The sequence below is a fragment of the Juglans microcarpa x Juglans regia genome, chromosome 8S, assembly GCF_004785595.1.
Source record: "Juglans microcarpa x Juglans regia isolate MS1-56 chromosome 8S, Jm3101_v1.0, whole genome shotgun sequence".
Taxonomy (NCBI): Eukaryota; Viridiplantae; Streptophyta; class Magnoliopsida; order Fagales; family Juglandaceae; genus Juglans; species Juglans microcarpa x Juglans regia.
Window position 1 is genome coordinate 15450393 of NC_054609.1, and position 144179 is coordinate 15594571.

Consider the following 144179-nt stretch of genomic DNA (forward strand, 5'->3'; position numbering starts at 1 on the left):
TAATTATTTTACAACTTTCCATAAATATATCTAAACTCATCTTAACATCCAAACACACCTTAAATTCATCTTAAGTGGGTTTCACAAAACTCATAGCAACTCACTATTATTCATAAAGAACTCAGCTCAGCTCAACAACTAAACACAACCTTAGTATATCACATGACTTTCATTGTTTGGCAAGAAAGCACCACGCTTTAGGAATGAGTTCTTCTACATTATTTATATGGCAATATTTGATTTATGGAATGAAAATTTTAAAATTCTTTTTTAAATCAACTCATCATTATAAGCACTTTGTTAAATGTGTTATCCACGTCGGCTTGTGCAAAGGCTTTTTAATTAGTCTTGTTTGTTTTCACAATTATTTACATCTGATCTCATCTCATGATCATTACAACTTTTTCAAACTCCCACATAAAATAAGATAAACAATTCAATTTTTTCAAATTCTAAAATAAAAATAATATTAAAAAAATATATTTTAATAATATTTTATTCAACTTCTAACTTTTATCACTACTCATCTCTTCTTATCTACAAAAACAAATGAGGACCATAGTTGTTTTTTCCTTTGAAGGGTTGTTCTAAAATTATTTTCACTTTATTTCTAAAACCTTGTTTTATTTGTCAATTTATAGCTTTTAATATATATAAATATATATATATATATATATTTATATTTGAGTTTGTAATTTCCACGAAATTTCCACGATTGAATGCGAGCAGTCGGAAGAATAGAATTTTAAAAAGAAACAAAACAGAAAGGAAAAAGGCTCGTGATTATGAATTTCGTTTTGAGAAGAAAAATGATACTTAGAACTTCATTATATTCCGAAGAAATGGATTTTTTTTTTCGAACCTTTTAGTGTTTTTAAATAAAATCTTATAGCACTTTTTACAAATTCACAGAGTGCATTAATCTTTTACAAATTAGGATCCAACATTAATTCTGCAGCTCAGGTTGATAATGATAATGGCGGGCCCTGCCTAACCGAATACAAAAATGCCATGCACTTGGGAAATAAATAGTCTTGCTTCCTTCTTTTTTCTCTCTCACGAGTCACGACAACAACAAAGGCCTAAAACAGTAGTGTTTCTTTATTTGCATACTCTCTCCTTAATTCGTTTTCTCTCTCCGATGAAAATAATGGAAGAACTCCTTTCTGCATCCCTTCAAACTTGGGATGGACAAATATCGGCAAGTGGATTGAATTTGTGGTGGTCCATGCACCATGTGACTGAACCACCAAATAAAAGAAGAAGATCAATCATCACATGATAAAGAGAAAAAGCATATATAAACAAGAGAAAGAAGCCAGCAAGTTAGGTCCCTACCATGCACGTTCCTAAAACAAAAAATAAAATAAAAATGGGATTCTTGCTATAGTACTCTTGCTTCCTTCTTTTCTCTCTCGCGAAACAAAAAGGCCTAAAACAGTATTTCGAGAGGTGCTTGATGATGCAGAGGAGAAGCAACAGGCTAAAAAGACAGTGAAAAGTTGGCTTGATGATCTCAAAGACTTGGCCTACGACGTGGAAGATATACTCGATGAGTTCGCCACAGAAGCTTTACAGCACAAGTTGATGGCCGCTGAAAGTCAGGCTAGCGCTAGTATGGTACGAAATCTCTTCCCTGCTTGTTGTACTTGTTTAACTCCAAGTGCTGTTAAGATCAAGTTTACGTTGAGGTCAAAGATAAAGGAAATAAATACAAGATTTAATGATCTCGTGATAGAAAAAGATCAACTGAATTTGAAGGAAAATGTTAGTCCGAGGCCAAACAAAAGAAGGGAGAGACCTCTCTCAACTTCCGTGGTGATCAAAGGTGACATATATGGTAGGGAGGAAGTCGCAGGGGCTATACTTCAATTATTGGTCAGTGAAAAACATAGTGATGCTTTGAATAAAGTACCCAATGTGATTCCTATCCTTGGTATGGGGGGTATAGGAAAGACAACATTGGCCCAGCTAGTATTCAATGATAAAAAAGTGGAGAGCTTTTTTGAATTGAATGCATGGGCTTGTGTTTCAGAAGATTTTGATGTTGCTGCAGTTACAAAAACGATTTTACAATCTATGAGCAAGGAATTAGATTGTGCTGACAAAGATCTAAATTGGTTGCAAGTCGAATTGAAGAAGGAACTACTTGGGAAAAGGTTTCTAGTAATTCTTGATGATGTTTGGAACGAGAACTACAATGATTGGACTCTCCTACGTGCTCCTTTCGAAGCAGGGGCTCCGAGAAGTAGTATTATTGTCACAACTCGTAACCAGAAAGTCTCATCACTAATGCGAACCAAGGAAGTTGAGGCTTTTGAGTTGGAGTTGTTGTCAAATGAAGCTTGTTTGTCCATATTTACCCAACATGCATTGGAAGCAAGAGACTTCAGTGCGCATCCAGACCTTAAAGATATTGGTGAGGAACTCGTTAGAAGGTGTAAAGGCTTGCCATTGGCAGTAAAAACTATTGCAGGAGTCTTACGCAGTGAAGATGAAGACCGCAATGAGTGGGAAAAAGTTTTGAAGAATAAGATATGGGATATTTCTGTGGAAGAAAATGGAATTCCTTCCACTCTTATGGTAAGCTATGACAATCTCCCTTCACATTTAAAGAGGTGCTTTGCATACTGCTCAATACTACCAAAGGATTATGAATTCGAGGAGAAGGAGGTGGTTCTATTATGGATGGCAGAAGGTCTGATTCAACCACGACGAGATCATGAAGACGAAATGGAAGATTTGGGTTCCGAATATTTTCGCAATTTGTTGTCAAGGTCATTTTTCCAACGGTCACGTATTAACGAATCAAAATTTGTGATGCATGACCTCATCAATGATTTAGCTCAGTCAGTTGCAGGCGATACATGCTTTAGAATGGAAGATAGGGTTGGAGGTACTAAGCATGAGAATAGTCCTATAAAGGCACGCTACTCATCCTATTTGGGGAGCCAATATGATGTAACTAAAAAGTTTGAGGTTTTTTCTAAATTCACAAATTTACGTACATTCTTACCTTTCATGCTACCAAATCCAAGTGCTTGCTATTTGGCTCATCATGTTCCTTTTGAATTGGTTCCAACATTACGTTGTTTAAGGGTGTTATCTTTCAACGGATACTGTATAACGGAGCTATCGGATTCTATTGGTGATTTGAAGCATTTGAGGTACCTTGACCTTTCAAATACTCAAATTAGACTCCTGCCAGAATCAATAACTAGTCTCTACAACTTACAAACATTGTTGTTGGAGTATTGCTGTTGTCTGAAGAAATTACCTTCAATGTTATGCAACTTGGTCAACCTGCGCCATCTCAACATTGAAGGTGCAAATAGTTTGGAAGGAATGCCTATGCAAATAGGTAAACTAACTTGTCTTCAAACACTGTCTAATCTAGTTCTGGGAAAAGACAGCTGCTATGGAATAAAGGAGCTTGGACCTTTGAAGCATCTTCGAGAGACGCTCTGCATTTCAAGATTAGAGAATGTGATTGAACCGAAGAATGCAAAAGATGCAAAATTAATTGAAAAGACGAAAATTGATGCATTGTCGTTGGAATGGAGTTGGGACATTGATGAGTCAAAAGACAGGACAAGTGAAATAGAGGTACTAAATGGGCTATGGCCTCACGACGCTTTGACGGAGCTGAGTATAATTAACTATGGTTGTAAAAAATTTCCAAATTGGTTAACATCTCCTTCATTTCCTCATATGGTCTCCTTGAGATTAGAAAATTGTTACAAGTGCACATCATTACCTCCATTGGGGCAATATTTGTCATCACTCAAAAATCTTTGGATCAACGGCATGGCTAAGGTGAAGAGTGTTGGTTCTGATTTTTGTGGCGGTAGTTTAGAGACTTTGCATTTCTATGACATGGAGGAGTGGGAGAATTGGAGTCCTTGTGAAGAATTTCCAAATCTGTGTAAGCTTTCCCTTCGTAACTGTCCCAAGCTATTAGGGAAGTTACCAAACAACCTTCCTTTACTAAAAGAAGTTGAGATAATTGATTGTGCGCAGTTGGTGTTCTCAATTTCATGCTTTCCAGATAAATGCAAATTTAACATTGAGAAACTCAGAGGGCTTGATATGGAAGGGGTGGTGTGTGGAAGCAAGCCTACTTTCAAATCAATAAAATTCTCCACTTCACTTTCAGCAATTTCAGATGAAGGGCTTGATATGGAAGGGTTGGAATGGTTAACTATTGACAGATGTGAGGAGTCAACGAATTTGTGGTCAGACAAGGTGGGATCACTGCCACATCATCTTCCATCTCTGAATTATCTCAACATTTCTCTTTGTCCCAAACTAGTCTCTTTGGTGGCGGAAGAAGTTGATCAAGAGTGTCTCCAACTCGGAATCATAGATTTTACGTGTCTTCACACTACTGTTATCTATAAATGTGATTCGCTAACTCATTTTGCAAGAAGCCATCTGCCTCCAACTTTAAAGAACCTAAGTATACTTGACTGCAAGAGTATGAGGAAATTGGTGGAGGATGATGATAATGATACAAACAACAGTACTACTTGCAGTAGTGGCATCACATCTCTTCTTGAGGTCTTGTACGTTAACAATTGTCCATCCCTTGAATCCTTAACATCAAGCGGGGAATTACCTGCCACTCTTCAACAACTCAGTATTTCCAATTGTCCGAATCTGGAATCAGTAGCCAAGAGTTTTCATCATAACTCATTTCTTAGAGCTATCTCATTCGACAATTGTCCATCCCTTGAATCCTTAACATCAAGCGGGGAATTACCTGCCACGCTTCAAAGCCTCTTTATTGACAACTGTCCGAAGCTGGAGTCAGTAGCCAAGAGTTTTCATCATAATTCATTTCTTACAACTATCTCCATCAAATATTGTGAAAATCTTCAATTGCTGAATGGTGGAGAGTCTCTCAAAGAAGGTTTTCCCACAAACCTAACAACACTTTACATCTCTCATCCTAAAATCACTGAAGCCTTGTTCGATTGGGGGCTGGACAACCTCACTTACCTAAATGAACTTGAAATTGGTGGATGTCAGAATCTGGTGTCCTTTCCAGAGATGACGTTGCCTGCCTCTCTAACAAGCCTCTGCATCTCAAAATTCTCGAATCTGGAATGCCTGTCTTCCGAGGGCTTAAGAAAACTCACCTCTCTTAAAACACTCAAGATTTTTTACTGCAAGAAGCTCAAGTGTTTTTCAGAGGATGGCCTACCTGCCTCACTCCAGCAACTTCTAATCAATAAATGTCCTCTGCTTGAAGAACGCTGCAAGAAAGATCAGAGAGGAGAGTGGCGCAGGATAGCTGACATCCCTTGTGTTAAAATTAATCGCAGATACATTTATGACACAGAAACAGACGAAGATGAGATAGAAATAGAGGAATATGAGACAATAACAGAGGAAGGCGAGACAGAAACAGAGGAATGAGGAATAAATCCAAAGGTAAGTTTGTTCTGGCTCTGATCCAAATTTCCTTTGAATGTTAAACGGTGGCATTGGAGAGATCCCGTCACTCCTATTGTTCCAAGTCCTTGTTAAGATTTGTAAATCTCCAAGCAAAGAGAGAAGGTCTTCGAACATGCAATTTTCTTTTTCAAATTCGAAAATTGCTGAACTTGACAAATGATCGGGCTCCAAAATAGCTACATAACTAGATATTGTTCCTCTGATTTTGTCATGATCAGCAGTATGACAACTGCTAAGGAAAATTGCATGTTCCTAGGCCTTGTCTCTATGCCAATTAGCAATATGCCTAGAAGTAGGAATAGATCGAACCATCTATATACATGTTTAGTTTTTAAAGTCCATTTATGGATTTATTATTTTTTTCATTTATGGATTTGCTTCTTGTCAAATTGTTGATTGCATGACATTGGGTTATGAATATGATTGTTAAGGATGTCTTTAAATCCATATAAATACAAAAATCGGTATAGAAAAAAAATCCTTTGTTTTATCGATTAAGAATATGAATATATATATAGGCTGATGAATATTTATTTGTTCAATGCTTGCAGATTGTTCAAAAGACTGACGCATGTTGTTGCAACTTCCGACTACTATCTGAAAACTGGATGTGCAAGTAATATTGTTTTTCTCTTGCTATTAATTTTGCTATTCATATCCACATAATCAATGTCTGGCTACCTTTCATGTTACATCGCGAATGATTGAATTTCAACTGTTAATACCATGTATAAACTACTATCACTTCTTGCAACTAATTGGTTAAGGCTTGTCTTCTTACCATGTATGGACAAGGAATGATCCCTTTGCTCTCTTTAAAAAAACTTGAGTATAAACTGTTGCCCAAGTAGATAATGATAGTGCCATTGAGAAAGATCATAAAAGGTTAAATTCTCTAATGAATTAGTAGTGTTTGATCGGAATTCTATTTTTGTGCTTATTATGTTTGTTACAGTGTAACTAGCATACTCAAATTCATTTATGTATTCCTGACAAAAGACTCAATTTACATTTTAGAGACCCAAAATTGAGACCCACATTTGCTGAGATCATGGCTGCTTTGAAGCTGTTGCAGAAGCCAATAGCCAATTCTCAAGTTCCCAGGCCAAGCACATCCACATGCAGTGGCCGTCAGAAGGCTTTACCATCACAAACTGCAGAAGAAGCAAGCTAGAACAGCAAACTATACCATCATACCAATTTGAGATTGTGATACCATCAGTGCTGCTATCCTCAAGGTTGTATATATGTTTGTAGAAATCCATTGAAATTGTTGTAATCAATGTTTGGAAAATTTTTCTTTTTGTGGAGTTCTTCCATTTTGATTTTCTAACTGAATTGATACAAAGATAGAATGCAATCTGCATTTGTTGTTAGTACAAGGATGAGCAAAGGACAACATTCCCTTTATGTTTAACAACTATTTAACAGAACAGTCCATTTTACAACCAACCAAGGTGATTGCCATTTCATCAAAAATACTAAAACTTTTTGTTGCTTTGATTTTTTAGGTTTTACATTTTTTGTTGCCAAGATGAAATATTCTCGTTCAATGTTGATTTTCATGATCTTATGCAAGAATGCTTCCTTTACATTCAGATTCTCTTCATGTACTGCAGATGTTTCCGTGAATTACCCAAATCAGATTTCTCTTGGCTTCTGGGTCCCATCTGAGTTGGATTAATATTATCTCTCTCTTCTTAATTATGATTACAATATAGGGGAAAATATCAATGGAAAAAATCCTCTGGCTGAGTTTAAACTGGACCCACCCTTGAAAGCAACTTTAGCCGAGTTTCTTCAATAATAATAATAATAATAATAAAACAAGAAAATCCCTCAGCTTAGCTGTTTTATAACTCTTATATCTGTTTCTGGATTGTTTTGTCTTTCATAATCTGTATATTTGGAACCAATCTATATAGAAGAAGTTTGATTAATCTAAATGAAAAGTGGGTGATAAAGAAATAAAAAAAACATAGATAAAAGAAAGGATTGCAAACTTCATATTCCGGTAACCAAAATTCATCGTTGTCCAACCCCAAAGTCTCTAGTAAGAACTGTCTTCATGAATAGATAATCACAATCTTCAAGAAATGGATCAGCTATTTATTTTGTGTCTCTTCTTGAGGTCTTGTACGTTAGCTTTTGTCCAGCCCTTGAATCCTTAACATCAAGCAGGGAATTACCTGCCACGCTTCAACAACTCACTATTCGCAATTGTCCGAAGCTAGAGTCAGTAGCCAAGAGTTTTCATCATAATTCATTTCTCACAAATATTTCCATCCACTATTGTGAAAATCTTCAATTGTTGAATGGTGGAGAGTTGCTACTCCCTTCCAACCTGAGAGAGCTTTATATAACTGACTGTGAGAAAATATTTAATTGTCCGAGCATTTTATCATTTCTCAAAGAAGGTTTTGTTGACAGTTTCTCACGGAGACGTCCGTGAGAACGAGTCTATCACTTAAGAGTCCTTGAAGTGGTCCAACACTCTTCCATCACGTTGATAATTGATCTCATGAAAATAGGATCACGTGGGACACGTAAACACCGAAGTTTGATGGAGGTTTCGGCTATAAATACAGTGTTTGGTCCCCAGACTCACTTACTCAATTCCCTTCGGTATAACACCATCTAAATAGAGTGGAGAAGAGTTTGGAAGTGCCAAACACAGAGAGAAATGCAGCAAAACAATGAATAGTATCAATGGTCGGAGGTATTTATTTCTTGGCATTAAAACCTATCAATTCTTGTTTCTAAAGTGTAATTCTGCATAAAGAATATTAGACATTAATTGTAATTAATTATACTTAATATAATAAATTTTATCCCACATGAATTTTTATTATATTTATATTATTAATTAGGATAAAATATCAAGTTATTCATAAATTACCCACAGGAATTATAAATTAAGTAAATAATTTGATAGTTTTATCATAAAAGTCTAAGATAGAATATACATCAAATTATAATATACCCTTTAGAATTATGAATTAAGTAAATAATTTGATAAAATTCTATCATATAGATTAATTGGATTTATTTAAATTAAAAATTTAGCCCACAGGCAATTTTATGTCATTAGATTCAATTTTTAAAGCATGATTTACATTGGTAACACATGAATATTTATTTAGGCCTCAATTTTAACGTAAGCATGTAATCTATATGCAGTTACAAAACCTACAAATTTCTCTGATATTCGTTATGATATCCCTGAACTTAAGGGAGATAATTACAAAGTCTGGAAGGAGAGAGTTCTTCTTCATTTAGGGTGGATGGACATAGACTATGCTATTAGGAAAGACGAACCACCAGCACTCACTGATACCAACAATGCAGCAGCCATTGCACTTTATGAGCGATGAGAGCGATCTAATCGCCTTAGCATGATGTTCATTAAGACTAGAATTTCTGCTGGTATTCGTGGCTCTGTCGATCAGCATGAAAATGTCCGAGACTTGCTAAAGGCCATTGATGAAAAATTTGTCACTTCAGACAAGGCACTAGCAAGCACCCTAATCATGAAGTTCTCATCCCTAAGGCTCACCAGTGTGAAAGGTGTGCGTGAGCACATCATGCAAATGAGGGACAATGTGGCTCAATTGAAGAAACTCGAGGTTGAAATGTCAGAGTCCTTCCTGGTGCACTACATCTTGAACACCCTCCCGCATCAATATGGACCCTTCAAAATCTCATACAACAAACATAAGGATAAATGGTCAATTAATGAACTCATGACCATGTGTGTTCAAGAGGAAGGGAGACTGATGATGGAACAAGGTGAAAGTGCAATGCTGGCAACGCATGGAAGGGGCAAATCTCAAGCCAAACTGAAAGGAAAAGGCAAAATACCTCCCCAAGGTGGTATTAAGAAAGATTCCAAGTGTTTTTTCTGTAAAAAGAAAGGACACATGAAGAAGGAATGCTCCAAATTTCAGAAATGGCTTGCAGACAAAGGTAATCCAACCTCACTTATTTGTTATGAATCTAATATGGTTAATGTCAATATTAACACATGGTGGATTGATTCTGGATCAACAAATCACATTTCAAATTCCTTGCAGGGTTTGCAAAACCAAAGAAAGCCAGTGGGAAGTGAGCGAAGCATCTTATCAGGAAACAAGATGGGCTCGCATGTGGAAGCTGTAGGAACTTGCTATTTAATTTTATCTAGTGGTTTTGTTTTAAAGTTGGAAAAGACCTTTTATGTTCCAAGTTTCTCTAGAAACTTGATTTCAGTTTCAAGACTAGTACCTTTTGAATATTCCTTTAATTTTTCAAATTCAACATTCAATTTATTTTATAAATCTGATTGTGTTGGGAATGGTATTTTGTCTGATGGTCTTTACTGCATTAATTTACAAAACAATACCACTTATGATTCAATGCATGTTCACACTGGCACTAAAAGATGTGTTATTAATGAGGATTCCTCTAAATTATGGCACCGGAGATTAGGTCATGTCTCCATAGATAGAATTAAAAGATTAGTAAATGAAGGGGTACTTAATACTCTGGATTTTACTGATTTTGAGACTTGTGTGGACTGCATAGGAAAGCAGACCAACAAGTCAAAGAAAGGTGCCAATAGGAGTTCAGAAATATTAGAGATCATACATACTGATATATGTAGTCCAGACATGGACTCACATGGTCAGAAATACTTCATCTCTTTTATAGATGATTACTCACGATATATGTATCTCTACATGCTTCATAACAAGAACGAAGCATTATATGCCTTTAAAATCTTTAAGGCTGAAGTAGAGAAACAATGCGATAAATAAATTAAGATCGTGAGATCAGATAGAGGTGGAGAATATTATGGTAGATACACAGAGAATGGACAAGCACCTGGGCCATTTGCAAAGTTTCTTCAAGAGCATGAGATTGTTGCCCAGTACACCATGCCTGGTTCATCGAACCAGAATGGTGTAGCAGAAAGAAGAAACCGAACATTATTAGACATGGTGCGGAGTATGCTTAGCAGCTCCAATCTTCTTAAATCATTGTGGGCTAAACACTTAAGACGGCAATGTATATATTAAACCGTGTTCCAACCAAGGCTGTTCCTAAAACCCCATTTGAATTATGGAAATGTTGGAAACCGAGTTTGCGACATATGCGCGTTTAGGGATGCCCGTCTGAGGTGAGAATTTATAATCCACAAGAGAAGAAACTAAACCCAAGGACCATTAGTGGATATTTCATTGGATATGCTGAAAGGTCTCAGGGTTATAGATTTTATTGTCCATCTCACAGCACTAGGATTGTGGAATCAAGAAATGTAAAGTTTCTTGAAAATGACTTGATCAGTGGGAGTGATCAAACCAGGAACATAGTTTCTGAGAATGATCATTCAGAATCTCAACCTTCCACCTCAAGTGATAGAATGATTATTGTTTACAATACCCCTCAAGTGCAAATTGGTATTGAACAACCAATCATTGACATTCTACAAGCTGTTGATGACGTTCCAGTAGATCAAGTAGTTCAAGAGTTGCCAACAACTTTTGAACAACAAGTTGAACCACATACTTCTCAGGAAGATGATGGTGCAACATTAAGAAGATCTATTAGAGCAAGGAGATCAGCAATTCCTAGTGAGTATGTTGTGTATCTGCAAGAATCTGACTATAACATTGGAGCCGAAAATGATCTCGAGTTCTTTTCACAAGCCATGAGTTGTAAAAAATCAGAATTATGGTACAATGCCATGAAGGAAGAGATGAATTCTATGAAGAGTAATGAAGTCTAGGATCTTGTTGAGTTGCCTAATGGTGTAAAAGCCATTGGATGTAAATGGGTCTTTAAAACTAAAAAAAGGCTCATTGGGCAACATTGAGAGATACAAGCCAAGATTCGTTACTAAATGATTCACTCAGAAAGAAGGAATCGATTACACAGAGACTTTCTCTCTTGTATCTAAGAAAAATTCCTTGCGTGTTATTTTGGCATTAGTAGCCCATTTTGACTTAGAGTTGCAACAAATGGATATGAAAACAATATTTCTCAATGGAGATCTAGAGGAGGAGGTTTACATGAAACAACCTGAAGGATTCCACTCTAGTGATGGTGATCAATTGGTTTACAAGCTCAAGAAATCCATATACGGTTTAAAACAAGCATCTCAACAATGGTATTTGAAATTCTATAATGTAATTTCTTCATTCGGTTTTGTAGAAAACGTTATGGATTAATGTATATACCAGAAGGTCAGTGGGAGTAAAATATGTTTTCTTGTTTTATATGTGGATGACATTTTGCTAGCAACCAATGATAAGGGTTTGCTGCATGAGGTGAAACAATTCCTCTCTAAAAATTTTGATATGAAGGATATGCGTGAGGCATCTTATGTCATTGGCATTAAGATCCATAGAGACAGATTTCAAGATATCTTGGGTCTGTCTCAGGAAACCTACATTAATAAAGTTTTAGAGAGATACCGAATGAAGGATTGTTCACCAAGTGTAGCTCCCATTGTGAAGGGTGATAGGTTCAATTTGAACCAATGCCCAAGGAACGACCTTGAGATGGAACAAATGAAGAACAATCTATATACTTCTGCTGTCGGAAGCCTAATGTATGCTCAGGTCTGTACAAGACCTGACATTGCATTTGCTGTAGGAATGTTGAGACGATATCAGAGTGATCCAGGTTTAGACCACTGGAGAGCTGCAAAGAAAGTAATGAGGTACCTTCAAGGAACGAAATAATACATGCTTATATATAGACGAACGGATAATCTGGAAGTAATTGGCTACTCAGATTCTGACTTTGCTGGCTGTATTGATTCACGCAAATCAACATCAGGATATATATTTTTAATGGCCGGTGGAGCTATATCATGGAGGAGTGCCAAACAGACTTTGACAGCTACTTCCACTATGGAAGCCGAGTTCATCTCTTGTTTTGAGGCTACTTCACATGGTGTATGGCTTAAGAGTTTCATTTCTGAGCTTAGAATTATGGATTCGATCTCTAGGCCATTGAGAATGTATTGCGACAATTCAGCTGCTATTTTTATGGCTAAAAACAACAAAAGTGGGAGTCGGAGTAAACACATCGACATTAAATATTTAGCCATAAGGGAACGTGTTAAAGAAAATAAAGTGGTCATTGAGCACGTAAGCACTGAACTAATGATCGCTGATCATTTGACTAAGAGCATGCCACCGTTGAAATTCAAGGATCATGTAGTGAACATGGGACTTGGTTCCATTATGTAATTTTTCATTGTATGAACAATATTATTTTAATGAAATTCATAAATATTTTGATTTTTTTTCTCATATTGATGTGCATCTTAATTTAAATTTTGAGAAAAATTCATCTATGTTGGACCAAGATAAACATAGGGTTTATTCATTAAGAAATTGTTCCCACATAAATTATAATGTTTAAAGAATAAATACATAGTAATACATGGAAGGTAATACTCATCATTAGAGGACCTATCGCCATATTTCATGTATTTATTACTTAAATGGAGATTATCGATGGGTTTAAGATGAAATCTTTGATTAGGAGTGTGGACCAAGTGGGAGAATGTTGACCGTTTCTCACGGAGACGTCCGTGAGAACGAGTCTATCACTTAAGAGTCCTTGAAGTGGTCCAACACTCTTCCATCACGTTGATAATTGATCCCATGAAAATAGGATCACGTGGGACACGTAAACACCGAAGTTTGATAGAAGTTTCGGCTATAAATACAGTGTTTGGTCCTCAGACTCACTTACTCAATTCCTTTCGGTATTACACCATCTAAATAGAGTGGAGAACAGTTTGGAAGTGCCAAACACAAAGAGAAACGCAGCAAAATAGTGAATAGCATCAATGGCCGAAGGTATTTATTTCTTGGCATTAAAACCTATCAATTCTTGTTTCTAAAGTGTAATTCCGCATTCTAGAATTGTTTTTAGTCTAACAGGTTTTCCCACAAACCTAACAACACTTGACATCTCTCATCCTAAAATCACTAAAGCCTTGTTCGATTGGGGGCTGAACAACCTCACTTGCCTAAATCATCTTCGAATTGGTGGATGTCAGCATCTGGTGTCCTTTCCAGAGATGACGTTGCTTGCCTCTCTAACAAGCCTCCACATTTCAGAATTCTCGAATTTAGAATGCCTGTCTTCCGAGGGCTTCAGAAAACTCACCTCTCTTAAAACACTTGAGATTTCTGACTGCAAGAAGCTCAAGTGTTTTCCAAAGAATGGCCTACCTGCCTCACTCTAGCAACTTGAAATCCGTGAATGTCCTCTGCTGGAAGAACGCTGCAAGAAATATCAGATAGGAGAGTGGCACAGGATAGCTGATATCCCTTGTGTTCGAATTAATGGCAACGACCTTTATGAGACAGAAACAGAGGAATAAATCCAATGGTAAGTTGTTCTGGCTCTGATCCAAATTTCCATTTATGGATTTATTATTTTTTTCATTTATGGATTTGCTTCTTGTCAAATCGTCGATTGCATGACATTGGGTTATGAATATGATTGCTAAGGATGTCTTTACATCCATATAAATACAGAAATCGGTATAAAAAAAATTCCTCTGTTTTACCGAAGGCTGATGAATATTTATTTGTTCAATGCTTGCAGATTGTTCAAAAGACTGACGCAAGTTGTTGCAACTTCCGACTACCATCTGAAAACTAGATGTGCAAGTAATATTGCTTTTCTCTTGCTATTAATTTTGCTATTCCTATCGACATAATCAATGTCTGGCTACCTTTCATGTTACATCGAATGACTGAATTTCAACCGTTAATACCATGTAAAAACTACTACCACTTCTTGCTACCAATTGATTAAGGCTTATCTTCTTCTCTTCTATTCTCCAAAAGATCTGTCTTCCTTGTCCAATTCATTCCTACCGAGGATGGAAAAACAATGATCTTTGTGCTCTCTTTAAAAAAATTGAGTATAAATTGTTTCCCAAGTAGATAATGATAGTGCCATTGAAAAAGATCGTAAAAGGTTAAATTCTCTTATGAATTAGTAGTGTTGGATCGGAATTCTATTTTTATGTTTATTATGGTTGTGACAGTGTAACGAGCATACTCAGATTCATTTCTGCATTCCTGACAAAAGACTCAATTTAACATTTTACAGACCCAAAATTGAGACCCACGTTTGCTGAGATCATGGCTGCTTTGAAGCTGTTGCAAAAGCCCACAACCAGTTCTCAAGTTCCCAGGCCAAGCACATTCACAGGCAGTGGCCGTCAGAAGCCTCTGCCATTACAAATTGCAGAAGAAGCATGCTAGAAGAGCAAACTATACCATCGTACTCTCTGTCATTGGACTGCAAAAATATGGGGTGAAGTTCTAGATTGCCTTGGACAAGTCTGAGAAAGTGGTGGTGGGGGGGGGGGGGGGGGGGGTTGATTTCCCCACTTTCAACCCAATTTGAGATTGCGATTCTATTTTCTCAATTCCCTTTTTTCCCCATCACAGTGCTGCTATCCTCAAGGTTGTATATTTGTTTGTAGAAATCCATTGAAATTGTTGTAATCAATATTTGGAAAATTTTTCTTTTTTTTGGAGTTCTTCCATTTTGATTTTCTAACTTTTTTTTGAAGTATAAATGGTATATTTCATTATCAATAAAAAAATCAGTCATTACAATATTTCTCCCTTAGCACAGAATTCATAATCTGTAAGGGACCCTCCTCTATCCACACGTATTCTCCAATACAAGTAAGAGCCAATTTGGCCAGTAAATGAGCTACATTATTAGCTTCCCTATGAGTAAAATTCACAACCCAGTTCAAATTGTCCTCAAGCATTCTTCTGGTATCTTCAATTATGACTCAATAATCTGCCAATATTTCCTCCTTGGTATTTGTGTCCTTTACAATTGCCAGTGAGTCTCCCTCCAAAATCACATTGGACAGACCCAACTCCAGACATAGGTTCATGGCTCTTCTCAGAGCATGTGCCTCAGCCATAAAAGGCTTCAAGTGAGCATTCATCATTGAGCAAAGACAAGCAAGAATCTCCCCTTCCGAGTCTCTGATTATAACCCCAATACCCACCTTCTTATTCTTCACATCAAGAGCTGCATCCCAATTCACTTTATAAACCAAAGTATCAGGTTTCTCCCACCTAACCAAAATCCTGTCCACATGATTAGGTTTGAGGTTAATGTTTGCTGCTCTGAAATCATCCATGTTCTGCTTAGCAGCAAGGAGTAGTGACCTCAGGCTCTCAAACTTCTTCTCAAAGATGAATGAGTTTCTTCTCAGCCAGATTCTCCACTAAGCCAACCTCCTCTTCTTCCAAGCACATATTCAATTGTTTCCATAATTCCATAAAATCCCCTGCTGTGCTAGCCCACTTATGGAATGGACTATCATGTTGATTTTCTAACAAAATTCATACAAAGACAGACTGCAATCTGGATTAGTTGTTAGTACAAGGATGAGCAATGGACAACATTCCCTTTATGTTCTACAACTATTTAACAGATCGAACAGTCCATTTTACAACCAACCAAGTCTCTTCCTCATTCTACTTTATGCAACAACCACTACATGATGCTTGGTCGCCGTTACTTCTTCATCCATGGTGATGATTTTCTCTCCACTACCAAGACTTATGGCAGTTCCATTTGTTTTGGCTTCCAAAATTTTCTTGTCTTGAGATTTCTTGGATTTTCATGATCTTATGCAAGAATGCTTCCTCCGCATTCAGATTATCTAGTGCATATGTTTCCATGAATTACCCAAATCAGATTTCTCTCTGGCTTCTGGGTCCCATCTGAGTTGGATTAATATTATCTTTCTATTCTTAATTATGATTACAACAAAGGGGAAAATATCTATGGAGAAAGTCCTCTGGCTGAGTTTAAACTGGACTCACCCTTACAAGCAACTTTAGCTGAGTTTCTCCAATTTTAATAAAAAAATAAAAATAAAAAATCCCTCAGCTGAGCTGTTCTATAATTCTTGTATCTGTTTCTGGATTTATTTTGTCTTTCATAATCTATATATTTGGAACCAATCTATATAGAAGAAGTTTGATCAATCTAAATAAAAGGTGGGTGACAAAGAAATAAAAAAACACAGATATAGAAAGCCAAACTTTATATTCCTGTAAGCCTTGAGATAAGATTTGATTTCCCAACCCCAGAGTCTCCAGTAAAGAACCGTCTTGAATAGATAATCACAATCTTCATCAAATGCATCAGCCATTTACTTTGTATTCTTTTGCTCTCAATCTCTCTAATCAAGAAAGAAAGAAAAAAAGGAAAAGAAGAAAACTTTGAGAAGAAAATGATATTTATAAGAAGAGGGAAATATCTATATCTATATCAGTATATATATATATATATATATATATATGTATGTATGTATGTATTTCAAACAAAGTACTTTTAGCAGTTCCTTTGGCATTGTTTTTTGGAGGGTACATTTTAACATTTAACATTTTAGAGACCCACGTTCGCTGAGATCATGGTTGCTTTCAAGCCGTTGCAGAAGCCAATAACCAGTTCTCAAGTTCCCAGGCCAAGCACATCCACAGGCAGTGGCCGTCAGAAGGCTCTACCATCACAAACTGCAGAAGAAGCAGGCTAGAAGAGCAAACTATACCATCTGAAAAAAACATAGTAAGAAAGGGTGTTGATCAATGTGATCAATACCGTATACTTCATTTCTTTATATAGAGCATTTACGTGTTTGAGACTATATACTAAAGAAGGAAATAAATTGACAATTGATTCTGTACAAATCATATCCCAAACTAACTCCTTAAATCACGTGATTGTCCATCATCTTCATCAGCTGCACATATCATGGGATTTCTCTGTTCGTGAACTGATATGGGTTTTATTTCAGGATTGACTTGGACAGCTGGAGATAGCATTGCCTGATTGCTATTCTTGCTAACACCATCATACTCTTTGTCATGTTGTGAAATACTATGCAAAGTACACACACCAACGATGACAAATAAAGTAAAAGCAACACAATCAAGAACACGACACAGTATTTACGTGGTTCGGCAAATTGCCTACGTCCACAGGAGCTGCAGAAATCTTATTAACCAGAGGAGATTACAATCACTCAATCTCAACTCACACTCTCTAGGGCTTTTGCTCTCTCACACAATATGCACTCACAAGACAATTGTTCTCTCTCAAAATATACTTCTGGCCGTACAACACAAGTCTAATATGACATATATATAGTGAGTGGCGCTGGAAACCCTAATATGGCAAAATCTGCATACTTCGCTCGAGCGGAGTGTCGAGCGCTACTCGAGCGAACAGCCAAATGAACATTGGCTCGAGCGGAGTGTCAAGCGAACACTAGGGTTTGTGTCTCGCTCGAGCGGAGTGTTGAGCGAGACTCGAGCGAACCTCTCTGACTTGCCTTCGCTCGAGCGGTCTGTCGAGCGAATTCGAGCGAACTTGGCTCGAGCCAACTGTCGAGCCAACTTTCAGCAAACACTTTTTCAGCTCCAAACCAGTCTCCACATATACCCCAACATGTCATTGGATTGCAAAAATATGGGGTGAAGTTCTAGATTGCCTTGGACAAAAATACTAAAACTTTTTGTTGATTTGAGTTTTTAAGTTTTACATTTTTTGTTGCCAAGGTGAAATATTCTCGTTCAATGTTTATTATTAACAATTCTTTTTCTTTTTGTAACTGAAAATCCTCTCATTACTTACAATCTCTCGTATTCAATTACCTAGAAGAGTATGTTAATCTCATTCTACTTTATGCAACAACCACTGCTTGAATGCTTGGTCGCCGTTACTTTTTCATCAATGGTGATGATTTTTTCTCCACCACCAAGATTTGTGGCTGTTCCATTTGTTTTGGCTTCCAAACTTTTCTGGCTTGAGATTTCGTGGATATTCATGATCTTATGCAAGAATGCTTCCTCCACATTCAGATTATCTAGTGCAGATGTCTTCGTGAATTACCCAAATCAGATTTCTCTCGGCTTCTGGGTCCCATCTGACTTGGGTTAATATTATCTTTCTCTTCTTAATTATGATTACAACATAGGGGAAAATATCAATGGAGAAAGTCCTTTAGCTGAGTTTCTCCAATAATAATAATAATAATAATAAAGAAAATCCCTCATTGAGATGTTTTATAATTCTTATATATGTTTTTGGATTTATTAATTTGTTTTTCATAATCTATATATTTGGAACCAATCTATATAGAAGAAGTTTGATTAATCTAAACGAAAGGTGGGTGATAAAGAAATAAAAAAACACAGATATAGAAAGCATTGCAAACGTTATATTCCAGTAAGCAAATTCAACCCCAATGGTGGGCTTGGAATCTAACCGGAATTCATCGTTCGCAAACCCCGGAGTCTCCAGTAAGAAATGTCTTGAATAGATAATCACAATCATAATCAAATGCATCAGCCATTTATTTTGTATTTCTTTTGCTCTGAATCTCTCTGATCAAGAAAGACAAAAGGAAATTAAAGAAGAAAACTTTGAGAAGAAAATGAAGTTTATAATAAGAAGAGGGAAATATCTATATGATCTATATCAGTATATATATGTATGTATTTCAAACAAAGTACTTTTAGCAGTTCCATTGGCATTGTTTTTTGGAGGGTACAGAGTATTTACATGTGAAATTATTGAGGAAAAGATATCATGGCTGTTTCCTGATGTCATTAATTTTGATATTTAATATTTATGCTGATGTGTCAAAGCTTGATAAGAAGGTCTTCTCTAAAAATTGCTGAACTTGACAAACTAGACAAATTATTGGGGTCCAAAACCGCTACGTTTTGATCGAAGGGAAAGTTGCAATTGGTAAGAGAAAAGTGCATGTTCCAAGGCCTTATCTGTATGCCTATTAGTAGGAATAGTCTGAATAGATGAAATCATTAATTAATGTTTGGCAAACATGAGCTCCCAAATTAATTAATACATGAGCATCTCTGTATGCATAAAAGATTTAACATGGAGGCTGCTTGGATGCAAAATCAGTCTAATTTTGGTGTGGGATATGATGGAAGTATAAAGATGTTGAGTTTGTCTTAATTTTCTTAACTATTGCATGAGGAATATGGCGATGCAGGAATCTTAGTTTGTATGAAGCCACTGATTGGATTCCTGAAGGATAAGCTGAGTTCTGATGGGAGTCTTAGTCAGGATTCACTTAAAGCTGGCTATGAGCAGAAAGGAAGAGGCTGTTGCAGATGTGGAGGCCAGTGCAGCACTTAGAGGCCTACAAACGGCCTTGTTCTAGCAAAGATCAAATACCTGCTCCAGACTTTTGATTTCTATGAAGTATCCCATGTTTGTAGAGAAGGCAATGGAGCTGCTCATTTACTTGCTATTCATGCCAAATGAATTTTTGAGGAAGTTGGAACCACCTGGGTAATCAAAGTCCTTTGTTTGTGAAAAGTCATTGAGCGTATGTGCTTCACTGTTTTCACTTTTGTCCTTAAGATTCATTTTGTCGACTAATAATGGAGTTTTGGATGTGAAAGAAAACATATGTTAACTGGAAGATACATCAACAATCACTTGTTCCATTTATTGTAGCTATATATGCACATAGAAGGTTACTAGTTGTGTCTCATTTTGTCTGTTCATCTATATTGCCCAAAACCCACTGTCTTTTCATTTTACTTCTCTGTTTTTCCTTTAGAAGACTTCAAGGTAGGTGATATTTATTTATTTTGGGTAGGGCTGTAAAACTATTAAAAAAAAAAAGGTGAACAGTGAAACCGACCGAACCGGTGTGTTCGGTCCGGTCTAGTTCCGGTTCCTAATAATCAAAATCGGTTAGAAATCTGTTTGGTTCCAATTTTGATATTTAGAACACTGGTTCGAACTGACCAAACCGGTAGATATATATTTTTTAATTTTTTATATTATATATATAGTATATATTATATTATATATATTATATGCTAATTGTTAATTAATATAACATGAAATTTTAATCTTATTATTCATGTCTATTAATCTTATAACATAAAATTAATATAACATTTGATATAACATAAAATTAATCTTATAATTTTTAATATAACATCTGAATTTTGATAGATCATATAAATTTTGATTTTATAACATAAAAATATAACATAAATATAATATAAAATTAGAAATACGTGTCAATCAACGAGAAAAACCAAATCAAATTAGACCATAACAAACCAGTTTTCCTGGTTTCAGTGGTGGTGAATCTGTCCGATATCGGTTCTTAAATTTTCAAACTCAATATATACGATTCAAAATATCTAAAATCAGACCGAATCGAATTAGTTACACCTCTAATTTTGGAGAGTTTGTTTAGTATATCACATGGCCTGCATTGTTTGGCAAGAAAGCACGCTCTGGGAATGGGGAGGGTCGTTTAAAATTTGTTGTAGCTATGGTGTTATTTTTCTCATTTTTTTAATAAAATATGCATTGAAATTAAATAAGAAATATAAGAAGACAGAGTGGAGTGTCCCATACAAAAATCACGTTATAGTGAAAGTAGTAATCGAAGGGAGAGGAGGTAAAATAAAAAGAAGGGGCAATGAACCATTAGGTGCATGCCCATGTTACCTCCAGTGGTGGGCATCATATAGCTAGTAGCTAGTGTCACATATTCCTTAAATTCTTTGAAAAATCTTCCAAATGTATCTTGGAATTGTGCTATAAGAATGAAACTGGCTGGTTCTTCTCCCTGGATTTTTTATTTTTTATTTTTTATTTTTTAAGTTTTCATCCCTTTGATTCAGTAGGTTAGTTCACTTAATGTGGCCAAAGTTTGGTGGACTCCACAGACGTGATTGAATTGGAGAAATCAAAGAAAAAACAGAGAGGGAAAAAGACTTGAGCACAAGTCTTTGGAGTTTGGTATGACTACAAATTTATAGAGCTGGCTAGTGAGTCAAGTATTAATGCCATCAAAACTGAGCCATCTAGGTACCCTACTTTCCACGAAATTGAAGGAGACTTTTGAAATTCTTGGGATAAATACTTGCCTCGACAAATAAAGAGAGAAATCAAACAATTTCGATGAAATTGCTCTAGATAAAGAGAGATAATACTGTACAAGTGGACTTTAATTTCCTTCATAATAGTTTTCTATGGATGGAGTAGGCCGCTATAATTCTTAGGTCCTGTTTGGATTCAAAAAGTGTTTCATCTCATCTTATCATTACTACTTTATCAAATTCTCACACAAAATATAATAAACAATTCAACTTTTTCAAATCCTACTTCAACTTTTTTAAATTCTAACACAATAAAATATTAAAAAATAATATTCTAATAATATTTTTTTTCAATTTTCATCTAAAATATCTCATCTCATCTCTAAATCCAAACCAGCCTTTAGACTTTTTGCATTCTTTACCTATTCTATTATTCAATAGAAAATGGAAGTTTTTTGTTTAATTTTTCAAAATTAAACTGTTCAAGTGATATGAACATTTGAGACTAGTGCTGAAGTTTTTGTAGAAGAAACCAATTACTTGTCTTTGAATTGGACATCCTGGCTATCTTTGCGTCATTATAGTCATTCCTTTATACAGAGAGCACCATGGAAGTAAAAGAGCTCTTTCTTTCTTCGGTCATTGAAACGTTGCTCGAGCAATTGGTGTCTCCTCAATTGTTGGACTTTGCACGTCGAGGGGGTCTTCTAGAAAATCTAAACAAGTGGAGGAAAACATTTACAAGAATTCGGGCAGTGCTTGATGATGCGGAGGAGAAGCAGCATACTCTCAGAGTAGTGAAGATGTGGCTGGATGATCTCAGAGATCTTGCTTACGACCTGGAAGACATATTGGATGAGTTTACAACCGAAGCATTGATAAATGAAAACCAAGCCAGCTCAAGTAAGGTACGAAAACTCATATATGGTTGTGTTACTCGTTTCATTATCAACACTAGGCTCCAGTCAAAGATAAAGGAAATCACTGAACGATTCAACGATCTTGCCGCAAGACAAGGTGAACTAAATTTTAGACAAAATATTGATAGGAGGTCACATAGAATAAGAGGGACACTAGTCCTAACTTCTTTAGTGAATGAAGCTCATGTTTATGGTAGAGAAAAAGAAAAACAGGCTATACTTGATTTACTGATGAGTGCAGAAACTAAGGATGCTGAACTCTCTGTGATTCCTATACTTGGCATGGGCGGTATTGGGAAGACAACTCTTGCTCAACTTGTATACAATGATGAAAAGATGCAAAGCTTTTTTGACCTGAAAGCATGGGCTTGTGTTTCCAAAGAATTTGATGCTATTAAGGTGACAAAAATGATTTTAAAATCTGTCACCTCTAGAAGCTGTGATGATAATGATCTTAATTTATTGCAAGTCAAACTAAAGGAGAAACTAAAAGGGAAGAAGTTTCTAGTCATTCTGGATGATATTTGGAATGAGAACTACCACGACTGGAGTATCCTACGTGCTCCTTTTGAAGTAGGGGCTGCGGGAAGTAGAATTGTCATTACAACTCGTAACCGAGGAGTTTCATCAATGATGGGTACCATTCAAGCTTATTGTTTGCATGTGTTGTCATATGATGCTTGTTTATCTATATTTACCCGACATGCATTCGTGGCAAGAGACTTCATTAATGCACATCCAAATCTTAAAGATATTGGAGAGAAGATTGTGATAAGGTGCAAAGGCTTGCCTTTGGCAGCAAAATCCTTTGGAGGCCTTTTACGTTTCAAGGAGGATCCTGATGAGTGGAAAGAAGTATTGAACAAAAATATATGGGATATACCAAAGGAGAGAAGTGGAATTGTTCCAACTCTTATGTTCAGCTACTACCATCTGCCTGCACATTTGAAGAGATGCTTTGCCTACTGTTCAATATTTCCAAAGGACTATGAATTTAAGGAGCAGCAGTTGGTTCTGCTATGGATGGCGGAGGGTTTAATTCAGCCACAAGAAGGGGAAAAGCAAATGGAAGATTTAGGTAAAGAGTATTTTCGCAATCTATTGTCGAGGTCATTTTTCCAACAATCGAACTATGATGACTCAGTATTTTTAATGCATGACATCATGAACGATTTGGCTCAATTAGTTGCAGGAGATATATACTTCAGAATGGAGGAAAGATTTGGGAGTAGTGAGCAAAGGAAAATTTATAAAAGGGCTCGACATTCGTCTCATCAAGGTTGTGGCACTAAACAGTTTGAGGCCTTTTCAGAACTTACATGTTTACGTACATTCATGGCATTTATGCTTCCACAAAGTCCAAGGTATTGTTTCTTGGCTCATAAGGTTCCTCTTCAACTGTTGTCAAAATTGCAATGCCTACGGGTGCTCTCTTTAAGTGGGTACTGCATCTATAAGCTTCCAAATTCAATTGGAGATCTAAAACATCTACGATATCTTGACCTCTCTGACACTCCAATCACAAGCATGCCTGAATCAATAACCACTCTCTACAACTTACAAACATTGATATTGGAGCAATGTCCTTATCTAAAGAAACTACCTTCAACTTTTGAGAACCTTGTCAACTTGCGCCACCTCAATATTCTAAATACATTCTCATTGGAAGGAATGCCTCCACAAATAGGTAAATTGACATGTCTACGGACACTGTCTCATCTAGTTGTGGGAGAAGCAAGTTTCTCTGGAGTAAAAGAGTTGGGGCCTTTATTGCATCTTCAAGGGACACTTTGTATTTCAAGATTGGAGAACGTGATTGAACCTAGGGATGCAAGGGACGCTAAGTTAATTGAAAAGTCAGGCCTTGTTGGCTTGTTATTGGAATGGAGTGACAACTTGAATGAGTCAAAAGACAGAACATGTGAATTAGATATACTTAGCATGCTACACCCGGCAGGCACTTTGAAAGAGCTCATTATCAGATGCTATGGTGGTACAAGATTTCCATCTTGGTTAAGATATTCCTCATTTCCTAATATGGTGCTCCTAAGGATTGAAAATTGTAAAAAATGCACATCATTGCCACCAATTGGGCAGTTACCATCACTCAAAGACCTTACGATCGAAGGCATGGCTAGCTTGAAGCATATAGGTGCGGAGTTCTATGGGAAAAATTGCCAACAGACTTTTAGATCCTTGGAGACGTTGTATTTCAGGGGGATGGGAGAATGGGAGAACTGGATTTCTTATGGAGAATTCCCACACCTGCAAAAGCTTTTTATAGGAGATTGTCCCAAGCTTTTGGGAAAGTTACCAAACCATCTTCGCTTACTAGAGAAAGTTGTGATATATGGATGCTGGCAGTTGGAAGTTTCAATTTCAAGCTTTCCTGAGCTCTGCCAAGTTGAGATTGATAGATCCAAAGGAGTGGTGTGTGGAGGTAAGGTTAACTTCAACTCATTAAATTTTATGTCTCTTTCAACAATTTCAGAATTCACTTGTCAAATAAAAGGGTCTGCTATGGATGGGCTCACAAAGGCAGAAGATTTAGCAATTTTCAAGTGCAAAGACTTGACACATTTGTGGTCACATGATGTGGGATCACTGCCACAGCTCCCATGTCTTCGTGTTTTGAAGATTGAGGACTGTATCAAACTAGTTTCTTTGGTGGCAGAAGAAGTAGAAGAGCAGCTTCAACTTGGCATGCCATCCATGCTCAGAGAAATCAAGATCCAGAATTGCATTATCCTAGAATCCTTACCCAAGGCAATGATGTACAACAACACATGTCTGGAGTACATTCAAATTGTAAAATGCGATTCCCTACTATACTTTTCAAAAGTCCAGCTACCCCAAACTCTAAAGCGGCTAGAGATAATACATTGCAAGAATATGCTAATTTTGCTTAATGGGGATGACAGTAACTGCAGCAGCAGCAACACTTCTCTTCTCGAGTACTTGTATATTGAAAATTGTCCATCCCTTAAATCCTTGACCTCAAGCGGAGAATTACCTGTAACACTTAAGCAATTAAGTATTCGCTATTGTCAAAAGTTGGAGACAATTGCAAAGAGGTTTCATTACAACTCATTTCTTGAAGTCATTAAAATCTCAAGTTGTGAAAGCCTTGTATCATTACCGATGGGAATACTCAGCCTCTGCCATCTAGATGAGATTGATATTTGTAATTGTGCAACTCTTGTTTGCTTTCCGGAGGAAGAGTTGCTCACTTCCCACCTGAGATTGCTTCAAATTTCCGGCTGTGAGAAAATGCAGGCCTTACCCAATTGCATACACGGCCTCACCTCTCTTCAAGAATTGCAAATAAAGGCATGTCCAGGAATTCTGTTCTTTCCGGAAGAAGGATTTCCCATCAACCTAAGATCCCTTGTGATATCTGATCTCAACATCACTGAGGCCTTGTTTGAGTGGGGGTTGCATCGGCTTACATCTCTTAGCCGACTTGTCGTTAGTGGTGGATGTCAGCATCTGGTGTCCTTTCCAGAGAAGAAACTGCCAGCTGACTCTCTAACCAACCTCACCATTGAACGCTTCCCGAACCTAGAAGCCCTGTCTTCTGAAGGCTTTCGAAGCCTCACCTCTCTTGAGCAGCTACGTATTGAAGAGTGCGGAAAGCTCACATCAATTCCTGAGAATGGCCTGCCTTTCTCACTCTTGAAGCTGTATATCTATAAGTGCGAGAAGCTCACGTCCTTCCCCGAGAATGGACTGCCTCCCTCACTCCAGCAACTTTCTATAAACAGATGTCCTCTGCTGACTCTGCAAGGAACATATCCCTTTGATGAAAACTGAATATGCTTATTTGCTCGTGAGTTCTTTTGGTTGTGACCTGAATGCTGGTGTTGGAATGGTTCTGCTGCTCCTGTTTCTTGCTGTTATTCTTGACGCTCCGACTATTCTTGTTGGGGTATCCAATTCTTGGGGTATTTACCTGAAGGGCATGAGAAAGAATGGCATATATTGCTGATCAATACATATTTGGCAAATCATTGGGAGCTGAAAAGGTACATAATTACGGTTTATACCTTATTCATACTTTGTATTTGTATTGTTATTTGCAATGTCTAATTAGAAGGTCCTTTGTAATTCTTTTGACAGAGAAGGAGAAACCTGCAACTTGATTAGTTCAACACTCCCGGCCCACACACCAAACCAGGAGGCAGAGGAGTATTCTTCATCACACCCTCAAAGTTTCAGGAGGAAGTTTTCCATGATGAAAACGTTCATTTTGTAATATAGCTTCTTCTTTTTTTTCTTTTTTTCCTGTTTTACTCTTTGCATTTGTTCCTGATCTGTAACAGCAATATAGGTTACTCTTTGATGGTTTTGTGATGTTCTCTGCATATATAGGTTACTCTATGCCAATTAGCAATATGCCTAGAAGTAGGAATAGATCGAATCATCATATTACTTCTATGTTTAGTTTTCATAGTCCATGTATATGTTGATATATCTTGTTCCTTTCTAGTATTTTTTTCCATTTATGGATTTATTATTTTTTTCATTTATGGATTTGCTTCTTGTCAGATCATTGATTGCATGACATTGGGTTATGAATACAATTGTTAAGGATGTTTTATTTTTTCAACAAGTTTCCATTATAACAAGTTTCCTTAGTTTGTTATTTTGTCAAAAAGGTTTCCATTTGAGAAAGTTTCCTTAGTTTGCTCCGGTCTCCGTTATAATAAGAAGAGGGAAATATCTATATGATCTATATCAGTATATATATGTATGTATTTCAAACAAAGTACTTTTAGCAGTTCCATTGGCATTGTGTAACTGAATTGAATATGGTGAATGAACACCATCATTTTCTACATGACAAATCCCAAGGAACATGGGCTCAAACTTCAAGTCCATTATTCATTCCAGTAACTGAATTCACTATTGAGACTTTTGTTCTAAGTTTTCTTTCCCCTTCTCTTATATGAACATAAATATAGAAATTGGTATAGAAAAAGAAAAAAAAATCCTCCGTTTTACTGATTGAGAATATAAATATATATATAGGCTGATAAATATTTATCTGTTGAAACTTCCAATTGCTGTCTGAAAAATGGATGTACAAGTAATATTGCTTTTCTCCTGCTCTGATATTTCTCTTAGCATGGAGCAAACCACTTTCAAGTTAATATAAGAGATTGATGCATAGAACAACTGTTGGGATTTTAGTGAATTCCATAAGCCAAGTTCTTTTTTCCCCTAGTTGTTGATGCAATTTGTCATTTATTATATCTAAGTGTAAATTTGTAATGAATCAAAGTAATCCCATTTTCATGTTGAACTACAAATTTTAATTTCCAAGCATTTCTTTTGTAGCTTTTAATTTCTCATCCACTCTCTGCAACTCAATGATTTAAAAAAGAAAAAAAAAATAATAGACCAATTCAGTAGATTCCAAACCTTCGATGTACAAGAAGAAGAGGAAAATTTATAAATTTATAAAAATAACTTATCATATTTTTATTTTGCTTGGGAAAAAGTGAAACACCAAAATGGACTTGTATCTTTGAGGCTTTTGTTTGAGTTTTCTATCACCTTCTCTTATATCTTTGATTTTTATTTATGAATTTTTTTAAAAAAAAAAAGAAAAAAGAAAAAAAGAAAACTCAATGAAAACTTGCAGTAAATATCCTCTAAATTTTTGGTTTACAAGGTTGTCTCGAGGACTCAGATGATTGCCTGAACTAATTTCAAATCACCAAATTGAAATTGGATAGAAACTTGCAAAAACTTGGAATTCGCTGCATACGAACGAGACAAGTTTGAGCAAGTTCTCTAAAAAATTCGTGAGGCTTCGTTCTTAAGACAAACTCAAGCTCAAGCAAAATGTTTGCGAGATTTGCCATTTTATACTGGAAATGATTGTGAGACACGACTCGCGCAACTTTTGTGATTTGAAGATTTATAAATTAAATCATCAAATCATTACCTAATTATTATAAAAAAAATACAAAATCCTATACAACTTTTCCAAACTTCCAAACAAAGCACAGATAAATTACAATTTTTTTAAAATTTCATCGAACAATTATATTCAAATAATGTTTTAATTTTATAATATTTTTATTCAATTTTTTCTTTTCTCTCATGTAATGGAGTAGTCCATACCTTGAATCTTAAGATACATCATTTATTCAATTTGGCAATATTGAATTTATCTACATCACTTATATGGAAATATTGAATTTATAAATCATGTCATGTAAGCATATCCACGTCTACGTCTATTTATAAATAGAATTTTTCTTTGTTGAAGTAACGTACGTGGCCAACTCATGTGGTGGAGTAGTCCATACAATGCGATTGAATTAATGAATCAAAGAAAAAGCAGAGTACTGGAAAAAGGACTTGATCAAAGATGGAGACTTTGGCTACTAAGTCAGCAATAATTAATGCCATAAAAATTAAGCCCTCTGCCTTAAAGTAATTTCCACGAAATTTGAAATTCTAGCTCTTTAGCCTCTTTTATAACTCATTTTTATAAGAAATATTATTCATATAAGTTTTTTTTAATTATCTCATTTTCATCAATTATTTGAAGTAATGGCGGACATACATAGAAATATTACAAAAAAATTACTTATTTGTTATCAATTATTTCTTATAAATATAATTATTTTCTGTTAAAATGAATCTATTTTTGTTTCAAATAATCATTTTTATCGTAAATAATTTATTAAAAATATTTATTTTTTGATAGTGAGACAAGAAGGGAGACATATATAACCTTCTGTACTCAAGAAAAGAAAATTTTAAGTAAATATATTTATTAACAAATAACGATTGAACATTTTTATAATTACTTAGAAAAGTTTAAAAATCTCTTAAAATACTTAAAAAATATAAAACTCTCTTTCATTTCCATCTAAAATTATTGAGTTACATAACAATATGCAGACTGTTGTAAATATATAAATGTTGGTGGATCACAGCTTCTACATTGATAGCGACGAAGAAGTGGATGCCGGGAAAGAGCTTGACAAAGGTGAAGACAACGGAGATGGAAATGCAGACACGATTCAAGTGCTTACGTCTCCCTTTTCAGTGCAGCAGAGAACGTTTCTTTGAGTTCTGCAAGTCCCTTCTCAGTGAATTGCTTTATCCCAACGTCCAAGACTCTTCCGAGTTCTCAAGGGCCAACTTTACATTTCTACATGCTTTTATTTATTTATTTATTGATTTATTTATTTGATAGAATCTACAGGCTGCTTTCTCTTAGATATAGTAATTCTTCTTTCTTTCTTTTTTATGCTTGGCCTGCTATTACTTTTCAAAAAATTAAAAAAAAAAATTAATAATCCAGGTTCAATCTGGATTCCGGCCCGAGTCTAACCTGGATTAATCCAATCCAGATTGCAGCTCAAGTTTAAAACCTATATTTTGATCTAAATATATCCAGATTTTCAAGTCAGAACCGAATAAAAAGTGCTACATGTAGACTCCACTTATTAGCATTATAATTAATGGGTGGAATGGTAGGAGTACCAACCCCATGATTAGGTGATAGTGGATGTACCAATAACTCCAATTATCTACATTAATAGCGGTAGGTTTGCCCTCTTGCTCCCTTTAAATAGAGGAGCTCCTTGAAGAGCAAAGACACAAGAAAAGAAAGAGAAATGAATGATATTGAACTCTTGAAGAGTCAAAAATATTGCAATCTCTCAATTTCTTATTTCAATCTTTCAATCATTTACTAGTACTTCTCTTTAGTTTTATAACACAGAGAGTTTCTTTGTTATTTTAAAATCCAAAATTGTTGCCTCTATAATATAATATCTATAAAATTATATATATAATTTTAAAAAAATTAAAAAATAGACCCCAAAAATCTAAAAAGTTTGAACATATAAGTTTAAAACCCCCAAATAAAAGAAGATCAATCATCACATAAGGAGAAAAAGCATATATACACATGAGAAAGAAGCCAGCAAGTTAGGTCCCACCCACGTACTCATGTGGTGCAGTAGTCCATAGTCATACCATGTGATTGAATTAAATGAATGAAGAAAAATCAGAGTACTGGAAAAAGACTTGAAAGAAAGGATTGGAGACTTTGGCTAAATAATTAATGCCATAAAACAGAGCCATCTACCCATTAGAGTAATTAATTTCCACGATTGAATTAATAGAGCAAAAAAACAGAGAGGAAAAAGACTGAATTAATAGAGCTACTAATAATACCTTCCACGAAATTAATTAATGAATATGTCTATTTTGAAAAGAAAAATGATACTTAGAATCTTTTAGTTTTTTTAAATAAAATCTTAAAGCACTTTTAGTTTTGCCCCACTTGTCCAGATCACTTTATTAAAGTGATCTTAATGGATCCAATTCTATCCATTGACAGAGTTTTATCTCTTACTCTTCAAGAAGAGAAATAAAAGAAAGTTGTTGGATCTTCAATCTTGTCTGAATCTGCTGCTTTGTTTAGCAAGAATGTGGCCCCTGCATCGACTTCCTCAACTAATGTCAAGAATTATCAAAAATCAAGATCACGACCAGTTTGCACTCATTGTGGCCTCACTGGACATACGGTTGACAGGTGCTATAAACTGCATGGATATCCTCCAGGGTATCAACAAAATGCAAGGCCAAGAATATCCTCTGTTAATCAAGTTTCAACATCTTTGAATAGCTTTGATGAAGCATCTAATGGTTCAAACTCCACTCCTCAATTCCCCTTTACTCAAGAACAATGTAATCAACGTCTCTCATTTCTTCAAAAGTCCTCACAACAACCAACAGCAATGAATGGCTGTAGCAAATCCATTGAGTCTATTAGGTATAGTTAACTCACCTGATCATGTTCTCCAAAAGTCAAATTCTTGGATAGTTGATAGTGGTGCTACTGATCATATGGTCAGTTCCCTTTCGCATTTCACTACAATTGTCTCCGTTGCACATACTTCAGTAAAATTGTCTAATGGTATCTGTGTTCCAGTAACACACATTGGAACAGTCAAATTATCAGAATCATTGATTCTTGATAATGTTTTGTATGTTCCTTCTTTTTCTTTTAATCTCATATCAGTCAAAAAGCTTTCTGAAAAATCATGTTGTTTTGTTTTTCTTGCTGATTTCTGTTTCATACAGGACCAACACTCTTGGAAGACGATTGGAGTGGCTAAACAAGTGGCTGGGTTGTATTTGTTGCAACTATCTGATAAACATTCTGCTGCTAATTCTAGTAAAATTTCTGTTTTCAATTCTACTGTAAACAACTCTTCTTTTGATCTATGGCATTTTAGGTTAGGCCATCCTTCCTTAAAAATGATCCAAATAATTCACAAATTGTTTCCTGATGTTACTACTCCTTCCACTTTTGATTGTAATACTTGTCCATTGGCAAAACATAAAAGATTGTCATTCAATACCAGTGATTCTATCAGTCAAGAATTTTCTGCCCTTATCACTCCACAACAAAATGGAGTGGTCGAAAGGAAGAACAGAGTTATTCAAGAAATGGCACGAGTCATGATACACAGTAAAAATGTACCTACTCACTTCTGGAGAGAAGTTGTGAACACAGCATGTCATATTGTGAATAGAGTCTATCCACGACCAAGCACTTCCAAAACACCATATGAGATGTGGAAATGAAAGAAACCTAATGTGAAATACTTCCGGGTGTTCAGAAGTAAATGCTACATTTTGAGAGATAGGGAAAACTTAGCTAAGTTTGACCCTAAGAGTGATGAGGGAATATTTCTTGGATATTCCAGAAACAGTCGTGCTTATAAGAGCTACAATCTACTCACCCAAACCGTCATGAAGTCCATAAATGTGGTGGTGAATGATGCTCCTGAAGAGGAATTGAACAAGGAAGAGCCAACTCACCCATCGAGTGAAACTGGACAAGAAGATTTTGGTGCACTAAATAAGAACTTAGAGACCTCTTCAAATGAAAAGATGAGTAACCAAAAGAAGCCTTCTTCAAGAGTAAAGTTAAATCATCCTCAGGATAACATCATAGGAAACATAGATGAAGGGATGAGACTGAGGAGGAAAGTGATAAATCAATTGGCTCACTCAAGCTACATCTCACAAATTGAACCAAAAAGAGTCGAAGAAGCCTTAAATGATGAGAATTGGTTGAATGCTATGTATGAAGAAATAAACCAATTTGTGAGGAACAATGTATGGTATTTGGTGCCAAGACCAGAGAATCACAATGTGGTGGACACTAAGTGGATCTTTAAGAATAAGTCGATGAGAATGGTACAATAGTGAGAAATAAAGAAAGATTAGTTGCTCAAGGGTATTCCCAGATGGAAGGAATAGACTTTGACAAGACCTTTGCTCCGGTTGCTAGACTTGAATCTATCCGGATATTGTTAAGCATTGCATGCCACATATGTTTTAAGTTATATCAAATGGATGTCAAGAGTGCCTTTTTGAATGGGATCCTCCAAGAAGAAGTGTACATTGAACAACCAAAGGGCTTCAATGATCCAAAATATCCTAATCATGTCTATAGGTTGAAGAAAGCCTTATATGGTTTGAAATAAGCTCCTAGAGCTTGGTATGAAAGGCTAACTCCGTATCTAGAAGATCACAATTTTCTAAGAGGAAGTGTTGACAGGACACTGTTTATCAGAAAAGTTGGATAAGACATAACAGTTGCTCAAATCTATGTGGATGACATTGTATTTGGATCATCTATTAACGCCTTGGCTCTTGAATTTGGTGAAGAAATGAAAAATGAATTTGAAATGAGCATGGTAGGTGAACTAACATTTTTCTTAGGACTCCAGGTGAAATAGTTAGATAATGGGCTATTTATATCTCAATCCAAATATGCAAAGAAATTAATAAAAAGATTTGGATTAGATGGGAAAAGCCATGCCAGAATCCCTATGAGCACGAGTGTTAAGCTTAGCACTGATGGGTCAGGCAAGAATGTTGAGCAATCCTTGTATAGGAGCATAATTGGGAGTCTACTGTATTTCACTGCAAGTAGACCAGACATTGCTTTTAGTGTTGGGGTCTGTGCTAGATTTCAAGCCAATCCCAAGGAATCACATTTGGTAGCTGTCAAACGCATACTTCGCTATGTGAATAAGACAGTCAATTATGGGATCTGGTATTCTAGAGACTCTAATACTGAGCTTGCAGGCTATTCAGATGCTGATTGGGCAGGTAATGCAGATGATAGGAAAAGCACTTTTGGTGGGTGTTTCTATGTTGGCACAAACCTTGTTGCCTGGATGAGCAAGAAGCAAAACTCCATATCGTTGTCCACAGCTGAGGTTGAATATATTGCTGCAGGCAGCTGCTGCACGCAATTGTTGTGGATGAAGCAAATGCTATGTGACTATGGCGTTACTCAAGGTGTGATGAGCCTTTATTGTGACAATACCGGTGCCATAAACATTTCAAAAAATCATGTCCAACACTCTAGAACCAAGCACATTGACATTAGACATATCTAATTCGAGAGCTGGTAGAAACACATGTTGTGACTCTTGAGTACATTTCCACTGAATACCAACTAGCCGACCTTTTTACTAAACTCTTGGATGAGCTTTTGTTTGAATTACTTAGAAATGCTATTGGTATTTGTGCATTGACTTGAGGGTTGAAACATGCATTGCATGCTTTACATGCATTTATTTTTGTTGTTTTGTGGTTATTTGTTTTCATATTTCATTTTTGTAATGCCTTTACATGCACTCCATGGTTGTGATATTGAGTTGTTGGTGCTGTTAATTCTAAAAATCTATGTACATGTGTTTTTTGAGAATTGTTTCATATATCTATGGTTTACAAAGGTTTGGAACATGAGTATCTTTTGTAATTTGTGACTAGCATCACACACTTCACTCTCTACGTGGTCAATCGACGTTTCACCACTGTGAGTTTTGGGGAGGCAATTAAAAGTGTTAGGAAGCTCTACCTGCACACAGAATTGACCACGGGCTAGACAACCTCATTATTGTTCCCTTGTGCAAAGAAAAAGAAAAAGAGATGATGTTGTATATCATTAAAAAGAAAAAAAGATGATGTTGTATATTATTGAAAAGAAAAAGAGATGATGTTGTAAATAAAATTAGAAAAAAAAAAAAGGGAAAACAGGTATCATGATATTGATACAGGTAATCAAACAGAAGCATCCAGGTTCTAGCAGCATTAGGTTTGACTTTTTGCATCTTGGAAGAACTTCTCAAACACTTATGGTTTCTTGTACAATCCAACCTCGCTCACACTTTTAGGTTGAAATTTCTTGATTGAGCAAGGACCTTGTTAACACTCGTGTCTTTATTACTTGTGATACTTTGTTTTTATTACCTGCATGTTTTATGAGGATATGATGCTCTTCTACATTTGATATGTATTTTTGGTTTGAAAATTGACTTCATTAATATTTGGATCACACTGAAAATTTTGGGCTTCTGCTCGAGCGAAACTTAAACTCCGCCCGAGTGAAAACGTTTTAAAATCCCTCGCCGTTTCCTTTTTCCCTCATTTCTTTTTCTTCCTGTGCCGTTTTCTCTTCCCTCTTCGTGCAATACTTCCCTCTTTCTCTCCTTGTGGTTTTCACTAGATTTCTCTCAAGAAATCCCATCTTAATCACAGTAAAGTCTCTCATATTTACTTCTTCTCAATCATTTTTGGTTTTTATTTTCCATTTCCATCATGCATTTCCATAAACATGTATTTTGGTAATTAGGGATTTTGTTTTGGATTTTGAAATGGAGAATTTTTTTTTGGTGTGTTTGTTGTTTGGTTGGAACCCATGGTTGTCCATTGCCTATTGTCTTTGTATTTAGGAGGTTCATGAAACCCCCATGGGGTTTTTCATTTAGTTTTTGCTTGAATGCACTCCAAGTGCTCGATGAAATGCCTCAATGGTGTTTTGGTTTCACTTTTTCATCATGCATTATCATAGCATTGTTCCCATGCTCATTTCATGTCTATCCTAGTGTTGGGAGGGTGTTTGCCATGAAATTGATTTGTGTTTAAAGATGGTTTGTGTTTAGGAGGGCCATGGGACTTCCATTGGGTTTAAAACCCAACCTTGGCATTGTTTTTGTTGGGTATTGAAATGGGCTGTTAAATTGTGTTCTTGGGCATGTGCATTATGCATTTTGAAATGTGTTTGGCAAAGGACATTTGACATGTACATTGGTTTACATTAGGCATGTGCATTGGATCATGCATTGGGCATTTTGCATTTTGGACATGCATACATCGGGTCTTAAATACCTTTAGCCTTGTCTAACGGTCACTGATTATGTCCACAGCCAAAGTCATGTCTTGATGTGTTCGTCCACGCCAAAATCCTCCTGCCCCCGCTCAAGCACATTTCCACAATCCTCGTGCAAGAGAACTTTATACTCGGAACTTCTATGACCGTTCTCCCATTGTCGAGCGTGAAGTCACCCTCAGTGAGCTTACTGAGACTTTTATTCCACATATTTTTCAGTCTCGCTAGTGGCTGGCCTTGACCATTGGTCATCCCACTCCTTTTGTGGAGTTGGTTTAGGAGTTTTACTCCAATATTTATGCCATCTCTGATGATGGCTCTTTCGATGTTAGTTTCCTGAATATCGTCTTCCGGGTGACTCCGGGCATGTTAGCGGACTTGCTAAATGCCCCGAGTGTGTCAAATCCTATGTATCCCTATACACGGACATCTCATCCCAGTCCGCCAGTCATTGCTCAATGTCTGTATGGTACGCCTACTAGTTGGGATGGTAAGTCACCACTTCTAACTGTGAGATTTCCACCTGAATATCTCATTCTAAGTAGAATTGTCCTTACAAATCTATATCCTACAGGTCATCAGAGTGATGTGGGTCTTGACCGTGCCACTCTTCTGTATGCGTTGATCAATGATGTCTCCGTAGATCTGGGGAGTCATCTTTGTCGGGTCTTACTTGAGGCTTTTAATTCTCCCAAACTACGGACTGGCTTGCCTTTTGCCTGCCTCATCACTCGGTTAGCCATCTCCCAGTCAGTTGTGTTTCTTCCTCATGAGCCTAGAATTCCTCTTAAGGCTCCTATTAGGCATAAAACCATGCAACTGAGACTTGCTCACATTACCCCTCACCCTTTGAATGTTGAGCATCCTCCAGCACCCTCATTTTAGCCATCGAGCTCTCGGCCATCCAGCTCACAACCTCATAGCTCAGCTCCATCCACATCGGCACCAGGTTTGACCGAGCCCAGCCTTTAACAGGTCCTTGAGTGCCTTGCTCGCTTTGAAGCCCGGTTTGATAGCCTTGATGCTAAAGTTGAGAGCCTGCAGCAACTTGTGACTCAACGCTTCAACGATATAGAGGAGTGCCTTGATGATGATGGTGGCCGTCAAAGTAATGGTGATACTTGAGACCCTTGGCTTGTCGTGACAAAAAGGGAGAGTAGTATAAATTTAGGGGGAATAGTATAGATGTAGGGGGAGTAGCAAGAAAGCTGAATGGGTAGCTTTTGTTTTTGTTAGTAACACATTGTTTTGTGGGGGAGTAGCTTTTGTGCTTGTGCTGCTATTGTATGTCTTTTTGAACTCAATGTCTGATTAATTTCTCAATGAAGAGTCTTTTATGAAAATTGTGCTACAAACATTGTTTATGCTTTAGAGATTATTTCTTGCATATTTTTGTTGGTACGTTTAACCGTTTGCTGAGTGTTTGCAGAAATATCTCAACGTATTCAAGACTATGCCTGAATCATGGAAATCTTGTTTGGGGTGTGTCAGGATTAGGTCCTATGTGTAGGTTATGGGTTTTGTCATAGAAATGCCAAAGGGGGAGATTGTTGAGGGAAAAATTAGTTGATTGACATTTTCTTGTTAAAACCTATGTAATATTGTGTTGTAACAAGTGTTGAAGTGGTGTAATATGAAAATGATTGAAGTGTGCTCAACATGGCTCAACTGGCGCTCGACTGGCGCTTGAGCGGAACCTTTTAGAGAGGTTCGCTCGATGTGCGCTCGATGTGGCACTCGAGCAGAACTCTTCTAAAGAGGTTCGCTCGATGTGTGCTCGACGTGTCGCTCGAGTTGTTTCTGAAAGACAACGTGCGCTTGACTTGCGCTCGAGCCAATGTTCAAGGTAACTTTGAATTCAGGGTTTTGAGCGCCGTGATCTATTGGAACTATATATAGAATAGCTTATTTCTGTTCTTGGGTGTGGAAAAACAGAGCAAAAACCTTAGTTGCTTCAAGAGCCATAGAGAGAAACCTTTCCTCACATTGTGAATCTCTCTTGGACAAACACATCTCCACCACACCACACTCAAGATCAAATCTTATTCAAAGTCCATTGAAGTGGATGTTTTGATTGGCCGGAAGAGTCCGAAGCTGCTGTTGATGCAGAAATTGAGAGGTTCTCATAGGAAGCTATAGAAGGTCGGAGTTTCGGCACTACATGCTTGTAGAGATAGAGTGGGTCAATTGTGATGTTGCAAGCCAAGTTTAGCCACTACAAAGGTTTTGTGAGTGTTTCTAAATTGGTTGTAATAAACTTTTTCTATAGTGAATTTTAGGTGGTGCCTTACACCCGGAGTGGTTTTAGAATTTGAAGAAGTTCTTCAAATGACCACTTCGTGACCAAAATCATTGTGTTGATTATTTGTGTTAATTGATTAACTGTTTTTTTGTCTCTATTTTTGAAAAGACCATCAAAATTGGATTACACCTATTCACCCCCCTCTAGGTGTAGTGATTGGTAGAACCACTACTTTTTCAGGCACAACACCTCGCATCTGCCTTCGAAACTACGAGGACTTATTTGCACGAAATAGCTAAATCTTCCATATTTACGTAGTCAATAGGAAATGCTTTTGTGGTAAGGGTGGAAATTCTCTTGGAGCCATGGTGATAAAGTAGATGGTTTTTTGTAGGAGTATTTGATTTTGTTTTAGCGTGGGTCCTGTATTCTGGGTGTTCCTCCGTCATAAGTGAGACTTCAATCAATAAAGGGAGGTGTCATCCTCATTTTTAAAAAAAACAAAAAATTACAATACCCAGATGGCAAAAACAAGATCGGCCTCCTACATAACTTTTCTCAAGTACTCTCTTATTCCTCCATCATAAGTGAGACTCCAATCAATAACAGGAGGTGCCGTCCTCATTTTTGTTAAAAAAAATAAAAAATTACAATATCCCAGACGGCTAAAACAAGATCAGCCTCCTACATAACTTTTCTCCAGTACTCTTCCTAATTAGCGACAAAACTTTGGTAAATAGTTGTCATTGTCCAGGTAAGAATTTGGCTTAGTAATTTATTCCGTAGTTGTCATTGGTCTTTGCTGAAGTTTTCTAGGGACATTATATTTATTTTTGGAATGCTTGTTTAGTCATTAGTGTACCACAAGCTTGCATTTTGTTTTGGTTTTCCCTAAGAGAAAAGCCTTTCACATAGGGCTGTAAAACTATCAGTCCAGATCGGATAAACTCATGACTGGCTGATAATCTTATCATTGGTCCGTCTCGAGACCGATGGAATGTATGTATATATATTTTTAAATATTATATATATAACATTATTTTATATAATAGTTGTAGAAGTTAATTATGTAATTTTTATTCAAGAGATCACTATTGATCATATATACAATGAAATTATTTAATATTCATTAACTATATATAAAATGTTAAAGAGATTACTTAATTTTAATTTTACTAATTAAATTAAATTATGTGTTAATTTTTTTGTTGAAAAAAGATTAAAAAAAGAATCATGCAGTGAATTGGCCTGAATGGACTGACCGGATCGATAACTTAACGGTTTAGTCCGGCAAAAATGATGAACCAAAATTATCGGTCCGTGACACCCCGACCAGACCGATTACACTCCTACTTTCACCTTATTTAATTTGTTTAATTAATCCTAAATACAATTTTAGAGAGTGCAAATTTTTGTACATAAAAAGAGGTTAGGAAATAATAATGAAATTGCTCCTAAACATACAAGATTCCTTCAATTAATCAATAGGTATGTATTACTCATAATTGCGTACCCCAAACGGCAAAAACAAATCATGTTTCAGGTCTTAATTATTTGCTCAATTAGTAGTCTTCTTTAGCGACAAATTAAACTTGTTAGTTTTCGAATGAATTGTGACAAAGAAAATATGATAGAAAAAAGATCGATCCTAGCTCTTGTATTAATTAATTAATATGGTGCTTCAACATTAATAATTTGGGCTGAGCTGATGGATTAAGGCATTCAGCTTTGTCAAAACGCGTTGACGTAATAAGATATTCATTTAAAAGAATGAGTCACACACGCCAATCGGTCAAACAATTGAAGAAGTTTTTGGAATTTTTAAAGTGGCAGGCCTTATGGATTAACACAATTGTTTTGTTTAAGCGAGACCAACAAATAGTATAAAGGAAAGAATAAACTTAATTATCAAACTATTTATTATTATTATTATTATTATTATTATTATTATTATTATTATTTAAAAAGGAGCGGTGTACGTCCCGGGCCATATATTTTTAATTTATTCCCTTTAGAATAATATTATGCACATGATCAGAAAGAAGCGAGCAAGTTCCCAACGCAAAAATTTCAATCCACCTTCCTGGACATAATCTCAGATTCTTCTATTTTCTTGATATCGTTTCACTGTTTGCATATTTTCTTAATTTCTTTTTGTGACTAGCTAACACAATGGCGGTGGGAGAGCTCCTTCTTTCTGCATTTCTTCAAGTGTTGTTTGACCGGTTGGCGTCTCTCGAATTGTTGAAATTTGCTCGCCAAGAGGGACTTCAAAAACAACTGGCAAAATGGGATAAAACCATGAGAACAATTCGAAAGGTGCTTGATGATGCAGAGGAGAAGCAACTCACTGAAACAGCAGTGAAATCTTGGCTTGATGATCTCAGAGACTTGGCCTACGACGTGGAAGATATACTAGATGAGTTCACCACAGAAGTTTTGCAACGCAAGTTGATGGGTACTGAAAGTCAGGCTAGCGCTAGTGGTATGGTACGAAATCTCGTCCCTCCTTGTTGTACTAGTTTAACTCCAAGTGTTGTTAATATCAAGTTTAGGCTGAGGTCAAAGATAGAGAAAATCAATACTAACTTTAATGATCTCGTGACACAAAAAGATCAACTTAATTTGAATGAAAATGCATATGGGAGGCCAAACAAAAAAAGAAAGCTACCGCCCTCAACTTCCGTGGTAACTGAAGATCACATATACGGTAGAGAGGAAGTCGCAGAGGCTGTACTTCAATTACTGGTTAGTGAAAAACATGGTGATGCTCTGAATAAAGTTAAGGTGATTCCTATCCTTGGTATGGGGGGTATCGGAAAGACAACACTGGCTCAACTAGTTTACAATGATAAAAGAGTGCAAAGCTTTTTCGATCTGAAAGCATGGGCTTGTGTTTCAGAAGATTTTGATGTTGCTACGGTTACCAAAACAATTTTACAATGTGTGACGTCGGAAAACTGTGATGGCAAAGACCTAAATTGGTTGCAAGTCAAATTGAAGGAGAAACTACTTGGAAAAAGGTTTCTAGTAATTCTTGATGATGTTTGGAACGAAAACTACAATCATTGGATTCTCCTACGTGCTCCTTTTGAAGCAGGGGCTCCAGGAAGTAGCATTGTCATTACGACTCGCATTCAAGAAGTCTCATCAATGATGAGAACCATTAAAGTTCAACCTTTCCAGTTGGACTTGTTGTCAAACAATGCTTGTTTGTCCATATTTACCCAACATGCGTTGGATACAAGAGACTTCAGTGAACATCTAAACCTCAAAGATGTTGGAGAGGAGATAGTTAGAAGGTGTAAAGGCTTGCCTTTGGCCGTAAAATCTGTTGGAGGCCTCCTACGCAATACACAAGACCGCAACAAGTGGGAAAAAGTTTCGAAGAGTAAGATATGGGATATACCCGAGAGAAGTGGAATTGCTCCTGCTCTTATGTTAAGCTATCACAATCTCCCTTCACATTTAAAGAGATGTTTTGCGTATTGTTCAATACTACCAAAGGACTATGAATTTGAGGAGAAGGAGGTGGTTCTATTATGGATGGCAGAAGGTTTGATTCAATTATCACGACAAGATGAAGAGGAAATGGAAGATTTGGGTACCGAGTACTTTCAGAATTTGTTGTCAAGGTCATTTTTCCAACGGTCACGCATTAATAAATCACAATTTCTTATGCATGATCTCATCAATGATTTAGCTCAATCGGTTGCCGGCGGTACATGCTTTAGAATGGAAGATAGAATTGTGGGTAGTCAACAAGGGAATATTTCTGTCAAGGCACGCCACTCATCTTACTTGGGTGGCCAATATGATGTTAGTAAAAAGTTTGAGGTTTTTTCTAGACTCACAGGGTTACGCACATTTTTACCTCTCATGCTACCACATCCAAGTAATTGCTATTTGGCACGTCATGTTCCTCTTGAATTGGTTCCAACGCTACGATGTTTAAGGGTGCTATCTTTCAATGGGTATTGCATAACAGAGCTATCGTATTCTATCGGTAACTTGAAGCATCTACGATACCTTGATCTTTCCAAAACTCTAATTGAAAGTCTGCCAGAATCAATAACTACTCTCTATAACTTACAAACATTGTTGTTAGAGAAATGTATTCGTCTAAAGAAATTACCTTCAATGTTTAGGAACCTGGTCAACCTGCGCCACCTCAATATTGAAGGTTCAAATTCCTTGGAAGGAATGCCTATGCAAATATGTAAATTAACTTGTCTTCAAACATTGACTAATTTCGTTCTGGGAGAAGACAATCGCTCGGGAGTAAATCAGCTTGGGCCTTTGAAGCATCTTCGAGGAGCACTCCGCATTTCAAGATTAGAGAATATGATTGAACCAAAAGATGCAAAGGATGCTGAATTAATTAAAAAGACCCAAATTAGTGCGATGTGGTTGGAATGGAGTAAAGACATTGATGAGTGGAAAGACAGGAGAAGTGAACAAGAGGAGATACTGAACAGGCTACGACCCCACAGTGCTTTGGAGGAGCTCGTTATAAGGTACTATGGTGTTACAAAATTTCCGATTTGGTTAACATCTCCTTCGTTTCCTCATATGGTGTCCTTGGCATTAGAAAATTGTTACATGTGCAAGGCATTGCCCCCATTCGGGCAACTTCCATCACTCAAAACTCTTTTGATCGAGGGCATGTCTAGCGTGGAGAATGTTGGTCTAGAGTTTTGTGGAGATGTTTCGTCGCAATGCTTTAAATCCTTGGAGACTTTGAGTTTCAAGAACATGAAGAAGTGGGAGTCCTGGAGTCCTTGCCAAGAATTCCCAAACCTGCATGAACTTTCCCTTGTTCGGTGTCCGAAGCTATCGGGAAAGTTACCAGACAGCCTTCCTTTACTAAACAAAGTTGAGATAAATGATTGTGGGCAGTTGGTGGTTTTAGTTTCAAGTTTTCCAGATCAATGCAAAATAGTAATTGATAGAGTATCCGAAGGGGTGGTGTGCGGAAGTAAGGTTACCTTCAAGTCAATAAGATTTGATTCTGTTCAAACAATCTCAGAACTCACTTCATGTAGAATAGAAGGATTTGATGTGGAGGGGCTTGCAAAGTTAGAATATTTGGACATACGGAATTGTGACAAACTCGTATCTTTGGTGGCACAAGATGAAGAAGAAGAGGGGCTCCAACTGGGTATGCCATCCACACTCAAAACAATCTGGATCGAGAAATGCAAAGCCTTGGAATCCTTACCAAAGGCAATGATGTACAACAGCACTTGGCTTGCGTTTATTCGTATTTATGAATGTGATTCGCTAAAGCATTTTGCAAGAGGCCAGCTACCTCCAACTCTAAAGAGGCTTGAAATAAGGGGGTGCAAGAATATGCGGAAATTGGTGGAGGAGGAGGATGATGATGATACCATCAACAGTTGCAGTAGCATCCCATCTCTTCTTGAGGAGTTGGACATCAAGGTTTGTCCATCCCTAGAATCCTTAATATTAAACGGAGAATTACCTGCGACACTTCGAGAACTCAGTATTGTCAATTGTCCAAACCTGGAGTCAGTAGCTAAGAATTTTCTTCATAACTCGTCTCTTGAAAGTATCACCATCTCTGAATGTGAAAATCTCAAATTCTTGAATGAACGTGACTTGCTTCCTCCCAACCTGAGACAACTTTCAATACTCCACTGTCAGAAAATGAAGCGACTGCCCCGCGGTATACAAAACTCCACCTCTCTTCAAAGTTTGGCAATAAGGAATTGTCCGAGCATTCAACCATTTCCAGTAGAAGGTTTTCCCGCAAACATAACTGCACTTCGCATCTCTCATCAGGAAATCCCTGATGCCTTGTTCATTTGGGCGCAGAACAACCTCACTTTTCTTAAGCAACTTCATATTGGTGGATGTTATAATCTGGTGTCCTTTCCAGAGATGACGTTGCCGACCTCTCTAACATGCCTCCGCATCTCAGACCTCTCGAATCTGGAAAGCCTGTCTTCCAAAGGCTTAAGAAAACTCGACCGTCTTGAAACACTGCAGATCTATAACTGCGAGAAGCTCAAGTGTTTTTCTGAGGATGGCCTGCCTCCGTCACTCCTAGAGCTTCATATCTCTAATTGCCCAAGGTTGAGGTCCTTCCCAAAGAATGGCCTACCTCCCTCACTCCAGAAACTTGAAATCCGTCAATGTCCTCTGCTGGAAGAATGCTGCAAGAAAGATCAGAGAGAAGAGTGGTGCAGGATAGCTGACATCCCTTATGTTGAAATTAGTGGCGGAGATACATCTATGACAGCAGCAGAGGAATAAATCCAACGATAAGTTTGTTTTGGTTCTGATCCAAAGGTCCTTCGAATGTTCAATGGCGGTATTGTAGAGATCCCGTTACTCCTATTACTTGCTGCTACTCTGGGCGGTATGCTGAATGTCTAAATATTCTTACTGTGATTTTTACTTCTCGTTTGCCTGACTACATAACAGGTGTTTGTCAAATTTCCCAAATCACAAAGCAAAGAGAGAAGCCCTTCGAACATGCAGTTTTTCATTACGAATTGGTAAATTGCTCATCTTGACGAACTTGAGGAATGATTGGGCTCCAAGAAAGCCTCGTAACTGTATATTGATCTTCTGATTTTGTAAAGATCAGCAATATGCCAATTAAGGAGAAATTGCATGTTCCAAGGCATTCTCTCTATGCCAATTAGCAATATGCATATGAGTAGGGATAGATCGTAATCGTAATATCACTTTAAAGTCTACAAAGTCCATGTAGGTTGAGATATTGAAAAAGTGAGGACTTTTTCGTAAAGGGATTTCATATTTCAGGAAAATGGGACTGCTTTTATTTTGATACTCTAGTGGGTATGATTCCATGAGCTTACTCACGCTATGGATGTTTTACTATGGGCTATCGGAATCAGTAATTGGAGCGGTAATGTTCATTTTGCAGTTATTAATTTGACCTCTGGAGAAGTTTTGCTTGTTGGAAGCATATGTTCCTTTTGTCAAGTGATCTATCATCACAACCTTGTTTTTGCAAGCAGAAGCTTTGGCGCTGAAGATGCTCCTTCTGGATAGAATATTGTTGGTAAATCTTGTTCCTTTCATTCCTTCTAATTTATTCCTTGGCAAAACAGGGTTAATTAATATTACTTCTATGGTCTATCCCTAAGAGGGGAAAGAACGAGCTTAAGTGGGATTATGAATATGAATAGGTGTGGTTTACTGCTCATGCAATCCATTGTTTAACTGACTGAAAATATGAATTGTAGATGTAGTAGGGAGTCTGTACCTATCTCTCTGATGAATATTTCTTTGATATTTGATGGTTCAGAACAATGATTCAAGTTGTTGCAAATTCCGACTGCGATGGATGGCATTTCTCATAGCAAAATAATTTGATGTCTTCACAATTGCTGGATCATGAATTTTTCTTCTCTGCCTCAAATATACTCTTCTAAAATTGCAGCAAGCGGTTGCCATTCCAAATATTTCATCCTGCTTTTGCTTTATGTTTCAATGCCAATAGCAAATATAGCTATAAGATCTGTCAAGAATTCTCTCTTTTTTATTTCATATGTTCAAGTGCTTTGTCATATCTGTTGAGAATTTTTGTTTTATTTTCTATTGAATTTTGTAATCTTCCTTTGATTTGGTAAATGAAAAACCGTATTTCATTGAATTTTTCTACTCTGCCTTTGAACTCTTCATGGACTGGTATTCGGGCAGATTAGAATTTCTGACTTTGAAAGTGGTTGAGATTCTTCTTATTTTTGGTGGGATTGTAATAGGATGAATGTGAGTTATATTATTTTGCAATTCAAACTTATTTTCCTATTAGAATCAAACATGTGATCTACGCATAAGACACCGCCTTATCTGAAAATACAGTTTGTTTCACCTCTCTCAGCTTCCTACAGCACTCTCAATGGCTAATCTGTTTTGCAATTTTATGTAAAATGATTAACAAGAAGCTCTAAAAGTAGAGATTAGGGCCTGAAATAAATAAGGTTGCTCGACAAGCCGACTGAGATCAGCTCTATCAAACTCGGATTCCGCTCAATTCATTTGCCAAACGGGCATTCATGATTTCATTAATACGAAATTACAATTGATTATTAAACGATACAACTCTTGTAAAATGTGGCTCGACTCCTTCAAAGCTCATATACACTCAAATAACTTCCTACTTCTTATTTTTGTAGTATTATCTCTATATTTATAATGAAAATACATTTTAATATTTAAATAGATTAGAGGAAAGCATGTTCCTAATACTAAACATATTACTTGATTTCTTATAAGCTAATCATTGATTTGTGTATATATACAATTTATGAATTAGATAACAGCAAAACGTCAGAATCTGTTTGTCAAAACTTATGCTATGTCAAATTGAAGAACTCGTGAGTAAATTCGAACTCCCCTCGAATATTAAATGAGTTATTTGTGAACGTAAAATCAAACTTGACTCACTCGAAATTGACTCTTTTACGCTTCTAGTAGAGATGATCAACTCAACGCTTAAAAGTAAATCACGGCTGTACCTAATTGTGGTGTGGCAACATTCCTGTTCAGTATTTAGTTTCTACACTACTACTAAATACTTTGAATTTGATAGTTATATTTTGAACTAATTGTAAGATGATCCAAAATGAAGATAATGATTCCGGAGCAGTACATAATGAAGAGGTGGACCAAGAATGAGAACTGGGATTCTTGTGGATAGATCTTCATGGGTATGCAGTACAGAGTGATCCTGAGCTTGAAGTGAGAACCCGTTTTGCTAATGAGTTATGTGTAAAGGCGATCAGAAAATAAAGAGAAAGAGAAGGTGCTTAACGAGTCATGTCAATAGCTAGTATAGAAGGTGCTTAAAAAGTTCTGTTTTTTATTTCAGATGTCCAAGGTGCTTAAAAACTTCAAATTAAGTTTGATTCGTTTATTAAATGAGCTCTCATGAATGCGAAATTATAATTGATTATTAAACGATACAACTAGTATGAAATGCAGCTCGACTCATACAAAGCTCGTATACACTCGAACAACTTCGTACTTATTAGTTTTATAGTATTATCTCTATATTTAAAATGAAAATAATTTTAATATTAAAAAAATTAGAGGAAATCATGTTCCTAATAATACTAACATGTTACTTGTTTTTTTTTTTTTATAAAATAATCATTGATATGCATATATATATACAATTTACAAAGATAATAGCAAAAAGTCAAAATCTGTTTTCATAATCAGGTAATTGGGAAAAATGCCGGAAACGGCTTTCTCAACGAGAAAAGGTCGCGCGAAAGATCCTTCTTATCTGGTAAGCCTTATTCCGGGCAACACAGAATTACCGAAAACAATTTTACCGGAAATAAAATTTCCCGTAACAAATTTATTTAGGCCTTGCATATATCGCGGTAACAACTACTCCACAGTAATACGTCTACTACCGGCGACAAAACGTTGCCGTAATAATAATTTGTGGCAACTAGAGATCAACAGAAACACGTAGTAGCATCGAGAATAATTATTTGGATAGCTTTCGAAGCGAGTGCGCGAGTTACTTGTACGTTATTCCGACCAACAATCCGAGTTTGTGCGGCGACTATTTAACAGTTTTGCTGGAAAATTTTTTTTTTTGGGATGAATTAGCATCCCATAGGTTTACATTCTAATTACATAAATATTATGATCCAAAAAGTCTAATGTTGTTCTAATCTTTTTGTTGGTGAATGAACCAGGGGAATCAAAGGAAATGCAGAGTTGGAAAAACTTGAATTAAAACCTCATGTTTAATGCCCACGATCGAGTGTGACTCACGTGCTGGCTTGTCATGTTTTGGAATATTTTTACATACCTACTGGAATTCTTAATCGCAGCAGCATCAAGACCAACTGCGACTGATCTCCACAATTATAGCCTCATCAATTGATTCTTTTACCTAAATATTCTAATAAAAAAAAAAGGCTTACTCCTCTTAACTTCAAGAGATTGATGCTTGGGATGACAACAACCTGAGATACAGCAGGGCTATAACATCACCTCTCTTTCATCTAATGAGCAGGCCACATCTTGTTTCTTAGAGTTGGTGATGGTGGGCATTTTAGACATTTTAATCAATTAAGTTATATCGAGCTCTTGAATTTTTGAGGAAGTTGGAACCACCTGGGTAATCAAAGTCATTGAGCGAATGTGCTGCACTGTTTTGACTTTTGTCCTTAAGATTCATTTTTGTCGACTTATAATGGAGTTTTGGATTTGAAAGAAAACATATGTTAACTGGAAGATACATAAACAATCACTTGTTCCAACATTTATTATAGCTCTATGTGCACAAAAAAGGTTCCTAGTCGAGTGTCTCTTTTTATCTGTTCATCTATATTGCCCAAAACTCACTGTCTTTTCATTTTACTTCTCTGTTTTATCTCCTTCTCTTATTTCATTATTATTTTTTGAATAATTCTACTAACGAGACAAGTTTGATCAGCAAGTTCTCCAAAAATTGATTGAGAATATATATATATATATAAAAGAGATTGATGCGTAGAAGAACTGTTGGAGTTATAGTGAATTCTATAAGCCAACGTCATTGTAGAAAGTTGATTTTGGCAATTATGCAATGTGATCTTTGTAGGTATACTAATATAAAATTTGTAACAAGAGCCCCTACTCTTGAGCAGATGAGGAATATCAGCATATAGCAACCACGTTCTGGGCAAACTAGAAGCCATGCCAGCAAGGAAATCAGCGCCAGCATTGCATTTCTTAAAAATATGACGTACCACAAACTGCCTAGAAGAAAGAATTCCTTGGATTTCTTCCCAGTAATCCTTAAGATACCAGATCCCACAGCATTTTTCCTCCAGCCAGTTTACAACTAACATGGAGTCCAACTCCACTTCCACCTTCATTATGCCAAGCTCTCTGCAATGTCTCAAGCCATGAAGAAGTGCCATAAGTTCCGCAACAGTGTTCTTACCATGACCCAAACCTATGAAAAAAGCCAACTACAACTTCCCTTCATCATCTCTGATAACACCTCCCGCTCCCATACGGCCAGGACTTCCGAGACAACTTCCATCGACATTCAATTTGAACCATCCACTGGCCGGCTTTTGCCATTTAACAATACGCACTTTTTTTTTCTTGGGGTCTTTAAACGGTATAGACAAAGCTGCCAACACCTTCTCATCCCCCACCACATTGTATTCCTAGCTTTTAGCCGCAGCCCAACCCAAGCAATAGCATCCTTAACCGAGTGTCATAAAGCTTTCACAAAAACTGATTTTCCTTCCATTCGTGCTTTGCAGCTCTACAGACATAGAGACCAAGTTAAAATAGACGGAATAAGGCCGATTAAGCAACCTTTTTGGGATGAATGAGCAGCACGTTGGAACCAAGACTCGACTGTATCCTTCCAAAGCCTGTTCGGGACAAATGGCATACCCACTTCCACTGTATCCTTCCAAAGCCTGTAATTAGGGACAAATGGCATACCCACTTCCACAGAAATCCTACGCCAAATCTACTTAGCTACACTGCCAGTAGCCAATACGTGATCCTGGTCATCCAAATTCCCCCTGCACAGCATTCACATTTTGATACCATTAGAATACCCAACTTACTTACTCTATCATCAACACTAAGACAAGCATTCATCGCCTTCCACATTGTGACTGAGTATTTTTTTGGTAGAGCAGCGTTCCACATCCAATCTGACCAATTCATTTTTGAAGCTTTAACTCACACACTCCCAAGCACTCTTTGAAGAGAATTCACCATTCAAGTTTGGAGTCCAAACAAGCAAATCAGCACCTTCCTTATACTCCCCAAGGCAATCTAAAATCTCTTCCAACTTACTATCCCCCACCAGACCCCGTAATAACTCCACATCCCATCCATTTTCGATCTTGCACTCACTCACTTTTAGCATTAATGGCCGAACAATAACATGAAACTTATTCACAAGAGGACCACTCTCCAGCCACTTATCTCGCTTGAAAGAAACATTTCCATCCCAAATTCGTCATCTCGCATTATTGAGAACTTTTGGTACGCAAAGCATGACGTCTTTCCAGAATTGAGTTCCTTTATGAGCCTCAACCAAAGAAATATGTTTGCCTTTACGTACTTGGCTTTAAAAAATTGAGACCATAAAGAATTTTAAGTTAAAATTTTCCAAGCAAACTTCATGAAGGACGTTTGAACTTCCTCCAGGCTATGCAGGCCCACACCCCCTCCCTTGTCGGTTTACATAGAAAATTCCAAGATTTCCACTTCCTTTTCAGCTTGCCCTTGGAAGAGCCCCAAAAGAAACTACTCATAAGCCGATTTAATTTATTCAGAACCGACTTAGGCGCATGTACCACCGAAAATAGATGAACGGGTATACTAGGAACAACATGTCGCAGTAGAAGAATCCGGGCACCATTCGACATAATGCGATGCTGCCAACCCCCTAGTTTTCCTCTAATACTAGCCACAAGACCATCAAAATGAGCCACCTTAAGATGTCTAGAAATCAGAGGAGCTCCCAAATATTTCATAGGGAAAGAACCTTCCGAAAACCTTGTAAAATGCAGCAGCCTCCTTTGTCTAACAGCAGATATATGCTTTGAGAAAAAAATAGACGATTTTTCCTTACTAACAACCTGGCCCGACCAGTCCTCATACTTTCGGAAAATGTCCCTAATATTTTTCAGTGAAGAGCGACCTCCATTAGCAAAGACTAGTATTATCAGCATACAATAAGTGTGAAACAAGTGGAGCTCCTCGAGGATGACTAAAGGCCTCTATATTTTCAGAATCAAAATTATATTTCAGAAACATGGACGATATTTCTTCAACCAATATAAATATATACAATGACTGGGGATCTCCTTGGCGCAGACCACAGCCACTTGGAAAAAATCCCTTCTCAGTACCATTCATGACCACTGAAATTCAGGGAGTTGTAATACACTACCAAATTATCCCACAAATACCCTGAGAAAAACCAAAGGATCTCATCACATGCAACAAGAATTCCCAATCGATGCTATCATGTGCTTTTGCCATATCCACTTTAATCATCACATTACTACCCCAAACAGGTTTATTAATTTGATGAACCATTTCTTGAGCCAAAGAAATGTTCTAAAAATTATTACGACTAGGCAGGAAAGCACATTGTTCTGGAGACAACAATCTACTCAAAATAGGGCACAATCTCTTGACAAGAATGTTATAGCACACTTTGTAAATCACTGAACACAAACTGATAGGCCTTATCAAACCAAGTAGGATTTGACACTTTCAGAATTAAAACAACATAAGAGGCTGAATAAACCTTTGGGAAAGGAGTGCCACGAAAAAATCTCTAACAGCCTCAACCACATCAGCCTCCACAATATCCCAACACAATCTATAAAAGCCCGATCCAAACCCATCCAGACTCGAACTACTATCTATTACGATTGAAAACAAAGCCTCTTTTTACTTCTTGGATTGAAGGGAGCATCATTAGCATCCGATTTTCATGCTCAAAAACATCAACACTAACAAATTCAGACAAATCTGGTAATTCCATCCGTGGCCTATCTTGAAGAAAATCTTGGGAAAAAATTAACTATACCCAAATGAATATCCTCCGAAGACTTGAGAGTATTACCATCCCGTAATCTCATTTTGTGCACCATCATTTTTGACCTCGAAGCAAAGGATTTAAAGAACTGGGCCGATGCTTCACCTTTGTCAATCCAACTAATTTTCATTTGTTGAGCCAATCTAGTTTCTTCTCTTTGATTCCATACTGCCAACTCCTCCTGAGAAACCAGCAGGTCTAACTCAATCTCCTCCAAAAAGTGTTGTTGGATCTGAACTTCTAAACACTCTATACGCTTTTCTAAATTTGAAATTTGGATGTCCGTTCGACCAATGACCCAAATATTCCAGTCTTTGAGGAATTTTCAGTTTTTTTAGTTTCCCTGCTAAACGAAACAATCCCATCTCTCTCGATGACACATTCCGGGCCGCCTTAACCAAATTCTGAAACTCAGCACGAGAGACCCACATTTGTTGGAACTTAAAAGGGGTAGGGCCATAATGCAAGACAAGGGGTTTCAGATCAAAAACCATAGGAGCATGATCCGATGATGTCCTTGGAAGGTAATGCAGTAATGCATCTGGTAACAACTCAACAGCCTCAGAATTCATCAAGCACAGACCAAGTTTCAACCAGCTTCTGGCCATCCTAGCCATTGCACCAAGAGAACTTACTACCAGCTCACTTCATATCACATATACCACATTGCTCAATAAATTCATTAAACTCCTCCATTGCTACCCTCAACCAAGGCCTTCCTCCACGATGCTCTTCATCCCCATGAATCACGTTAAAATCACCAAGGCCTAGCCAAGTTTCATCACTAGGAATATCTTGTTTTAAATTCTGCCAAAACTCCTTACGCTCTTGATAGCAGCATTTCGCATAAACTACCGAAATAAAAAGCCTCTTATTCTCAAATGGCAACGACACAGTGAGATGTTGTGCACTTGCATTCAGGACTGAAAGCTGTAAACCAGTTCCCAAAGAAACCATAATTTACCTCCATAGCTCTGGTTTGAAAAACGACGCTCAAATTACAGCAAACTCCTCAACAACATCAGCTTTGATTCATTTGCAAAAGGCTCCGCTAGCATTATGAAATTCGGTTTTCTTCTCTTCACTAAATTTCGTAATCTCCTCTTTGACGTACCCAACCCACGTATGTTCCAAAATAAAGGATTACACATCATAAGTTCAGCCGAGAGGGCTTGCTAGGAACCCTAGATGAACTTTGGACTGGCTTAACAATTTTCCCAACCTCCTTTATGTTTTGAGCCTCGCTATCCGACAGACAATTTTTAAATTTCCCCAAATGCGCTACGACTTTGCCATCAAGATCCGACGAAAAGCCACCATGCATAATAGATCTTCCTCACATGGTCCAGTGCCAACCATTCCATCATTCTCATGTACATGACCCTCTCAGCAGTGGGCGACCCAGACTCACTTGCACCACCCATCTCCTTGTTAAATAAATCATCCTGCCCTGCATCAACATGACCCAAATCTAGTAATCCACGAGACAGGGCACCATCCAATAATCCACAAGACAGGGCACCCCCCTCTAGTAACAAAAAATCCTGACTACCATTCACAACCTCCTTTTCACCAGTAGAATCACCTTTCAACGACCTCGCCCACAGCATCTGAATCCTCGACAAGCAAAGGCAGAGCACCACTCTCCCCACCTGAGGCAATTGCACTGGTTCCACAGTCACCTCCGCAGAAGAGGTGCTTGGGCCTAAACATCCACAAACATTAGATTGCACTCTTCAAACCCCATATATTTGTTGTCTTCACATTGGCTGGATCGTGGATTGTTCTCTGCCTCAACATACTATTCTAAATTGCATCAACAAGTTGTTGTTGGCATGCCAAGTCTTTCTTTGTGGTTTTGCTATTCATATCAACATAATCAATGTCTGGCTATAAGCGGCACCTTCTCATGGTAATATTTTGAAGCCCCAATGCTTATATATAAGAGCTGTCAAGAAGGTGCTTAAAACGTTCTCTCTCTTTTTTTTACTTTTTCTTTTCCCTAGCTGTTGATGAAATTTGTCATTTATTTAATTGTAAATTTGTAATGAATCAAAGTAATCTCATTTTCATGTTGAACTACAAATTTTATACCCATAATTTCCAAGCATTTCTTTTATACACTAAAATTGACTTAAAATACTGATAACAGGCACACGTCATTTTCTTTATTTGTTATCAACTGCATGCAGCCTCTGAATCCACTTGGTGAATGAACATGGGCTCAATGACGCAAATCCCAAGGAACATGGGCTCGGACTTTTGGTCCATTATTCATTCCAGAAACTGAATTGAGTATTAACGCCCAGTTTAGATATACAAAACTATCTCATCTCATCATTATAATTTTTTTAAACTTTTACATAAAATATAATAAATAATTCAATTTTTCAAATTCTAAAATAAAAATAATATTCAACTTTCAATAAAATGTCTTATCTCATCTCATCTGAATGCATAACCTAACGAGACCTAAGATTTTTTCTGAGTTTTCTATCTCCTTTTCTTATTTCTTTGATTTTTATTTATGGATTTTTATTTGTTAAAAGAAAAAAAAAAACTCAATGAAAACTAGCAGTTAATATCCTCTAAATTTTTGGTTTATAAGATTATCTCGAGCCCTAATTGAAATTGGATAGACACTTGCAAAAACAAGAAATTCGCTACACAGGAACGAGACAAGATTGCGTGAGTTCTCTAAAAAGTTCGTGAGGCTTCATTCTAAGACAAACTCAAGCTTGAGCAAAATGTTTGGGAGATTTGCCATTTTATACTCAAATGAGTGTGAGACATGACTCAAGCAACTTTTGTGATTTGAGGATTTATAAATTAAATCATCAAATCCATTACCTAATCATTATACAAAATCACAAAATCCTATACAATTTTTTCAAACTTTCAAATAAAAACAGAAAAATTTAAACTTTTTAAAATTTCAATAAATAATTATATTAAAATAATTTTTTAACTTTATAATATTTTTATTCAAATTTTTCTCTCTCATGTGGTGGAGTAGTCCGTATCACTTATGTCTTATATGACAATAGAACATATTATCTACATCACTTATAAGACAATATTTGGTTTATAAATCATGTCATGTAAGCAGATCCACGTGTATTTATAAATAACATTTTTCTTTGTTGAAGTGACGTGGCCAACTCATGTGGTGAATAACAAGAGTTTTTCATTCTATCTCATCCCATCTAATCTCATTTCAATATCAAAACACTACAAACATAAATATTTTTTCAATTTCAAATATTCAACTTTTTCATTAATTTTAACACACATTTTCAATCCAACTTAATCATTACAACTTTTTCAAATTTCTAAATAAACTTTATCAAATCTCGAAACAAAAAATATTAAAAAATTATATTCTAATAGTATTTAATTTTACAATATTTTTATTCAACTTTTTCTCTATCATTTTTCAAGACTCCATAAAACCTCATAATTTAAATCATTTTACTATTATTTATAAATATTTTATTACCATTTGGAGATATCTCATCATATTTGACTGTCCAAAAGAGGCCTTAATGATTTTGTAGTTTTATTTATTTATTGGATTGGTAGTTTAGTAGAATCAATGGGGTCAACTGTGGAATTGAATCAGAGGAATAAAAGAAAAAACAGAGTTACAGAGTGAAAAAAGACTTGTGTGATGATTGTACATAAAAAGTCTTTGGAGTTTGAGTCAGCTATATATTAATGCCATAAAAAACTAAGCCATCTACCCTACTATCATGAGTTTGAGTCAGCAGCTGCAGGTTGCAAGTTTCTTTGTGAAGTTTATGACTCCCCTTCAAGATGGGCATGGATTTTTAAGGTGCACATATTGGATAGTAGAAAAATAGAAGGTGGCAGCAGGGAAGGCCGTGGTGAATATGTCTGCCAGTTAGAATTTGGAGGCTACATGTATAGGTGTAAGGATGTTAGACAATACATTTTTCGTAACAAAGTGGCAATCCAATTCTATGTGTTTAGCCCTCTCATGGAAAACTGGATTCTTGGTTAAGTGAATTGCTGATTGGCTATCACAATATAAGAGTGCTGGCTTGGGATGGTCTATATTAAAGTCCTTGAGGAGAGAGATTATCCACACAATTTCACAACTAGTATGAGCCAAGGCCCTATACTCTGCCTCTGTAGAAGATTAAGAGATGGTGGCCTATTTCTTGGACTTCCAACTGACTAGGGAGTCTCCAATGAAGGTGCAAAAACCTGTTATGAACCTTCTGGTTTCTGGGCAAGCTGTCCAGTCAGAGTCACTAAAGGCCTTTATGTGCACAGTTGACTATAAGGACAGGAGAACACATTGTCTTATGGAGCCCTTCACATACCTTAGGACCCTGTGAGCTGCAACCATGTGAATATGAGATAGCTTGTCCATGAATTGGCTAAGAATCCTAACAGCATAAGTAATATATGGTTAAATTAATTAACCTCCCAATTAGTCTCCTATAACTTGTTGCATCAGCTAAGAAATCTAAAGATGAATGTGATAGCTTGTGATTCATTTATATTGGAGTTTTAGCTAGTTTGCATCCAAGCAAACCAGTATCTTCAAGGACTTCCAAGCTATACTTCCTTTGACATAAGTGAATACTCGAGGCTGATCTTGCAATTTCTAGTCCTAAAAAGTATTTAAGGTTGCCAAGATCCTTGATGTTAAATTGAGAATGGAGGTGTGCCTTTATACTGTCAACAGTAGCCATGTTAGAGCTTCCAATAATTATGTCATCAACGTAAACTAACAAAGCGACAAAACCTGATTTATCATTCCTTGTTTACAAGGAATAATCTGACTGGATTGTTGGAAACTAATTGAGATCAAGGAAGAGGAGAGTTTTGAATACCATTGGCTTAAGTCCATAAAGAAACTTATGCAACTTACAAACTACTCTTTTATCTTTAGAGTGTGATGACTCCCCCAGAATATTATACCCTGGAGGCAAGTCCATGTAAATTTCTTCACCCAAATCTCCCATGGAGAAAGGTATTGTGCACATCCAATTTGTATAAGTGCCAATTGTAGGTAGCTGCCAATGCTAAGAAAATTTGAACTGTTGTGAGCTTGGCTACAGGGCTAAAGGTTTCTTGATAGTCAAATCCTTCCTTTTGTGTGTAACCCTTAGCCACTAATTTGGCTTTATTCCTCTCTAAGGTCCCATCAGATCTTAACTTAACCTTATACACATATTTGCAGCTAACAGTGGACTTACTAAGAGGGAGAGTGCTGACAGTCCAAGTTCCATTGTTTTCCAAAGCTCTTAATTCTGAGTTCATTGCCTCTTGCCAATGTGGGGATCTCACAGCTTCCTGGTAACTTTTTGGTTCTTGTAATAGAGAAAGAGAAAGGGCATATGATCTGTGAGTAGGTGACAAGTTTGTGTAGGTTAAGTGTTGATGAAGGGGGTGAGTAGTTGAGGCAAGTTGACAATGATAGTCTTGTAGGTAGGTGGGTTTAAGTCTAACTAGATCTGACCTTCTAGGGGGTATGTCATCATGCACTAAATCACTAGTAGAAGGTGATGAGTGAAGGGTTTGAGGTGAGGGTGTATAGGGTTGAGTAGTTGCAGACTGTTCAAGTGATAAGGAATTGTTTTCAATTGAATTAGGTGATGAGGGATCTGTATGAGTGTGTGGGTGCAGAACAGTTTCAAGATAAGAAAAAGTTGAGTCTGACAGTGGTGAAAGAAGGACCAAACTAGGTGGATGCATAGTATGGATGGTGTTGGAGTTAGAATCTTGAAAAGGGAAGGTGGATTCATAGAAAATGACATCCCTGGAAGTGAACAAGAATGATTCTCTAAGTCATAGAGCTTATAGCCCTTAACACCAGCTAGATAGCCAAGAGCATCTCTTGGCTCTAGGACTCAGTATGGTTGTTATGCTTAAGGGTAGATGCAAAACAAAGGCATCCAAACACCTTAGATGTGTGTATGATGGGACTGTTGAGAAATGACTTCATAGGGTGATTTATTATGCAAAGTGGGAATTGGTATTCTGTTAATGAGGAGAGTGGTTGTCATGACAACATCTCCCCATAATTGAAGGGGAATGGAAGCCTGCAAGATGAGGGCCCTAGCCACACATAGGAGGTGTTTATGCTTTCTCTCAACCACCCCATTCCTTTGAGGGGTATAGACACATGTCTTTTGGTGCAAAATTCCTTTAGAATTGTAGAAAATAGGCATGTCGAATTCTAGTTCATTGTTAGATTGATTTGTTTTATTTTGGCTCTGAACTGATTGTTAATCATATGAACAAAGTTATGCAAAAGGGTCTTTGTTTCATATTTTAATTTCATTAAATACACCAAGTGACCCGAGAGTGGTCATCAACTATAGTCAAGAAATAATGATGACCCTGGATTGAAGCTTGTGAATATGGGCTCCAAATGTCACAATAGACCAGTTCAAAAGGAGCTAAGGTGCAAGAGGTAGTAAGCTTGAAATTCTTTCTTTTCTATTTATCCAAATGGCAAATGGTGCATTACATATCTTTGTCAATTTTTACATTGGGAACACAAGATTGAATTACATTCATTCTCTGTTAAGAAGTGTGTCCTAATCTGAAGTGCCAAAGATCAAATTCCTGTTGGTTATTTGCTTGGAAAACATGACTAGAAACTGATTGGCTGACAGTGTGATTGGAAGGAATTGAACCCTAGCAAGTCCAATTGTCATCCATGAAGAGAGGGCCTGTATGAAGCAAAGTTTGCTTAGAAAAATAAGGCAAAGTGAGGTGTTGTGAGTGAGTTTGCTAACAGAGATTAAGTTGAAGGTGAATGAGGGTACACAGAGTACATTATTGAGAGTTAAGGAATTAGACAGCTTCATAGTCTCAATGTAAGTCACATTGACTTGTGTTTTGTTAGGTAATTGAACAAAGGATTGGGTCTCACAAGTGATGGAAGTGAGTAGTGATGTAAACACAGACCATGTGGTCTGTAATCCAGTATCAAGAATCCAAGTTGCAATTTGTGAGTTGGTTGAGTAGTGGTTTAAAAGAGATGTAAGGTGTTCATGGTGAGGTGCAGAGAAAATGGAAGAATCTGGCAAGGAATAAGCAATAGATGGGTGTAAATTTGTACCTGCCATGTTGGAGGAATAAGAGGCTCTAGTTGGGGTATCTACTGATTTTTCTTGGTTAGAGGATGGAAGGTTACCAACATTGAGCTGAGATGTCTTAGCATTGACAAGTGCAAGGAGTTGTTGAATCTGAGCTTCAGTAATGGGCAACCATGATCCTTCCGTGGGTGCCTTCTCATAATTTTGTGTTGTGACTTGGTTTGCAGAGTGCCCAACTTGCCCATATGAGAATCCTCCTTTTGACTTAGCAAATTTGAAGTTGGGAGGGAAACCAATCAATCGATATCACTTGTCCTAGTATGTCCACTCTTACCACATTGGTAACATGTTACCTCAGCCTTGTCTATTTCCTTGGCATGAGATTGGAATGCAGCCAAGGCTGAGGTTTCATGGTTAGGTAGCAAGAGGGCATGAGTTTCCCTTTGCCTTTCTTCCTGAAAAATCAGTGAAAAAATCCTTTCCAAAGATGGTATAGGAGTCATCAAAATAATCTACCCTTTGATGCTATCAAAGCTGTCATTCAATCTCATTTGAAATTTAAAAACACAATCTGTTTGTTGAGCCTCAGCAAGGGATTTTACAATGTTGCAAGTGCATAGCTCACAAGAACAATGAGGAAGGGATCTATAGGTGTGAAGTTCTTCCCAAGTAGCATTGAGTTAAGTAAAGTAATCACTTACAGATTGAAAACCCTATGTGATGGAGGCAAGTTGTTGTTGAAGTTGATAAATCCTTACATTGTCTGGTTGTGCAAATCATGCCTTGAGTTTATCCCATATTGTTTTGGCAGAGCTAATGTATAGAACATTAGATGCAATCTCCATAGAGATGGAGTTTAGAATCTATGAGAGGATGAGGTTGTTACACCTCAATCAAGGCATGTAGAGAGGGTATGTGAGGCTAGGTGTTTCGATGGTTCCATCAAGGAACCCAAGTTTGTTCTTGATGAAGATGGCTAGTGTGAATGAACGGTTCCATGAAAGGTAATTAGGTCCTGTCAAGTGTGGGGCGACCACCACAGTGTTGGCATTGTCACTGTGGTGCAAGAAGAAGGCAATTGTTGCGGTTTTCAGATGGAGAGGAGTTGTGAGAGGTATTAACAGAGGATCCTTCATCAGCCATTTTGATGAAAGGACAGTGAGTTGCAACTGCAAGAAGGTTGAATTAGCAGAAACAGAGAAAAGAAAAAAAAAATCAATAGCAAAAATCACAAGTGACCCCGCTCTGATACCATGTTAAAGAAATGAAAAATGACTGATGAATATGTTGAAGTGATGAAAACAGATTGATGAGTTGAGAGGAATACTCGAGGGGAGGTAACAATAGTGAAGAGAAGAATCACTTTTCTCATTACATATTAGCAGTATCAAAGGTTTCTTATTTAGAACATATACATAAAGCACAAATGCTAAAAATAGAAAAGAACCAAAGGAGACCAATATTGTTCACTGTACATAAATGAATATTTTTATCCACTACATTCCTAGCTAACTTTACCAAACAACTGTTGTGTCATGCGCCCGCCATTACTTTTTGTTTCTTCTGCTTTGATCACTGTAGGTACACCACCACAAGGTGCACTATCTGATGCACTACTCATCCCTTGGACAGCAGCTGCAGTGCAAGTTTTTTTGTGAAGTTTGTGACTCTAGGCAAATAGCGACAACACGATAGATAACGTGGATGTGATTTTTATCTTTGAAGTAATGCCACACGTCATTCTTTTATTATCATTTTTATATTATTGTATTTTGTTATCATCTTCGATCATCCGCTACGTACCGTTGTACTTATTGGCTTAATATTGAATTAATTATTTGATATCATATAAACAATATTAAGAGAATAATAATAAAATAAATGATAAATATCATATTTCATTATCTTTTTCAAAATAAAAAGGAGACTTGAACACAAGTCTTTGGAGTCTGGCATAACTACAAAATAAATTAATGCATAGCTGGAAAAACTTTCTGCTATATTGAAGAGTTGCAAGCCATATTTAGGTTGTCATACAAAGCTTTTTACAAATTAATTTCTTCTATATTGAATTTCTTAGTTTTCCAGAAAATCTGTCTGTTAAGTCGCAAGTTTTTTGTGTATTTGATTTTTATAAAATATTCTTGAATCTTAAGGAACCTCATTTATTGGATTTGGTATGTTATAAGTTGAATGAATTCTTCAATTTGCAAGCTGATATATAGAACACATTATTACATTATTTATATGGCAAGATTTTGATTTGTGATATTTAAATTTAATTGTTTTTTAAATCAACTCATGCCATATAAGCATTTTGTTAAATTTGTTATCCACGTGGTCGACTTGCAAATATATTTTTTCTTGTTGAATTAATGTGGCCAAGTACTCATGTGGTGGATTGGTCCCGTGCAGTACTTGTCGAATTATGTGCGTCTAATTCAAAGCTATCTTAGGTTCCGTTTGGTTGTTAAACTCATCTGAGTTCAACTCAGTTCAATCTAATTTTAGGCTAAGTCTAACATCCAAACAGCTAACTCTCAAATTACTAAATTCATCTCAACTCAAAACCTCTTTACATGTGGGACCCACAACATTTTTCAATTCAACACTTCTTTACACATGAGACGCACAACCTTTTTCAACTTCCAATAAACACATTTAAACTCATCTTAATATTCAAACACATTTAAACTCATCTATAACATCCAAACTCAACTTTAAATGTGTTATCAAGTTGTTTGTGTATTTGTTGCTTATGATATTATTTATCTATTTTGTTGAGTGCGATTGGTCGAAAAACTCATGTCCTTGGAGATCAACTTTTAAATTTGCCATCTTTATTGTAAAACACATATTTGCTCCTTCTAGGTCATGTAGCTCCTTCTAGGTCATGTATTGTAGGTTCAATATGAGATTTTTAAAAAATATGCTTGAATCTTAAGATATCTCTTTTATTTCTAGTGTTAGAGCTTATTTCTACACTAGACTTATTTCTAGTGTCTAATTACATATTATTATACTTTAGTAAATTATTATTATGTGTTATTAACTTATTGTTGAACCCATCTTGCCATTTTTTAACATCTTCTGCTAGGCACCGGTTCTCTCTAGAAAGAGAAACTCTCCATTCTCTCTACAAAACTCAATACCTTCGAGTGCTTTCGCTATCCTCTCTTTTTCCTTTCCATTATCGCAATATATATACACCTTCATGGTAGTGTTTCTTTCCTCCTCCCTCCACAGGTTTAGTTTGGGTCAGATTTACTGCACTTCGGCCACCATTAGTCGACACGCACCGCACCATGCAATCCTGCAACCGCCGATCTACTGGGACAGAGCAGAATCGCGCCAAAAAGCTCGAAGCATGGCCCTCACTCGCGGCTTGTTTCCACGCGTGGTCGTCACATGCCGCCACGCCACAACACCTCAATTGGTTACACTCGTCGTACCAACAGATTCCCCACACCGTGATCTTCCATATCTACCCTACCTCGCCTCCCTACCACAGGCGTGTGGTTGCCACACGCCACCACAGATGCGTGGGAAGACAGATGACTGGTCATAGATCAGTCCATCCGATGCCGTACTTTCGACTATGTGATCACTTTCCTTAACCGATGATCTTGAAAAAGGGACAACGGATCTCTCCAAAAAACATCTCAAGACAATAAATTGCAGTACACCCACAACTTTCACCGCTTCTAGCGAAGGTTCCACTGCCATTAGCGGTGGTTCCGTAGTTCGCATAACTTTGTGAACTGCTAACTACCATCTTTTATGACAGTGCCCTCTTTGTAGGGCATGGTTGGGGACCAAGAAATTGGTCTCAAAATTTATTTTATTTTCCTTTTTTCTACCACTTTTGTACTGTAGTTATTGTGCTTGGGCGTTTGTTAGGGAACCCCACCCCCTCCTCATGTATCATCCTTTCAATTTTTAATATAAATGTACTTGCTTAGAAAAAGATAACTTATTGTTGCACCCAAGGGTTTCAAGCTTCTTATAATTATATATTTATATATGGATTTTGATGATAACAAATGAATTCAAGCTTAAAGGAGTTTCAAGCTCAAGTTGTTTACACAATGGAGCCAAGTATATCAACGAATCAAGCATGAGCAAGAAAGGGAAAAAGTCTACAAATAAAACTCTTTAGAGTAATTTTATACATCTCTTGATAAAGTTTGAAATTGGATTAAGGCTCAAAATTAATATTTTCTCATAAAACATCAAATTGCATTTTCTATATGTGTATGATATGTTTCAAAATTAAAAGTTAGAAATTTGAATTTTTGAAAGATGATTCATTGCCATCTTTCATATGTGTATGACATGATTAAAAGTTTGAATTTTAAAAATTTGAAAAATGATTGATTAACATATTTCACGAGTGCATGTTTTGTTTGAAAATTTTGATAAGTGATTGATGCTCATTGAGTATTTTTTGATAACCTACTTACTATCAGCTCTTGTATCAGTAAAAGGGTGTGTATAATTGATCTCGTCTCTTTTTTTTTTTTTTTTTTAAAAAAAATGGTGTGTATAACCCTTGTGCGTGTAAAAGGTGTTCTACACAGGAAATAGTTGAATCACCACGTACAAGTTGATTGCAAGTGTAGAGGGTGTTCTACACGGATTCTTTGTAGCAGTATTACTCAAAGGTATCATAGGTTTCTATCTCCACCTGAATGATGTTGAATAGTACATTCAGGAATCCTCAAGGGGTAGCTTGAGGTGAGGAAGTAAGCAGTGGGACTGAATCTTATTAAAATACTGAGTTCGCTTCTCTTTTACCTTTGCTCTTTATATTTCCTATTACTTCATATTTTGTTCATATTTTATATTGTGTATTTGGCTTATAATTATTGATTTTAAATACAACCCAATTCACCCCCTATTGTGTTAGTTGTATGGGCAACACTTATTATATTAGACTTATTAGTTATTTATTTACTAGTGTCTAATTTATTTTTATCCTAGACTTATACTTTAATTTCTAATTACATGTTATTATACTAATTTCTAACTTGTTTATATACTAAACTTTCTTGTGTCTAATTTCATATTATTATAATTTAGTAAATTAGTATTAACTTATTTCTATACTTGATTATGTACGATAGTAATACTATAATGTTTACATGTACTAAACTATCATTAGTCTATTTATATTATAGTATAAGTATATTATTTTATAATAATTAACTCATGCTAGTATATTATTGGATTCAACTATATAAGTTCTAATTATATATACTATATTAGTATATATGATAAATATATAGATAAACATATTTTTTTTTAACATATATACAATATCAGTGTTGGAGTTGGAGTTGAAATCGGAGGGCAAAGTCGGAGCATAAAGTCGGAGTAGGATCGGATCAGAGTTGGAGTCGGTCCAACAATACATCCGACTCCGACTCCGACTCCAACTCCGATTGAAAATTAAAAATAAATCTGACTCTAACTCCGTTTTGTGAGAATCGGAACGGAACTAGATTCAGAGTCGGATTTTTTAGCCCCCCCATCCCCCTTTCTTCTCTTCTCCAAAAATCCCTCTTTTTGCAGGCCATTAAAATTGACTATGTAGCATTACTAAGACTGCCATTGAAATCGACTGTGTAGCATTGCAGAGAAACTCCCCAACTTGGACTACATAATTTTGGCCCCGAGTCCTTGCAATTTGGGTAAATCTAGTTCCTTTTTTTTTAAATGACAATCTAGTTCCTCTATTAACATGCATGGATATATATCAAGAAATATGCTACATTGCTACTGAAAATATCAATTAATAGATGAAACAAATTTAGACTCAAATTTTTCTTGCAAGTATATATGAGAGAGAGGCTAATAGATCTTAGTTTTCATATATAATGTATAATATGCATGTAATATATATAAACTTCAGATTTTAGTACTACTTTTTGATGGGGTGAAAATACTCGGTCCAAAGTTTTAATCTTTAATACAATAAGCAAACTTTTTTTTTTATCCTATTTGTATATTATAGAATTTACCGATTTGCAGACATCATAGCTTCATGATGTTCTGAAATGATTTTGTTTTTCTTTTTATTTTTCAATAATAATGATTGTTTAGATTCTCATATTGACTTTATCAAATTCTTATTTATTTCATGGCGTTTGAAGTTTTGTTAATTCGGTTTAGATGTTTGATGGGCTGCCACTCCAAGAATTGTGTTGCATCTAGTTGATTAAAAAGTTTGGAGAACAAATAAGAATAGTTGAATGTCTTGCACTCAATCAATTGTTTGCCTTTTTAAGAAGTTGATGTTCTTAAATTGTTTGCCTTTTAAATGACATAGTAGTGTATGTTGTTTTCTTAGCATGAAGCTCGATGGGCAAAGAGGAAGATAAGACGCATGGTTATAATGACCCACCAAACATATCCTTGACAGATTATTCAAACTCTATGAAGTCCATGATTTTGTTTATAGATTTTTTTGTTAACTTTTTCTTGTTATTGTTGACAAATTAAAACTAATACTATTGAAACTATTTAAAAATATTTCCAACAGTTTGTGCTTTTTGTTTCAGTGTCAATAGCTAATATAGCTATAACAGCATTATCATCCGGTTCTCCATATGTCATTTATCTTTATATTTTGGGGCAAAGTTTAGGGTCTACACCCAAAACTTCCCTCCAGCCGGATCCCTATTTTAGGAAAAGCTTTTGGGATGTGAACAATGGTTCCCTAAATATAAAGAATCACTATTCATCCCTTAAATAATTTTTTATCTGTTATAATAAATAAAATAAATTCTTCTTCCAATCATCTATACTTTCTCATGCTCACATTTGTTATAGTTTTAAATAATAATTTTTAATATTTAAAGAGATTAGAGGAAATCATGCTCATAATACTAAACATGTTACTTGATTTTGTATTATATATAATAATCATTGATATACGTAAATTTAGAAAGATATTACCAATTCGTTTATCAAAATCTGTTGATAAATTTATAGTATATAACATAAATAATCTATTTTATCTAAATAAAGAAACTCGTGAACAAACTCAAAATTGCCTCAAATATTAAATGAGCTGTTTGTAGACATAAAATCCAACTCGTGGAAAAGCGCTTTTCCATTCACTACTCGCTCAAACTTGACTCATTTTCACTATTAGTGGAGATAAACTCAACACTAGCTTCACCTAAATATTCCAGTTCAATATCTAGTTTTTGCACCACTAAACAGAATTACAAAATTATAGACAAAGATTATACCTCCCAGTGGAATTCCAATGTGTTGTGCCGCTGAGCAAAAACAGAGACAAGAAAGACATGCATTATTATTAATGCATAGAACTATCAAGAAAAATAAAAAGTGAACACCCTTAGCAAACTATTTCAAAAGGAAGAAGTGGGATGTAACTTGCGTGAGAAGATTTAAGTGGAAGTGGGGAGACAGAACGTCAGGAACAGTGAATGGGGGAGGCCTTTACCAGAGCGACGTATATACGAACGTGAAGGTGAAAAGACTCTTAACTGATGTGGGAAGAATAACCAGCAAAAGCTGAATGACGCACAAATGTGAACTTTGGCGTGTGGAGCGTTGTAAGACTTTGCGAGGTAACTGGGGAGGGCCTTTAATCCCACCAAAAAGCCCAACATTGCTTTATCAGAAAGCCCCATCGTACAATGATACAATGAGGCTTCGTGGGGTAATTGAAGGGGGCCTTAACTCCAATCCTAGGTTCCAACGGTTTTTAGTATACAAGTCCCAACATGGAATGCATGAAGAGACTTTGCGGGGTAATTGGAACCAACACCCTCATAAGGGCCCGCGGGGTGTTGTTGTGGGCCTGAGATGCATAACGCCCAATGAACCACATGTCCCCAAGGCCCGCATCTCTCCTTGGCCCGACGAGGCTTATATCAGCTAGTTAGCTACCTGAACAACCTACTGATTATTCTGGGATAATAGGGATAAGCACTCATTCAAAGTGAGTTGGTATCCCGAACACCAAGGAGCTTGAATTTCAAATATCAGCCGAGCGGTTAAGCTAAAGGTAGAAGTTCTATTTAAAGGACTTAGGTATGTTACTCATCTTGGTTGATCATTTTGGTTGCATAATACTCCAATCTGCACTGACTTAGGCATTCCCTCAAACCCCCAAGCTCTTTACTCTCTAGTTGCAGGTGCTCGATAGTGTGTAGCTGTGAAACACGTCCACAACAATAGTTTTATCAAATATAAATATACAATTGACCAAACTTGTTTCTTTCTTTCTTCTTTTAATCATAGCCTAACATTGTTCCCTATTATTTACTTGTCAAGAAAGTTAGATCTCCATCTCCTCGTAAAAATTGAAATATGTTTTGGCGATAGAAGGGGGAAGGTCGGATGGAGTTGTAAAAACTTTGAATTTGTTGGAAATTCTGCAGTACAGAGTGATCCTGAGCTAGAAGTGAGAGCCCGTTGCAGAGGTGATTTCCTTGCAAGCCAGTCTTGCTAATGAGTTGTGTAAAAGTGGAAGAATGCCTAAAGGTGCAATCTATGGGCCTTGATGAAACACTCATGGTAAGGCCAGGGATTGTATTGAATGCAATTGGTAATTGGAGTGAGCACAATGTGGTAGAAAACGGTACCAAAGTTGTCTTGAAAATCCCACATCATGATCATGTGGGTAATAAAGTCAGGTTTCAGTCTACACATTCTCACTAAAATAAGACTATCAAAAAGATAAAAGGGCAATCAATAAAGGTGCCTCGAGGGACTAGTGCTCTTTACCTTTTGATGCCTTCGGCTTTTTTTTTTTTTTTTTTTTTCAAAAGAGTGGTAAGCAAGTTCTCGTGTTTAACGCTGAGAATTTCTTTGAAACTGTTGTACGCGTAGAGAAAAAAAAGATAATTATTGAGCGGCGGATCGAAGCGTGGAATTATTAAAACAAACAACAATTGCTGGATTATTTTTGCCTCGCTTTAGTATGCTGAATGGAGTGTCTGTTCTAGTAGTACTTGGAAAATTCAGAGCAAGCAATATTTGTTTATCAGCTTGGAGAGAAGGGCACAACATTCAAGAGCTAAAAGAAGAGAATAACTATTGTAAGGGGATTTAATTACTAGTTCCTTAGTGTCCAATTATATTAGAATAATATAAGTAGTATCTAACTTATTAGTGAGATTAATAAACTTGAATATATAATAAGATTAAAATAGTATAATTAGTGTCTAATTATACTAGTATAAGTAATGTCTAACTTATATATATATATATATAAAATGTTACATTAATTTTATGCTATAAGATTAATAGACTTTAATAAGATTAGAATTTCATGTTATATTAATTAGTAATTTAGTATATAATATATAATATAATATAAAATTAAAAATTTATATATACCGCTCCAGTTGGTTTAAATCGGTTTTCAAAATATATGAAGTCTAGTTGCTTGTGTAGATATCTTGCACCAAATCAACATTAAAAGACAATCTTAGGAATAGAAATTTGGAAAAAAAAAAAAAAAAACTAATTTTCCATTATTTCCATGCAAATACAAATAAGAGATATAACGAAGGAGGTCCTAATTAGGAGCGTCAAACTACCAATCTCTAAAGGGAAATTTTGTTGACAAGAGAGGAATATTGAAATATTTCTTAAGCTCGTGAGCAGTCTATTTGATATACTCGACTCAGGAAGAGCTCACAACTAGCTTTTAATAATACCTTTACTAATATTAAATTAAATTATTGAAAAATCATTTATGATTCATTACTTATCAATCAATAAATTCATGCCACAAAAAGCGACGATGAATAAGAGGATGATGAATACTATATTTTTTCACCACCAAATATCAAACTCTCATCACAGTTTGACTTGCAATTACAAATTTGATGAATACTTACATATGTGATTTAAGTAGACAAGATATACTCATGGAATACTGATCTCATTTTTGAATGGGAATTGGCTGATATATTTTGTATGGAATGGTGGAGTTGGGAGTTCCAATTTATTCTACTACTGTTTGAAACATTTTGAACATGTGAGGTTTGGATACCAAAATCATTGAACTCAAAATAATATTAAAAAATAATATTCTAACATTATTTTATTCAACTTTCAACTCATATATTATCTCAACTCACTATCCAAACCTCCAAGTTTATCTTGGAGAGATAAGGGCACAAAATTTGAGATCCAAGAGAAGGGGAATAATTATGCAGCAAAAAATGAGATCAATTTCCTTTATATATATTTTTGCAATTTTAATTTTCTTTGTATATATAAGATATTTATAAAGAGAAATAATATTCATATAAGTTTTTGGGAAAGGGGAGAAAATAACTTTCAAAGTGACAGATTCTATCCTTTAACAGTTAAAGTCAGTTACGGATTATACCTGTTAAATACTAGATCCATAACCGATCCGGGCAGATATAATAATTTTGTATCCGCCCGGATCATCCGGATTTCAGGATTTTTAACCGGATCGGAAAAAAATCCGGTCCAGATGCACACCCTTAATGGTTGGTATGCTGAATGTCTAACCATTTGAACATGCAATTTTTTATTTTCAAACTGGCAAATTGCTGAACTTGACAAACTTGGCAAATTATTGGGGTCCAAAACTGCTACATTTTGATCGAAGGGAAAGTTGCAATTGGTAAGAGAAAAGTGCATGTTCCAAGGCCTTCTCTGTATGCCTATTAGTAGGAATAGATGGAATCATTAATTAATGTTTGGCAAACATGAGCTCCCAAATTAATTAATGCATAAGCATCTCTGTATGCCTATTAGTTTTCGAAAATTGCATGTTTGGCATAAAAGATTTAACATGGAGGCTGCTTGGATGCAAATTACTGTCTTGCCAAGATTTTGTTTACTGTCTTTGCCTCAACTTACCATAAACATGACTTTGATCCTGAAATGGACATCTATTCGCCAATATTTCCTGCACTATATAAGCACTACTGTTTCTATTGGTTCCTCAGCAACTAAAGGATGTATTATTAATGTATAACAGAATACTCAACACTTTTCTGGTACGTTGGGATTGGAGAATTGCTCTTTGTTGAGTGGTCTTGCAATGATTCTTTTACCTAAATATTCTAATAAAAAAAAAGGCTTACTCCTCTTAACTTCAAGAGATTGATGCTTGGGATGACAACAACCTGAGATACAGCAGGGCTATAACATCACCTCTCTTTCATCTAATACCCTTAATTCTATTAAAAAAAAAAAAAAATACACCTCTGTTTAAAGTTCTGTCAATTTAAGAGATTGGTTTGGAAAAACTTTTCCAACCTGATTTGAAGGAAAACTTTATTTTATAGTAGGCATATGGAAATTGTTAGTGCCTATAACATTCATTAAGTTATATCAAGCAGGCTACATCTTGTCTCGAGCTCTTGAATTTTGGAGGAAGTTGGAACCCACTTGGGTCATCAAATTCCTTTATTTGTGAACAATCACTTATTCCAGCTTTCTTTTTCTTTTTTTTAAATAACATTTATTGCACAAAAAAGATTCCTAGTTGTGTGTCTCATTTTTTCTGTTTATGTATATTGCCCAAAACTCACTGTCTTGTCATTTTACTTCTCTGTTTTTCCTTTAGAAAACTTGAAGGTAGATGGTATTTATTTTGGGGAGTTCATTTAGGCCTTGTTTGGATGCACAATGACTTTATTTTTAAACCGCTTTGAACATCCAAACGCATGTTTCATCCTCTTCTTAGTGTAGTTCAAATGTGAGATAATTGGCTGGACCTCACCTGACAAATCCACGTAAATCTACTTTGGCTGCAAGTGCAGCTTCCTTTATTTGCCTTTGAATTTTTGTTCTTTTGCTTGCAGGTTTGGCGCCGGAAGTGGGACAAAGGTGTCAGATGAACAATATTGTTTAATGGTTGGACCTAATTATTTTACAACTTTTCATAAATATATCTAAACTCATCTTAATATCCAAACACACTTTAAACTCATCTTAAGTGGGTTTCACAAAACTCATACAACCATCTCAACTCACTACTATGCATAAAGAACTCAGCTCAATTCAACATCCAAACACAACCTTAGTATATCACATGGCTTAAATTGTTTGGCAAGAAAGCACCACGCTCTAGGAATGGGGAGGGTGGTTTAAAATTTGTTGTAGCTATGGTCTTATTTTTCTCTTCTTCTTTTTTTTTTAATCAAAGATGCATCCCATGGATTCAGTAGGTTAGTTGAATTAACGTGGCCAAGTGTGGTGCATGGACTCCACATATGTGATTGATTAAGAGGAATCAAAGAAAAGACAGAATGGGAAAAGACTTTAAAAAGGAGACTTCAACATAAGTCTTTGGAGTTCGGTATAACTTACAAATCAATATAGGTTGCTAATCAACAAATCAAAAGGAGACTTGAACATAAGTCTTTGGAGTTTGGTATAAGTTACAAATCAATATAGCTTGCTAATCAACAAATCAAAAGGAGACTTGAACACAAGTCTTTGGAGTTTGGTATTGATGCTTATGATATTTATTTATTTTGTTGATTACGATTGGCCGTTGAAAAATTGTCCTTGGAGAACTTTTAAATTGGCCATCGTTATTGTAAAAACACATATTTGATTGCTCCTTCTAAGTGTATTGTAGGTTCAAATATGAGATTTTTAAAAAATATGTTTGAATCTTAAGGTACCACTTTTATTGGATTTGGTATGTTATAAGTTGAATGAGTTCTTCTATTCGCAAGCCGATATATAGAACACACCATCTACGTTATTTATATGGCAAGGTTTGATTTATGAAATACAAATTTTAAAATTCTTTTTTGAATCAACTCATCATTGTGAGCACTTTGTTAAATGTGTTATCCACGTGGGCTTGCAAAGGCTTTTTAACTAGGTCTCCAAATTGGTTGTAGCGAGTTGAGTTTATGGTGACTTAGCCTTATTTTTTTTCACAATCATTCTCATTTCATCTTATCATTATAACTTTTCTAAACTCTCACACAAAATAAAATAAACAATTCAATTTTTTCAAATCTCAAAATAAAAATAATATTAAAAAAATATATTTTAACAATATTTTATTCAACTTTTAATTTTTATCTCAACTCATTTCATCTCATCTGCAAAAACAAATGAACAACCATAATTGTTTTTTCCTTTGAATGGTTGTTCTAAAATTATTTTCACTTTGTTTCTAAAATCTTGTTTTATTTGTCTATATATATATATATATATTCGAGTTTGTAATTGATTGTGATTGGTTGAAAAATTGTCACTGGAGAACTTTCAAATTGGCCATGCATGGTTATTATTGTGATTGCTTTTATTTTTATTTTTATTTTTATTATTAGTTGAATTAGTGTGGCCAAGTGTGGTGGATCAGTAGTCCATACCATGTGATTGAATTAAAAAAAAAAAAAAAAAAAAAAACAGTACTGGAAGAAGACTTGAAAGAAAGGATCGGAGACTTTGGCAAAATAATTAATGCCATAAAAACTGAGCCATCTACCCATTAGAGTAATTTCCACGATTGAATGCGAGCAGTCCGAAGAATAGAATTTTAAAAAAAAAAAATATAGAGAAAGGAAAAAGGCTCGTGATAATGAATTTGGTTTTGAGAAGAAAAATGATACTTAGAACTTCATTATATTCCGAAGCAATGGAGTTTTTTTTTTTTCGAACTTTCTAGTTTTCTTAAATAAAATCTTATAGCACTTTCAGTTTTTACAAATTCACAGAGTGCATTAATCTTTTACAAATTAGGATCCAACATTAATTGAGCAGCTCAGATTGATAATGATAATGGCGGGCCCTGCCTAACTGAATACAGAAATGCCATACGCTTGGGAAATAAGTAGTCTTGCTTCCTTCTTCTTTCTCTCTCACCAAAACAACAAAGGCCTAAAACAGTAGTGTTTCTTTATTTGCATACTTTCTCCTTAATTCAATTCCTTTCTCCAACGAAAAAAAATGGCAGAGTTCCTTGTTTCTAAATGCCTTGACGTATTGTTTGACCGACTGTTGTCTTCCGACTTGCTGAAATTTGCTCGCCTAGAGGGAATTCGAGAAGAGCTGGACAAGTGGCGCAAAAACATGACAAAAATTCAACGGGTGCTTGATGATGCAGAGGAGCAGCAACGGACTGAAAAGACGGTGAAAGATTGGCTTGATGATCTCAGAGACTTGTTCTACGACATGGAAGATTTACTGGATGAGTTTGCCACAGAAGCTTTGCATGAACGCGAGTTGATGACCGGTGAAAGTCAAGCTAGCGCTAGTATGGTACGAAATATCATCCCTTCTTGGTTTACTGCTTTTACTCCAAGTGATGTTAAGTTCAAGATTAGGCTGTATTCAAAGATAGAGAAAATAAATACAAGATTTAATGATCTCGTGATACAAAAATATCAACTGAATTTGAAGGAAAATTCTAGTACGAGACCAAGCAAAAGAAGAGAGATCAAATCTCCCTCAACTTCCTTGGTGACCGAAGATCACATATATGGTAGGGAGGAAGTCAGAGGGGCTGTACTTCAGTTATTGGTCAGTGAAAAACATAGTGATGCTTCGAATAAAGTACCCAATGTGATTCCCATAGTTGGTATGGGGGGTATTGGAAAAACAACACTTGCCCAGCTTGTATACAATGATAAAAAAGTGGAGAGCTTTTTCAATCTGAAAGCATGGGCTTGTGTTTCAGAAAATTTTGATGTTGCTGCAATTACAAAAACAATTTTACAATCTTTGACCGCAGAAAACTGTGATGGCAAAGATCTAAATTGGTTGCAAGAAAAATTGAAGGAGAAACTAAGTGGGAAAAGGTTTCTAGTAATTCTTGATGATGTTTGGAACGAGAACTACATTGATTGGACTCACCTGCGTGCTCCTTTTGAAGTAGGGGCTTCGAGAAGTAGTATTATTGTCACAACCCGTAACCAGAAAGTCTCGTATCTAATGGGAAACAAGGAAGTTGAGCCTTTTCAGTTGGAATTGTTATCAAATGAAGCTTGTTTGTCCATATTTTCCCAACATGCATTGGATCATGCAAGAGACATCAATGCGCATCCAGATCTTAAAGTTATTGGAGAGGAACTCGTTAGAAGGTGTAAAGGCTTGCCATTGGCAGTAAAAACTATTGCAGGAGTCATACGCAGTAAACAAAAAGACCAAAAAGAATGGGAAAAAGTTTTGAGGAATAAGATATGGGATATTCCAGCGGAAGAAAGTGGAATTCCTTCCTCTCTTATGGTAAGCTATGACAATCTCCCTTCACATTTAAAGAGGTGCTTTGCATACTGCTCAATACTACCGAAGGATTATGAATTTGAAGAGAATGAGGTGGTTCTATTATGGATGGCAGAAGGTTTGATTCAACCACGACAAGATGAAGAGGAAATGGAAGATTTGGGTTCCGAATATTTTCGTAATCTGTTGTCAAGGTCATTTTTCCAACAGTCACGTGGGATTAATCAAGGTGAGCGCAAGCTGGCCTGGACACACTTGGTTGTAAAAAAAAAAATTGAATCACGATTTGTGATGCATGACCTCATCAATGATTTGGCTCAGTCGGTTGCAGGCGATACGTGCTATAGAATGGAAGATAAGCATGGGAATATTCCTATAAAGGCACGCCACTCATCTTATTTGGGAAGCCAATATGATGTAACTAAAAAGTTTGAGGTTTTTTCTAAATTCACAAGTTTACGTACATTCTTACCTTTCATGCTGCCAGAACCAAGTGATTGCTATTTGGCTCATCATGTTCATTTTGAATTGGTTCCAACATTACGTTGTTTAAGGGTGTTATCTTTCAATGGATACAACATAAGAGAGCTATCGGATTCTATTGGTGATTTGAAGCATCTACGGTACCTTAACCTTTCCAAAACTCGAATTCGAGGCCTGCCAGAATCAATAACTAGTCTCTACAACTTACAAACATTGTTGTTGGAGAACTGTAATCATCTAAAGAAATTACCTTCAATGTTATGCAACTTGGTCAACCTGCGTCACCTCAACATTGAAGGTGCATATAATTTGGAAGGGATGCCTATCCAAATAGGTAAACTAACTTGTCTTCAAACACTGTCTAATCTTGTTGTGGAAAAAGACAGTTGCTCTGGAATAAAGGAGCTTGGACCTTTGAAGCATCTTCGAGAGAACCTCTGCATTTCAAGATTAGAGAATGTGGTTGAACCAAAGGATGCAAAAGATGCTGAATTAATTAAAAAGGCAAAAATTAGTATGTTGTCATTGGAATGGAGTTGGCACATTGATGAGTCAAAAGACAGGACAAATGAACTAGAGGTACTAAATGGGCTACGCCCTCACGATGCTTTGACGAAGCTGGTTATAAATAACTATGGTAGTACAAAATTTCCTAATTGGTTAACATCTCCTTCATTTCCTCATATGGTCTACTTGACATTAAATAATTGTCGCAAGTGCACATCATTACCTCCATTGGGGCAATATTTGCCATCACTCAAAAATCTTTGGATCAAGGGCATGGCTAACGTGAAGAGTGTTGGTTCTGAATTTTGTGGCGGTAATTTAGAGACTTTGCATTTCCATGACATGGAGGAGTGGGAGAATTGGAGTCCTTGTGAAGATTTCCCAAATCTGCTTGAGCTTTCCATTCATAATTGTCCGAAGCTATTAGGGAAGTTACCGAACAACCTTCCTTTACTAAACAAAGTTGTGATATATGGTTGTGCGCAGTTGGTGGTCTCACTTTCATGCTTTCCAGATAAATGCAAATTTTACATTGAGAATCTCAGAGGGCTTCTTATGATAGGGGTGGTGTGTGGAAGCAAGGTCACATTCAAATCAATAAGATTCTTCAGATTACTTTCACCAATTTCAGATATGGAAGGTCTGGCAGAGTTGGAAGAGTTAAATATTAGATACTGTGAGGAGCTGACGACTTTGTGGTCAGACAAGGTGGGATCACTGCCACATGATCTCCCATTTCTGGATTCTCTCGACATTTCTCATTGTCGCAAGCTAGTCTCTTTGGTGGCGGAAGAAGTCGATCAAGAGCGTCTCCAACTTAGAATCACATCTATTGATATCAGGGATTGCATAGCCTTGGAATCATTACCCAAGGCATTGATGTACAACAACTCATGTCTTCAGTCTATTGTTATCCAAAATTGTGACTCGCTAACGCATTTTGCAAGAAGCCATTTGCCTCCAAGTTTAAAGCAGCTACGTATATGGGCATGCAAGAGTATGAGGAATTTGGTGGAGGATGATGATAATAATACAAACAACAGTAATACTTGCAGTAGTGGCATCACATCTCTTCTTGAGGTCTTGCAAGTTAGGAATTGTCCATCCCTTGAATCCTTAACAGCAAGCGGGGAATTACCTACCACACTTCAATGCCTCTATATTCAGAACTGTCCGAAGCTGGAATCAGTAGCCAAGAGTTTTCATCATAACTCATTTCTTACAAATATCTCCTTTGAAAATTATGAAAATCTTCAATTCTTGAACGGCATACACAACCTCACCTCTCTTCGAGATTTGAAAATAAAGAATTGTCTGAGCATTTTATCATTTCCCAAAGAAGGTTTTCCCACAAACCTAACAACACTCAAGATCTCTCATCTTAAAATCACAAAAGCCTTGTTCGATTGGGGGCTGGACAACCTCACTTCTCTTAATGAACTTGAAATCTGTGGATGTCAACATCTGGTGTCCTTTCCAGAGATGACGTTGCCTGCCTCTCTAACAAGCCTCTACATCTCAGAATTCTCGAATCTGGAATGCCCGTCTTCCTTGGGTTTAAGAAAACTCACCACTCTTAAAACACTCAAGATTTCTGACTGTAAGAAGCTCATGTGTTTTCCAGAGGATGGCCTGCCTCCCTCACTCCTGCAACTTTATATCTCTTCTTGCCAAAAGTTGATGTCCTTACCAAATAATGGCCTGCCTCCCTCACTCCTAGAGCTTCGTATCTCTAATTGCCAAAAGTTGATGTCCTTACCAAAGAATGGCCTACCTTCCTCACTACAGCGACTTCTAATCGATAAATGTCCTCTGCTGGAAGAACGCTGCAAGAAAGATCAGAGAGGAGAGAGGCGCAGGATAGCTGACATCCCTTGTGTTCGAATTAATGGAAAATACCTTTATGAGACAGAAACAGAGGAGTAAATCCAATGGTAAGTTTGTTCTGACTCTGATCCAAATTTCCATTTATGGATTTATTATTTTTTTCATTTATGGATTTGCTTCTCGTCAAATCGTCGATTGCATGACATTGGGTTATGAATATGATTGTTAAGGATGTCTTTACATCCATATAAATACATAAATCGGAATAGAAAAAAATCCTCTGTTTTACCGATTAAGAATATGAATATATATATATATATATATATATATATATAAGCAGATGCATGTTTATTTGTTCAATGCTTGCAGATTTTTCAAAAGACTGACGCAAGTCGTTGCAACTTCCGACTGCCATCTGAAAATTGGATGTGCAAGTAATATTGCTTTTCTCTTGCTATTAATTCTGCTACCTTTCATGTTACGTTGAATGATTGAATTTCAACCATTAACACCATGTATAAACTACTACCATTTCTTGCTACCAATTGGTTAAGGCTTATCTTCTTCTCTTCTTTTCTCCAAAAGAACTGTCTTCCTTGTCCAATTCATTCCTAAGGTGGATGGACAAAGAATGATCTTTGTGCTCTCTTAAAAAAAATTTGAGTATAAACTGTTGCCCAAGTACATAATGATAGTGCCATTGAAAAAGATCATAAAAGGTTAAATTCTCTAATGAATTAGTAGTGTTGGATCGGAATTCTACTTTTGTGTTTATTATGGTTGTGATAGTGTAACGAGCATTCTCAAATTCATTTCTGCATTCCTGACAAAAGACTCAATTTAACATTTTAGAGAGCCAAAATTGAGACCCACGTTTGCTGAGATCATGGCTGCTTTGAAGCCGTTGGAGAAGCCAATAACCAGTTCTCAAGTTCCCAGGCCAAGCACGTTCACAGGCAATGGCCGTTAGAAACCTCTGCCATTACAAATTGCAGAAGAAGCAGGCTAGAAGTGCAAACTATACCATCATACTCTCTGTCTTTGGATTGCAAAAATATGGGGTGAAGTTCTAGATTGCCTTGGACAAGTCTGAGAAAGTGGTGGGGGGTTGATTTCCCCACTTTCAACCCAATTTGAGATTGCCATTCTATTTTCTCAATTCCCTTTTTTCCCCATTACAGTGTAGCTATCCTCAAGGTTGTATATTTGTTTGTAGAAATCCATTGAAATTGTTGTAATCAATATTTGGAAAATTTTTCTTTTTTGTGGAGTTCTTCTATTTTGATTTTCTAACTTTTTTTTTTGAAGTATAAATGGTATATTTCACTATCAACCAAAAAATTAGTCATTACAGTATTTCTCCCTTAGCACAGAATTCATAATCTGTAAGGGACCCTCCTCTATCCACACGTATTCTTTAGTACAAGTAAGAGCCAATTTGGCCAGTAAATGAGCTACATTATTAGCTTCCCTATCGGTAAAATTCACAACCCAGTTCAAATTGTCCTCAAGCATTCTTCTGGTATCGTCAATTATGACTCCATAATCTGCCCATATTTCCTCCTTGCTATTTGTGTCCTTTACAATTACCAGTGAGTCTCTCTCCAAAATCACATTGGACAGACCCAACTCCAGATATAGGTTCATGGCTCTTCTCAGAGCATCTGCCTCAACCATAACAGGCTTCAAGTGAGCATTAATCATTGAGCAAAGACAAGCAAGAATCTCCCCTTCCGAGTCTCTGATTATAACCCCAATACCCACCTTTTTATTCTTCACATCAAGAGCTGCATCCCAATTCACTTTACAAACCATATTATCAGGTTTCTCCCACCAATCCAAACTCCTATCCACATGATTAGGTTTGAGGTTAATGTTTGCTGCTCTGCAATCATCCATGTTCTGCTTAGCAGCAAGGAGTAGTGACCTCAGGCTCTCAAACTTCTTCTCAAAGATGAATGAGTTTCTTCTCAGCCAGATTCTCCTCATTGTGCAGGCCACTAAGCTCACCTCCTCTTCTTCCAAGCACATTCAATTGTTTCCATAATTCCATAAAATCTCCTGCTGTGCTAGCCCACTTATGGACTGGACTATCATTTTGATTTTCTAATTGAATTCATACAAACACAGACTGCAATCTGAATTAGTTGTTAGTACAAGGATGAGCAATGGACAACATTCCAAAGAGAGAAAAAAAATGCTTAATTGTTCACAAAGCATCATACAGCTAGCTAGTGTCACATATTCCTTAAATTCTTTGAAAAATCTTCAATTGTGCTATAAGAATGAAACGGGTTATTCTCCCTGGATTTTTATTTTTTAAAGTTTTCATCACTTGGATTCGGTAGGTTAGTTCAATTAATGTGGCCAAAGTTTGGTGGACTCCACTGATGTGATTGAATTAGAGAAATCAAAGAAAAAACAGAGAGGGAAAAAGACTTGAGCACAAGTCTTTGGAGTTTGATATGACTACAAATTTATAGAGCTGGCTAGTGAGTCAACTATTAATGCCATCAAAACTGAGCCATCTAGGTACCCTACTTTACACGAAATTCTTGGGATAAATACTTGCCTCGACAAATAAAGAGAGAAATCAAACAATTTCGAGGAAATTGCTCTAGATAAAGAGAGATAATACTGTACAAGTGGACTTTAATTTCATAATAGTTTTCTATGGACGGAGTAGGCCGCTATAATTCTTAGGCTCCGCTTAGATTCAGAAAGTGTTTTATTTCATCTCATCATTACAACTTTATCAAATTTTCACACAAAGTATAATAAACAATTCAATTTTTTCAAATCTCAATTCAACTTTTTTAAATCCCAACACAATAATAATATTAAAAAATAATATTCTAACAATATCTTTTTCAACTTTCATTTTTCATCTAAAACAATCTCATTTCATCTCTCAATCCAAAACAGCCCTGAGACTTTTTGCATTCTTTACCTATTCTATTATTCAATAGAAAATGGAAGTTTTTTGTTTAATTTTTTAAAATTGAACTGTTCAAGTGATATGAACATTTGAGACTAGTGCAAAAGTTTTTGTAGAAGAAACTAATTACTTGTCTTTGAATTGGACTTCTTGGCTATCTTTGTGTCATTACACGGTCATTCCTTTATACAGAGAACGCCATAGAAGTAAAAGAGCTCTTTCTTTCTTCGGTCATTGAAACGTTGCTCGAGCAATTGGTGTCTCCTCAATTGTTGGACTTTGCACGTCGATGGGGACTTCTAGAAAATCTAAACAAGTGGAGGAAAACATTTACAAGAATTCGGGCGGTGCTTGATGATGCAGAGGAGAAGCAGCAGACTCTCAGAGTAGTGACTATGTGGCTGGATGATCTCAGAGATCTTGCTTACGACCTGGAAGACATATTGGACGAGTTTACAACCGAATCATTGATGAATGAAAACCAAGGTAGCTCAAGTAAGGTACGAAAACTCATACATAGTTGTGTTTCTCGTTTTATTATCAACACTAGGCTCCAGTCAAAGATAAAGAAAATCACTGAACGATTCAACGATCTTGCCGCAAGACAAGGTGAACTGAATTTTAGACAAAATGTTGATAGGAGGTCACATAGAATAAGAGGGACACTAGTCCTAACTTCTTTAGTGAATGAAGCTCATGTTTATGGTAGAGAAAAAGAAAAACAGGCTATACTTGATTTACTGATGAGTGCAGAAACTGAGGATGCCGAACTCTCTGTGATTCCTATACTTGGCATGGGCGGTATAGGGAAGACAACTCTTACTCAACTTGTATACAATGATGAAAAGATGCAAAGCTTTTTTGACCTGAAAGCATGGGCTTGTGTTTCCGAAGAATTTGATGCTGTTAAGGTGACAAAAATGATTTTAAAATCTGTCACCTCTAGAAGTTGCAATGACAATGATCTCAATTTATTGCAAGTCAAACTAAAGGAGAAACTAAAGGGGAAGAAGTTTCTTGTCATTCTGGATGATATTTGGAATGAGAACTACCACGACTGGAGTATCCTACATGCTCCTTTTGAAGTAGGGGCTTCGGGAAGTAGAATTGTCATAACAACTCGTAACCGAGGAGTTTCATCAATGATGGGTACCATTCAAGCTTATTGTTTGCATGTGTTGTCAAATTATGCTTGTTTATCTATATTTACCCGACATGCATTCGGGGCAAGAGACTTCATTACACATCCAAATCTTAAAGATATTGGTGAGAAAATTGTGATAAGGTGTAAAGGCTTGCCTTTGGCAGCAAAATCCTTTGGAGGCCTTTTACGTTTCAAGGAGGATCCCGATGAGTGGAAAGAAGTATTGAATAAAAATATATGGGATATACCAAAGGAGAGAAGTGGAATTGTTCCAACTCTTATGTTCAGCTACTACCATCTCTCTGCACATTTGAAGAGATGCTTTGCCTACTGTTCAATATTTCCAAAGGACTATGAATTTAAGGAGCAATAGTTGGTTCTATTATGGATGGCAGAGGGTTTAATTCAGCCACAAGAAGGGGAAAAGCAAATGGAAGATTTCACTAAAGAGTGTTTTCGCAATCTATTGCCGAGGTCATTTTGTAACACCCCGTATTTCAGTGTATTTTTACTGAAGGATTATTTTTGATTGTTCAAAAATTTATCCTCTTATTTTAAAATTGGTTGGATTTTTAGTAAGTTTATTTCTATGATTTTATTTGGTGAAAATTATTTTTTTGTGCTTTCCAAATATTTATTTATTATTATGCATTTAAATTGCTTTTAATATTTAAATTAATTACTGTGGGATTTAATTATTTCAATTTGACTTTACCATTACGTTTAAATTATTTTATTTAACTTGTGGTTTTAAAATCGTCTCCGTTGGATCTTTTTTTGTGACCCAAGTTATGAGGATTGGACCTCATTTCTTTTCCTCCATTTTTTCTTTCCTTCCTTTTTCTTTTCTTTCTTTTCTTTTTTTTTTTCCTCATTTCCTCTCCTCTCCCGCGCGACCTCTCTCTCTCCTCTCCTCCGCCCGTTTCCTTCGTCTCCTCCCAGCGCCGCCGTCGCGCCGCCGTGCGCGACACCGCCCAGCCGACCAGCTCCCCCTCCCTCCGGCGACCTCACCTCCCAAACCTCAGCCCCTACCTCGCCGCCGGTAGCCCACACGCCCCCCACGAAGTCGCGGGCCACCTTCACGCCAGCGCCGCCGTGAGCCGGCGGTGGCCCTCACCGCCCAGCCCATTAGCTTCCCCAGCCGCCGGCGACCTCACCCCACCAATCTCACCTCCATCCGTGCCGCCGTTAACCACCAGTAGCTCTTCGAAGCCGCGGCACTCCTTCCGCCGTAGCGCCGCCGTCGCACCACCATTGGCCACCATCTTCCTACCACTTCATCCCCGACCTCTTGGCAACCCATTGGACCCAACCCCACCTCCGATCCGTCACCGGTGAAGCTCCACCAACTACATTTCCGATTTGGGCATTTTGGTCTTCTACCGCCCATTCCGCCGCCACCCACGGCAAACCACCACCACCATTGGCTTCACCGACCTCCCTAGGCCCTACCCTATCAATCTTGGGTCTTCGTTTGTCCTCGTTGAAAAGTTGGTAAATGTGACCCACGGCCACAGTGTATTTTACACTGTGGTGTTGCTCAGAAATCACCACTTGCAACTTCGAGATCCTCCGGAAATTATTATATTGCACTGTAAGTATTTTCCTTAAAGAACTTTCGTGATTTAAATATATTTTTGCACTAACGCATATTATCTGTGAATTGGGTTGTTTTGCCGGACTGAGTCCGAGGAGTTTCGGGGGTCGGATGGATTGTGGACGGAGTTGTGTTTGTTTGCATTGTGGTTGTTGGTTGTTGGTTATGACTTGTTCACGTACATCGCATATTGCATGCATGATCATGTTTATAAAGAAAACTGGGTTTTCGCATGATTGCATACATGTTCATGTATTTATTGGATTTGGATTTTCATGTGAGTAAAAGGAAAAGAGACTGTAGGGATGGTGGTAAGCAGGGATGGTGGTTGTGTCCCGCCTGTGATTCCCGCCTACAGTGCTCTGTTAAGTATTTATTGTGTGTAAAGGAACTGTAGGGATGGTGGTAAGCAGGGATGGTGGTAGAGTCCCGCCTGTGATTCCCGCCTACGGTGCACGCGTTAGGGATGGTGGTAAGCAGGGATGGTGGTTGTGTCCCGCCTGTGATTCCCACCTACGGTGCACGCGGTAGGGATGGTGGTAAGCAGGGACGGTGGTAGAGTCCCGCCTGCGATTCCCGCCTACAGTGTCCGATAACTGGATTGTTTGTGTGAATCATTTTATGGGAAAATGTGTTACGGATATTTTGGGCCAAAATGGGATTTTTGGCGTGTGTTGGAAATAATCATTTTTCTGGGAAAAAATGATATTTTATGGCTAAATGTATTTTGCTATATTGTTGGTTGCATTAATGTATTTTTATCCCGAGAGTTGTTTGGTTTATACTTACCTGTGGTACCATTTTATGGTATCGCAGATTTTGATGCAGATGATGATGTCGAGCCTTAGCTTGGCTCCGTTGGAGGAGTGATCTGGGATTGCTCCTGTTTAGTGAGTTATGTGTTTTTATCAGTTTATGTATTCACCTTTTGTATTATATTTGGGATGACTGTATAATTTTTTTTAAAGATAAATTGTTTTAAATATTTGTATTTAAATTCTGGTACTTAGTTGACTATCCGCTGCGTTATTATATTTGTACACTGTTGCATGTACACACACTGGCACTTCGTTGGGATGTGTGACCGTGTTGTCACCATCCTGGCGTCTCGATCCCTGTGTATTTATATAAGGGGGATTGGGGGCGCCACACATTTTTCCAACAATCAAACCATGATGACTCAATATTTTTAATGCATGACATCATGAATGATTTGGCTCAATTAGTTGCAGGAGATATATACTTAAGAATGGAGGAAAGATTTGGGAGTAGTGAGCAGAGGAAAATTTATAAAAGGGCTCAACATTCGTCTCATCAAGGTTGTGGCACTAAACAGTTTGAGGCCTTTTCAGAACTTACATGTTTACGTACATTCATGGCATTTATGCTTCCACAAAGTCCAGGGTATTGTTTCTTGGCTCATGAGGTTCCTCTTCAACTGTTGTCAAAATTGCAATGCCTACAGGTGCTCTCTTTAAGTGGGTACTGCATCTAGAAGCTTCCAAATTCAATTGGAGATCTAAAACATCTTCGATATCTTGACCTCTCTGACACTCCAATCACAAGCATGCCTGAATCAATAACCACTCTCTACAACTTGCAAACATTGATATTGGAGCAATGTCCTTTTCTAAACAAACTACCTTCAAATTTTGAGAACTTGTCAACTTCCGCCACCTCAATATTTTAAATACATCCTCATTGGAAGGAATGCCTCCACAAATAGGTAAATTGACATGTCTACGGACACTGTCTCATCTAGTTGTGGGAGAAGCAAGTTTCTCTGGAGTAAAGGAGCTGGGGCCTTTATTGCATCTTCAAGGGACACTCTGTATTTCAATATTGGAGAATGTGACTGAACCTAGGGATGCAAGGGATGCTAAGTTAATTGAAAAGTTAGCCTTGATGGCTTGTTATTGGAATGGAGTGACAACTTGAACAAGTCAAAAGACAGAACAAGTGAATTAGATATACTTAGCATGCTACACCCGACAGGCAGTTTGAAAGAGCTCATTATCAGATGCTATGGTGGTACAAGATTTCCATCTTGGTTAAGATATTCCTCATTTCCTAATATGGTGCTCCTAAGGATTGAAAATTGTAAAAAATGCACATCATTGCCACCAATTGGGCAGTTACCATCACTCAAAGACCTTTCGATCGAAGGCATGGCTAGCTTGAAGAATATAGGTGCGGAGTTCTATGGGAAAAATTGCCAACAGACTTTTAGATCCTTGGAGATGCTGTATTTCAAGGGGATGGGAGAATGGGAGAACTGGATTTCTTATGGAGAATTCCCACACCTGTAAAAGCTTTTTATAGGATACTGTCCCAAGCTTTTGGGAAAGTTACCAAACCACCTTCCCTTACTAGAGAAAGATGTGATATATGGATGCCGGCAGTTGGAAGTTTCGATTTCAAGCTTTTCTGAGCTTTGCCAAGTTGAGATTGATAGATCCAAAGGAGTGGTGTGTGGAGGTAAGGTTAACTTCAACTCATTAAATTTTATGTCTCTTTCTACAATTTCAGAATTCACTTGTCGAATAAAAGGGTCTACTATGGATGGGCTCACAAAGGCAGAAGATTTAGCAATTTTCAAGTGCAAAGACTTGACACATTTGTGGTCACATGATGTGGGATCACTACCACAGCTCCCATGTCTTCGTGTTTTGAAGATTGAGGACTGTATCAAACTAGTTTCTTTGGTGGCAGAAGAAGTAGAAGAGCAGCTTCAACTTGGCATGCCATCCATGCTCAGAGAAATCAAGATCCGAAATTGCATTGTCCTAGAATCCTTACCCAAGGCAACGATGTACAACATCACATGTCTGGAGTACATTCAAATTGTAAAATGCGATTCCCTACTATACTTTGCAAAAGTCCAGTTACCCCCAACTCTAAAGTGACTAAGAGATAATACATTGCAAGAATATGCTGGTATTGCTTAATGGGGATGACACTAACTGCAGCAGCAGCAACACTTCTCTTCTCGAGTACTTGTATATTGAAAATTGTCTATCCCTTAAATCCTTGACCTCAAGCAGAGAATTACCTGTAACACTTAAACAATTAAGTATTCGCTATTGTCAAAAGTTGGAGACAATTGCAAAGAGGTTTCATCACAAATCATTTCTTGAAGTCATTAGAATCTCAAGTTGTGAAAGCCTTGTATCATTACCGATGGGAATACTCAGCCTCTGCCATCTAGATGAGATTGATATTTGTAATTGTGCAACTCTTGTTTGCTTTCCGGAGGAAAAGTTGCTCACTTCCCACCTGAGATTGCTTCAAATTTCCGGCTGTGAGAAAATGCAGGCCTTACCCAATTGCATACACGGCCTCACCTCTCTTCAAGAATTGCAAATAAAGGCATGTCCAGGAATTTTGTTCTTTCCGGAAGTAGGATTTCCCATCAACCTAAGATCCCTTGTGATATCTGATCTCTGTTAGACATATCAGCTCCGAGATATCAGGACCTCATCAAGATCAATCTGTTACGACGGTTATCTAGTTGTTGATGTAGTTATCTAGTAAATCACTGCAGATTTCATCAGTATGCTGTTAGTGTTCTATAGTTATCTAGTTATCTAGTTCTGTTAGTAGAGGTTTTAAATATTTGAATTGTTGTATCTATCTAGATAACATAATTTGAACTACTTTGTACTCATCTATATATATATGAATACACTCAAGAAACTGGTATTCAATTGAAGCCAGACTTCATTTTATTTTGGTATTCTGACTTGGTATCAGAGCATTAAATTGCTCACGCAACTCGATCCAATATGGCCTCATCCAATCCCTCTTTTGTTATCCCAAACATTACCTCTCTGGTTTCTGTCAAACTAGATGGAACCAATTATCTGAATTGGATTACCCAATTCATTCCTGTGCTTAGAAGCCATGACTTACTAAGCATTGTTGATGGATCAGAAATCTGTCCATCTCAATATCTTCTTGATTCCACTGGGAAATCTACTTCTCATCTCAATCCAGATTACTTGGTTTGGCAGAAGAAAGATCAATTTATTTTGGCCTGGTTAAACGCCACTCTCAGTGAGAAGATCCTATCCACAGTGTATGGATTGACAACATCTAAAATGGTATGGAATACATTGGCTAGCAGATTTGCTCCTCAGTCCAGATCTCGCATTTCCCATCTCAAAAGACAGCTTCAAACATTGCAGCAGGGCACTAAAATCTACTCTGATTACTTGATCCTTGCCAAAAACTGGTCTGACCAGCTCACAGCAGCAGGTAAACCTGTTGATGAGGAGACTTGATCTCCTATGTCATCGGGGGTCTTAATTCCATTTATAATCCTTTCATCACATCTCTTAATTTTGCCACTCGAGACAAATCAATTTCATTTGATGATTTTCAAACTGAATTGCTCAATTATGAGCAATTACTTGAATCTCAAAACAAGACCCTTCCCAGTGATGGCACTCAGTTTGCTTTCTTCACAAACAAACCAAAGTTTACCCATGGCAAGAAATCCAAATACCCCACCCAGCAAGGCAAGTCTTCCAACTATAATCGACCTCCTGCCAGTTCACATCCTAGCAACTTCTCCCTTAAGCCACCATCATCCAGCAGCCCCTTCACCTCCACCAAATTCCCACCATGCCAAATCTGTGGCAAAAATAACCATCAAGCCCTTGATTGCTATCACAGGATGGACTTTACTTACCAAGGTCGACATCCACCAGCTTAGTTGGCAGCTATGGCTGCCCACACTCATGGCACACAAGAAGTTGAACAACCTTGGTATCTTGACAGTGGTGCCAACAACCATATTACTTCTGAATTGGACAACTTGACTCTACAACAACAGCCTTATCAGGGCAAAGATCAGGTCACAGTGGGCAATGGAGGAGGCCTGCTCATCACCAACACTGGTTCTTCTATGCTCCTTAACTCCAAAAACAAGTTTCTTTTACACAATATCTTACATTGCCCTAATGCATCTTCTAATCTTTTATCCATCCAGAAATTTTGCAATGACAATGATTGTTACTTTGAGCTCACATCATCTCATTTCTTTGTGAAGGACCTACAGAGCAAGGAAATACTTCTTCAAGGGCAGAGTGAAGCTGGACTGTATCCCATATATCTTAAGCAGCTGAAACTCAAGAAATCTAATCCTAAAGCTGCTCATATTTCCTCTTTCACTGCATTACAAGGTGTCAAAGCTCCAATAAACATCTGGCATTCAAGATTGGCTCATGCCTCTGAGTCCACAGTTGCTAGGGTCATTCGAGAAGCTTTGCTTCCTATTTCTGGTCCTGTAAAACAGAATAATCTGTGTGAGTCTTGTCAAGTTGCTAAGAGTCACAAACTTCCATTTTCCGAGTCCAATAACAGATCCACACATCCTCTTGAGTTAATACACTCAGATGTTTGGATCTCTCCAGTTGCTTCTCTCAGTGGATGTAAGCTCTATGTTATATTTATTGATGATTTTTCCAGATTTACCTGGTTGTTTCCTTTGAAATTCAAATCTGATGTATTCTCTTGTTTTCTTCAGTTTAAACAACTTGTTGAAACTCAATTTTTTGGAAAAATCAAACAACTTTTGACTGACAATGGTGGAGAATACCTCTCTACTAATTTCAAAAATTTCCTCTCTGTCAATGGAATTTTACATAAGCTCACTTGTCCTCATACTTCTGAGCAAAATGGGATTTCAGAGAGAAAACATAGGCATATTACTGAGACAGGTTTATCACTTTTAGCTCAGTCCCATCTTCCATCATGCTACTGGGTTAATGCTTTTCTCACTGCCATATATGTCATCAATAGGCTTTCTACACCTGTCCTTAACAATCAGTCACCATTCTTCACCTTATTCAACAAACCACCAGATTACTCCTACCTAAAGACATTTGGTTGTGCATGTTACCCTTTGCTTAGACCTTACAACACCCACAAATTAGCCTTTAGAAGTACCAAGTGTGTCTTTCTCGGGTATAGCTCAAATCAGAAGGGATATCGATGCTTGGATTTAAATTCTCAGAAAGTCTACATCTCCAGACATGTCATCTTTGATGAATTGAATTTTCCTGCTTCTAATACAAGGGCTCCAGCTGCTCCTTCCTCACCCTTGCAGGATACTTTTCCCTCCTCTGTCAGTGCCTCACAATCAGGTTCTTTCTCTAATCCCTTGCCTCCTAATTCAGTTTCTTCTTTTCCTATTATTACACCTCCTACATTCACTGTCACAACCTCTTCCTTTGATACATCACCCTCATCTGTCTAACCTGAACTTATTTTTCCCAATGACACAAGCCCACCTAGTCCACATAATGCTCCCATATCAGAAACACAACCTGCTTTTCTCCACCTGCTCTTCATAATGATCTTATCTCTGAAACCCCACCTGTTTCCTCCTCACCTGATCTCCCACTTCCTTCACCTAATTCCACGCCTCTCACCACCATAAATCTGCCTGCCTCCTCCTCCACTCAAATCATTACACGATCCATGACCAACTCCTCCAAACCTAAACAATTTCCAGACTACCATCTCTACTACTCCACCAAATATCCTCTCCAAGCTCTCTCTACCATCACTTTACCTTCTGAACCCCAAACCTATAAGGAAGCAGTGAAGAACCAGCATTGGCTTGATGCTATGCAGGCTGAATATAATGCCCTCATAGTCAACAAAACATGGACTTTGTGTCCACGACCTTGCCATAAGAAAGTTGTCAGGAATAAGTGGGTGTTTAAGCTCAAACAAAAATCAGATGGGAGTATTGATCGTTACAAGGCCAGATTAGTGGCTAAAGGATTTGATCAAATTGATGGGGTGGACTTTAATGAGACATTTAGTCCTGTTATTAAACCAGCCACAATTCGATTGGTACTAGCATTAGCTGTTCATCATGACTGGTTTATCAAACAACTTGACATCTCCAATGCCTTTTTACATGGTTTTCTTGAAGAGGAGGTTTACATGGAACAACCTAAAGGGTTTGAGGATCCTCATCTCTCTGATCATGTGTGCAAATTACATAAGTCCATCTATGGACTCAAACAAGCTCCTAGAGCTTGGTTCTTCAGACTGTCACAAGCTTTACTTGCTCTCGGGTTCAATGGCTCCACAGTTGATACATCTCTTTTTACATTACATTTGAACCACATTTCTGTTTATGTGCTTATTTATGTTGATGACATAATAATTGCAAGTAATTCCTCCTCTTCCATTGATCATCTTATTACTCATCTTAGTGCTGAGTTTGCTGTCAAAGATCTTGGTTCCCTCTCTTATTTTCTGGGAATTCAAGTCACAAAAACATCAGAAGGTCTCCATCTCAATCAAGGAAAGTATGCTACTGATCTATTGAATCGCACAAGGATGGCTGGTGCTAAACCAGCTTCCACACCATGCACCTCAGGTTCCAAACTTTCCAAATTTTCAGGGGATCCACTCAATGATCCTACTGAATATAGAACTTTGGTGGGAGCTTTACAGTATCTCACACTTACCAAACCTGATCTATCCTTCAGTGTGAACCAACTATGTCAATTCTTACATTGCCCAACCACTGACCATCTAGTAGCAGCTAAGAGAGTGTTACGGTATCTAAAGGGCACCTTACAGTTTGGTCTCAACTTCAACAAGGGCTCCCTGCAACTTAATGGTTTTTGTGATTCTGATTGGGCAGGGTCTCCTGATGACAGGAAATCCACATCTGGCTATTGTATATATCTTGGTCCCTGCCTTATTTCTTGGTCAGCCAAGAAGCAACCCGTTGTAGCAAGATCAAGCACAGAAGCAGAATACAGGTCTATGGCATTCACTGTGGCTGAACTCTATTGGCTTCGCATGCTCTTGAAGGAGCTGCACATACCACTAACTAGTGCTCCATGTCTATGGGTAGATAATCTTGGTGCTTTGGCTCTATCTTCTAATCCAGTATTTCATGCACGTACCAAACATATTGAGGTCGATTATCATTTTATCAGAGAGAAGATCTTTAACAAAGACATACAAGCAGGTTACATCTCTACAGCAGCTCAACCTTCAGACATTTTTACAAAGGGTCTCACTTCAGCCAGATTTTTGTTCCTTCGTGACAAGCTGATGGTTCGAGATCTTCCCATCACCTTGAAGGGGAATGTTAGACATATCAGCTCCGAGATATCAGGACCTCATCAAGATCAATCTGTTACGATGGTTATCTAGTTGTTGATGTAGTTATCTAGTAAATCACTGCAGATTTCATCAATATGCTGTTAGTGTTCTATAGTTATCTAGTTATCTAGTTCTGTTAGTAGAGGTTTTAAATATTTGAATTGTTGTATCTATCTAGATAACATAATTTGAACTACTTTGTACTCATCTATATATATATGAATACACTCAAGAAACTGGTATTCAATTGAAGCCAGACTTCATTTTATTTTGGTATTCTGACTATCTCAACATCACTAAGGCCTTGTTTGAGTGGGGGTTGCATCGGCTTACATCTCTTAGCCGACTTGTCGTTAGTGGTGGATGTCAGCATGTGGTGTCCTTTCCAGAGAAGAAACTGCCAGCTGACTCTCTAACCAACCTCACCATTGAACTCTTCCCGAACCTAGAAGCCCTGTCGTCTGAAGGCTTTCGAAGCCTCACCTCTCTTGAGCAGCTACGTATTGAAGAGTGCGGAAAGCTCACATCAATTCCTAAGAATGGCCTGCCTTTCTCACTCTTGAAATTGTATATCTATAAGTGCGAGAAGCTCACGTCCTTCCCCGAGAATGGACTGCCTCCCTCACTCCAGCAACTTTCTATAAACAGATGTCTTCTACTGACTCTGCAAGGAACATATCCCTTTGATGAAAACTAAATATGCTTATTTGCTCGTGAGTTCTTTTGGTTGTGACCTGAATGCTGGTGTTGGAATGGTTCTGCTGCTCCTGTTTCTTGCTGTTATTCTTGACGGTTTGCTGAATGCTCCGACTATTCTTGTTGGGGTATGCCATTCTTGGAGTATTTACCTTAAGGGCATGAGAAAGAATGGCATATATTGCTGATCAATACATATTTGGCAAATCATTGGGAGTTGAAAAGGTACATAATCCCGGTTTATACGTTATTCATACTTTGTATTTGTATTGTTATTTGCCATGTCTAATTAGAAGGTCCTTTGTTCGTTTGACAGAGAAGAAGAAACCTGCAACTTGATTAGTTCAACACTCCCGGCCCACACACCAAACCAGGAGGCAGAGGAGCATTCTTCATCACACCCTCGAAGTTTCAGGTGGAAGTTTTCCATGATGAAAACGTTCATTTTGTAATATAGCTTTTTTTTTTCCTGTTTTTCCTCCGTGGTTTTACTCTTTGCATTTATTCCTGATCTATAACAGGAATATAGGTTACTCTTTGATGGTTTTGTGATGCTCTCTGCATATATATGCCACATATATAATAACATCTTATTATCTTACTTATACCAGAAAATAAAATGGTGAGGCATGGAAGGACCACTGCCCTTTTATTCTGCATATATATACATGGGAAAGTTGAGTCTGACTTGCTGTAAGGTGAGTCAAGTACAATTTGCATGACATTGGGTTATGAATACGATTGTTAAGGATGTTTTATTTTTTCAACAAGTTTCTATTATAACAAGTTTCCTTAGTTTGTTATTTTGTCAAAAAGGTTTCCATTTGAGAAAGTTTCCTTAGTTTGCTCCCGTCTCCGTTATAATAAGGACCAGCATTGTAATGCAGAGATATTGTTTGATGAAATAATTAAAGATTACGATGGTTTGAATTTTCATTGATTTCTTTGTAGTGGAAACACAGAATTCCTACTGGAATTATCCTTACATAGAAGTCCTCTGGCTGAGTTTAAACTGGACCCACCCTTGCAAGCTACTTTAGCTGAGTTTCTCCAATAATAATAATAATGATAAAAACAAGAAAATCCCTCATCGTTTCCCAACCCCCGAGTCTCAAACGAGGAAAACAAGAACTGTCTTCATGAATAGATAATCACAATCTTCATGAAATGCATCGGCCATTTATTTTGTATTTCTTTTGCTCTGAATCTCTCTGATGAAAGACAAAAAGAAATTAAAGAAGAAAACTTTGAGAAGAAAATGAAGTTTATAATAAGAAGAGGGAAATATCTATATGATCTATATCAGTATATATATGCATGTATTTCAAACAAAGTACTTTTAGCAGTTCCTTTGGCATTGTTTTTGGAGGGTACAGAGTATTTACATGTCAAAGCTTGATTAGAAGGTCTTCCCTAATACAAATTGATGATTTAGCTTATTTAATTTTGGTTGCTCTAACAGTTGTGTATTAGTGATCATAGATTTTCTTAGAAGTTGGTGAATGAACACCATCATTTTCTGCAATCCCCCTACATGACAAATCCCAAGGAACATGGGCTCAAACTTTAGGTCCATTATTCATTCCAGTAACTGAATTGACTATTGAGACTTTTGTTCTAAGTTTTCTTTCCCCTTCTCTTATATGAATATAAATACAGAAATTGGTATAGAGAAAGAAAAAAAAAATCCTCTGTTTTACAGATAAATATTTATCTGTTCAATGATTGTAGATGGTTCAAAAGACTGATGCAAGCTGTTGAAACTTCCAATTGCTGTCTGAAAAATGGATGTACAAGTAATATTGCTTTTCTCCTGCTCTGATATTTCTCTTACCATGGAGCAAACCACTTTCAAGTTAATATAAGAGATTGATGCATGGAACAACTGTTAGGATTTTAGTGAATTCCATAAGCCAAGAGCTTTTTAGGTATACTAACAGAAAATTAATAGAAAAGAACTGCTACTCTTGTTCTCAGGTTGAAGGAGTACAAGAAAGTTCTAAAGCAAGCAGCGATGGATGGCCTTTTCAAAGCAATTCTCAGTGGGGTGGGCCAAGCTCACAAACATTAGATTGCGCTCTTCAAACCCCATATATTTGCTGTTTTCACAATGGCTGGATCATGGATTATTCTAAAATTGCAGCAGCAAGTTGTTGTTGGCATGCCAAGTCTTTCTTTGTAGTTTTGGAGCCCCAATGCTTATATATAAGCGACACCTTCTCATGGTAATATTTTGGAGCCCCAATGCTTATATATAAGAGGTGTCAAGAAGGTGCTTCAAACGTTCTCTGTTTTTTTTTTTCCCTGTTGATGCAATTTTTCATTTATTATATCTAATTGTAAATTTGTAATGAATCAAAGTAATCCCATTTTCATGTTAGAACTACAAATTCTATACCCGTAATTTCCAAGCATTTCTTTTTGTAGCTTTGAATTTCTCATCCACTCTCGGCAACTCAATGATTTAAAAAAGAAAAAAATAATAATAAACCAATTCAGTAGATTCCAAACCTGCGATGTACAAGAAGAGGAGGAAAATATATAAATTTATAAAAATAACTTACCATATTTTTATTTTGCTTGGGAAAAAGTGAAACACTAAAATGGACTTATATTTTTGAGGATTAAGGCTTTTGTTCTGAGTTTTCTATCCCCTTCTCTTATATCTTTGATTTTTATTTATGAATTTTTTTTGTAAATAATTTTTTATTTACAAGGTTGTCTCGAGGACTCAGATGATTACCTTAACTAATTTCATATCACCTAATTGAAATTGGATAGAAAGTTGCAAAAACTTGGAATTCAGTGCACACGGCCGAGACAAGTTTTACCAAATTCTTTAAAAAATTCGTGAGGCTTCATTCTAAGACAAACTCAAGCTCGAGCAAAATGCTTGCGAGATTTGCCATTTTATACTGGAAATGATTGTGAGACATGACTCCAGCAACTTTTGTGGTTTGAGGATTTATAAATTAAATCATCAAATCATTTCCTAATTATTGTACAAATATACAAAATTCTATACAACTTGTCTAAACTTTCAAACAAAACACAGATAAATTATAACTTTTTAAAATTTCAATAAACAATTATATTCAAATAATTTTTTTATTTTATAATATTTTTATTCTTTTTTTTTCTCTCTCATGTAGTGGAGTAGTCTATACCTTGATTCTTGAGATACATCATTTATTCAATTTGGCCACATTGAATTTATCTACATCACTAATTATATGGCAATATTGAATTTATAAATCATGCCATGTAAGCATATCCATGTCTATTTATAAATAGAGTTTTTCTTTGTTCAAGTAACGTGGCCAACTCATGTGGTGATTGAATTAATGAATCAAAGAAAAAGCAGTGTACTGGAAAAAAGACTTGATCAAAGTTGGAGACTTTGGCTACTAAGTCAGCAATAATTAATGAGATAAAAGTTGAGCCATCTGCCATAAAAGTAATTCTCACGAAATTTGAAATTCTATCTCTTTAGCCTCTTTTTAGAGCATTCGGTTCTTTATAAATTCTCTATAATTTAACTGAAAATCACATTTTTTAAAAGTTTTTTATAAATTTTATTCATCTTTTAAAAACCTCATACATCCTATTTCTCATCTCTATTTCTATTCTATTAAATAATATTTATCTATTCTTTTTTTATTATTTTTTTCTCTCACTTCAATTTACAATCTAACTACTAACTCTTATATCTTATTATCTTCTTTTCAAATATCACATTCTACTAAATACTTATACGATTTTGACTACCGGATATAGTATTATCTTTCAAACCAAAATCCGTATTATAAAAATAGTAATTTTTTTTAATATGTGCATTTTTTTTTTAATTTCTATAACGGCAATATTTTTTCTCCTTTCTCTACTGGTAAGATTTTGAAGACTTTCTCAAAATCTATCAATTTGAACTCCTACCTCTAACGGTAACTGAATTTGTCTTTTCTCCAATGGCAACTTTTTTCTCCAGTCTCAAACAGTAATATTTTTTGTCCTATATGTAACAATAATTTTTTCCTCTATAAATACGCATTCTGCCTTCATTCACATTTTCACTATCTTAAGTCTTATTTCATCTAAAGAATCGAATTTCAATAGTCTCCCTTGATCTCTCACTCATTTCATCAAATGGCTCGTACATTCATTCGCAAATTGCTCACATACTTATCATCTTAAAATGAGTTGGATGTTGTTCTTAATGACTAGGCCGATAGACAGTTATCGAGGCATCGTGCCAATCGCTAACGCCGTAAGTTTATTTGGCCTGATCATATTCAAGGGCACGAGCGCCTATTTCGCAGAAAATTCAGGATATCCCACGAATCTATTTCGAAAGAGATTTCAGATGAGTCGTCCCCTATTTCTCCGTATTCTAAATGAGGTAGAGTCTTACAAGCCGTACTTCACCCAGAGAAGAGATAATGCCGGAAGACTCGATTTATCTTCTATGCAAAAGATAACCGCAACACTTAGAATGCTGGCATATGGGGTTACTGGAGATTTTATGGATGAATACATACGTATTGGTGAAAGCACCGCAATGGAGAGTCTTAAAAAAATTCTCTGAGACAATAGTAAGTGTTTTTTCAAATGAATATTTACGGTCTCCAAATACCAATAATATTGCTCGATTGCTTGCGGTTGGTGAACAACGAGGATTCCCTGGAATATTGGGAAGCATTGACTGCATGCATTGGAAGTGAAAAAATTATCCCGCAGCTTGGAAATGTATGTACTTCAGCCACATTCGTGAACCAACCATTATTTTAGAAGTAGTTGTTACATATGATCTCTGGATATAGCATGCATTTTTTATATGCCCGGTTCACATAACGACATTAATGTGCTAGAGAAATCTTCTATTTTCACAGAACTTGCCCAAGGGCGTGCTCTTGCAGTCAATTACACAATCAATGGCAACCACTACCAGATGGGGTATTACCTTGCAGATGGTATTTATCCCAAGTGGCGAACTTTTGTGAAGACGATTCCATCACCACAAGGGAATAAGAAAATTTTTTTTGTGAAAGCACAAGAATCCGCAAGAAAAGATGTCGAGCGTGCATTTGGGGTACTTCAACAACGATTTGTAATCATTCGTGGACTTTTCCGAATGTTCAAAATCAAGGAACTAACAAATATAATGAAGGCATGTGTTATTCTACATAATATGATTAATGAAGACGAGCGTGATAATAGTGAGGGTCCGAACATTGAGTATGATCAACTTCATAATGAAGTCCCGGAACTGTTGCACAATCATACAACTGAGCTTACGAACTTTATCCAGCGTCATCATCATATTAGAGACACCTCGACACATCATCAGCTCCAAGCAGATCTAATTGAACATCAATCGCTATTATATTCCCAACCGTAGACATGTTGCATAATTGATTGGTATTTCCTTCATGTTATAGTGACTATATTTGAGTTGATTAAATTTCAATTCGTACTTCCTTCATGTTAGTATAAACTATATTTGAGTTAATTAAATTTCCATTCGTATTTCCTTCATGTTAGTAGTGATTATATTTGAGGTAATCTGTAATAATTTCTGAAATTGTAATAACTAATTTCCTTGTTTCAAAATATCAATTTACACAATCCAAATTAAAAATTTAACTATCTTAATATTAATAATATTGTCATCCATCATTTTTTGAAACAAAAAGTAAATAAAGAAATAAATTTTTTACAGAAAAAATTTTATCAATCCCAATGTCCTGCATCATTGCATCTCGCCATGATTTCCCTCTGTAGTTGCTGGAAATATAATTGTTGTTGTCCTGGCATGGCACTCACGTCCATCATCATAATGCCATGATCTGCTTCCTTCTTGGCGAGCACTAGTTTATCCGCCTCCAACTTCAGTCTTTCATCATCTTGACGGATTTTATTTAACTATTTTTCCTTCTCATTTTCCATCCTCTCAGCTTCAAACCTCAGTCTTTCATCCTTGAGACGGATGAAATTTATTTCTTTTTCCTTATCATACTCCATCTTTTCGGCCTTGAGGCGAAAATACTCTTTCTCTTGAGCACGTGAGTCCTAAAAAAATGTATACTTCAGCTTGCTGAGTCCAACAATCTCCTGTACTGACGTGGCTTGGGCCCTTTGTGTTCCTTTTTCAGCTTTCCTTCCCATTGGTTGGTCCAATTCGATTACGTCATTATCTATCACATTATCTACCTCGAGATCAAAAACTGAATCCACTGTAGCGCTCGAACATCGAGTCGGGGTCGGGGTCGGGGACGGGGACGAGGACGGGGACATCGTCTTCCTTCGCTTTGTATCCTCCTTTGTCGAATGCCAAATCCATTTAGGTTAGTCCTTTAACAAGTGCCAACAATGCTCGAACTGGAAGGAGCATTTCTCTAGCGATGCGTACATAACCTTAGCCTTGTCAAACTTGCATGTAAACAAAAAACCTTATGTTAAACCAATGTATAAAAAAATTAATTATTCATAAAATAAGTAAGAGTATGGATATTCTACTTTATCTTGCTCGGTCATGCCACCTTAATTCAACCCTTCAACCTGCGCTAGTTTCGCACAAAATTTGTTTGTCGCCTTTTGAATAACCGATCACCGATGTATTAAAGACTTGATGGTCTAGTCATTTGTGGTTTCTTTAAATTGATGGAAGTATTCAAAAAACTTTTCCCAAAGTTGGGAGTGTTTTTGGTTTATTCCCTGGACGGCATCAAAGCTACAATTAAGTCATGCGGAGACAAGTAACTTGTCTTTTTCAGGAGTGAAGTTCGCACCCCTGACTGATTTCCTAACGCCGATAAGATCGTTATGGGGTAGGGGTGGAGAGTCATCAACAGTCATAAGAGATTTTCTACTTTGCCCACCGTAAGTAGAGTCTAGTTGAGGATCTTCACTTAGAAGTTTGGTGAAGTACATATGTCCAGGGTCTTGTGAATCCATCTTTAAAAATGCATTGAAATATTAGACACGTAAGTATGAAGTTTGGAGTTTTTCCAATCACCGGCTCAGGAACCAAATGGTGATATCTACGAAATTTAGCCACCCTCTCATGGCTGCAACAACCTGTTGTTACTATTTGTTGGTCGTCTGGGTTACCTTGCCATTGAGGAAATGATTATAAATTTTATGTATCCCCACTAGGCTTTGTCATCATTATAGTCGATGAGGTTTAATTTACACATTATTTTTTTAGCACAACATAACTTTCCTAAACAATGACACAACAAAAAAGCAATGTAACAGAACTTACCAATTCACATATTCACACAAAATAACAACTAAACAACAATGCAAATCACAATAATGCTAAATAAGAGATTCCCATCAGGTTACTTCATATCGAATTTATAAATAAATGAGGATCAAAATGATGGAAATATTGACAACATGCTTAAGCAATGAGCCATTCACATCGAATGGTTGCAAAACCCCACCCGAATGTCTATTGCATTTTCTGGAAAGTACCACAAACTGCAATATGGCAATCCGGGTGAGGATTACCCCGTCATATCGATGGGGCCCTATTAACAATTGTGAATTAACCCGCACTATAACACTATCATCACAGCCAAATAACAGTCCCTCTCCCGAGAGATAGGAAACACTGCAAAGGACCCAACAACACAGAATAAATTAATGAATGGATAACCACAAACAATAATAAATCACATTCCATAACCACAAACTCTATCAAATTCTGCTAAAAACCAATAACCCCACAAATTTCATAATCACAAACTCCACCAAACTCTCCTCAAAACCAAAAACCCCACAAAATGGTTGGAAAACAATGAGAGAAACATATTAAAAAATAAATAAATCTGTGTGATAGCATCATCAAATTCTCGGCAGCCAAACAGTCAATACAGCCAACCACATTCACAGACGGAAATGCACCGCAGAGTATCCTCAAAAAGCCACAATCACAAACCAATCGATCAACAAAATTAGTTGGACAGCAATGAGAGAAACATATTTAAAAAAAAAAAATCCATGTGAAATTAATCATCACTTTCTCTGCAGCCAAACAGTGAACACAACCAAAAATCCAATGCAGATTATCCTCAAAAATCCACAATCCCAAGCCTAAATGAATGTTTAGATCAAGAAAAATGGTTGGTTTTGCAATGAGAGAAACAAAGTAATTAAAAAAAACATAGATAATGCATCATCACTTTCTCGACAGCCAAACACTCAAGAGAGTCAAAATAATACAGAGAAATTAATGGCAACGCAAGAATAAAAATGAGAAGCAGTTTCCTCAAACAAAACCCAAAATCATAAATCTAAACGAGAGTAAAAAAAAAAAAAAAATGCAAATAAGTGAAAACATTGCAAGCTTTCTCGGCAGCCAAACAATGAAGACATCGCTGACAGAGAGAGAGAGAGAGTTGAAGACCTTCTATTGAAGCTTACCTTGATCATGGCGTTGGGAGGGAAAAAAAAAGGGGGAAGAGGGAAACAGAGAATGAGAGAGATATTCCAAGAAAAATACAAGAAGATGACGGAAAATGAGGGAAGAGAGAAACGGTTTTGATTTTGAAGAAACCGAAATCAAACTTAAAAAAATTACAGATGGAGAGGGGCTACGATCGTTGGTGTTGCGAGGGAGGGGCCAACCGAGAGAGAAGAAGACGGGGGACGAAGAAGAAACCGAATGCGATGAGATATACAGTAGTTCCCCATATATGGGGAACGACTGTACACACTGTAAACACAAACCACAAAATGGGGATTGGGATGGAGAGGGTTTTTCTTCAAAATCCTAAATTTTTTCCTAAGTTATGGAGATGGGAGATTGATGGAGAATCAAATAGGAATGCTCTTATAACTCATTTTTAGATAGAAAGGTATTTGTGCAAAATTTAAAAAGTAAATAAAGTAGGAAATATATATTTACATAAATTGAACCTTACAAATAAAGCTTATCATTTAGGTCTTGTTTGGATAACAAGAGTTTTTCATTCTATCTCATTTCATTCCAATTTCAAAAAATCACAAATATAAATACTTTTCAATTTCAGATCTTCAAATTATTCATTTAATCACTACAAATCTCGAAACAAAAGGTATTAAAAAAGTATATTCTAACATTATTTAAATTTTAAAATATTCTTATTCAACTTTTTCACTCTCATTTTTCAAAATTCTAAAAAACATTATAATTTAAATTATTTTATTATTATTTACAAATATTTTATTACCATTTAGAGATAACTCATCAAATTTGGCTGTCCAAAAGAGGCCTTAATGATTTTGTAGTTTTATTTATTTATTGGATTGGTAGGTTAGTAGAATCAATGAGGCCAGCTGCAGAATTGAATCAGGGGAATAAAAGAAAAAACAGAGTTACGGAGTGGAAAAAGACTTGTGATGATTGTACATAAAAAGTCTTTAGAGTTTCAGTCAGCTATATATTAATGCCATAAAAAACTAAGCCATCTACCCTACTATCACGAATTTAATTAAAAGATGGAGACATTTGAAATTCTTGCAACCAGAAGTTGCTCCAGCCAAATAGAGATTTTTATCTTTGAAGTAATGCCACGCGTCATTATTTTTATATTTTTGTATTTTACTATCATCTTCTATCAGCTTCTGCTACCGGCTTAATATTGAACTAATTATTTGATGTCATATAAACAAATTTAAAGAGAATAATAATAAAATAAATGATAAATGTCATATTTCGTTATCTTTTTATAATTTTACTCAAGGTGTCGAGACTATATATCGCCAGTTTAATTTTGATCAGTAGAGTGGAAAAATAAAACTTTCTTCTCAAAATTCAATTTTTATATTTCAAATCAATGAAATTTATTTCTTTTTTCTAATTTTTGAATTTTTTTTAAATTTTTCAAAAGAGAAATTCTATGTATTCAGATGATAAATAGTAACTGATGAGAAGAATTTTTCTTTTCAAAATCTATTTGTATAGTTATAATTGTGTATTGGCCATCATTATTGCATGTGATTAGCTTTATTTGTTGTCAATCTCTCTTTTTTTCTTTCTTTTCTTTCTTTTTTTTATCCGTACGGAATTTTATATCATGTTCTGGTGTTCAAGTCAAGCAAGACTTGGTTGGTGCTCACTGTTCATGATAATACTTTACATCTCACATTTGTGCATTTGATTTCCTAATTTCGCCCCTCTATGCAGCAGCCCGCACGTGTACTGATTTTTCTTCCTCTCGTTCCAAGACAGCGTGCCGTGACCTGTATCTAGAAATTTCTTTCATGTCAGTAAGGGTCCCTAGCTGAACTAAACTTTAAAATGCATGTTGTTGGAAGAATTGTGAATCTGTGTTGGAAAATGTAGAACTGAGGCGTGGTTGTGAAGCGTTGGGATGAAAATTGTAGTTGGTTGTGAATTTGTGAAGTGGCTAAGGGCCATGAAGCATTGGGATTTAGTTGCAGTTGTTGTGGCATTAAGTATTGGCTTGCTGTGAAAATTTGTATTTTGTGTTGACTTTGTGGCCTCTCTAATGACATAAGCTAAAGGATGTTTGGTCACGTATTCACTAAGCGCAAAGTTGGGTATTGCTCTTTATGCAATCACACGCACACGATCATTACCTATTGTGTAATGAAGGGAGCTAGAGTGTGTAGATGGTTCCTAGGGGAGACCATGGTGCATGCACTAATAAAATGATTGTATATGGACTTTATGTGGATCAGAACCCCAAGCCGAGATGGGGCATTATCTCGGTGAAAATCTTTTGGTCACTTGGGAGTACATAAAACTGAGTGACATCCCATGGGTTGTCGTCGAGCGATAACCGGCTCAAGCGAGACAGTAACACTCTCATGCCGATTCTGTGGCCTCTCCGCTGACAAAAGCTAGAGGATGCCGGTCACGTATGCGCCGGGCGTGGAGTTGGGTATCGCTCATTATAAAGTCACGCGCACGGTCAGCTCCAGTCGTGTGGCGAAGGGAGCCAAAGTGCGCAGATGGTCCCTAGCCATGGTGCATGCCTTAATTAAATGGTCACTTTTCGAAAGAAAAAAGTGATTTTGAGTGTGTGGTGTTTTTCTGTAAAGTTTGGGAAGGCACTGGTGATTTATAATAATGGTAGATGTTAGAGTCTTATGAAATTACCATTTTTGCATAACTTCATATTTTTCCTTGCTTGTTTTTTTTTAGTGTTAGTTTTTTATTTCACTTTGATGCAGAGGGAGATTACGAGTATGGAGGTCTAGATCCATCCAGAGAGTAAAGACTTAGGGGGCCTTTTCTTATTCGGATTTTCTTTAAATTTATTCATATGAATGTAATATTTTTATGCCGAAATTTGGTAAATATTGTGGCTTATGGATATTTGTTTGGTGTTGTAGCTTTAATTTCTGGTAGTATTAGTAATGACTGTCCTTTTTAAAATTTTCGCTGTGAATTAGCTGCACAAGATTGTATTGCATGTCACAGTGCGCTAGGGGCGTTTGATCCGAGCGACCAACATCCCGGCGCCTAGACTATCGTTTACCAATAAAAATTTATGTTTTTTATATAAGTCTCATATTTATTCACTTTTTCAAAAGAAATGTGCAGCGCCTGCACCTTTTATAACTGCAAATATCGTTTCTCTAATATAAAAGTGGATACCCTAATCACTATGGCATAGTGAGAACAGGAATAAATCCATACATTTATGCTATAATTTTTTGTTTCAATAATTCTTAAAATATGAGTTGGTTGAAATTGTGGTCGATCGGTCCACACCCCACAATGTGACATAACCAAATAAAAGACGATCAAAAAGAAAAAGAGGAAGAATCATCACAGAAAGATGGTAAAAGTGACAATATCAATGTGACAATACAAAATTAAGATCAATAATTGTGATGGTGACCAAATTATACAGGAACAAAGCTGGTACAATAATTCAAACTTCGGATGGACAAATATCGGTATGACGTCGATTGAATTTGTGGTGGTCCATGCACCATGTGACTGAACCACCAAAAAGCCCAACATTGCTTTATAGAAAGCCCCATCATACAATAATACAATAAGGCTTCGTGGGGGTAATTGGAGGGGCCTTAACTCCAATCTTAAGTTTCGACGGTTTTTAGTATACAAGTCCCAATATGCAATGCATGATAAGACTTTACGGGATAACTGGAAGGGACCCAACACCCTCATAAGGGCCCGAGGGTGTTGTTTTGGGCCTAAGTTGCATAAGGCAACCACATGACCCCAAGGCCCACATCTCTCATATGCCTGACGGGGCTTATGTCAGCTAGTTAGGTACTGAACAACCTATCGATTATTCTGGGATCGGGGGCAGAACTACTTTAAGGCTTGGGGGCTCTCCCCCAAAAAAAAAAAAATTTAAATTTGATGAAAATTAGGTTTTAGAATGTGTTTTTATAAAGTAGACTATATAAAAATTAATATTTAGCCCTCCCAAAATTATATTTTCTTAATTTAGCCTCTCCAAACTAGATTTTATGGTTCCGCCCCTACCTGGGATAATAGGGATAAGCACTCATTCAAAGTGAGTTGGTATCCCAAACACCGAAGAGCTTGAATTTCAAATATCAGCCAAGCGGTTAAGCTAAATGTAGAAGTTCTATTTAAATGACTCAAGTATGTTACTCATCTTGGTTGATCATTTTGGTTGAATAATACTTCAATCTTTACTGACTTAGGCATTCCCTCAAACCTCCAAGCCTTTTACTCTCTGGTTGAAGGTGATCGATAGTGTATAGCTGTAAAACACGTCCACAACAATAGTTTTATCAAATATAAATATACAATTGACCAAACTTGTTTCTTTCTTTTTTATTTTAATCATAGCCTAACATTGTTCCCTATTATTTACTTGTCAAGAAAGTTAGATCTCCATCTCCTTGTAAAAATTGAAATATGTTTTGGCGATAGAAGGAGGAGTTGTGAAAACTTTGAATTTGTTGGAAATTCTGCAGTACAGAGTGATCCTGAGCTAGAAGTGAGAGCCCGTTGCAGAGGTGATTTCCTTGCAAGCCAGTCTTGCTAATGAGTTCATGTGTAAAAGTGGAAGAATGTGTAAAGGTGCAATCTATGGGCCTTGATGAAACACTCATAAAGCCAGGGATTGTATTGAAGGCAATTGGTAATTGGAGTGAGCACAATGTAGTAGAAAACGGTATCAAAGTCAGCTTTCAGTCTGCACATTCTCACTAAAATAAGACTACTGCTTAAATTTTTGGAAAAAGAAGCAGACAAAGACTATCAAAAAGATAAAAGGGCAATCAATAAAGGTGCCTCATGGGACTAGTGCTCTTTACCTTTTGTTGCCTCTGGCTTTTTTTTTTTTTTCTTTGTTTTTATAAAAGAGACGTGGTGAGCAAGTTCTCGTGCTTAACGCTGAGAATTTCCTTGGAACTGTTGTACGCGTAGAAAAACAGAAAATTATTGAGCGGCCGATCGAAGCGTGGAATTATTAAAACAAACAACAATTGCTGGATGATTTTGGCCTCGTTTTAGTGTGTATAAATATATATATATATATATATATATATATATATATATATATATATCTGTTCTAGTAGTACTTGGAAAATTCTGAGCAAGCAATATCTGTTTATCAGCTTGGAGAGAAGGGCAGAACATTCAAGAGCTAAAAGAAGAGAATAACTATTGTAAGGGGATTTTCCTCCTCCCCATAAGCCCACCACGCACCCAACTTAGGGCAATGGCGCCTCAGCCAAGTACCCGATAATGTTATTTTGTTTTTCAAATTTTCATAATTTTAAGCTTTTGGTTGGTCTTGATGGTATCTCTACGAGAGTGGATGGTCCTTTCCACAGTGCCATTCTCCACAATACAATCGCCTTAATTAGTTTATATTAATATGTGATAGGCATTATTGATCTTCTTTTGGTCAAAAGTTGATGCCATAATCACTATGCCTGCAGGGTGGGTGACAAGAATATATCAATAGGTCCTTAATTTATGCTCTATTATACCTTTCTTAATTATAGAAAATAATTTATACAGTTTTAGAGTGCTAAGTTTTAATCACTTTCTTTTAAAAGTATGAGAAATTTAAGACTCACGTGAAAAAATCAATTTTTTTTATAATAGATTTCACTTTTTTAAAAAGAATGCATGAAATTTAAACAACTTAAAAATTATCTAACATTACTCCTCAATTATTGTCTTTCTTATTATTCTTGTCTATTTCCTTATGTTATATATTCTTCTTTAATTTACAATATTAAAATGTACACTTGAACATAACTAATGATATTAGAGCTGAAGGATTTTTGTTTCGAAATGATTCGGGTGAAATTTAAAGTAAATATAGATCAAGAACAATAATATTTTATGCTCTAGTAGGATTATTTTAATGGTCGTATCAATACTTGTGGCATAGACATTTCAGTCTAATATAGGATTTGTGGAGGTACGTACATGACTTTGATCAAAGGCATGGCTATGTGATACTGCAAGAAAACTGTTTAATTATAGATTGTAATTTTATGTGAAAATAATTATTTTTTACTGAAATAAGTTAATTTTCATCGTAAATAATTATTTTCATCTTAAATAATTCGTTATAAATACTCATTTTTTTATAGTGTGAATTCTAATTGAAAAGGCTCTAAATGCTCTTTTATTATATATAGATAATGGGACATATTGTGATGAACTGACTCCCACCATGTCATTGCATGGATTACATAAATTAGGCAATAAAAAGAAAAGATATTCAAAGACTCGTCCCGTTTGATTCAGAATTGAGTTGAAATGAATTGAGATGATTTTAGATAAGTTGAATAAAATATTTTTATAATATTATTATTATTTTAAGATTTGAAAAAATTTAATTATTTATTCTATTTTATGTGAAAATTTAAAAAAATTGTAATAACGATAATAGATAAATTTCCAATCCAAACCGAGATTATATTAGAAAGAAATAGGACCCAAAACAGGATAATAATATATTTAATATGATGATGGGGCCATTAATTAGTGGGAGCATAATCAAAGACAAGGAATAAAAAAACGGGTGCGCATGAGAAAGTAGCATGCTAGCCAGCTACTTCCCCCACAATTAATTATAGAAAACTTGGTTATAGTTAGGGGTATAATCAGTCTGGTCCGGTTCAGTTTTAGATAAAATTTAAGATCGAATCGGTATGCATCGGCTTTATATTTTCGAAAAATCGATTACGTACCAGTTACTCTTCTAAACCAGTACCTCCGGTTTTATCAGTTCTGGTCCGGTTCAATCTAGTTTTTCGATTTCAATAAAATGTAAATTTTTCATAAAAATATGTTTATAAAAAAAAAAAACTGCTTTAAAAAAATTTTGTTTTATTAAAAATCTGTTACTATTTACAAAAATCTGTTTTATAAAAAAATCTGTTATGTAAAAAAAAAATCTGCTATAAAACAAAAAACAGAAAACAGAAATCTGCTGTGAAAAAAAAATTGCTTATATAAAACAAAAAAAAAAAAAATTGTTTGGACTCTACAAAATTTATGGCTTATATAATGTTGCAAAAAATATTTGTACAACTACCAATATTAAATGTTGTAAGGTCTACTTTATGTGTATATGTATCACTTTCCCACTTAAGGTTCTCAAGGCAAGACACGAATTTGAGGAGACTTTGATCCAAACAGTACTGCAATTTCTTCATCTACAGTGTGTATAAATATTATAATCTATTAAAAAAATTAGAAAGAATATGTGTTTTGGTGTCATATATTAAAAATGACAATGATACACCATTAATTATATTACAACTCAAGTACTACTACATATTAAAATATTAGTAGTTTTTACTTGAATTCAAATTTTTTGTACTTGTAGCAGTTCTAAGTAGATAAAATAATAATTTTTTATACCTAGTTGTAAACAAATTGTAGTATTGTTGTTCTTATATCATTTTCTTATTAAAATTATATTTTTGTGGGTGTGTGCGTATCACAACCCCAAGTCGAGATGATGTATTATCTCGGTAGAGCTCCTCTGGTCACTTGGAAGCACGTAAAACTAAGTGACATTCCATGGATTGTCGCCTGGTGGCAATTAGCTCGGACGAGACGGTAACACTCTTGTGTTGACTTCATGGCCTCTGTTAGAGGCTAGAGGATGTCTGGTCACATCACACGCATGATCGTTACCTGTTGTGTGATGAAGGGAGCCAGAGTGTACGGATGGTTCCTAGAGAAAACCATGGTGCATGCATTAATAAAATGATTGTATGGACTTTATGTTTATCAGAACCCCAAGTCGAGATGGAACATTATCTCGGCGAAACTCATTTGGTCACTTGGGAGCAAAACTGAGTGACATCCCCTTGGTTGTCGTTGAGCGATAATCGGCTCGAGCAAGACGGTAACACTCATGCTGATTCCGTGGCCTCTCCGCTGGCAAAAGCTAGACGATGCCGGTCACGTATGCATCGGGCGCGGAGTTGGGTATCGCTGATTATAAAGTCCTATGCACGGTCACTATCCATCCTATGGCGAAGGGAGCCAAAGTGTGCGGATGGCCCCTAGGGGAGGCCATGGTGCATACCTTAATTAAATGGTGATTTTTCAAAAGAAAAAGTGATTTTGAGTGTGTGGTGTTTTTCTGTGAAGTTTGGGTAGGCACTAGTGATTTATAATAATGGTAGATGTTAGAGTCTTATGAAATTACCATTTTTGCATAATTTCATATTTTTCCTTGCTTGTATTTTTTAATGTTAGTTTTTTATTTCACTTGCTGAGAATTTGGAAAATCTCACTGTGGTGTCCCCACCTGCAATCTTTTTTAAATTTTTCACTATGAATTAGCTTATTGCATGTCACAGTACGCTAGGGGCGTTTGATCCTAGCAGCCAACATCTCGGCGCCTCGACTACCGAGTTGCTGAAATTTACTCGTCGAGAGGGACTTCGAAAACAGCTGGACAAGTGGCGCGAAACTATGGAAAGAATTCGAGAGGTGCTTGATGATGTAGAGGAGAAGCAACAGGCTAAAAAGACAGTGAAAACTTGGCTTGATGATCTCAGAGACTTGGCCTACGACGTGGAAGATATACTCGATGAGTTCGCCACAGAAGCTTTGCAGCGCAACTTGATGGCCGCTGAAAGTCAGGCTAGCGCTAGTATGGTACGAAATCTCTTCCCTGCTTGTTGTACTTGTTTAACTCCAAGTGCTATTAAGATCAAGTTTACGCTGAGGTCAAAGATAAAGGAAATAAATACAAGATTTAATGATCTCGTGATAGAAAAAGATCAACTGAATTTGAAGGAAAAAGATCAAAAGAAGGGAGAGACCTCCCTTAACTTCCGTGGTGACCGAAGGTGACATATATGGTAGGGAGGAAGTCACAAGGGCTGTACTTCAATTATTGGTCAGTGAAAAACATAGTGATGCTTTGAATAAAGTACCCAATGTGATTCCTATCCTTGGTATGGGGGGTATAGGAAAGACAACATTGGCCCAGCTGGTATACAATGATAAAAAAGTGGAGAGCTTTTTTGATCTGAAAGCATGGGCTTGTGTTTCAGAAGATTTTGATGTTGCTGCAGTTACAAAAACGATTTTACAATCTATGAGCAAGGAATTAGACTGTGCTGACAAAGATCTAAATTGGTTGCAAGTCGAATTGAAGGAGAAACTAATTGGAAAAAGGTTTCTTGTAATTCTTGATGATGTTTGGAACGGGAACTACAATGATTGGACTTGCCTACGTGCTCCTTTTGAAGCAGGGGCTCCTAGAAGTTGTATTATTGTCACAACTCGTATCAACTCGTATCCAGGAAGTCTCGAAACTGATGCGAAACAAGGAATTTGAGCCTTTTCAGTTGGAGGAGTTGTCAAATGAAGCTTGTTTGTTCATATTTACCCAACATGCATTGGATGCAAGAGACTTCAGTGCCCATCCAAACCTTAAAGATATTGGTGAGGAACTCGTTAGAAGGTGTAAAGGCTTACCATTGTCAGTAAAAACTATTGGAGGAGTCTTACGCAGTAAACATGAAGACCGCAATGAGTGGGAAAAAGTTTTGAAGAATAAGATATGGGATATTCCAGTAGAAAAAGGTGGAATTCATTCCTCTCTTATGGTAAGCTATGACAATCTCCCTTCACATTTAAAGAGGTGCTTTGCATAATACTCAATACTACCGAAGGACTATGAATTTGTTGAGGAGGAGGTGGTTCTATTATGGATGGCTGAAGGTCTGATTCAACCCCAACAAGATGAAGAGGAAATGGAAGATTTGGGTTCCGAATATTTTCGCAATCTGTTGTCAAGGTCATTTTTCCAACAGTCACGTATTAACGAATCAAAATTTGTGATGCATGACCTCATCAATGATTTAGCTCAATCGGTTGCAGGCAATACATGCTATAGAATGGAAGGTAGAATTGGGAGTAGTCAGAATGGGGATATTCCTATAAAGGCACGCCACTCATCTTATTTGGGAAGCCAATATGATGTAACTAAAAATTTTGAAGTTTTTTCTAAATTCACAAGTAGTTTACGTACATTCTTACCTCTCATGCTACCATAACCAGGTATTTGCTATTTGCTCATCATGTTCATTTTGAATTAGTTTCAACATTACGTTGTTTAAGGGTGTTATCTTTCAACGAATACTGCATAACGGAGCTATCAAATTCTATTGGTAATTTGAAGCATCTGCGGTACCTTAACCTTTCAAGAACTAAAATTAGAAGCCTACCAGAATCAATAGCTACTCTCTACAACTTACAAACATTGTTGTTGGAGTATTGACGTTATCTGAAGAAATTACCTTCAATGTTATGCAACTTGGTCAACCTGCGCCACCTTAACATTGAAGGTGCAGATAGTTTGGAAGGAATGCCGGTGCAAATAGGTAAATTCACTTGTCTTCAAACACTGTCTAATCTAGTTGTGGGAAAAGACAGTTGCTCTGGAATAAAAGAGCTTGGACCTTTGAAGCATCTTAAAGGGACACTTCGCATTTCAGGATTAGAGAATGTGATTGAATCGAAGAATGCAAAAGATGCAAAATTAATTGAAAAGACAAAAATTGATGCGTTGTCCTTGGAATGGAGTAGGGACATTGATGAATCAAAAGACAGGACAAGTGACTAGAGGAACTAAATGGGCTACGGCCTCACGACACTTTGACGAAGCTGTGTATACTTAACTATGGTGGTACAAAATTTCCTAATTGGCTAACATCTCCTTCATTTCTTGGTATGGTCTCCTTGAGATTAGAAAATTGTTACAAGTGCACATCATTACCTCCATTGGGGCAATATTTGTCATCACTCAAAAATTTTTGGATCCAGGGCATGTCTAATGTGAAGAGTGTTGGTTCTGAATTTTGTGGGGGTAATTTAGAGACTTTGCATTTCAAAGACACGGAGGAGTGGGAGAATTGGAGTCCTTGTGAAGAATTCCCAATCTGTGTAAGCTTTCCCTTCGTAAGTCCTGCCTCTCTAACAAGCCTCCACATTTCAGAATTCTCGAATTTGCAATGCCTGTCTTCCGAGGGCTTCAGAAAACTCACCTCTCTCAAAATACTTCAGATTTTTTACTGCAAGAAGCTCACATGTTTTCCAAAGGATGGCCTACCTCCCTCACTACAGCTACTTCTAATCCATGGACGTCCACTGCTTGAAGAACGCTGCAAGAAAGATCAGGGAGGAGAGTGGCGCAAGATAGCTGACATCCCTCGTGTTGAAATTAATTGCAGATACATTTATAACACAGAAACGGAGGAATAAATCCAAAGGTAAGTTTGTTCTGGCTCTGATCCAAATTTCCATTTATGGATTTATTATTTTTTTCATTTATGGATTTGCTTCTTGTCAAATCGTCGATTGCATGACGTTGGGTTATGAATATGATTGCTAAGGATGTCTTTACATCCATATAAATACAGAAATCGGTATAAAAAAAATAATCCTCTATTTTACCGAAGGCTGAAGAATATTTATTTGTTCAATGCTTGCAGATTGTTCAAAAGACTGACGCAAGTTGTTGCAACTTCCGACTGCCATCTGAAAACTAGATGTGCAAGTAATATTGCTTTTTCTCTTGCTATTAATTTTGCTATTCCTATCCACATAATCAATGTCTGGCTACCTTTCATGTTACATCGAATGACTGAATTTCAACCGTTAATACCATGTATAAACTACTACCACTTCTCGCTACCAATTGGTTAAGGCTTATCTTCTTCTCTTCTGTTCTCCAAAAGAACTATCTTCCTTGCCCAATTCACTCCTACCGAGAATGGACAAAGAATGATCTCTGTGCTCTCTTTAAAAAAAATTGAGTATAAATTGTTTCCCAACTAGATAATGATAGTGCCATTGAAAAAGATCATAAAAGGTTAAATTCTCTTATGACTTAGTAGTGTTGGATCGGAATTCTATTTTTGTGTTCATTATGGTTGTGACAGTGTAACAAGCATACTCAGATTCATTTTTGCATTCCTGACAAAAGACTCAATTTAACATTTTAGAGACCCAAAATTGAGACTCACGTTTGCTGAGATCATGGCTGCTTTGAAGCTGTTGGAGAAGCCAATAACCAATTCTCAAGTTCCCAGGCCAAGCACATTCACAGGCAGTGGTTGTCAGAAGCCTCTGCCATTACAAAATGCAGAAGAAGCAGCCTAGAAGAGCGAACTATACCATCATACTCTCTGTCATTGGACTGCAAAAATATGGGGTGAAGTTTTAGATTGCCTTGAACAAGTCTGAGAAAGTTGGGGGGGGGGGGGGGGGGGGGGGGGGGTCCAATTTGAGATTGTGATTCTATTTTCTCAATTCCCTTTTTTCCCCATGCAGTGCAGCTATCCTCAAGGTTGTATATTTGTTTGTACAAATCCATTGAAATTGTTGTAATCAATGTTTGGAAAATTTTTCTTTTTTTTTTTGGAGTTCTTCCATTTTGATTTTCTAACTTTTTTTTGAAGTATAAATGGTATATTTCATTATCAATAAAAAAATCAGTCATTACAATATTTCTCCCTTAGCACAGAATTCATAATCTGTAAGGGACCCTCCTCTATCCACACGTATTCTCCAGTACAAGTAAGAGCCAATTTGGCCAGTAAATGAGCTACATTATTAGCTTCCCTATGGGTAAAATTCATAACCCAGTTCAAATTGTCCTCAAGCATTCTTCTGGTATCTTCAATTATGACTCCATAATCTGCCAATATTTCCTCCTTGCTATTTGTGTCCTTTACAATTGCCAGTGAGTCTCCCTCCAAAATCACATTGGACAGACCCAACTCCAGACATAGGTTCATGGCTCTTCTCAGAGCATGTGCCTCAGCCATAACAGGCTTCAAGTGAGCATTCATCATTGAACAAAGACAAGCAAGAATCTCCCCTTCCGAGTCTCTGATTATAACCCCAATACCCCACCTTCTTATTCTTCACATCAAGAGCTGCATCCCAATTCACTTTACAAACCATAGTATCAGGTTTCTCCCACCTAACCAAACTCCTGTCCACATGATTAGGTTTGAGGTTAACGTTTGCTGCTCTGAAATCATCCATGTTTTGCTTAGCAGCAAGGAGTAGTGACCTCGGGCACTCAAACTTCTTCTCAAAGATGAATGAGTTTCTTCTCAGCCAGATTCTCCTCATTGTGCAGGCCGCTAAGCCAACCTCCTCTTCTTCCAAGCACATATTCAATTGTTTCCATAATTCCATAAAATCCCCTGCTGTGCTAGCCCACTTATGGACTGGGCTATCATTTTGATTTTCTAACTGAATTCATAAAACACAGACTGCAATCTGGATTAGTTGTTAGTACAAGGATGAGCAATGGACAACATTCCCATCTGAGTTGGATTAATATTATATCTCTTCCTAACTATGATTACAACGTTGGGGAAAATATCAATGGAGAAAGTCCTCTGGCTAAGTTTAAACTAGACCCACCCTTACAAGCAACTTTAGCTGAGTTTCTCCAATATTAAAAAAAAAAAAAAAAAAAAAAAAAAAAAAAAAAAAAAAAAAAAAAAATCCCTCAGCTTAGGTGTTCTATAACCCTTATATTTGTTTCTGGATTTATTTTGTCTTTCATAATCTATATATCTGGAACCAATCTATATAGAAGAAGTTTGATCAATCAAAACGAAAGGGGGGTGATAAAGAAATAAAAAAACACAGATATAGAAAGCATTGCAAACTTTATATTCCGGTATGCCTTGAGATAAGATTTTATTTCCCAACCCCAGAGTCTCCAGTAAGAACTGTCTTGAATAGATAATCACAATCTTCATCAAATGAATCAGCCATTTACTTTGTATTCTAAGATGGAAGAATCAATATTTGTAATCCTGAGATTACAATTGGGGGCAAAAACTGTGCTTCTCCAAACAATGACTTAATGGGCAAATTTTTTTTAAGAGCTTTTCAGGTATACTAACAGAAAATTAATAGAAAAGAACTGCTACTCTTGTTCTCAAGTTGAAGGAGTACAAGAAGTTCTAAAGCAAGCAGTGATGGATGGCATTTCTCATAACAAATAATTGGTTCTAATTCTCACAATGGCTGGATCATGGATTCCTTCTCTGCCTCAACATACTCTTCTAAAATTGCAACACCAAGTTGTTGTTGGCATGCTAAGTCTTTCTTCATGTTGTGGATGCCCAATGCTTATAAGATCTGTCAAGAAGGTGTTTAAAAATAGGTCGGCTCATGTGGAGCCTAGGGTCTTCATGTTTTGGAAGACTCCCCATTAAACTTTGAATGAGAGTATCACTACTTTTTGCAAGAAGCCAGCTTCCTCCATAAACTCTAAAGCAGCTATACATACTTAGCTGTAAGAATATGAGGAAATTGGTTTAGGAGGAGGATGATAATACCAACAACAATTGCAGCAGCACCTCATCCCTTGAATCCTTAACATGAAGAAGAGAATTATCTGTAACACTTTGAAACCTCCGTATTTTCAGTTGTCAAGAGTTGGAGTCAGTAGCGAAGAGTTTTCATCATAACTCTTATATAGTTCTAGTATGAACTCTCTCCTTAAGCACTACTGTTTCTATTGGTTCCTCAGCAACTAAAGGATGTATTATTAATGTACAACAGAATACTCTTAACACTTTTCTGGTAAGTAGGTCTTGCAATGATTCTTTTACCTAAATATTCTAATAAAAAAAGGCTTACTCCTCTTAACTTCAAGAGATTGATGCTTGGGATGACAACAACCTGAGATACAGCAGGGCTATAACATCACCTCTCTTTCATCTAATACGCTTAACTCTATTAGAAAAAAATACGCCTCTGTTTAAAGTTCTGTCAAGTTATATGGAGCAGGCCACATCTTGTTTCTTAGAGTTGGGGATGGTGGACATTTTAGACATTTAATCAATTAAGTTATATGGAGCAGGACATTTCTTGAATTTTTGGGATCATGATAAACCAAATCATGTATGCTGGCTTAACAAGACAATATATGGTCTCAAACAAGCACCCCGTGCTTGGTACACAGCCCTCAAACAAGCACTGATAGAGTTCGAATTTGTTAATACTAAACCTGATTCTTCAGTCTGTGTTTCATAATGGTTCTATGCTTGTTTACTGCTTGGTATATGTTGGTGACTTGATTATCACTGGGAATAACTCGGCATGTGTAGCAAGTATCATTGATCAACTTGGAAAAAAATTCTCTTTCAAAGATTTGGGAGCATTGCATTTTTTTCTTGGTGTTGAGGTTATTCCTACCAAGGATGGCTTGTTTTTAACTCAGCATAAATACATCCGAGATCTTCTTGCTAAAACTAGTATGGATGGTGCCAAGGATGTGACAACACCGCTGTCTACTTCAGTCCCTCTAAAACTGGTTAATGGTTCTTCCTCAGTTGATTCCACGGAATATCAAAGAGTTACCGGTGCATTGCAATATCTTTCATTGACCAGACCCAATATAAGTTATGCAGTCAACAAACTCTCCCAGTTTATGCACTGTCCAACCACAAATCACTGGACAGCCACAAAAAGATTGCTGCGATACTTGAAAAACACTATCTTTCACGATCAACATCAGAAAAACAATGAATCCAGTCCTCACATGCTACTCTGATGTTGACTGGGTAGGTAACTTGGATGACAGAAAATCCACGTCAGCTTATCTTATTCTACTTGGCACAACACCTATTTCTTGGAGCTCAAAAGAGCAACGTGCCATAGCATGCTCATCAACTGAGGCTGAGTATAGAGCTCTCACAACAGTGGCAGCTGAGTCCATGTGGATCCTCTCTTTGTTTCAAGAACTGAAATTTTCTTTATCCAAGCCACCACTACTTCTCTGTGATAACTTGGGAGCAACACACCACAGTTGTAATCCTGTCCAGCACTCATGGATGAAACACATTCAAATTGACATTCATTTTGTGCGAGACTTGGTTGAAAAGAATGCTCTTCATGTTTGGCATGTTCATACCAATGATCAACTTGCAGATTTACTCACCAAGCCTCTCTCGCGACAACGGACTGATTATCTACGCAAAAAGATCAGCCTCATTGATGGTAGCCCGTTCTTGAGGCAAGAAAGATGCTGAAAATATGCAATTGACATCTCAGACTCAACGGCAACAATAATCAAAGCTTGATTTTGTGCTGAACTTGATTTCAGGAATAGTTTTTATTTTCTGTTAATATTATTGTAATTATGTTGTAAATCTATGTTAACTTTTTTGTATTCCTTCAGTTACCTTTTTTGTAATCCTTAATTCATGCTCTCAGATTGTATATAATCAGAGTATATATAGAAATGAAATTGTATGTGGTTTTCATAAACTTAGCAGTGTAAATCCTCTTGACAGATTGTAGTCACATTATTAATCTTGCTTGCTAATATGCTGTTTTTTTCTCCAAGATGGAAGAATCAATATTTGTAATCCTAAGATTACAATTGGGGGCAAAAACTATGCTTCTCCAAACAATGATTTAATGGGCAAATTTTTTTAATATCTCAAATATTGCTAGATATAAGTCTAGAATGTGAAACTACTGTACAAGCGTTTAAAAAAAAAAAATGAAAATTTTCAGACCAGACCTATTTTTCTCAAAAGAATTTTTCTTTCAAGTTAATACTCTTTTTCTTCCAAACTAATAAACTAAATAGACTGGCCATTACATTCGGATTTTCGTGTTCTATTTTTCATGTGTGGCAGGCCAGATTATTTTTTTTATATTTTTAAAGTACATGAATAGTTTTTTAAAATATTGAAGCAGATTTTAAAACATTAACACATCCAAATTAACGTATAAACTATAGTTGAGCCAAGAGTTTATGGCCAAATAGTTTATACGTTAACTTGGATGTGTTAATGTTTTGAAAAGGATGGGAAGTCTTGGCTATTCCCATCTCTACAGTTACTTCTAAGTCGGCATTCACGTTGGGGGTCGTGTGTTAGATTCATTTTGAAGCTGCTTAGTCTAAAAAACAGTTGAAGCTCTTATTTGGACACAAAATTAGTTGGAAGCTCCCTCCATTAATTATGACTCTCAAGACTTTATGGAAAATGCCGAAAGCTATAAGTTTGAAAATTGGAAGATTGATTTTGAAATATCATATATTTTCATGTAGTTGTTTTAATAATCATATTTTGAACATAGTTTTTTTTTTTTTCTTCGTGCAGATAACTTTCAATAATGTTTTGATTAAGGGGGTTTGTCAAGCTGTGTCTGCTGCTTTTAAATCTGGTTCCTGGTTTACAGGCCTGAATGACACTTACATTGCTTTAATTCCCAAAGTCTCAAAACCAGAAAAAGTCTTGGCAAATAGGCTGAAAATTTTCCTCCCATCTATTATCTCCCCTACACAAAGTGCATTTGTTCCTGACAGGTTGATCACTGACAGTTTTATCACAGCTTATGAATCAATGCATACTTTGCAATGCAAATTATATAGGAGGGATGGATTTATGGCCCTTAAGCACGATATGAGCAAGGATTATGACAGGATAGAGTGGTCCTTCCTGGAAGCTATCATGGAGAAGCTGGATTTTGCTAGAAGTTGGATCGAGCTCATTATGAGATGAGTCACAACAGTTTCATATTCACTTCTTATCAATGGCAAGCCACACAGGAAGTTCAAACCTACCAGAGGTATTAGACAGGGTGATCCTCTCTCACCCTATCTTTCCATTCTTTGCTTTGAAGCCCTTAGCCATTTGTTAAACAGAGCTGAAGCTGCAGGTCATATCACTGGTGTTCCCATTGCTCGAGGTCAGCTCCATATTACTCACTTATGTTTTGCAGACAACAGACTTCTCTTCTGCAGGGTCAACACACTGGAGTGGAACAGGTTGATCAACCTTTTGGAGACTTATGAATTGGCTTCTGGTCGAAGACTTAATAAAGAAAAATCCTCCATATACAAAGGCTGAAACTAAGAAAGCCATCATCAGTATAGCTGGTGTCAGAGCAACTCAATCCTATGAGAAATATCATGGACTTCCAGCCATGGTGGGCAGAAGTCGAGTCAGCTCATTCAACAGCATATTAGACAAAGTGAGAATTCGAATCAGCAACTGGGAAATGAAGTTCCTCTCTCAAGCTGGCAAGCAGATATTGATTAAGGCTGTGATCCAGGCAATTCCTACTTATTGCATGGGAATCTTCAAAATTCCCAAGTCAGTTTTGGTGGATATAAATAGACTTATGCAGAATTTTTGGTGGGAAAAAACAGAGAAAGAGATAAGGATACACTGGATTTCTTGGCAGCAGATGGGAAAAAGGAAGTCTATAGGGGGCTTGGGCTTCCGAGACATGGAAGATTTTAATTTGGCTATGCTTGCCAAACAATGTTGGAGACTGGTGCAGAACCCTGGTTCACTTGCAGCAAAAGTACTTGGCTTCAAATATTTCTCAGGTGGGGACTTTCTTAATGCAAAGCTGGGAAGGAAGCCATCTTTTTGTGGAGAAGTTTTATGGCAGCAAAGCCTTTGTTAGAAGAAGGTCTTTTCTGGAGAGTGGTAATGGCAACTCTATCAAGATTTGGTCCGACAAGTGGGTTCCCCAACCCACTTCTTTCAAGATCCAGAGTCAAGTCATAGTACTACAAGAAGATGCAAAAGTAGCAGAATTAATAGACCAAGAGACAAAACAGTGGAATCAAGAACTGATTAAGAAAGTTTTCTCAACTGAAGAAGCTGAGATCATTCGAAAGATCCCACTAAGTCCTTGAGGTAGTGAAGACAAACAAATCTGGAGATGCACAAAATATGGTTTCTTCACAGTAAAAAGTTCTTACCATCTCCAAGGGGAAATTGCTGAGAGAAAGAAGGGTCAAGGTTCTGTTGGCACCCATCAAAAGGAAAATTGGGAGAGGCTGAGGGGATTGAGAATTCCCAGTGCAGAGAAGTTGTTTCTATGGAAAGCATTTCATGATGGTTTGCCTATTAACCTCAAGCTGTTTAGAAGGAAGGTTATTGACAGCCCAAAGTGCCCCGTCTGTGATCAAGAAGAAGAGACAAAAGAGCATGCACTGTGGACATGTGAGTCTGCCAGGGATGTCTGGTCTCAGTGCTCAAGGAAGCTGCAAAAGGGAAAAATTATCAACCAGACTTTCAAGGACACTGACTTTTATGCTACATAGTTTGGACAGTGAAGAATTAATAGAGTTTGCAGTGGTGACATGGAGTCTTTGGAAGAGGAGGAACGATTTCATCTTCCAAAAAAGATTTCTTACTCCTAATAGACTGCTTAAACAGATCTCTCAAAGAATGCAGGACCTCAGAGCTATTAATCTGGCTTTTCCAATTCAACAGACCCTTACCCCAGTGGATGATGTGTATGGTTTGCTCCTCCAAAGGATCAAGATCAATTGGGATGTTGCAGTTGACAAGAGCACTTGTAAAATTGGCGTGGGAGCTGCTGCGAGGGACTGGGAAGGACATGTACTGGCTACTATGAGGTTGAACAGATCCCTTTTTCCAGATCCATTGTTAGCAGAAACACATGCTGCCCTTCATGCAACTATTCTGGGGATTGAGCTGGGTTTCAAGAGGATCATACTAGAAGGGGATACTCTTCTTGTTGTCAAGGCTATTGAAAGCACAGAAACAACTTTGGACAGTAAAGGCATGCTCATTTATGATGTTAAAAAAATGCTTTCTCAGTATGATAGCTGGGCTGTTAAATATGCAAGGACAGAAGCAAATGTTGTTGCTCATGCTCTAGGACAAAATGCATGATCTATCTCTGATGTCATCATCGACATAGAGGAAGTTCCATTTTCTATTCAATCTCTTTTATAGAGTTTTTTTATCAATAACGGATTTTCTTCCCCGAAAAAAAAAGAGAATACGAGGTGTTTGTAACTTCTGGGGGTCTGTATTCATCATATATATTGAAATTATAGCAATTTTTATTTTACCTTCTGAAAATATGTTTAACTTGCACATGAGATTAGTTCACACAGATACCACACCTGCACAACTGTAAGTTGTTTATCTCAGTTTATGATTATGTTTTGTTTTTCAAGTTTTGGCTAGTTGTTGGTCTGTTTGTGGGATTGGAATTAGCTATTATTTTGGTTCTGATATGGGTATCTTTCGGATGATGCTTTTATTACTTGCAGAATGACAGAAGAAGCTGCGCTACAAGTGGAAACAAATGGGCTCCAGACATACCTACCCTGGGTTCCATTTCAAGGGCTGCTTTCGAAACAGATGTGTTGATTATACGAGAATTGTGGAAATCCTGCACAAAAGGTTCAGGGTATTTTGTTTGTCTTTCTTTTCCTTGTATTTTGCCAATTTGATATTGAAGAATAATGATGTGCGTATTGTGAAATGGAAAGCTTCACCATATATTCCTTTTCCATTGATTTCCTGGATCTGCTGAGGTGCATACTTGGGAACCCTTTATTCATTGCGTATACTTTTCCACCTCTGTACCAATAAAAGGCATTTTCGATTGGGTTAAAGCAATACCCTTTATGGTTGGTATGCTGAGTGTCTAACTATTTGAACATGCAATTTTTTCTTTTCAAACTGGCAAATTGCTGAACTTGACAAACTTGACAAATTATTGGGGTCCAAAACAGCTACGTTCTGATCAACAGGAAAGTTGCAATTGGTAAGAGAAAAGTGCATGTTCCAAGGCCTTCTCTGTATGCCTATTAGTAGGAATAGATGGAATCATTAATTAATGTTTGAAAAACATGAGCTTCCAAATTAGTTAATGTATAAGTATCTTTGTATGCCTATTAGTTTTCGAAAATTGCATGTTTGGCATAAAAGATTTAACATGGAGGCTGCTTGGATGCAAAATCAGTCTTATTTTGGTTTGATGCTGTGGGATATGATGAAGTATAAAGATGTTGAGTTTGTCTTAATTTTCTTAACTATTGCATGGGGAATATGGCGATGCAAGAATCTTAGTTTGTATAAAGCCACTGATTGGACTCCTTTGCGGATCATAATTGATAGTTGTTTAGCATATGTTCACAGTTACAGAACATTGAAGTCAAATAGATGTTTAAATGCAAAGGAAAAAATTCAGAAATGGCAAACACCTCCTGAAGGATAAGCTGAGTTTTGATGGGAGTCTTAGTCAGGATTCACTTAAAGCTGGCTATGAGCAGAAAGGAAGAGGCTGTTGCAGATGTGGAGGCCAGTGCAGCACTTAGAGGCCTACAAACGGCCTCATCTCTTCTTGAGCACTTGTACATTCAAGATTGTCCATCTCTTGAATCCTTAACATCAAGAAGAGAATTACTTTGAAACCTCCATATTTTCAGTTGTCGACAGTTGGAGTCAGTAGCGAAGAGTTTTCATCATAACTCTTATATAGTTAGATAATATGATAAATATGGCTAGTGCTGATTCTTATAAGCATCGGAGTAGTTCTAGTATGAACTCTCTCCCTAAGCACTAAGCACTAGTACTGTTTCCATTGGTTCCTCAGCAACTAAAGGATGTATTATTAATGTATAACAGAATACTCAACACTTTTCTGGTAAGTTGGGATTGGAGAATTGCTCTTTGTTGAGTGGTCTTGCAATGATTCTTTTACCTAAATATTCTAATAAAAAAAAAGGCTTACTCCTCTTAACTTCAAGAGATTGATGCTTGGGATGACAACAACCTGAGAAACCTCTCTTTCATCTAATGAGCTATTGTTTCTTAGAGTTGGTGGTGGTGGGCATTTTAGACATTTTAATCAATTAAGTTATATCTAGCTCTTGAATTTTTGAGGAAGTTGAAACCACCTGGGTAATCAAAGTCCTAATTTGTTTGTGAAAAGTCATTGAGCGCATCTGCTGCACTGTTTTGACTCAGATGATTACCGAGACAAGTTTGATCAGCAAGTTCTCCAGAAAGTTCATGAGACTTTATTCCAAGAAAGACTCAAGCCCAAAAAGTTCGTGAATTAATGTAAATTTTGTGACATGCAATACAATCTTGTGCAGCTAATTCACAGCGAAAATTTTAAAAAGGACAGTCATTACTAATACTACCAGAAATTAAAGCTATAACACCAAACAAATATCCATAAACCACAATATTTACCAAATTTCAGCATAAAAATATTACATTCATATTTGTAATTGTGCAACTCTTGTTTGCTTTCCGGAAGAAGAGTTGCTCACTTCCAACCTGAGATTGCTTCAAATTTCCGGCTGTGAGAAAATGCAGGCCTTACCCAATTGCATACACGGCCTTACCTCTCTTCAAGAATTGCAAATAAAGGCATGTCCAGGAATTCTGTTCTTTCCGGAAGAAGGATTTCCCATCAACCTAAGATCACTTGTGATATCTGATCTCAACATCACTGAGGCCTTGTTTGAGTGGGGGTTGCATCGGCTTACATCTCTTAGCGGACTTGTCGTTAGTGGTGGATGTCAGCATCTGGTGTCCTTTCCAGAGAAGAAACTGCCAGGTGACTCTCTAACCAACCTCACCATTGAACGCTTCCCGAACCTGGAAACCCAGTCTTCCGAAGGCTTTCGAAGCCTCACCTCTCTTGAGTAGCTACGTATTGAAGAGTGCGGAAAGCTCACATCAATTCCTGAGAATGGCCTGCCTTTCTCACTCTTGAAACTGTATATCTATAAGTGCGAAAAGCTCACGTCCTTCCCCGAGAATGGATTGCCTCCCTCACTCCAGCAACTTTCTATAAACAGATGTCCTCTGCTAACTCTGCAAGGAACATTTCCCTTTGATGAAAACTGAATATGCTTATTTGCTCGTGAGTTCTTTTGGTTGTGACCTGAATGCTGGTGCGGAATGGTTCTGCTGCTCCTGTTTCTTGCTGTTATTCTTGACGCTCTGACTATTCGTGTTGGGGTATATGCCATTCTTGGGGTATTTACCTGAAGGGCATGAGAAAGAATGGCATATATTGCTGATCACTACATATTTGGCAAATCACTGGGAGCTGAAAAGGTACATAATCACGGTTCATACTTTGTATTTTTTTTTTTTTTTTTAAGAGATAGAGATCACATGTCCACGAGTGACCCCTTCTCACATTTATTACCCCTTCTCACATTTATTAATAGAAAAACTTCACTTGCGGCGGAGGAATACCTTCAATACATAAAACGCCTAAAAAGAATAATCAACTCTTCACATGCCTAAAAAAAAAACCTCCCCAAAAACTCACTAGAAAAAATAATAAACAGAACATCTTATTGCCCTCTCAGATACGGTAAAGACAATTTATCTGTACGAATCAAACCTTTAAGAAATCTAGGCAAATGAAAAGGAGATCTCCAAACACAAGTCGAACCTCGAGCTCCCATTTTAGCTAAAAAATCAGCCGGCGCATTTCCTTCTCGATAGACATGAGCAATAACAAATTCTCCATCTTCAAACAATCTCATAGCCTCCTAATAAAAATCCTCCAAATACCACACCCCACAATGCTTCTTTTGGATCTAAGATACACAAACCAAAGAATCAGACTCAATATCCACCTGATGAAGACCCAACGCACGACAATATTTTAAACCAATTAACAGCGCCTTCAATTCCGCAAGATTATTAGAACCCATCCCAAGATAACACGAAAAAGACAGCACCATATTACCACGGAAATCCCGAATTACTCCCCCTGCGCCTAACCTCCCTGGGTTACCAAAACTACACCCATCAATATTCATTTTAAATCTTCCAATCATAGGCTTTACCCAACAAACCATTTTAACCTGCACATATTTAATCCCAATAGCGTGAATATTCAACTCTCCCAGATGTTCCTCATCCGCAAAAGCAACCTTCGTAAACTTCGGCAGCAAAGTTTGCACTTTCCGTAACCACGCACACACAGATCTCCAAAGCTCTTCCTACGAAATACACTTGCCTTCCATTCGTGCTTTACACCTACATTGCCACAACTTCCAAATAATAATAAAGGAAGAAGACCCATAATAGAACCCACCTGGGATTTGGTAGACGCACGTCTGAACCAAAGAAGCACTAGCTCAAACCAGCTTTTATTTGGATCATAAGGAACGCCCAATATAGCAGAAAACATCTTCCATATCCCGGACGCCAACTCACCTGCAGCCAAGATGTGATTTAAATCCTCATAATTTCCTAGCTCACAACAATTACACTTGGAAGTAATCGGAATACCAACTCTCCACAATCTATCATCAACACTTAAACTGTTACGAAAAACCTTCCACATTAAAATTGAAATTTTTTTCGGTAAAGATTCATGCCACACCCACTTAGCCCAAGGCACAGCTGGTGCAGTAACCCGAATACATTGCCATGCACTTTTAGTGGAGAAGCCACCATCTTTATTATGTATCCAAACAAGCAAATCTTGACCAGATTTTTGGGCACCCAAAAAACTACAAATCTCCTCCGCTTTTTGTCTTCCCACTATTCTCTCTAACAGTTCAATGTCCCAACCATTCTCAATTCTCAAATCAGCCAGCTTCAAATGTGATTCTCCCACCACAGGAACCAAATTAGCAAGAGGACCTTCATTTAGCCAATGATCCCACCAAAAGGAAATATTCCCATCCCGGACTCTCCACTTCGAATTTTCCAACACCGTCGGAATGCACTTCACCACCATCCTCCAAAATCTCGATCCCTTTTTGGGATCTAGTAAAGAAACATGTTTATCCCCAATATATTTAGCACGAAAGAATTGTGGCCAAAGATCAATCCCAGTCATAACCTTCCATGCAGATTTCATATGAAGAGAAGTTTGAACCTCATCAAAATCACGAAGACCAATTCCCCCCTCATCAGTCGGCTTGCACATCGACTTCCATGCAACCCACTTCCTTTTTTCCTTTCCATCTTTTTCACTCCAACAAAATGAGCTTAAGAGCCTGTTCAGATTTTTCAAAGTCCCTTTTGGCAATTGAAGAATAGACATAATATGTATAGGCATACTAGCTAACACATGCTTCAACAAAATCAACTTACCACCAGCCGAAAGACACTTTGACTTCCACCCCCCAAGTTTCTTTCTCACCCGGTTAAAAATAGGATCTAAATGTAAATTATTAAGTCTCCCATTCACGATAGGAGCACCAAGATAAGTGAAAGGAAAGGTACCTTCAGTAAAACCCGTGAGATTAATAAGCTCCCTCTTCCTCCCTATTGAGAACTGCTTCGCAAAATAAATGGACGTTTTCTCCTTACTCACTTGCTGCCCAGACCAAGACTCATAAGTCCCAATAACCTTCATCAATTCTCTCATCGACATCTTCCCACCATTAGAGAAAATAACTACATCATCCGTATAGAGAAGGTGAGAAACAAGAGGCGCACCTCTTGGATGAGAAAAATTTTTTATATTGCCACATAAAAAATTCTTTTTAAGTAAGCGAGAAAACACTTCTTTACATAATGATAAAAAGATAAGGTGATAACGGATCACCCTGCCGCAAACCCCGACCTCCATGAAAAAAAATCCTAATACGTGCCATTCATTATTATTGAATACCAAGGCGAAACAATGCAATTCCTGATCAATGCATTGACAGAAGAGGAAAACCCAAAAGCTGCCAACACATGCAAAAGAAACTACCACTCAACCCTATCGTATGCTTTAGCCATATCAAGTTTTAAAATAATATTCCCACCCATAGCCTTCTTATTGAGAGACTGAACCACGTAAGGCTGATATTATCAAAAACACTCCTACCTGGAATAAATGCAGACTGTTCGGAAGAATTCATAGGGGACAATAACGGCGCAAGCCTCGCCACCAAAATCTTCGAACAAATTTTGTAAAACACTGAACATAAACTGATAGGCCTGAACTTGTCAAAACCCATCGGCTAAGCCACTTTCGGAATAAGCACGAGAAAAGAAGCGGTATAAAATCTAGGAAGAGGAACCCCTCGAAAAAATTCCTTTACTGCCTCCACTACCTCCAAACGTACAACATCCCAACAAGCACGATAGAATCCTAACCCGAAGCCATCAGGCCCCGGACTACTCTCAATGGGAATACTGAAAACTGCTTGTTTCACCTCTTCTTCTGTAGGCAACGAACAAAGTTTCGAATTATCTGCCTCCGAAATCACCATATCCACTAAATCACTCAAGTTCGGTAACAGCACAGTTGAAGATTGCCCCAAGAAATCCATGAAATACTGCACAGCACCATCATGGACTTCCAGCGGTGACTTTAACGTGGTCCCATTCAGAAGACTCATTTCCATAATCCTTTCTTGCTTCCTCTTGTTTAGAATAGCATGAAAATACCGATAATTTTTATCACCATGACCCCACCATTTAACCTTAGCACATTGAGCTAACCGAACATCCTCACGGTGCAACCAGGTATCTAATTCCATTTTTTATGCAATCAGGTCGAGCTCCACATCTTCTTCATACCGCATCTGCAGCTTCTCTTCCAACTGCTCAATACTCTTTTCCAACTCCTAAATGTGCCCACTAGTCCATCCAAACACTTCCTTATTCCAACCTCTTAAAGCTATTCTCACCCTTTTTAATTTCGCAGCAAGAATCATGAGACCACTTCTAACATCAGTTTGTTCCCAAGCCTCTCGAACGCATCTAATAAAATCAACATGATCCACCCACATTTGTTGAAACCGGAAAGGTGACGGCCCATTCCCTTGCACATTCTTCACCAGAGAAATGACCATCGGGGCATGGTCGGATGATGTGCGAGGCAAATATCTCATAACTGAGTCCGAAAAAACATAAAAAAAATTCTGATATGCCAAAGACAGATCCAACCGAGCCCAACTACGAGAACGACCAGTATGCCCATTGCACCATGAGAAACTCTTCCCCAAGAATTTCAATTCCAGTAATCCGCACATGTGAATCCAAGAGTTGAATTCTTCCATAGCCACCACAGGCCGTGGACAACCACCCCGTCTCTCCCCATCTGCAGCAATAATATTAAAATCCCCTTTAACTAGCCACGACACACTTGAAGTACTTTCCCTGGCAAGGTTAACCCACAACTCACGCCGAAGCTCATAAGAACATTTAGCATAAACAAACGAAACCTTACACTGCACCCTACCATCATTCACCAAAACAGAAATATGTTGAGTTCCACAACTTACCATACTGACATTAACGTCATTCATCCACAAGATCCACAACTTACCATCCCAAGCAGCATTCGAGAAACCACAATCAAATCCAAACACCTTCCTAACTTCATCCAATTGTTCATCCCGTAAAAAAGGCTCCGCTATCGCAATAACTTTCGGTTTATACAATTTCAAAAGCTTTTGCAACCTGCTTCGAGAAGATCTCACCCCTCGAATATTCCAATACAATAGTGGACTATTCATAAATTCAGTTTAGAAGACTGGGTAATCACCCGTTTACTGCTACGAACTTTCATGACCATGTCCTCTCCCTTCTTCTTTACTAAATCTGGCATGTCTGAGTCAGAGTCTACATCTTTATTTGGTACCCATTTTCCTTCCACTATCTCCGTATCAGATAAACTGACCAATTGATCAGCCATTTCACTAATCTCCCCATTCAAACCTCGCTCCGCAACCATCCCAGCACACCCACTTTCATGTACAGCATCTGAATGTCCTATTACGATGGAAACAAGAGCCTCCTGAGCAACATTCACACAAGTCGATACTAACTCCTTTTCAAAATCCTGCACAGTATCCTCCGAAGGGACAGAGCATCCCACCTCGTCAAGCGCTATATAGGGCACCATTTTTGAAGACATCACTGGAACCTCTGCAGGAACCTCAACCACTACTTTTGAATCCACCCCCACAACACCAGAAACCAATGGTGCTTCAACAAAAGACACATCCACATTGTTCGGCACTAGCACCACCCCAGAAACCACTGAACCCACCTCCTCAAGAAAAGGGGATACCACTTCCGTATGATCATGCAACTCCACCTCCTTAGCCTTGTCCCCAGCACCAAAACCATGCAATTCCCCTGACTGAAAAATAACCACATCTTCACCATCCTTTTCCGCTACTGGCTGATCAACATTAACCAGAACCAATGCATCCGAAATCTTACTTCCAGGAACCATGTCTGCCACTTCTTCTAAATCTATTTTCGAACTCAAAGGATCCAAAACTACCACCTTCTTTGGCACTTCCTTAAACTCAACTCGAGCCAATTTCTTTTCTTTCCCCTTCGGGAAACTGCCTTTCTTGCATGTCTTCAAATTATGCCCTTGGATTTTACATTTGGTATAGAACGCAGGCATCGTCTCATACACCACCTCCTGCATACGACTCGCAGGGCAAGAAGGCGCCCCAATCCAGAACACACCCTTGCCCCGTCTGTTCTCGTCGCACACCGCGTAGAATTATCACTCCGAATATATTTCTCAATTGGTGCTGTGAGGCTTTTCAATATAGAAGGATGATAAAAATTTGGAGCCAAACCTGGAAGGAAAATCCATACTGGAACCACCGACAGCTCCTCCTTTTCAGAAACTCAGGAGTCCAATGAAACGGACGGTACGCCACTCCATCAATATCACAAACTTCTCTAGACAAAGCCTTATTGAAATCCTCCTCCGACGTTAATCGGACAAACGCATTACGCGGGTTTCTCATGGCTGACACCACTGCAATACCAGATAAGCCCCATCGATTTTTAATAAATACTCGGATCGCGTCCAGGCATGGTATCTGTCTAAGAAACTTTAGCACCAAAGAGAACCTAAAAGGTTTCGCAGACTTCACGATTTCCTCCTTTGAAAACAAAAAATACACTTCACCATCCATGATTTTAGGAGCCTGTGATGGCAGCAACACATCAGGGAACGGATGAGGAACTACAGATAAAAGATCTGCGAAAGAATGAGAGTTGGCCGCCGGCATGGAACCTCCAGAGTCCCCCACGGCCGCCATGCAAAAATTGCATGTAAAAAAACCCTAGAAGACTAAAATCGCCTGCCACATCATTTTTATTGTCATTTGCAATGTCTAACTAGAAGGTCCTTTGTAATTCGTTTGACAAAGAAGAAGAAACTTGCAACTTGATTAGTTCAACAATCCCGGCCCACACACCAAACCAGGAGGCAGAGAAGCATTCTTCATCACACCCTCGAAGTTTCATGCGGAAGTTTTCCATGATGAAAACGCTCATTTTGTAATATAGCTTCTTCTTTTTTCTGTTTTTCCTCCATGGTTTTACTCTTTGCATTTGTTCCTGATCTGTAACAGCAATATAGGTTACTCTTTGATGGTTTTGTGATGCTCTCTGCATAAATATGCCACATATATAATAACATCTTATTATGTTACTACCAGAAAATAAAATGGTGAAGCATGGAAGGACCACTGCCCTTTTATTCTGCATATATGCATGGGAAAGTTGAGTCTGACTTGCTATAAGGTGAGTCGAGTACAATTTGCTTGAAATTAATGGAGGAATTAAGATTTTAAAGAGAGTGGATAGCAAGAAAAAAACACGTGATAATTAAGTGATTTTCATAATGGGTTGAGCTCAGAAAGCCCGGCCAAAGATTGCAGAACATTGATCAAGTGATGTTCAGTTTTTTTTTTTTTAAAAAAAAAAAGTAATGTCACATATTTTTATTTTCAGAAAAGCACCATAGTTCTATATCTTTATTTTTAATGCGGCGGTTTCAAATAATAATGTTTAAATTAAACAAAAGATAATAATATATTTTGTAGACACAAACAAATATACCAGTACATGTCCATCACAAATACGGATCATTCTAGCTTAAAAACACATCATGATCGATTGGAAGATGCAGAGCTGGATTCAGCTGGCCCTAGTTTCAGAGAGAGAGGCTCCTCCTTCTCTCTAGAAACCTCAAGCTCAGAAAAATCACAGGGGGAGGAGCTTCGCCCTCCCTCCTCCCTCCCTCCCTCCCTCCCTCCCTCTCATCTCCTTCCTCTCCTCTCTAGTTTTTCTCTTTTCCTTTTTTCTTTCTTGGTGTTTTTCAGGGAAAAGTATAGAGGAAGGCCGATCTGCTGCTCTTCGCGTCCGACAACCACCACGGGCTCCCCAAGGCCCCAATCTTTTAGATGGGCGAAGAAGTTCACCGAACAGAGCGGCACATGAGCCACACGCGCGGCCCAAAGAGAGTGCGTGTATCCCACGCGCCACCTCTCAGATCGCCATCCGACCGCCATGCGCTGCTTTTTTGGGTCCTGGGCCACCAACTACTTCAAATCTAACCGTCCGCCATACCTCTAGGGTGGCGCGTGGACCTCACGTACCATCACAACCGCTGTTTTCTATAATTTGTTTTCCCTCCAAGGTTGAAAATGTGGATCTATATCTTTCCAAGATGTAGTCCATTATTTTCCCATGTATTTTTTTTTTTTTTGTAATGTATTTTTTTTTTTAGAAAAATCAAAGAACACATTGTCTCTTGGACTTTTGTCCAAAAAGTGTGTTCTCAACTCCGTCTTAGACAGAGAGTGAGTTTTGGTGCACCTTACTTTTACGGAGTAGGGGTTTGGTTAACTCTATCTAGGATAGAGTTGTACTGTCTCTCAGACTTTAAATCTGAAGAAGTTTACAACTTGGACTAGACCATTTCAATCACAATGTAGACTGGGGAGCTATTATTGTTTCAAGTTGGCTTGTAATATACGTTTGATCAGGTCAAGTTGTAATGTCCGTTCTTAATTAATGCAATATTTTTTTTATCAAAAATAAATAAATAAACACATCATGCATGATCGATGCAATAACAAGCCAAAAAGAGGGCCCTAGTTCTCTGTTACAAGATTAAAAGCTGATTCTTCCCAAAGACATGAACAACAGTGTACAGTACTTTTTTTTTTTTTTTGAAACAACAAAGAACCTCATATATTTCATTACTCACTAGTACAATTTGACTCCTTTAAAACTTGTAAAAGAATACAATCTAGACAATCATCTATCCATATATGTTCTTGTACTATGTCTAAAGCATTTTTTGCTAACAAATGAACTACCCCATTGCCTTCTCTTCTTATAAGCTTCACCTTCCAAGCCCTTCTACCTTTAAACACTGTTTTTATATCCTCAATGATGTGCCCTCTAGCAGACAGATCCTCATCTTCACTATTAATAGCTTCCACTACAAGTTGAGCATCCCCTTCAAAAATGACTCTGTTGAACCCCAATTCATTGCATAAATCCACATCATACCACAAGGCTACTGTTTCTGCCAAGACAGAATCAGAAACTGGGAGTCTTTTAAACAAGCACGGGCCAATACTTCTCCCTTTTCATTTCTTAAGACAACTCCCAGCCCCATATTTTGTTTATTGAGAGAGGCATCCCAATTTGCCTTAATCCATCCTCGTGAAGGCTTCATCCACATTTGACAGGAACTGCTCCTCAATAAACCTTCACTCCGTGGCTTAGCTTATCCTTTTGTTGAGCCTCTTGAAAGTCTTCAATCACTGCTCTTGTTGCCCTGATCAATGAATCAGGTCCTCTGAACTTGTCTTCAAAAATAAAGGAATTCCTTCTGAGCCATAGTGACCTCATTAGAACAGGCACTAGTTCTATTTCCTCTATTTTCAATTTCTCCATTAGCTTCTCCCAGAAAACCAAAAAATTATCTTCATTAGCAGACCATTTTTTAATGACTCGAAAAGAAACTGCCCAAACATCCCTAGCAGCAGAGCAATTCCATATAACATGCATTGCAGTTTCCTCTTCCCACCCACATATTGGACATGATGCATTTTCCACCACCTTCCTTCTCCATAGATTCTGTTTAGTAGCTAAAACATTGTTCCCCAACTTCCATAGAAAAGACTTGACCACACCTGGTACCCTCAAACCCCAAATATTCTTCCATAATAGAACTTTTTTTTTGCTCCCTTGAAGTCTCCCCCTTCTGTGCTCCTTTCCTCTCTTGGTCCACATAATAGGCACTTCTTACAGTGAAAAGACCCTTATTAGAATGCCCCCATATCAACTTATCCTCTGAACCCAACTTACTAAAAGGGATACTGCAGATTTGTTCAGCCTCTTCCTTCATAAAGATTCTCTTCACCAGCTACTCATTCCATTTTTTTCCACCTTGATCCAACAACTCACATACCCTTGCATTTTTGTCCAAAATACTGACAGGAGATTGGACTTTAAAAGATGATGGGGTATTGAGCCACTTGTGACCCCAAACACGAGCACATTTACCATTTCCTATCCTCCATCTCAGCCCTTCCTCTAATAATTTCAAAGATTCCCATATACTCCTCCAAATTAAAGAGGGATTGGAGCCCAAGTTTGCATCCAACATATGCTTGGACTTAAAATACTTCTCTCCAAAAATTACTGCAGCTAGAGAGTTTGGGTTTTGTAAAAATCTCCAAGCCTATTTGGCTAGTGAGGCTGAGTTAAAGCTATCAAGATCTCTAAAACTCATTCCTCCTTTCAACTTCTGAGTCCCCAATCTTTCCCAGCTTTGCCACTGAATTTTCTTCTCCCACTTTGCACTACCCCACCAGAACCTCAAGAACATGGTATTAATCTCAGAACATAGATTCTTTGGAAGCTTAAAAACACTCATTGTGTATGTGGGTACTGCTTGCAGGACAGCTTTTATCAAAATCTCCTTTCCTGCCATAGATAAAAAATTATTTTTCCTGCAGCTTATCTTTTGCCAAATCCTATCTTTGATGCACTTGAAAGTATTATATCTTGATCTTCCCACCACTGTTGGAAGACCCAAGTATCTCTCATAACATCCACAAGCCACCAAGCCTCCATCCCTCAAAATAAGCTCCATGTCCTCAACTTTGGTGTTTGAACTAAAGAAAATAGAAGTTTTTTCTTTATTCAAAAACTGACCCGAGGCTTCTTCATAGACCTTTAACAAGTCCATAAGCTTCTTCCATTCCTCACACTTGGCCCTACCAAACAAAACACAATCATCTGCAAAAAGCTGGTGATTTATCCTAGTACCCCCTCTAGCCATAGTTACCCCTTTTGTTAAGCCCCTTGCACCAGAAAAATTGAATAGAGCACTTAAGCCTTCTGCACAAATAATGAAGAGGTAAGGGGAGATAGGGTCCCCTTGCCTTAGTCCCCTTGTTGGCTTGAGTTTTCTACCAGGTCTCCCATTTATTAGAACTGAATAAGTCACTGTAGACACACAACTCATAATCAGTCTTATCCATTTCTCACAAAAACCCAACTGTTTCATCATAGCCTCCAAGAAGCACCACTCAATTCTGTCATAGGCTTTGGACATGTCCAATTTGATGGCCATTGACCCAGTCTTGCCCTTCTGCCTTGTCTTCATAGCATGAAAAGTCTCATAAGCAACCATTATGTTGTCAGAGATCATCCTCCCCGGGATAAAAGCACTCTGAGTAGGGGAGATGACCATTGCCAAAACCTTCTTTAATCTATCAGCAATGGCTTTAGAGGCAATCTTATACACCATATTACATAGGCTAATAGGTCTGTATTCACTCACCACAGTAGGGTTCTTAACTTTAGGAATAAGTGCTATGTGTGTATAATTCATTAGTTCATCGAAGGGACCACCATTCAGAAAAGACAAGACAATATCACAAACATTTTCCCCCACCACTTGCCAATGATTTTGGAAAAAGCATGCACCTAGCCCATCAGGTCCAGGGGATTTTAAAGGGGCCATTTTTTTTAAAGCACTTTCAACTTCTGTTAAAGTAAAAACTTTGGAAAGATGCTCATTCATTTCCTCAGTCACTCTCAGCTCCACCACTTTTAGACAGTCTTTAAGAGCTTCCTGAGTTGGGCAGGTTGAAAGAAACAGCTTTTTAAAGTACTCATTGAAGGCCTCTTCTATTTCATCTTTATTAGTTACTAAAATTCCTTGTTCATTAAAAACTTGAGTGATAAGATTCTTCCTCTTTCTCTATCTAGCACAAGCATGAAACAATTTCGTGTTCCTATCTCCATGCTTATACCAGTTTCTTTTTGTTCTCTGTTTCCACTTCAAGTCCTCTTGATCAAGCAGACTTTCCAGCTCCTTTTGGACCGCTCTAATCTCCTGGATATTATGGCTTCCTTCTACTTTTTGCAAATTCTTCAGCAACTTAGTTTTAGCAGCAATTTCATGAGTTTTGTTTCTTGTTAAAGCCCTGCTCCACCTCCTCAAACCTTCAGTGCAGCTTCTAATAGACCTTTTTAGCTTCTCAAAAGGTTCCCTTCCCCTACTTGATTGCTGCCAGCCTTCTTTAACCACCCTTTCACAGTCAATTTCAGAAGCCCACCAAGCCTCATATTTAAAAGATCTACTGCCCTTGAAATCTGAGTTATTAGTATGGGAAAAACTCAGTAGAACAAGTCTGTGATCAGAGCTTCTAGCCACAAGAACCTCCACTCTAACTTCCTTTTGTGCTTCAATCCAAGCCTTATTTGCAACCACCCTATCCAGCCTCGCCTTGGTGAAAGTATCATCCCCATGTCTATTACTCCAGGTAAACTTATCCCCTTTCCAACCAAGATCAGATAAACCTCCCCTTTCCAAAGCATTCCTAAAATTATTCATGAAGTTTTCCCCCCTAGGCCTGCCCCTTCCTTTTCATTATTTGTAAGTATCTCATTAAAATATCCAAGAACACACCAACCTTTATTATTCCCAGGTTTTATGGAAGATAATAACTATCACGTCTCATGTCTTTTGCTTGTTTCGGGATGTCCATAAAAACCTGTCAATAACCATTGTTGTCTCCCTCTGTTATCACAGATCCATGCACTGATATGCCTTTGAGTAAATTCAGAATATCAACCAAACCTTCCTCTTTCCAAAACAATACTAGGCCACCTCCTCTTCCATTTAATAACACCCCAAAACACCATTCCATTCTCAACCTTCTTCTAATACCTTCCAACCTTCGAAGCTGCAACTTGGTCTCTATCACAAAAACCACATCTGGCATCTTCTCCTCTACTAAACAGCAGAGGTCTTGAACTGTCTGAGGGTTGCCAAGCCCTCGACAATTCCAACTTAAGATTTTCATAATGTTTGGCGGGGCTGTTTGACAGCCTCCGCCAAATATTCATGTGCAGCAATAGACTTTCTTTCACTTTTTATTTTCTGTTTTTTCTGTAGAGTTACGTCCTTATCCACCATCCTAACTTCCTCACAATGTCTTTTTTGGTTTGATAAATTTATTGACAGGACCTCTCTGTTCTCCACACTTCGAGCCCTTCTCTTCCATGTCTTTTTGTTTTTACCAGATCCCTTAGAACCTCCTCACCCTCTTGGTAAGCAAATTTCTCATTAATACCCTCAAGCTCTTCTCTAACCATCCTTTCAAAATCATCTCTAGGCTGGACAGACCCCCTTACTCCCCCTAGCTCTCCCCCTATCTCCACATTCTCCACCACCCCTTCACGAACTTGGCTTGCCACCTGGGTTGTTGCCTCCATTTCTACCTCCTTACCCCCCACAAGGCTAGACACTCTCTCTCCCTCCACCTCGGTTCTCCATGACCCCTCACTTCTAGTTTCTCCATTAAACCTTGCACCTCCCTTCTTCTTCCCCACTAAACTCGCTCTTAACCAGGCCCCAAATTGCTCATCTCTCCCATTACTCCCATCCCTCAACTCTCTCTTCTCTAGGCAGCCATTAGACTCATGAATAATTCTACCACAGGAAAAACACAGGAAAGATCATTTCTCATACCTGAAAGGAACCCATATGCTCCTGCCTTAAGCTGAAACTGTTCTACCTCTCGCCAAAGGTCTAGTTAAGTCCATATCAATTTGAACCCTTAGGTAACTTCCCCAACCACTTCCATCTCCCTGTACATCAACATCCTCCACCTTCCCCACTGTATTTCCCACTTGCTCACTTTTCTCCTTTGTCATCAAAGCTAACGACAGATTATACATGTGCCCCCATAGCTTCTCATGATCAAAGCTCATCATCGATGGAGGAGTAAGACCAGCGAACATTTTAAGTACCATTATCTGGTTATCAAACAACCATGGTTTCCCACCCCACACTTTTGTTTATCTGCATGGTTAGCAAAAATGATTACATACACATTCATCCCCACCTCCAAAGATTTTGTTGCCTTACTAAGTTCCCAAATCTTTGCCATCGTAGACTCCAGTATCCCAGAGCTAATCTTCCTTTCTAACCACAGCTTTTCCACCAAGCTTCTTTCTCCTTTGTTCTTTATTTCCTATGGAACAGCATCATCTAAATCAACACAGAGTTTTTCATCCTCTGTTAGATGAAGCTTTCCCCATTGAGCCTCCAGATTTTCCATTTCCACACCACCTTCCTCCTCGTTCAGCTGCCGCGTTCCACCACTTTCCACCGCTCACCTCCTCAGTCTGCCAGGTGTTGACAGAAGACTGCTCCCACTCACCAGAAATCCGTTAGAATCTCCTTGGGTGCTGAGTGACCCCACTCCTCCTCTCTTTCCACTGATGGAAAAGAGAGAGAAGACTTTTTCCCCACTTCACACAGTGTACAGTACTTAAATCCAAGTCAGATTTGTTTCAGAATCTCAAATGCCAAGTTCTTATGTGCCTATATCCTGTGCCCTACCTCCAGATCATATGGAGCAACAGTAGTACAGCTTACGTTAACAATTCAATCACAAAGAACGTTTCTTCAATCAATCAACACATGCAGGGTGTCGTGTCGGTTCAATTATTTGATCATTCAAGTAAATCCTTTGATCTGTTGGTCCCAAGGGCTATTGAAATACATATACATATGTTTCATCATCTTTTGAAGGTCATGGCATGGCATGGGTTGGAAAAAACAAGTCCCAAAAAATATCTTTTGACGAAATTGATATTGCTATTAATATGCATTTCTTTTTAGGGATGCGATGATTTGTCCCCGAAAAACAATTTTTTTGTTGTGAAATTTATCTTGTCTCATATGATATAAGTATATAGTTCACTGTATATGCAGTATATGTAGTTGTTACCATGAATAAATATGTAATATATGTAGATATATATATATATATATATAATTAACTGTTTTATGAGTATAAAATAATTATATAACTGTTATAAACATACTAATATCTTATACAAGTATAATTGATTAGAGTTGGAAAAGAGCCAAGTAGCTATTTAATTGTATTTGCAAATATGATCAATAACTCATGTAATTCTACAAAAAAAAAAAAAATCGTATCTAATTATATATTGTTAGAAAGAATTTTGTGTTATTTTATTGAACTCTTCTATTTGTAAGTCAATATTTAGAACTTTTTTTTTCTTCCTACTAGCCTAATATATAGATATGATCTGGAGGCCTGTTGCGTATTGATAAATGTTCTTTGCCTAATTTACGGTTTCAGTAACTTGTAATTTTCTTTGTGGCTTGCTGTTTTTCTACAAAGTTTGATTGGTTATTGTTAGTGTCCTTTGTTTCTTTCTTTGTTTGTGGGTTTGTTTATACTTTTTCTGGTTTGTTTATTGGTATTGTAATCACGGTCTTCTTCTACTACAAGTGAGGGCTTATCAATAAGGGTAGTGATAGGCTTACTACCTATCTACAACCCATTTACTACTTATAGTATTTTTATTTTTTTATCATTTTATTTTAAGTATTTTTTTAACATCCTTAATCATTAAGAAAAAATTAAAAAATATATATAAACTTACTACTAGTCACTTCCTTAACTATTCAGTAAAATAAAAAATTAAAAAAAATAAATACAAAAAGAGTAGTAAATAAGTAGTAAGAGTGTATCATTTTTCTATCAATAAAGCTTCGGAGGTACCATCCTCCTTGATCTCAAAAAATAAAAAAATAAAAAAAGTCAATATTTAGAACACACCATATATCCACATCCTGATATGTAAGATTCAAATTTTAAACTTTCTCTTCCAAATCAATCGATGTCATGTACACCCTTAATTTCCTAATTAAGTGTGTTTCTATACTGGCTTATAAATAAAAATTTTCTTATTTATTAATTACTCGTCATTTTTTTTAAATATATATAAGATTTTTTTTAAAATGATAAACAAGTCGAGTTGAGTTGAATGCGAGATTAAGCATTTGGCTTTATGTTTAATTGAGTCTCAAGTCGAGCATGGATATAAGAATGTCTGTCTTATTCGAGTCAAGCTCGAACAATATTGGAAAGGATAGTGGTTCTATGCCTCCTCAATTTGCTCACTTGTTGTGCCCTTAATACAAATTGTACTATTCTATTCTTTTTTTGTTTTTTATTTCAAACATTTTAAAAAATTATATCAATATATTAATAGTCATTTTATTAACTATTAAACAAAAAAAATTAAATAAATAAGCGGTTAAAATGAGAGGACAAAAACAAGCGACATATTAACATTATTCATGTTGAAAAAGACACGACTTGAGTTCAAGTCAAGTTCAAGCCCATCTTATTAAGCAAATTTTGATCAAGCACTATTTACCTAAAGTCGACTCGGTTACAACCCAAATCCCAATGTCTAGAAGAAAATGGAAACTAAACCCTGTCTGGAAACTAATCATTAATTTTGTGAGTTAAAAAAGCGGGCTACAATTTCAGCTTCAAAAGCTGTACCTATATCTTGTACTTACAAATCCGAATAGAAACACAAGTACTTCATGACCCCTTGTGTCTAGAGACAACGTCTTTGAAGTTTGATCTACACTAAATTAAGAACCGGCAATGTTTTTCCAAACATGATATAAATGCAAGATTTTGGTTAAGACTAGGTGACTAGATAGATAAAGATTATTTGATATTTTTGTAAGTTAGATAAATGTAAAATATTTTGATTTTATCTATAAACATTTTGTAACACCAGGTCCAGCCAAGTCTAGTAAATATTTTTGAGCTTATGTATGAGTTTTTTTTTTAGGCTCAATGATTGAAAGATATTGTTGGACGAGAGATTTATGTTTGAACATGAGGCCACCAAAATACTCAGTGCATGCTAATTGCCATGCACGTCCCTACGTGTTCAGAAACAAGCAAAGTTCCCACTGCCTGGCCTAATTTACTCTCAGTAAAACAAATACTTGGCTACGTACCACCTTTCTATTTTTTTTTATTATTCCCCTTAAACTACAGCAATCCACGTTCACCACTCCATGCACATCTCTATCCCTCACATTTACAGCAACTGTCACAATTCTTATACAACACGTATGCGTTAGACGTTGGTGTTCTTTCCTATAGTGTTGCCACCACTAGATTTTATCGGTGAAACAATTTCTTCATGTAGTTAACCAATTAGCACCCGAGGCCAAACAGAACAAATTGCACCGAATGCCATCCTCTGCACCGTAGCATCACCAACCTCATGCATGTTCATCTTTTCTTCGCTAGCATAACCTCCTAAGCCAACCACCATAACCTTCTATCCAACAACTCCAAGCATCAGGACGAGACTTCCCTCACACGACAGAAGCCATCGGCGCCACCACCCCTCCCCCATCTTGCAGAAAACCCAGCCGTTTATCCCCTGTTTTAGCTCTCAAAAATAGAGTACCGTCCCTGTTGGAATACCACAGACCAACGCCCTCTCAGCCACCGTGACCCTTCGAGTTCCACCCAAGTTGCCCAACTGCTATCACTACTCCTCCGTGTCCCTATCGAAAGGCTCCCCTTAACGCCTCTGTAAGTCATTGCCACCCCTCCGTCTCTCTCTCTCTCTCTCTCTCTCTCTCTCTCTCTCTCTCTCTCTCTCTCTCTCTCTCTCTCTCTCTCTCTCTCTCTCTCTCTCTCTCTCTCTCTCTCTCTCTCTCTCGGTATTAACTTATTCCTCTTGCCGTGATTACTCTCTCTACATTGTCTCATCTTTCTCTCAGTGCACTGTCGTCGGGACAGCCACCTTCCACTCGCCCAGCCCGTCGCGCCTTGCCCCTCCACGCATATCTTGGTTTTAGTTGTAAGCCCATGCCGCTGTACTTCAATTCATTTGTTTTTCATGTTTGTTGACTTAAAGAGTTATATATTTATATATATGGATAATTCTGTAACCTAATAGCATAGGAGTTATTACCGTTATACCCTTTGATCATGTTTTCAAATGATAAGTACTACCGAAGCGATTGCATAGTTTGTCTACTAAATAAATAAAATTACATTATTACCTTTGAGTTACAAGTCGCATTCTTGTGTTTTAAAGTTTTAATATGTATTTGTAAATACTAAGTTTTCCATATTTACATAAATTATTTTGGTAAGTTAATTTTATTTGAAGTAAGGTTTTCTTTCAAAAGTAAGTGATAATGTTGTAATTTTATTATGTTCTAGTTTATTAAATAAGTTAGAGTTTAATACTTTAGTCAGAGATTTTGTTGGAATTTGGGAAGTGTTAATATCTTGGGATTTCGTGAATTTAGGTTTTTGAGGAATTAAAATGAGTTATTTTAGCATCTTAGGCTTAAATATCGAAATAAGTGGATTGTGAATTTAAGGAAGTTATGTGACTATTTTATAGGTGACAGTTAGTATTCGTTCAGCACTGTTGTGGAAAAAATTATGAAAAGCTAAGAAGTTCAGGTAAGCGGGGTTCCTATGCTACATTTTGCATAAAATAAAATGATCTGAGGTTGATTTTAGAAAATATACGTGTTTTGTTGTGAAAATAAATTTTGGAAACGACCTTAGTTATTTGTTCTGCATTACTTATGAAATTCTGTATAAGAAGAAAGTATTTTCAGTCATGACTGCAGTAGACATGAGCTATTTTGGCATTTTGTTTCTGAATTATGTAAAAGAGAGCGAATATGAAATTTTGTGCATAAATTATATTTTTGTGATCTGATTATGTTCTGTTCTGAAAATGTTATGTACTCTGATATGATATGATGTAATTTCTAAAAACCTCTGGCATATCATTATGTTTCTATTCCATTTTGACCTTACCACGGGTGTAAAACTGTGGCTTCTATTCGGGTTAGTACTAACTTTTCTGTTTCTGGTGCACCCACTTTGGAAACAAAGTGGTTTTATGCGTGGTCTTTTCTATGTGCACACTCGGAGCTCCGAGAATAATAAGAGAAAGATTCACATTCTATTTCTACTCGGTTGGCCGCCGGGGTTTGCACAACCCTACCACGGGGGTTAAACATGGAATTCTGTTCTGATATGATGTTTCAGTTATGCTGTGCCAAAGGGATTTTGATTATGGATATTTATGAACTTTCACTTTGATATTTTTGATAACATGTTCTAATTCTACATTCTGAAAATAAAAATATTTTGTTCTGCATTCTGAACTTTGTAAATACTCATGTTTGCATACTAGTATATGTTCACTGCTTACTGAGTTGTTGATAACTCACCCCTTATCTCCATAATATTTTTCAGATAATTTTTTATGCATCAGTTGAAAGTCAGGAATAGGGAGTACTAGCAAGTTTTGGTTGATCATAGAAGATTGAGTGCCTGAGGGTACAAGGATTTTTTTTTTGGAGAGTCTGTTTGGTAGTGTTGATATTTTATGTTGCTTTAGTATTTTCAGTCATGGATAATTCTAAGTATTTATGAAAATGTTAATTTATATTATCGAGGTACTTTTGTTGTATCCTTATGTAAGAACATGGATAATTGTGTTGAACAAATAGGTTATTATGTTATGGAGACTCTGGTTTATTTTAGAAGTGTTATTGGAGATGATTTTAGTTGACATGAGTTAACTCTCCGGACCCACGGGGACGGGGCGTTACACATTTAAAGTATATCTAGAAGTTATAAGATAATGTTTTAGATAAATCAAGAGTGTAAGTATCCGAATTCTAAGGAGCCTGAAACTATCTAGTGAAGAATTTGAATGAAAACTACATCTGCAAAGAAGACTTAGCGACAGGTATCGACAGACACGTTAGAAGAGTTTTTCACAATAGAGTCCTTCTGTCAACAGAGTCCTAATGCAGATCAAATTCCTAGCAGACTCAATCCGTCAGCAGAGTCCTACTATAGATCAAATACTGATCATAATAGTTATGATTGGGACTTCAATTGGAAGATATTCTTTAGACGATTGTTCTCATAACATGGACAGATTGAAGAGTGATCCAAGTGCTTCAGTGTGAGAAGATTCTCTTAAAAATTTTCTAGTTCCTTGTTCCCCATTCTCTCATTGAGTGTGTGTTTACTCCGTGTTGGAGATTGACTAATCGAGCTTAGCCACTGGAGTTCCAGTAGAGAAGTTAATATTTGAAGATAGTCAGAGGTTCTGGCTGCTACTACGGTAGAGGCAAACGGGTCGTTTGTCGGGTCAAGTAAGAGAGTCAATTAGCAAAGGTTTTGTAATTAATAATTACTTGTAACAAATCTTCAAATAATAAAATTGACTTTTCTAAAATTTTACCTTTAAAGAGTTCTTTAAAGGGTTTCTCAAATTTGGAGTAACGCACTTTATTTATTTTATGTATTTGATTGATTATCAAATTATTTCATCATTGGTCACTAATCAATTTGTTGATTGAATTGGTAGAGTGTTGTAATACAATAAAGGGATATTTTGGTAATTTCAATTGGCATCAGAGCATGGTTCACTCATTCGAGTGTGATTCATCCCCCTACTGACCAAATCGTCATTGTCAGCCTCGCCACATTTTGATGGGAAAGATTATGCATATTAAAAAGTTTATATGAGGGCTTTCCTTAAATCGTTGGATCAACGCGTGTGGTATGCAGTTGAGCGAGGATAAACTAAACCCGAGACTACCATTGATGTATGGACAAGAGATGAGATTAACAACTATAATTGGAATAGCAAAGGACTTAATGCTATTTTGATGGCAGTATCTTCTGAAGAATTTAAAAGAATTTACATGTGTGAGGTGGCTAAAGAAACTTGGGATATCTTGGAAGTCATGCATGGGAAACAACAATTGTAAAAAATTCTAAATTGCAATTGCTAACCTCAAAGTTTGAGGAGATTAAAATGCTGAAAGACGAGAGTTTTAATGATTTTTTATACTAAACTTAATGATATTGTAAATTCCAGGTTCAATCTCGGTGAGAAGGTGGAGGACTCAAGGGTTGTGAAAAAGATCCTAAGATCCTTGCCTGAAAGATTTCGCTCAAAAGTGACTACCATAGAGGAAAGCAAAGATTGGATGCAATTAAGGTTGAAGAACTAGTAGGTGCCTTGTAAACCTATGAGTCTTCACTTCCTCAAACAAAAAAATGTAAGTTCATTGCTCTAAAAACTATGAGAAAAGATCGTGAAGATTTTTATGATGAGGAGAATATAAACGATGAGGATATAGCGCTTATTACAAGAAAATTCATGTTTAACAAAAGGGCAAATGGAAAGCAAAAGATAGGAAAGGAATTTGCTGCTAAAAAAAATGATTCTGAAAAACGGAATAAAGAGAAATCTGAGAAAAATGATAAGATTAAGTGCCATGAATGCTCAGGGTATGGTCACATAATGATTGAATGTCCAAACTTAAAAGCATTAAAGGAAAAACACCTAATGTCACACTGAGTGACAGTTCAGATTCTGAAAATTCCAGTTCAACATCTAAAGATGAAAGTTCATTTATGGCATTTTCTGCTGTTATTAATAAGATTCCTGAAATGATGATGGCAATGACTCGAAGGTAGCTCTAGTTGAGGCTGATCATGAGATGAGTTTACAGGAAGTCTATAATAATTTATGTGAAAAGGTGATCAAGCTGAAAAAACTAAATAAGAAGTTGTACAAGAAGCTCACAGCCGTGGAGAATGAAAAACAAAATATGTCCGAGGAATTAAAAATTTTTGAAGTTGAAATATCAAAATTGAATACTCAAAGATGAGTACTTGAGAAGGAATTGGAAAAAGTTAAAGAAAAGAAGAAAAAAACTGCAACTCAGAAATTAGATTAGATGTTGAGCTTTCAAAAATCCCGTTGTAACCGCACGGGTTTAGGGTACATGACTTCCCAAAACAAAGAATTTCAGGCCTCATCATCCGCTACCACTTTATCAAAAGGTATTATCTTTGTTAATGGAAGCCAATGTGAGGATGCTCCAAAGAAATTTGTGTCATTCCGAGAGCCTCTCATGAAAGATCAACATCAAGGAAGCTTAATCAAGGTAAGTTCGAGTGTAAGTTTATTCTTACTTGTCATCATTGTGATATTCTTGGCCATATAAGGCCACATTGCTTTAACTTGAGAAAAATGCAGGAAAAAGAAAATCTACAAGAAAGGAAAAGAATTTAGAAAATAAGATTGATGACTTGAGTCATCAAATAACTACCATCAGTCGTACACTTGGTGAACTAGCAGATTTTTGAATTATCAACAAAGAAAAAATTATGCAAAGTGATATGGACAAGAACAAACTCAAAGCTAAATGGGTGATTAAAAAGGATGCCATTTGTTTAGTTGCTCACACAGCACTCAAGTCAATGGACAACTACTTATGGTACCTGGACAACACTTGCTCAAGACATATGTCGGGTAATAAAGCTCTATTCAAGAAGATTAAGTCCACAAATGGAGGAACTGTGACCTTTGGAGATGGGACCAAGGCCATAGTTGAAGGAAATGGGAGTATTGAAATACTTAGACTACCTACTATTCATAATATTTTATTTGTAAATGGCGTTAAGGCTAATTTACTTAACATTAGTCAATTTTGTGATTATAATCTCTCTATGCAATTTTCAAAAGATGAATGTAATATCTATAATCAAGTTGAAGAATGGGTCTTAAAGGGCACTAGAACTTCAAACAATTGCCATGGAGTCCTCCTCAACATCAAATTTGAGTTGCCATAGAGTTTTATTAGATGAAGTAGAGCTGTGACATCAACGTCTTGGTCACATCAACCTAAGAGACTTGTC

At 37.0% G+C, this 144179-nt stretch overlaps 4 protein-coding genes, 3 long non-coding RNA genes and 3 pseudogenes across 14 annotated transcripts; 8 read left to right on the forward strand and 2 right to left on the reverse strand.

Annotated features, from left to right (window-relative positions):
- Positions 1–1863: 1863 nt before the first annotated feature.
- LOC121244336 (putative disease resistance protein At3g14460) lies at positions 1864–111905 on the forward strand. Of its 8 annotated transcripts, XM_041142363.1 has the most exons (5): positions 72739–76619; positions 76882–76946; positions 77365–77612; positions 87911–87914; positions 111782–111905. In XM_041142363.1, exon 1 carries the CDS (start codon positions 73054–73056, stop codon positions 76609–76611), a length of 3558 nt encoding a protein of 1185 aa, XP_040998297.1. In that variant the 5' UTR covers positions 72739–73053; the 3' UTR covers positions 76612–76619; positions 76882–76946; positions 77365–77612; positions 87911–87914; positions 111782–111905. The 8 variants fall into 8 exon arrangements, with proteins under 8 accessions (XP_040998302.1, XP_040998297.1, XP_040998296.1 ...); XM_041142368.1 differs by lacking the exons at positions 76882–76946; positions 77365–77612; positions 87911–87914; positions 111782–111905 and adding exons at positions 1864–4329; positions 92761–92825; positions 93007–93065 and having other exon boundaries at positions 75547–76619; XM_041142362.1 differs by lacking the exons at positions 87911–87914; positions 111782–111905 and adding an exon at positions 77651–77775.
- Positions 4908–7583, forward strand: LOC121244338. The gene is made up of 5 exons (XR_005936395.1): positions 4908–5436; positions 6012–6076; positions 6478–6698; positions 6814–6917; positions 7080–7583. It is a non-coding gene; the product is annotated as an uncharacterized LOC121244338 (long non-coding RNA).
- Positions 14561–15010, forward strand: LOC121244339. The gene is made up of 2 exons (XR_005936396.1): positions 14561–14832; positions 14888–15010. It is a non-coding gene; the product is annotated as an uncharacterized LOC121244339 (long non-coding RNA).
- Positions 44575–44758, forward strand: LOC121244341. The gene is made up of 2 exons (XR_005936398.1): positions 44575–44628; positions 44717–44758. It is a non-coding gene; the product is annotated as an uncharacterized LOC121244341 (long non-coding RNA).
- LOC121244257 (putative disease resistance protein RGA3) lies at positions 80105–84129 on the forward strand. Its single transcript, XM_041142272.1, has 4 exons — positions 80105–80966; positions 83590–83656; positions 83687–83813; positions 83954–84129. The coding sequence occupies exons 1-4, from the start codon at positions 80194–80196 to the stop codon at positions 84127–84129; spliced, it is 1143 nt and encodes a 380-aa protein (XP_040998206.1). The 5' UTR covers positions 80105–80193.
- On the forward strand, positions 86451–86597 carry LOC121245151 (annotated as a pseudogene).
- LOC121244258 lies at positions 95243–96424 on the forward strand (annotated as a pseudogene).
- Positions 107893–108824, forward strand: LOC121244259 (annotated as a pseudogene).
- A 13359-nt stretch (positions 111906–125264) lies between the features above and the next one.
- LOC121244260 lies at positions 125265–125786 on the reverse strand. The gene has a single exon (XM_041142273.1). It carries the CDS (start codon positions 125784–125786, stop codon positions 125265–125267), a length of 522 nt encoding a protein of 173 aa, XP_040998207.1.
- A 7514-nt stretch (positions 125787–133300) lies between these two features.
- On the reverse strand, positions 133301–133936 carry LOC121244261. Its single transcript, XM_041142274.1, has one exon. The coding sequence runs from the start codon at positions 133934–133936 to the stop codon at positions 133301–133303; it is 636 nt and encodes a 211-aa protein (XP_040998208.1).
- Between the last annotated feature and the right edge of the window lie 10243 nt (positions 133937–144179).

Coding starts and splice junctions, on each gene's coding strand:
- LOC121244257 (XM_041142272.1), top strand. CDS start 80,194: ATGAGTGCAGAAACTGAGGATGCCGAACTCTCTGTGATTCCTATACTT. Junction 83,657..83,686: donor CAAAATTGCAATGCCTACAG/GTGCTCTCTTTA, acceptor TACTGCATCTAG/AAGCTTCCAAATTCAATTGG. Junction 83,814..83,953: donor AACATTGATATTGGAGCAAT/GTCCTTTTCTAA, acceptor TGTCTCATCTAG/TTGTGGGAGAAGCAAGTTTC.
- LOC121244260 (XM_041142273.1), bottom strand. CDS start 125,786: ATGGAATTAGATACCTGGTTGCACCGTGAGGATGTTCGGTTAGCTCAA.
- LOC121244261 (XM_041142274.1), bottom strand. CDS start 133,936: ATGAATAATTTTAGGAATGCTTTGGAAAGGGGAGGTTTATCTGATCTT.
- LOC121244336 (XM_041142363.1), top strand. CDS start 73,054: ATGGGGGGTATTGGAAAAACAACACTTGCCCAGCTTGTATACAATGAT.